Source organism: Macrotis lagotis, chromosome 4 (genome assembly GCF_037893015.1).
Source record: "Macrotis lagotis isolate mMagLag1 chromosome 4, bilby.v1.9.chrom.fasta, whole genome shotgun sequence".
NCBI classification, from domain to species: domain Eukaryota; kingdom Metazoa; phylum Chordata; class Mammalia; order Peramelemorphia; family Peramelidae; genus Macrotis; species Macrotis lagotis.
In genome coordinates this window covers 92,767,884-92,902,193 of record NC_133661.1, presented here as the reverse complement: position 1 = coordinate 92,902,193, position 134,310 = coordinate 92,767,884, and the positions used below count along the sequence as shown (strand labels likewise).

At 36.8% G+C, this 134,310-nt stretch overlaps 1 protein-coding gene and 1 pseudogene across 2 annotated transcripts; both read right to left on the bottom strand.

Moving 5' to 3' along the window:
- Positions 1-48,212: 48,212 nt before the first annotated feature.
- Positions 48,213-125,787, bottom strand: RGS10 (regulator of G protein signaling 10). Of its 2 annotated transcripts, none has more exons than XM_074233537.1 (5): positions 125,674-125,787; positions 104,388-104,506; positions 103,614-103,700; positions 84,731-84,874; positions 48,213-54,280 (listed from the first exon to the last, which is right to left on the bottom strand). In XM_074233537.1, exons 1-5 carry the CDS (start codon positions 125,720-125,722, stop codon positions 54,134-54,136), a joined length of 546 nt encoding a protein of 181 aa, XP_074089638.1. In that variant the 5' UTR covers positions 125,723-125,787; the 3' UTR covers positions 48,213-54,133. The 2 variants fall into 2 exon arrangements, with proteins under 2 accessions (XP_074089638.1, XP_074089639.1); XM_074233538.1 differs by lacking the exon at positions 125,674-125,787 and adding an exon at positions 113,000-113,242.
- On the bottom strand, positions 90,491-102,751 carry LOC141521217 (WD repeat-containing protein 5 pseudogene; annotated as a pseudogene).
- Positions 125,788-134,310: the final 8,523 nt, after the last annotated feature.

The following is a 134,310-nucleotide window of genomic DNA, read 5'->3' as shown; positions in this document are numbered from 1 at the left end:
GAAATTTCCCTCACCCAGAAGAAGGAATAGCTTAGTCTACAAATATCTGAATTAGAAATCCCTTTCAAAGTTAGAACTCTGCCTTTTTAGACTAAGAAGGAAGAAAATTTTGTTAGAATTACCCCCATTGAGAAATGATTCAGTACTATATACTTAAATAAACATACCTCACTACCTGTGACTTTATGGCTAGAATGCTAGATTGGAACTTAGGAAGACCTCTGCTTAAACCTTGTCTCTGATGCTTACTTGATATGTGACTGTGGGCTTAATGAATCTGAACTTGGAGATAAAAACACCTAATTTACACAATCCTTATATGGCTTAAATAGGATTGCAAAGGGCTTCCCAAACTTTAAAGTGTTATGTTATTATTATTATTATTATTATTATTATTATTATTATTATTTAGATTGTTTTCTTACCAGAAGGGATGGGAATTCAGAGAAGCCTGGAGGGATTTGCATGAGCTGATGCTGAGTGAGAGAGCAGAACCAGAAAAACACTGTACAGCCTAACAGCAACATGGGGGTGATGATCAACCTTGATGGACTTGCTCATTCCATCAGTGCAACAATCAGGGACAATTTGGGGCTATCTGCAATACCATCTGTATCCAGAGAAAGAACTGTGGAGTTTTAACAAAGACCAAGGACTATTACCTTAAAATTTAGAAAAAAAAAACCCTGATATCTTATTGTCTGATCTTGATTTCTCTTATACTTTATGTTTCTTCCTTAAGGATATGATTTCTCTCTCATCACACTCAATTTGTATCAATGTATACCATGGAAACAATGTAAAGACTGACAAATTGCCTTCTGTGGGGGGGGGGAGGGGAGAGAAGTAAGATTAGGGGAAAATTGTAAAACTCAAAATAAATAAAATCTTTAATAAAATACATAAATATATTTTTTAAAACATTGCTTTCTTTTATCATAATCCATTACTATTGGCTTCGTACAACCCAACACATGAAGAATAGATGTAGTTAGTGTTCATTTATTTTCAACAAATTCTAATTCAGAATGTCCTACTCTGGTTATCTGTTGCTAGCTAAAAGACAGTCATGTAGTAGAAAAAACCAGCACTAAGTTTGTATCCTAAAAAGGATAAAAAACAAAAAAGAAAAAAGTACCTTTATACACAAAATATTCATAGAGCTCTTTTCTGGTGGCAAAGAATTGGAAATTGAGAGGGATGTCCATCAACTGGGGAGTGGCTGGACAAATTTGAACAAAATGAATGTGATTATGATAGAATACTATTCTGCTATAGGAAATGATGAGCAGGATTCTTTCAGAAAAACCTGAAAAGAATTACATGAGCTGTTGCAAAGTGAAATGTACTGTGTACAAAGTTACAGCAATATTATAAGATGATTAGCTATGAGTCATTTCACTATTCTCAGCAATATAATGATCAGGACAACTCTGAAGGACTTATGACAAAAAGCGCTGTCCATCCCCAGAGAAAGAACTGATGGTGTCTGAATATAGATTGAAGTATACTTTTTCTCTCTATTATGAAAGTGTTTTGCATTACTACACATGTGTAACCCATTTTGAATTGCTTGCTTTTTCAAGGAAGGGGGGGAGAGGTAGAAAGGGAGAAAGGAAGAGAATTTGGAACTCAAAGTGTTAAAATTAATGTTAAAACTTGTTTCTACATCTAACTGGGGGGGAATAAATAATAAATTGGGTTTTTTTAAAAAAAAGAAATAAATTTAGTAGAACAACTAAAAGAAAAAGAAAACCAGTGAATTATATTCTATATTCTAATCCCAGCCTTCTTAACTACATGACCTTGGGAAAATCATTCTACTTTTTCCACATTGCTCATCTATTAAGCAAAGATAAGTGACCTCAAATTTGTACCTCTTTCAGTTAGGAAGGCTGGAGAGATGGTGTGTCTTATGGAAAAGAGAACTGGATTAGGAATCAGGAAGACCTGAGTTAAAATTATGCCTCTAATGCAAAGTGTGTGGACATGGGAAAGTTAACCTTATTTCCTTCTTTTGTAAAATATGAACAATGATTCCTGTAATTTCTACTTTATAAATTAATTATGAGGCTTAAATGAGATATTTGGTTTTGTTTTTTGGTTTGGTTTTTTTGGTTTTTACAAGGTAAATGGGGTTAAGTGGCTTGCCCAAGGCCACACAGCTAGGTAATTATTAAGTGTCTGAGACCATATTTGAACCCAGGTACTCCTGACTCCAGGGACGGTGCTCTATCCATTGTGCCACCTAGCCACCTGATGAGATGATATTTGTAAAGCATTTGGCAAACAAATTTTAAGATACCTAACAAGTGCCAGTTATTATTATGTGTCTATGATACAATGTACTATTTTTGCCAAAATTTCATTGGGCAAAATGAGCTGGAATCACTGAACTAAAGTCCTCCATAAAAACATTGTTTAAAAGAATCATTTGCATGGAACTGGCCTAGGAGTCAGGCAATCTGGGTCCAAGCTCCAGCTAACTTCTTGTGTGACCTTAGATTGATCTCTTCCTTTCTCTAAACCTCAGGCTCCTTATTTGCAATTAATTTTGTCATCTCTAATGTCCCTTTCAGTTCAAGTATTCTGCAATTCTATAACAAAATTAATTCTTCACTGGCCCCAAAGGAGGTGATATAGGCATCATATTCCACCAGACAGTTGATGCCAGTTTACCCAAGGACATCCAAGGATAAAAATCTCTCATGTATCTCAGCTTTTCCCCTTACCCTGTCTTTTAGTTTCCTTTCACCCCAAAATGCAGAACTCCCATTTTCTTAAGGTAGAACAAGCTGTGTCCCATATAATACCTCACCCTGTGGCCTGGCAGTCAGAACCTTGCCTGGCCCCACGTTAAGAGGCCATCAGAACCTGGAAGGCAGCCCCACTTCCCTTGCGGTCAAGCCAGGAAATCAATTTAGGGCCTAACTGGTCATCACCATCATCTCTTTCCTCCAGACAATGACTAATGGGATCGAGTACAATGAAGAGGGAGTTTCAACCTCCCATGCTGCGGTATTTGTGCTGGGATGGAAACTAGGAGAGAGTGACCTAAGGATAAGAAGGAGTAAGGTCTTGTAATAATATGGAATAAGTGCACTCAAAGTGTCCACTGCAGTTGCAACAAGGGTAGGGCCATGGGACTATACTACACGACCCTGAAATTTAAGGAATGCTGCCAATAAATATTTAGCCTCTTTTAGAATCTAGGAAGCAATTAAAATTAACAAAAAAAAATTTTATTTAAAAATAAAAAGCTACCAGAAAGTATGTTTCCTTTCCCTGTTGGTCATACCTCACATGATCTTCTCTGTAGGCCTCTCTAATCTTGCTGATCCTTCTTCTATGACAATCTCCAAAGAAATAATCCTGCAAGATTCTAATGTCTCAGTCCACAGGGGTTGGTATCCAGGAACGTCTCTCTTACCATGGAGCTTGTGACTCAGGGTCTTTTTTCTCCCAAAATAAATCTATCTTTAAAAATTGACTTTAGAGTGCTTTTCTTGTTACTTGCCCAAATAAGTTTCATGAAGCTTGCCCAAGAAGCCAAAATTGCAAATTATGGTTCTGGTTCACTGACATTGAACTCACTTGGAAAGGAATCAGGGAGTGGTTTTTGTTGTTTTTCAGTCTTATCCAACTCTTCATGAACCCATTTGAGGTTTTCTCAGCAGAGAAACTGGAGTGGTTTGCCATTTCCTTTTCCAACTCATTTTACAGATGAAGAAACCGAGGCAAATTGAGTTAAGTGACTTATCTGAATAGTGACAAAGAGAGTTAAGTGACATATGTGAGCTCAGGTCCTCTTGACTCCAGTTTTAACTACTGTGCCACCTCGTTGCTGGGGATAGGTTGGGTGCTTATAAAAAAAACTTCCAGAACTATACCTCTCCTGGTCTAATTGTTTCCATGGTGGTCCCAAGTTGCAACCCTAGCCAATGATGTTCTCCTAAAAAGTCCAGTCCCTACCCCCTGGAATACAGTCTGATTCATCCTTCTAGACCTAACTGAAGCGTTACTTTCTCTTTGAAGCCCTCCCTGTTACTAATGTTGGAAATGAGCTCCCATTTTTGATATATCTGTCTCAGGTATACACACAATTTCTTTTGTTAATGTTCTTGTACTGTTTTGTATTGTTACGTGTTTTATATTATACTTATTTCCTATTCCATTTTATTCCATATTATACTTATTTCCTATTCTTATTCTGGGCTTCTTCACAGAGTCATAACTTGCAAATCTGGCGCTAGGGAAAAAAAACAAAAATGTGCTGTACTTGCAAGTAGCATGGGAAAAACTCCAAAATCAAACCAATTTTAAAAGACAAAGTCGGATGAGAGTAGAAAAAAGAACGTGTAGAGAGAACACAAGATCACATGGAATACCAGGTAGCTCCTACTAGGGGAGGGAGTATGGCCAAGTTAAATCAGAAAGAAGCTCACCTAAGATATGACTATCAGGGATGAGGGGAGGAATCCTCATGCAATATCATACTATTTGAACTGTTTTGTTTTTGAACTGATTGTTTTTACTATTAAACAGTTTTTTTCCCCCTGCTGGAAAAAAAATGCTGTTAGCAACATTTAAATTTTAGTTGCTGGGGGAAGCTAGGTGGCGCAGTGGATAAAGCACCTGCCCTGGAGTCAGGAGTACCTGAGTTCAAATGCGGCCTCAGACACTTAATAATTACATAGCCGTGTGGCCTTGGGCAAGCCACTTAACCCCATTTGCCTTGCAAAAACCTAAAAAAAAAAATTTAGTTGCTGGAACTGCCCTAGTTAACTCATCATATTGTGGAAATGATCCAGGTTTTTTTTGACAGCTATTTTAGCAGGGTACAAATCAGAAAAGTTTCAGATATGAGATGGACTGTATGCTAATCTAATGAAGTTCAGAGAGGTTCATGGACAAGTCTGGTTTTAGCCACAGTTCTTCAGCCACAATGATGCATAAAATTTGGTAGCTAAGTTTGGTAGCATTTTAATCTATATAAATAACTTGGATTAAAAAAAAGTCTCACTAACATAAAAAATTGGGGATCTTTGAATTACTGAATTATTTTATTTATCTATGTTCATGATTGTGCAACTTAATGAAAAATGAATAGCTAAAGAAATCTAGATGAATCTAGAATGATGTTCAAATCTAACCTCAAACACTAACTGTGAGACTCTGGACAAGTGACTTAACCTCTGTTTGCCACTGTAAAAAAAAGGGGGAAATAATAATACCTACTTCCCAGGATTGTTTTTAGGATCAATGAAATCTTTTTAAGAACTTAACAGAGTCTGGAACATAATAGGTACTATATAAATGCTAGCTATCATCATTATCATTCTTATTATTGGGTAGAATGTTACTTTTAAAATTAAGAAGACCTACAAGAAGACCTGCCTTTTTTATTTTTTAGCAATGTGAGCCTGGGCAAGTCACTTAACTGACCTGAATCTTATGCAACTCCTTAGACTTCTCTGCTGTTGAATGCAACATGAATTGCAAACTAAGTCAATGTTTTTCTGAGCAACTAAAGATCCATAGTTCTTGATTTATTGACTGATATATGTCCATATCCTCATGCCAGAGTGTGAACTCCAAAGAGCCTCCAGAGGACCAAATATTTGCCCCCCCATTTTTCCTGAGTCACTGTCTTAATACAGGAAAAAATCTTTTCTGTACTGCTTGTACAGGAAAAAAAGTTAAAGGTTACCAAGAAGCTGTATGACTGCTTGGATCTTGAATGTCTCCTAGAAAAGCTAATCTATGTTGCAAGGGTTGTGAGAAATCTGGGATACTAATACATTGTCGGTGGAGCTGTGAACTCATCCAACCTTTCTGGAAAGCAGTCTGGAACTATGCCCAAAGGGCAACAAAAATATGCATACCCTTTGATACAGCAATACCACTAATGGACCTATACCCTGAAGAGATGATGAAAAGGGTAAGAACATCACTTATACAAAAATATTCATAGCAGTACTGTTTATGGTGGCAAAAAATTGGAAATCAAGTAAATGTCCTTCAATTGGGGAATGGCTTAGGAAACTGTGGTATATGTATGTCATGGATCACTATTGTTCTATTAGAAACCAGGAGGAAATAGGAATTCAGGAAAACCTGGAGGGACTTGCGTGAACTGATGCTGAGTGAGATGAACAGAACCAGAAAAACACTGTACACCCTAACAGCAACATGGGGGTGATGATCAACCTTGATGGACTCGCTCATTCCATCAGTGCAACAATCAGGGACAATTTGGGGCTGTCTGCAATGGAGAATACCATCTGTATCCGGAGAAACAACTTTTGAGTTTGAACAAAGACTAAGGACTATTACCTTTAATTTAGGGGAAAAAACTGATATCTTATTGTCTGATCTCTTATACTTTATGTTTCTTCCTTAAAGATATTATTTCTCTCTCATTACATTCAATTTGGATCAATGTATACATGGAAACAATGTAAAGACTGACAAATTGTCTTCTGTGGGGGGAAAGTAAGATTAGGGGAAAAATTATAAAACTCAAAATAAATAAAATATTTAAAAAAAACAAAAACAAAGGAAAGCTAATCTAGGTCAAGGGGTACCATAGGCTCCTTGGAATTTGTAAGTCTACTAAGGGACAGAGGGGAGAAAGAAGAGGAGCAGGAGGAGATGATAACAATGCTGATGATGATGATGGTGAAGAGGAGAAGATGATGATGATGCAAGGATGATGATGAAGAGAAGATAATGATAAGAAAAGGAGGAAGACTAATAGAAGAGTATGATGGAAGGAGAAAGAGAAAATAATGGACATTTATAAAACACTTTATATCTGCAAAGTAGTTCATATATATGCTTACATGTGTACCCATATGTATATATTATTCACATTAATATCTCTCTACAGCTATATTTATAGGGGTGTGTATGTGTATTTAAATATAAGACTTTTGGGACACTGTCTACAATCATTTTTAGGGATAAAGTATATAAAACACCTTAAAAACCTTAAAGCATTATATAAATCTTAATTCTTATTATTTTTGCTACTGGGATCATCCTCAATAACATCCCTATGAGGTTGGTAGTGAACTTCTAATTATCCCCAGATTTCAGATGAAGAAACAGACAAAGGAGATTAAGCATTTCCTGTGAGACTGCACAGTTGGTTAGTGGAAAGCTCAGAAACTGAACCTTTTGTCATACTTTTGAGTTCTCATTCCCCAATACCATGTTGTATTCCAAAAGTGGAGAGTCTGATATAAGAGGACCCTTTGTGCTACAGGTTTTCTAATTAGGGGACTGGGGTCCTGCAAAAAATGGAGTTTTTTATTTCAAAGCATATGTGATCACTCCAAATAGGCTGATACACTAGTGCCTAAGAAAGTTCCTTAAGGGATCTACTTCAATAATTTTAACAAAAATGACTTTTGATTAGCTTATTTTCATGCAAATGATGCTTCTAGTTTATGTACCTTGATAGAGCCCAGCTCTTTTCCCCAGGATCTAATATAAGACTTTGCCTATACTAGGCATATAATAAATGCTTATTGCATTGACCTGAATTGTTATGGCCTCACAAAGACCTCAATATTAGCTTTGGCAAAGTGCCCTGGGCCATTCCTGTGCTTCCTCCAAGGTCTTGAATTGTTCAACAATTTATTTATTTCTCTTTATGTCTTACTACATAGTAGCTCAAAGACTGTAACAAAGATGGGTCCCAGACATCGAAGAAAAATCCTCCAAGCCCCGCTAGAGTTCCTGGTGTAACAGGCCTCCTAGTATTAGATTTGTCTTTGGGGAAAGAGTAGTTTGAAGTAGGTTTTGTGGGATCTAAAAATTTTTTTAGAAATAATCTAGAAGGAAATAATAAGAAGGAAAAGGTTTTTCATTTTGCCTAAACCAAAGCCAAAGTTCACTAATCTAGAGTGATTGGAGGTATCCGCTTAACCACAAAAATCTAGAAATCATATAATATTTTAAAATAAATGCCATTTTATTACCCTGTAGTACCAACAGTGATTCCAACTGGGCTACCAAGATGTTGCCTCAGAAATTTCCTCCCCAAGAGATGAGACAGGAGCCACAGACCTCCCAGTAGGTGACAGTGTAAGGAGCCTGAGACAGGGCCAAAGCCAGCCCGGGTTTCAGTGCCCGCCCCCAAGAGACAGGGTCTGAAGCCAATTGCAGGGCCACACCAGGAGGAGAGACAGAAACCATGAGTCTCCTAAGATCCCAGGTGACAGGATCTGAAGCCAACACTGGGACCTCCCTAGGAAAAGAGATAGGGGACACCAAGAGTTTTTTTTTTTCCCTTGGTGATAGGGCCTGGGTGGGATGGATAGATAGGGTGATAGTAGATGGGGGGCAAGGATGGAGATAGAGAGGGAGATAATGAAACCAACACATGTAGCTCACCTGGAGATGGAGCCTGAAAGCAAAATTGGATATATGGCAGGAAACAAGGAAAAAGTATGGACTATGCACAAGGGACATCCTGGACTCACTTTTAGGTCTGGCTGTGGGTCGCAGGCTAAGACTTCAGACAGATAAGCTTTAGCCCCAAGCAGTGAGCAAAGGAAAATAAAAGCCAGTTACCTCAGGAAGAGTTATGTCTTGGATATAGTATCTGAATTATCCCATCCACAAGACATGAGCCTAGTCACACTATCCAAGAATAGAGGGAGATGGCAGAACTTAGTCCTGGCATAGTTGCTGCCCAAGAACAGAGGCTAAATAAATAAATAAATAAATAAATAAATAAATAGAAGAAAACTCCTGATGCAATGAAGAAATACTAAGGATTGGAAGAGTCCAAGATAAAATCCTAAAAGAAAATATCTCCATGGCAATTATAAGTAAAACCTCAGGGGCAAAAAAAAAAATGGATTGCCACAAGGTCTCAAAGTATAAAATGAAGAAATAAAGAGCTGAAATTAAAGATAAAAAATGAAGTCAAATCACTTTAAATGAGAATAAACAATTCTAAACAAGAAGTAAACACCCTAAAAAAAAAAAGAATAGAACAAACAGAATTCAATGATTCTATAAGAAATCAAAAAATACTAGAAAAAGACAAAAAATTCTTTTGATTGGAAAATTAAAAGTATATTTTAGGCATCTACTATCAAAAACAACCAAACTGGGAAATAAGATTTAAGGAAAGAGAATTCAAGAACCATCAGATTTTTCTGAAAACCATGATCAAAGAAGCCTACATACTACAGTAAGCCAAATCATAAAGGAAGATTAGAAGTAGAAGACAAAGTGAAAATATAAAGAATCTACCACTCACATCCTAACAGAAACTCCAATTGAAGTCACCAGAAATATCATAATCAAAATCCAGAACTTCTATGTAAAAGAAGAATTTTTAGAAACCAATCTAGGAGAAAAAAAGAAAGCACCAAGGAGCCAAAATAACAAAATGACAGAATTTAAGTGTTGGAAAAGACTTCCAACAGTCATCTAGTCCAAACCCAAAAAAGAAAAGGTCAATTCAATAAGCATTTATTATACGCCTAGTATAGGCAAAGTATATTAGACCCTGGGCAAAAGAGCTGGGTTCTATCAAGTTAATATCATACATGAATATGCAGCAGCAGCTATAATAAAGCTAAGGAACATGAAAATACGATATGCCAGAAGACAAAAGCAAAAAGCTTATAACCAAGAATCACTTACAAAACAAAATATAGTGTTGTGAGGAGGTAAAAGTGACTTTTTTTTAGGTTTTTTTGCAAGGCAAAGGGTTAAGTGGCTTGTCCAAGACCACACAGCTAGGTAATTAGAAAGTGTCTGAGGTCATATTTGAATTCAGATCCTCCTGATTCCAGGGCTGGTGCTCTATCCACTGTGCCATCTAGCTGCCCCCGAAAGTGACTTTTAATAAAATAGATTACAGTATTCCTATTGAAAAAACAAATAGAGATAATTAGAGGCTTTGAAAAAATAACAAACATAGAAAACAGAAAGTTAAAATAATTTGTGCAAATTGAGGAGGTTAAATGAGGATTAAGTATGCATCTCCTTAATAGGGAAGGAGAACCTTGTCTCTTCATAATCTTACTGTCAAAGAAGGAGCAAAGAAAAATAAATTCATAGTCTACATGTAGTTTTATTCTATTCTATTTGTTTTGAAAGAGTGAAGAAAAAAGGAGAAAAATGAATACACTAGGGAAGAAAAGAACAGGGAGGAATTTCTCATAATTAAGCATAAGAAAAGTATACAAACATTGAGGAAGGATTGAAGGAATTAGACATCTCATGAACCTTACTCCTATCTGAATCATGCATAGGAAGGCTAAACATTCTATAACTCACAAAAATTTTGGAATAGAAATGCATCAAAATCAACAGAGAAATGGGTGTAATCAGTAAGACAAATGATGAAGGTTTTAAAGGGAGAGTAGAACTGGAAGAGGAATAGTCACAGCAAAAGGAACCTCATATATGCAGTGCTGATCATAAAGGGCAGATAGAAAGGATAGAAAAAAGTAAGAAGCAATGATCTGAGGCTCAACTGGTTGAAAAAAAGGAAAAGAAATAGAATCAGGCCACTTCAGTTACAGATTGCCATTTCCTTCACTTTTTTCCTTTTTTGTAAAGAAGAAAATAGAAGATGAATAAAGGAAGAAATATAATTGGACATTAAATGAGGAAAAAACAGTAATCATAATCACAAATGTGAATAAACTGAACTCATCCTAGTTTTTATGAAAACTAAGGAAGGTAGCAGAATGAATTTGTAACAGAATCCAAAATAAGTTTCTTATTTAAAAAAAAACCGTTTGAAACATATTCATCCAGAGTTAAAATGAATTAACAAGGACTTGTGTTAGGGCAATAGCTGTGTGAAGAGAGGGAAGGAGATATGTGAGAGAGAAATTGTAAAGCTAGAAACAAGGTTTGACAATTGATTAGATATGTGGAATTAGGAAAGTAAAGAGTTGGGGATGATATTGAGAGAAATCTGGGTAAGGACCTTAAAAAGCCTTTGAGGATAGAAACTGGTTCAGTTTTATCTTTACATCTTTAATGACTAGCTCATATTGTTGTTCAGTTGTGTCTGGCTCTCCATGACCACATTTGGGCAAGATACTGAATTGCCTTGCCATTTCCTTCTCCAACTTATTTTGCAAATGAGGAAACTGAGGCAAACAGGAGTAAGTGACTTGCCTAGGTTCATACAGCTAGTAAATGTCTGAGTCCAGATTTGAATTCAGGAAGATGAGTCCTCCTGATTCAAACCCAACACTCTATCCACTGCATTCCCTAGCTGACCTCATAGAACACTGTAGGTACTTAATAAATGTATGTTAATTGATTATTTAAGAGATTTAATATAACATAATACAAAGATGCTAGACTTGGAGTTAGGAGAGGGGTAGGTTCAAATCCTGCTTCTGCTATTTGCCCTCTGGGGTGACAATTAAGTCACATAATTTCTCCAAGACTGTTTTTTCATTTAATACTTAATAGCATTATATTTTAAGGATCAGATATGAAAATACAGGCTATTGCTATTACATTTATAATGAAAATAAAAATCAGATCTCAAAAGACAGGTGCTGAAATATTTTTTCTGATCATAGTAAAAGCAAGCCTGCATTGGGAGTTGGGGAGATTGGGAGGCTACTGGTGTATTGTACTTCATGCATTGTCAAATCAGATTATTTTGATGAGTTTTGCTTAATTGCTTTTTCTTTGTTACAAGGGTTCAGTAGAAGAAGGTTTATATGGAAAAATCACTGTGCCTTCAAATAGCAAGTTTTAAAAATATAAAGATAAATTTCAGGCCAGAAAGAATTGTCATAAATTCCATATTTGTGTAAGACTTCATAGGTGTTTGTCAAAACTACTAGGTGACTCAGTGGAAAGAATACCGGCCTTGGAATCAGGAGGACAGGAGTTTGAATCCTACCTGAGATACTTGGCACTTACTAGCTGGGTGACTTTGAGAAGTCACTTAACCCAGACTGCCTCACATCCTGGGTCATCTCCAGTCATCCTGATTCATATCTGGCCACTAGACCCAGATGGCTCTGGAGGAGAAAGTGAGGCTGGTGACTTAGCACAGCATTCCCCTCACTCAAATCCAATTCATGTGCTTGTCATGGCATCATCTCCCTGATGTTGTGGTCTTTTTAGAGAATGAAGGACAAACATTATAAGATACAATCCTTGGGTCTGGAAAAGAGTCAGTGAAAAAATCTTTGACCTGTGGTCAGGGCTCTTTGGGACTCAAGATATTCTGGGCCTTCTTTGGAAAATCCAAAGGATCAGTTTCAAATGACAAGCTGCTTCTGTAAATCCCATGGCCAGCTAGTCCAACATTATCCCTGCTAAGGGCTAAGGAGAATGGAGGAAAAAGAATATATCTAGAGGCAGCTAGTTGTGCAGCGGATAGAGCACCAGCCCTGGATTCAGCAGAACCTGAGTTTAAATCTGGCCTCAGACACATAATAATTACCTAACTGTGTGTCCTTGGGCAAGTCACTTAAACCTCGTTGCCTTGCAAAAGCCAAAAAAAAAAAAAAAAAAAAAAGGATGTATCTAGTTCCCCAAGTCCTTGAAGGGAAGACAAGTTGTTCTGCTGCTTTGGGAAGGAGCAGAGCAGCACAAAATATCTTCTGGTACTCCAGGAGCTGGTAAGACTAAGAAGACCTAATGAAAACTAGATTGGGTAGAAGCTAGAACTGGCAACATGTTACTGTAGACCCATTGGTTAAGGGGCCTTGAGGACTGATCATTGCATAGGATCCATCAGTCCCTTCTGTCTTTGGAACCTCTCTGAATGAAAGATGGAGTGGAGAGCCACTTCCCAAAGCCCCATTTAAGGAGGGACCCAGGTTAGCCACTGATTTATTTCCACCTGCTGCATTCATTTGACCTCCTTCATCCTACCCCCTTTACCCATACCTTTTCTCCCCATCCCACTCCCATTCCATATCAGCTTTCTTTTGTGAATTATCTTCCTCCATTAAATTGTAAGCTCCTTGAGGACAGGAACTTTTCTTTTTCTCTTAATGATTAGCCCAGTGTAAATACATAGCTCTTAATAAATGTTTATTAACTGATTAGGTTCTAAGGCCTGAGTCAACCTCTCTATGACCTTGAGAAAATCACATCCCCTCAATTTTTTCCTTTGTCAGATTAAAGAGGTGGACTCAATTTTCTCTAATATCCCTTTGTTTTCCTGTCCTTTGATGTGCTATTCATCAAAAGACAATTCATTCATTCAATGGGCATTTATTAAGCACCTATTATTTATGGAATAGCTTTTTTAAATTATTTATTTAAGGCAATAGGGTTAAATGGCTTGCCCAAGGTCACACAGCTAGGTAATTATTATTACGTATCTGAGGTCACATTTGAATTCAGGTCCTCCTGACTCCAGGGCTGGTGCCCTATCCAGTGTGTCACCTAGCTACCCCAAACATCTATTATTTATTTGCTGAGTCTAGGTGCTAGGGATGCAAAAAACAAAAACAAAAACCTCTACAATTGTTCCCGCTTCTATTGGGTGAAACAACATGTACATGAATATACAAAATAATTTCAGGGGGTTCTAACAACCGAGATACCAGGAAAGGCCTCAAGTAGGGGGGTGATATGTGAGCTGAGTATAAAGGAATCTATGGATTCAAAGAAGCAGAAATGAAGACTTTAGGCATGAGGGACTAGCTATGCAGAGGCACAGGGGTGAAAGGTGTAATGTGTTAAGTGAGAAACTACAAGTAGGTCTTCAGCTATGTCAGTAAAAATGGTGAAGAGGACAGAGCCAGAGACATATATCTTTGGGACACCCAACTAAAGACATCTCATTCTACATTGATGGCAAACCATTAATAATTACTCCTTGGGTTTGAGCATTCAACCAGTTCCAAATGCATATAATTTACTACTGTCTAGACTACATCTCTCCATCTTTTTCACAAGGATAGCATGAGAAAATCTGTTAAATGCTTTACTGAAACCTAGATAAACTGCCTAGAGCATTCCGTTGATGTCCCAGGCTAGTAACCCTTGTCAGAGAGGGAAACAAGGTCATTCTGAAATGATGTAGTTCTAATGAGGCCATGGTAATTCTTAGTCATCCACACTTCCCTTTACAGATGTCCACAAACCACCCCTATAATAAGACATTCTAGAATTTTTCCAGTAATCTAAGTCAATCGGTTGCAGATTCCCCTTCTTCCCTTTTTTTGAGAACTGAAACAATATTTGCTCTTCCCTAGTCATAACATCTCAGCATTTGGAGGGACCTCAGAGCTTTTCTAATCCAACTTGTATCTGAACAAAAATTCCCATTGCAACACATTCCAAAATTCTCATCTGCATATTGAGGATCTATATTGAAGATAATTCTACCACTTCACTGTATAATTTTGGGCCACAGGACCCCATCATCTTTCCTTTGAACCCTTTGGGAAAATCCACTCTCCCCAAATCTAGAATTCAAGCTATAACAGAATTTCCTTTTTTGCTATTATGAATAATAGTGATCATTTCAAAAAAATGTTCTCATCATTTATATTTCAGTAAATAGTTCCTTCTTGATGATTAAAACTCAGTCCAGAATAGTAATTTTCATTGTTTCTTATACCTTTTCAAGGGTGACATTATCATTGAGGGAAATCAAAAAGTTATTAGAATCTCTATTGAGAGAGACAGAGACAGAGAGACCTACACCGAGAGAGAGAGAGAGAGAGAGAGAGAGAGAGAGAGAGAGAGAGAGAGAGAGAGTTCTGTATTTCTTAAACAAATTTCTTCCTTCTCTTCAGGCAAGTAGAAGCACATTCCTTTGACAATATTGCATATTTTTCTTTTTTATTGTTTTTGATACAAATGTTCTTGACTATGTTTCCCTTATCCCCTCTCCTTGCATTTAATATGAATATAATTTCTATCTCCTCAATGCTACTCTGCTCACCCATCCACCCAGATTTATTCTATTGCTTTTGCATAGGGCATAGGGCATCTACCCATCCAGAGTGACCATCCAGTCATGGATCCTCTCTTACTGGGTCTCAGTGGGGCCTATGAAATCAAACTCACCTCCTTACATAAGAATCTGTAATGATTAACCATAGATTTCATTCTTGAATTTTTGTCTCCTATGAATTACTGGATGGTTCTTCTTTTGCTGGGGCTGTTACTTTCTCTGGCATCTAGCTTGGTTATGTCAGTGGCTTTGTTCTTCCTGCTCCCTTTTGTAATTGATAGTCCTTTTCATCAGAATTGCAAGACTTCATATTTTTACCGTACTTTATTAGATGTGCTTTCTCCCAGGCTCCTCATGTTTAACTGTGTTCCAGGATTCTAAATTCAATGATCCAACTCTATGTTCTTCACAAGTTCATCATATATTCACTGAACTAGGATTGGATTTTGAGTTCAAACCCCTCATTTTGCAGACTCAGAAACAAAGAGAGGTTTTCCAAAGAACAATACTTCATTCTTATTGACTGGCTGCAGAGTGGAGAATTATTCCCCTTAGCCTTTTTATTTTCTCTTTCAGGAAGGAGACTAAATCATTCTTTGTAGATAGAAAGGGACTATGATGCAAAAATAAGCTCTGTTCAGGTGCTCTATTCAGGCTAGCACAAATTCTCCTTGCCCTCTACCCTCGCTGGAAGCAAAATCCTTCCTCCTCAGTCATATTTCTTGATAAATCTTAGGAGCAATTCTCGTGGTTTTTCACACATATTCATCTCAGTAATAACTCTTGAAAAAAAGATTATATTTATTTATAGACTCCTTCATGCCATTTCTGAGGAATAGAAACTAACTAGCTTGCTCAACTGTGTTTGATTCAAAATTAAAAGCTTCCTTCCAAAAACTCAATACAAATAATGACTGAGTACTGATGAAATATATTCTGGTCAACTTTGAATCCAACACTGATGACTACTACCTCTCCTGCTTCCTTCTCTTCTAACCTCTGAACCCCATTCCTATCTTTTATGGGGGTCGCCCAGGTAATAAGTAGTTGAATCAATATTCTGGAGAAGGAACCCACCTTTATTGCCACCACCAACAGGAACTGCTGAGTAACTTCTATAAAAGGGAGGAGCTCTAGGAGAGAGATACAATATCCTGAATCTCCTGTTCTGCTTTTAGGTCAACCCTCAAAACCATCATCCTGGGAAGCAAAGTACATGAGAATGTGACCTGCTTCTACGGGTTCTGAAGACTCAGAAAAGAAAGTTCTTACCACTTAAAGTCCTTGGCATTGTCACATGGTACAATATCAGAAACTATTATGATTTTATCAATGGAAATGACATTTTAAAAGATGCATTGCTATATGCTTTGTTCCTGGAGAAACACTAAGAACCATCTCACTTGTAACTGAACTTTCTATATGTGCTGTCTCTCCTATTTGAATGTAAGCAATGAGGCAGCTAGGTGGTGCAGTGAATAGACCACCGGCCCTGGAGTCAGGAGGACCTGAGCTCAAATCCAGCCTCAGACATTTAATAATTACCTAGTTGTGTGGCCTTGGGCAAGCCACTTAATCCTATTGCCTTGCAAAAACCTAAATGTAAGCAAGAACTGTCCTAATTTTCTTTCTGAACTCCCAGAGCTTACTATATTTGCACATGGTAAACCCTACAAATGCTTTTTCATTCATTCATCCATCCATTCTTTCTTCTGACTCCACATTCAGTCTTCTGTCTACTGCACTGTCCACTCATCTGCCTTTTTAGTATTGCAATGAGACTAGGCCTGGGGAACTGTCATAAGATGAAGTCCATCCCAATACCACTGCACAAAATAGGGCTACAATAAAAATTTATCATTGATGGTTATGATGATAAGGTTGACAAAACTTGGGGTTTTTCATTTTCTGCCATATACATTTTACATTCCAACCTATCTGCAGAACCCAGGTGGTTTGCTAATCAGTAGAATTAGCCCTATCAAAATATTAAGAGACCTTTAAAACACAACTGAAAGTACACCCCCATTGCTATAGGCCATTAGGAATGCACATATGAAATTACAGGCTCTTGAAAGAAACACAGCTCAGTGAGACTCATTAGGAAATATTTGTGAGATGCTTTGCTTTGGAACACTTAGCATTATGAGTTGGTTGCCACAGCTAAGAGTGAATGACATTATTATTTTAAGTAGACTTTCTGCAATGATAAAATGCATCTACCTCCCTTCTTTGAAGAGGTAGGGGGTGAGCTATAGACTTGGAAAATTATATTATAATCAGCCTGGTGAAATTATAGCTTTGACAATCTGTTTTCTACCTTTTTTCTTTTTTTAATCTTTACAATGGAAATGTGAAACTTCAGTCAGAGGTCAGTGAAAATAAATATGTAATTTTTTCCCAATATAAATTCATATATCCCCTGGAAACTATCCTTAGAAGGGGGTGCTTGGACCCTAGGATAAGAATTCTTGTACTATAAAAGTCACTAAGATTTGGTCCCTGTCCTCAAGGAGTTTCAGATTTAGTGAATTTGGGTCATGGATTTGCATGAAAACTCTGAGTAAATCCTAGTTTTAGAATGAGAGAATTGATTAGATTAATTTCTCCTTCCCATCTCAGTTCAATCATTTAGTAGCAGAGATTTCTGCAAATGAGTTAATTTATGATTTTCATACTAGGTGTTCACACAGTAATCACACTAGGTAAGGGAAAAGAAGATAATGTCAACAGCCCAGGATGAGGCTTCCAATCCAAGTTGGGGCATCTTTTTCTGGACATGTCCTTTTTCAGGAATTTGTTTTGTTTGAGGGAAGGAGGTAAGAAATATTTATCCATCACTTACTATGGATGTGCTAGGCACTATAAAACTGAGCCTTACAAAGATGATCTCATTTGATCCTCACAATGAACTTATTATTTTTACCCCTATTTTACAGTTGATAAAACTAAGACAGATGAAGATAGTTGACTTTACCTAGGCTCAGTAAGTGTGTTAGAATTGAATTCAGATCTTCCTGACTCCAGGTCTAGTGCTGTGGACACTGCAACCTCTAGCTGCCTTTCAATTGCAAGGTTTAGCAACCTATTGTTAGAGTAAAATTTTTAAAAATCACAGAGCAGAAGAGGCAGACTTGAGATCTGGTCACAGGACCCTGGAGGTAAAGAGAATGTTCTTCATCTCTGTGGTTTCATTTGACTGGGAAGGCAAGGAGAGTATCTATATAGTTATCCCTTCCAAATCAAAGGGATTAGGGTGTGGCACCTAAAAATTTTGGCCCTCCCTTCATATCAGAGAAAAGTCTTAATTTTTTTTCTTTTTTGTTTATGGGATGTTTACAAAACCTTATTGTAAAATTTGGGTTAAGCATTTGGTCACAGGTTCTATGTCTTTTGCTGGCCTTCATGTATCATTCACAGCTTCTACAAAACTCAAAAATTTCCATTTAATTTCTTATGCCAACCTGTGATTTATCTAAAAGAAAAATGATGGAAAGGATAACCATAGATAAATCTCTCTAACTTGACTGAAGCCCAAAGGAGAGTTGACATTGGTTATGTCCCAACAAAGAATGACCACAGTCCAAAGGGGAAGAGGACTCTCTTTGCTCTTTGTAGCAGATGGGGTGATGCTTTCTGGTTCAGTTGCTTATCAACTGTGACATCACCCAATCAGGAGACATTGGCCACAAATGTTCCCAGGTCTTGCAGTCAGAATGTACATGCCAGCTCCATGGGAGATACCACAGTCCAACAAATTGAGACCTTCCCAAGTCACTGCTATTTCAGAGAAAATCCAAACACAAGATTTATTGTGTCCAACTGAGACTTATTAAAGTGTATTTGAACAGCTGACCAAAGTCTTAGAAAGCCTGAAGATGGAAGGAGGATGTGATGTAGCTCTCCAAATTTTCATCTAAATTGAGGTGGTAATACAGTAGCTCCCAAGATGATTCCCCATCTTTCTCTTTTTATACAAGAAAAGTCTCATTTTCCATGTATGTTAAAGATGCTCCCTCACTTTGCAAAGTTTAAAGAATAGTGATGTGTGGAAAATCAAATATTATCTTATTATCTCTGCTTCCAGAATTATGTTAGGAATCTTTGAGCATTGTGTAATTGGTTGAGGGGGTTGAGAAGCACAGGATTGAAATTACCCTCTCTCACTTCACTGCATCACACACACACACACACACACACACACACACACACACACACGCACACACACACACACATGCACACACGCACACATGCACGCATGCAATATCACACTCCAGATAGGTTGAAAGGTATGGGAAGAATCTGATGTATGACACTAATTGTTCTGGGAAATTTTAGGTCCAGATGGATATTTACCTATGAGGTTATAATTGAGAAAACAAGGGGAAACCTTCTCAGATGGTTGAAAGCAAAAGAGAGTGAAACTACAGAGTTATTCAGCATGGTGTTGAATTATTTTGGGCATAAGTCTTCCCAGGAAATTCTATCTTTTAATTTCCTGGTTATTACCAACAGGATGATCTTGGGTTGTTCCCTCAAGTAAAGTCAAGGGTGTTTAAATAAAGGGGCTTCCAGTTTTCTTTCTTGAAATTCTACATATAAAACTAATGCTGATTCTGTAGGGAGAAAGGAAATAACATCCAAGGTAAACAATCCTACTATAAGAGAAAAAGTAATTAATTATTAACATAGTTGCATGTATTATTAAAATATTCTCTTGCAAGTAATATCAATTTGTTTTAATTCCCCAGAGGAAGTACTTTCAGACACAAAATCCTAAGAAACAAACATCCTCATAAGAAATGCCATAGTGTGGGGGTGGCCAGGTGGCACAGTGGATAAAGCACAGGCCCTGGAGTCAGGAGTACCTATCTGGCCTCAGACACTTAATAATTACCTAGCTGTGTGACCTTGGGCAAGCCTTTTAACCCCATTTGCCTTGCAAAAAAACCTAAAAAATACAAAAATAAAAAAAAATAAAAAATAGAAATGCTATAGTGAACCCAATTAAATAGTATGAAATAAACCACAGGAATCAGAGGATAAAGAACCTCTCAAAAGGGAGATTAGATAGGGATCATAATACATATAATTTTCATTTTTAAAAAATTTGGATCTTTGATTTTATTGTGGGAAAACTCTGGATAGAAAAAATCCTTCTGCTGATGCTGACTGACAACTCATCAGTAACTTATAATCTTAGAGAGTTGACTAGGGCAAGTCAAATCAAGTCAAAAGGAAATTAATAAACACTTATTTTGTGTCAAATACTAAGCAAAAAGACAGCCCCTGACCTTGAGGCTTACATTCTAACAGGCGATGTTGTTATTGTTGTTGTTGTTTGTCCTTCATCCTCAAAAAAGACTGTAACACCAGAAGATAGATGTAAATGAGGATGTGCCGTGCTGTCACCAGCCTCACTTGTTCCACTGGAGTCATCCGGGTCCAATGGCCAGATGTGGATTAGGATGACTAGAAATGACCCTAAAGCTAAGTCTTTTCCATGTCATAGTTTGATGAGACAAGGCCCATTCAGTCATTAAGGTTAGATAAGAGAGAAATGAGGGAAAAAAAGAACAAGAATGACCTCTTCCCAAAAAAAAGTAAACTGGAAGGGTAATACTGTCAGGGTTTCTCAGTGATATCTCCACATTCTAATGGTGGAGATAGCATATAAAAGGAAGGAAGAATGGAGAGTGAGAAGGTACCCAAGCCTAAACATGGTAGAGAAAGAAGTATAGAAAGTCATAAATGGAGTCCAGAGAGGATTGAGGAAGCAAATATGGATAGTCTAGGCCCTTACTTAAATTGGAGGTTATGTGAGAAACTGATCAACCATATCGAAAAAATAGAAATAACTTTAGAGGTAATCAACTATAACCCCCTCATTTTAGAAATGAAGAATCTGTAACTTTCTCATGATCATACAGGTAGTATGCATTAAAGGCTAAACCTAAACTCAAATCTTCCTAAGACTGAAGCTAACCCTCTCTATCCACTAAAATAATAGTAACTTACATTTACATTCCTAATTCTCATTAGTTTGGAAGTTCCCTGCCCATGTTTCAGCTCCCAGCTCATCCATGCCTACCCATCCTATGAAACTCTTGTTCATATCCTCCTATAAGTTCATCACAGAGTCTACCCAGCATATGGTAGATCTCCTTGAATGTCCCTGGATATACTGAGGGCACCCATGGAGCACTCGAGATGAACTTCTGCCATCCCTCGCCCCTACCACAGCATCAGTCCATCTTCTTTTCATATCCATTGATCTTCTTGGTGATCTTTTTTACCCTTCATGGGTTAGATGTTGTAGGACATTCACATCCACCTTATTCCTTTCCACTATTCTCTGTGTGACATTCAGATTTAACTTTTTTGGAAACTGATGTATTCCATGTCTCATTAACATAAAACTATGTCAATAGATGTTAAAATTCAAAAGTTGGAGCTCTGTTATCATGGAAATCTTGAAGACATTAACTGAGCTTTTCAATTACCCACAGCCAATACAATCAATCCTCCTCCTCTCCCCCGTCGACTCTGGACTTGCCCATCTGAACTGTCTGTCTCTTCATGCTGATAGCCAAACTTAATAGTTTATCCTTCAAAATCCATTTATAAGGGTGGCTAGGTGGCATAGTAGGGGCGGCTAGGTGGCATGGTGGATAGGGGTGGCTAGATGGCGAAGTGGATAGAGCACTAACCCTGTAATCAGGAGTACCTGGGTTCAAATCCGGTCTCAGACACTTAATAATGACCTAGCCGTGTGGCCTTGGGCAAGCCACTTAATTCCATTTGCCTTGCAAAAAAAAAACAAACTAAAAAAAAATCCATTTATAGACTGGGCAACAGATGTTCTTCATCCACTTGATCTTTCCTGCATATAGGAACATCTGGAAAATTCCTTTCAGTTTGAATTTTCTGCTGAATCTCCCTTATCACAGGGGCAAACATGTAGGCATACATCTTATTTTATGCCTCACCTGATGTTTATTACCAGCGAGTCATTCTAGAGGACATGCTTCTCAAGGCATTTTGAAGGATCTTACGTGTAGGATGAGAGACACCTTGTTGTAAAAGTCTGTAAAGTGACATTTTGTTCTACCAAATCAAATGATGTTTCATTCAAATAATAAACACAGTGGGATCTTTTATTCTTCAAATCTTTCAGTTAATTATGAAATCTTGAAAATGTAATCTACTGTTGAATGTTGCTTTCAAAAGCCTGCTTATTCCCTACTGATCATTGACTAAATCTTTTTTTTAAAGTTTTTGCAAGGCAAATGGGGTTAAGTGGCTTGCCCAAGGCCACACGGCTAGGTCATTATTAAGTGTCTGAGACCGGATTTGAACCCAGGTACTCCTGACTCCGGGGCCAGTGCTCTATTCACTGCGCCACCTAGCCACCCCATTCCTGACTGATCATTGATGCATGTCAATGATCCCTATTAATTACCTCATCAGGTTATACTGATGGGTCACCTGAAGATTTTGTGTAAATGGAAAAGTAGAAAAATACCTTGCCAGTTATTGGTGTCCTATCAATTGCCTTTTTTCCTGGTAGTAGTAAGGTTCAAGACTTTTTCCATACCTTTGCTATCTTTCCTTCCTTCAGATAGCTTTTATGTCAGTCCCTCAAAACTTTCACAATTGTGTCACCTCCCACACAGGTTTCCTCTATATGTATTTGGTCTAATCCTACTGCTTTTCCCATCTTTATTCCCTTTAGTGACATTTCTACTCTTCCATAATATTCTAGGACTATGATGTTAAGGTACAAATATGGTAGTTCCTCTGTGTATGAGGGAACCAGAGTTTGTTAAAGTGATTTTTACACATTTTTTTCCATTTTCTTTTTATTGTTGCACTCCCGTTTTCATTTTTTAAATGCCCCTAGTATGACTTTGTTGAATCATTTATCAAGAAATCATCAATTAAGCGCTGGAAGATATCTTATTGGTTCTCTAGTTCATCTCATTTTACAGATGAGGAAACTGATTGAGGCCCAAAGGTGTATCCAAGAGTTTCAGAAGCAAGTGTTTAACCCAGATCCTATATTCTTTCCATTTCCCATCTTGCTAAGGTGTTTTTAAAAATTGTTTTATATTCCACTGTTTTATTGTACTTTTATGAAATGATTAATTCTCATAGTTCTCCATCACCCTTCTTTGTGAGATTCCACAAATATGTTTATATTATAACTTGATATTGCCTTGGGTAGACATCTCTTTCCATTTGGCAAGTAAGTCAGGTATATGCTGTCTCTGTTTCTTTTTGGAATCTTTGGTTGCTTTGTAATGGTAATTAATTTGTGATTGAACTTGTGGATAAATTTATTATAGTCAATTTCGATTTCATTTCTGTTGTCCAAGAGGGACAATTGCTTGTTTAAATAGTTAAAAGCTAAATTGTTTCAATAATATGCCATATCTTTCTTCTCATTATTGTTTTCTTGTTTTTTCCTGATTCTCATGTTAATTATGTTGAGTTGATGGTACATATGCAGCTGATCCAAGATAACTCCTACATAAATAACAAGCTTTTTTCTCTCTGTTAAAGTATAAAATACTTCAATATTCACTGTGTTATATAGAACTCACAGTATCTAACTCTAATTCTTTTCTCAAGGAAAGTGCTCGTGAAATAAGGGCATGAAGTTTCTATGTAATCTACACATTTTTGTCTTTCTCCTCCTCTTCCCTGATCAATATTTTCCCATATATTTCTTCCCACTCTCAACTTTTCCTTCCTTTGAATTTTCATCATCAAGTACCATGCTGATTCAATTTGGAGATCTTATCAAGTTCTGTGTAATATTTTTCTACCACTGAATCCTTAGCAACTGTGTGTAAACTGCAATTATTTTTATGGTGGTCTTTTTGAAAATACTTATTATTTGTACTGTGATACATGATGACCAAATAACTTATGAAATAATGTGTCTTGTTGCCTTTAGGCTGCCAACTCCTTTCTTTGCTTTCCAAGGAGAACCTCTGAATCATCCTCCCATTTAACTGAAATTTCTTTGCTTTTTTCTATATTCAATTTTAGCAAAAATGTCAAAGATTGATATTATTCATCTCCACCAACAATAGTTGTCATTGGAAAAGAATGTCAATAGTCAAATTAAATTTTATTGATGGTTTAGAAGTTGTTTATTACTTAGTCCTTCTTTCCCTTTCTACTCCTCAGCCACTGTTGATGCAAAAGTGATGGAAGACCACAAAGGAATAGGGTTATTTTGTATTTATCTTTGTTTTGTGGTTTTTCTATGACCAAAAAAGCTCAACATCAAGTGGCTGGACAGCTTTCTGGAGCTCTACCTCTCTACATTTAGCTAGTTTTGTCCTTAGAAAACAGACTTTCTGATGCTAGGACCATATATGAATTTTTATGAGCATGGCAAAACTACTAGCACTTACATTCCATTGGCATAGGTTCTGAAGTCCCAATGTTCCACCACACCACGATAAGGCATAGGACTAAGACTTTATAGAGAAGCTGATGTTTGCCTGGTCACACAACCAGTAATTATCTGAGATGGTATTCAAAAACCACTTTTATTTAGCCTCTCCCAGTCTCAGTTTCCTTTTCTGCAAAATGAATATGATAATAGCACTTCTTTCCCAGGATTGTTTTGAGGATCAAATGAGATAATATACCCAAAATACTATAGAAATGTTAGCTATTATATATGCTCATATTTATTATACTATTAATTATTATACTATTATATAACAATATTACATATGATATATTGCATGGCAAAATCTAAATTACAATACAAAATATAATATATGCTATTATATATTTTTATGTTGGTATATATTTTATAATGTTCATATTTTTATTCCTGACTCCAAGTTCAATGTCCTATTCCTGATTTTATGCCTCTCAAAATACAATATAGAATGAGGTCATACATAAGAGAAATATGGACAGAGTGTTAGGTAATACTAAAGAAAGAAGAGATCACTAAGGTCAGATGATCAGGGACATCTTCATGGAGTAGGTGGTATTAAAAATATGACTTGCAGAAAGGAAAAATTTGGGGGGAGAATAAGAATTCTGGGAATGAGAAATCACATGAACAGAAATAAGAAAGGGAAGGAAAGAGTTTAGAGAACAATATGAGGAATTTACTTTGGCAGGGTGTTCAAAATAGTATTCTGAAATTCAGACTAAAGATTCTGGGGGCAGCTAGGTGGTGCAGTGGATAGAGTACTGTCCCTGGAGTCAGGGGAACCTGAGTTCAAATGTGACCTCAGACATTTAATAATTACCTGGCTGTGTGACCTTGGGCAAGTCACTTAATCCCTTTGCCTTAAATAAATAAAAAAATTTTGAAAAGATTCCGAGTATTTTGAGCAGGCAGTGGTGAGCCATTGAAGATTATTGAGCATGGGAATGACATAGTCAGATCAACGCATTAGGAAAATGACTTTAACAGTTATATGATAATTGGGTGGGTTAGTGAAGAGATGAAAGATCAATTAAAAAGTTAGTCCAGATGTGCATAAAAGAGGGATTGAGTAAGAGGGTTTGCAATAACAGGAAAAGGAATTTGGGTTTTCTCACTACTTCCCCTGAAATAACAGTATCAGTTAACTCTAAAGCATAACTGAAATAAAGGTGTGTGATTTAACATGCGAGTGATGAATATTTTTGTTTTCATGAACCCTATCTCTCTGAGTGTCAGTTTTCTCATCTGTAAAATCAAGGGTTGCTAATCTGTTCTTTCTAGATCATGTTCAATCTTTTGCAATAAGCTTTTACTATATTTGAAGAAACAGATTTGAAAAGGGGAACATTACCCCTAGTTCTATTTTTTCATACATATATGAAGATAACTGAAAGAAGAAGCTCAGGAGACTTCTAACCAAAAGCAGAACTTGATCTGAATCTTGAAAAAAGACATGGAAGAAAGTATGGGGGTGAGACAGTGCAAAGGCTCACAGGAGATGAAGTGTCATATTATTGCTCCAAAATCCTATTTGTCTGCCACAATGAGGATCTATGTATTTATAAAATCAACAAAGAAGGAAAGAATTTGAATGTCAAAGGATGAACTTGTCTATTCCCCAGTCTTGATGGAGGAGGACCACACACTTCTTACAAGAAAACAGAGATGGCTTAATTCTCTTCACATGTCTCTATTTTTTCCCGTGTGTGTGTGTGTGTGTGTGTGTGTATACATATATAATGCATGTATATATGTATGTATTCTTTGGATTTTTTGTTATATTTATTTCACCAGTCCCCCTCAATCTCTTTCCAGCTGGGCTGGAGCCTCTAATCCACAATCCCCCCCTCCTTTTTTTCACCTCAAACCAACTTTCCTTCATCTCTTTTCCTTCTCAGACAGCTTAATGCTATTACAAGGTGAAACAGATGGTAACACGATTTTTCACAAATGCCAGCAGCCTGGTGCATGACTGAGAGGGCTTTGAGTTTGTTTCCAACTGTCATGACCCCCTTGAACTGGCTTCAGAAATATAAGTGCCCAAGGGTTACCATCCTATAGAAAATGACAAGACAGAGTGGTCTAGAGAAAAAGGATACTTGTGCCAGTAGAGTGAGAAAGCAAGGTCAGGTTGGTAGAAAGAGTACAGACTTCAAAAAAACTTTGAGAATTATGGACCCCTAGAACAATCAGTGGATATTCTAAGGTCTAAGCAATTTGGAACTGTACTCAAAATAATTATTAAACCGAACATACAATGGAATATCGATTTTTATCTAATCCCCTCATCCTATAGTTCAGGAAATTGAATTTAAGTGACCTGCCCAAGATCACACAACTAGTTGAAGCAGTAGTCCCATATAAGTACCAAGTGTTCTTCCTCCTAGACCAATAAGTTTTCTGCTCTAAAAAACCTGCAACTTTACTCTGACTCTCACCAGAGCAGGACCAAACTGTGAACATTATCCCATCTCCTCCTACACAGTGAAACAAATTAATTGGCTAATCCTTATTCTGAGAAGTAATGATGTTATAATGGAAAAGTACTAGAGTCATTTGTGTAATTAGAAAGGGCTTTTGGAGAAGAAAAGGAAAAGAACATCAATGAATTTTTTAAAAATACATAATAGAGAAACAAAAGAAGTTTAGAAGCAGAACAGTTGTAGAACCATCATGTTTATAATTTATTAGATACCAAATTCCCCCAAATAAACTGTATATATATATATATATATGTATATGTATAAGAAATTGCAGTCCCATATATAATCTTTTGGAAATAATTTCATTTGTTGATATTTGTAGTTTAGAAAACTAAAAGAGAGAAAATTGGGGATAGTGATTGACTAGATTTGTGATTTCATGAATATGAGGAAATTTCAGTGAGGAAACTATCTCTACCAATTAAATTTCTGAATCATCAAGGTTAAGTGACTTGCCTAGGGTCATACAGTGTTTGCAAAACAGAGCATGTTGTGCTGCAGTGTTCATGTGGAAAGGTAAAGGATAGCTCTTTTAGGAACATTGACCTCATTGACAGTCATCCAAGTATAGCAGGCATCTTAAGAAAGGCAAATAGGAGTGAAATATTGCTCAATTAAATTTCTGACATTTGAAATATCTTGAAATATGGCAAGTGGTTTGGAGGAAATAGAATTGTACTTTGATTAAATGATGCTTATATAAAAATGAAAAATGTTGAGGGTGAAATAGGAAAACATGGCATTAATGCACTGTTGGTGGAGTAGCAAATTGGTCTGACCATTCTGAAAAGCAATTTGGAACTATGCCCAAAATAATTATTTAACTGAGCATACCCTTTGACCCAATGACCCTATGAATAGGCCTATTTCCAAAGAGAACAGAGAAAAAGTAAAAGGATCCAGAAGGGTGAAAAATATTTATAGAAGCTCCTTTTGTGGTGGTAAACTGGAAACTTAGGGGGTACCCATCCATTGGGAAATGGATGAATAAATTATGATATATGAATGTTAATGAAACCTGATAAGTCTTGTATGAACTAAATCAGAGTGAAGTGAGCAGGATTAGGAAAGTAATTTATACAATGACAATGTTGTGAAGACCCAAAGACTTACAAACCTCTAATCAATGGAATGATGACCAATCCTGAAAAGCCCATTTGTCATACTGGATTGGGAGATGAGAGATCCATGTTTCAGCCCCGGCTTTACCACAAACTTGCTATGTGACCAAGGTAAGTCACTTCCCCCCTGGGAATCATGATCTCCAGTATCCCTTCCAACTCTGACATTCTACCAGTCTATAAAGGTCCCTTTCCAAATAGTGTAAGAACCATTTCCAACCCCAATCCCCAGACCCCCAATGGACCAAAACAAATACTGAAGCAGACATTTGGTCAAACTCCCAGTGTCTTCTCCCTGGGAAGCAGACAGTACTGTGCTTGGTTTTTTTTTGGGGGGGGGTGTAGGGGAGGGAGAAACCTTGGACTTCACTTAGGGTTCTGTCTTCCCTGAGTCTCTGTCTCCTAGAGAACTGTTGGATTGGAACTTACCTGGGCAGCCCTCCCCCTGCCCCAGTTTTCCTAAAGGATAGTGGGAGTAAACATAGTCTACTTTAAATGAAAGAATTAAGAAAAAGAGAATAAAAAGAGAGAAAAGCAAAGAGATAGCTACTTGTAGCCTCATCTTGGGAAGCAACAAAATTTGATGTTATGGAATGGAGAGGGGTGTGAGGGGAAGGAAAAGGGGAGAGGAGATAAGAGGGTCTTAGAAGGGTCTCTCGAGTCTAAATATGATCTACTTCATAAATGGTCTCTGATTATACTTTGATTTTTCCTTTCCCTCCTTCTAGGAGTTTCAAGGAAAAAAGAAGTGGGAGAAGAGGTGATAGGGAAATACTTTAAAAGAGTTCACCTAGAATTTCTTTATTGTAGAAGGAAATTGATTAGGGCAGTCCTCCTGTGAGCAGAATGCAGATGTATTGCATTGCCTCAACCCCAAAGGTAGCATTCCAGAAGGACTGATTTCAGAGACTCCAGTTCTAGGACCTTTAAGGAGAAACTCCTTGAAGGAAACCTGTTGTTGATGAATGACTGAACAAATTCGGATACATGGATGTAATGGACCTTTTATGTACTGGAGAAACTAGATGGTGTAGTGGATAGAGCTCAGACCCTGAAATCAGGGACCTGGGTTCAAATCTAGCATTAGACAATTACTAGCTGTGTGACCCTAGGTAAGTCACTTAACCCTGCTTACCTCAGTATCCTCATCTGTAAAATGAGTTGGAGAAAGAAATGGCAAACTACTCTCATAACTCTGCCAAAAAAAAAAACAAAACCCAAACAGGGTCACAGAGAATCAGAGAATGATATAAGAAATGACAAATAGGAAAAATTCAGAGAAATTTGCCAAAGTTTGTCCAATACAACGTAAAATTATCAAAATCCCAAAACAACTTATATAGGATGCTCCAAGAGTTTTGAGTTTTAATTGGCATGTCTTTAGACAATGACAATACTTTGCTTTGTTTCGTTTGACCATACTCAAACTTGTACCCATTCCCCCAACACTCTTCCATCTCCTAGGGGTTCATGTAACTTGAGTGCTCCCAACTCTAATCTGTCACGATTATGCAAGTGATTCATTCCCTCCTCATCCTCTTCCTCACACATCCTGATTTCCTTCACCACCCCACACTGTCTACCTCTGTATCCCCTTTTGCCAGTTATCTCTGTGCTTTCTATATGTTTGCCCCTCTACCATCTGTGCCTCACTAAAGTATACTCCCCCCATTTGCTGCTGACATTATGGTCTTTCTCAGAGAATATCCAAAGAACTGGGCATGTCTGCCCCATTTCATAATTTCATAAATTAATTATCAATTCACCCAGGTACATAATAAATATAACATTGATTGATTATTGAAGCATTTGTGGCTAAGTTTATAATAATATGCAATTTATTTTATTTTAGAAGAAAACCTATAGGTCATCCTTAGCATCTCTAGCTTCTTGTGTGTTCTCATTGGAGAGAGAGAGAGCCTGACTGCAAAACAATAGAAATAATAATATCAACCTCAACCTTTTTTGGCCATATCCTTAACCCAGTCCAGATATTCTTCCAGGTTCCTTTTTATTCTTGTATATGAAATTATTTACATGTTCTTTTGCAGTTCATGCCATGCCAAAAGTTTCCCAGAGCAGTGGTGGCTTTGAAAAGATGGTTGCCAGTCACTAATACACTGTTAGTGGAGCTACAAATTGCTCTAATCTCTTTTGGATAACTATTTGGAATTATACTAAGAAAGTGACTAGATGGTCTGTATCCTGTGACCTAGTTATCCCACTGCTGAGCCCAAGGAGGTCAAAGACAGAACAAAGTTCCAGTATTTACTAAAATATACATAGGAAAACACTTTAAAGTATTAAAAAGTGGTAGGAAAGTGGATGCCCATCAATTGGGAAGCAGATGAACAAACTGTGTATGTAATAGAATATTATTGCATAGAATATAGATAAGGAATTAAGAGAAATATGTAAAGATGTGTATGAACTGATTATAGCAAGATAAAGAGAACTAAAAGGTCTGTTTTATTCAAATCTATTAGATGCTCTAGTGATCTCTAATAAAAGGTCACAACTATGTGATCATTCAAAGAAAATGGTAATTTTCTGAGTAATTTTAAATGAGTAATTTTAAAAACCAAGATAATAGTCCCAGACAACAGAAAATGAAAACTATATCTTTCCTTTTATCAGAGAGGTGGGGGACTATGTGGGAAGAGTGCTGTGCACATGGTTAGATGTGGTTACTACAGTGATTGCTTTTGCTTAACTCTGTTACAGTGGAAGGCTCAATTCCAGAGTTAGGGCAAGATAGAGAAGGGTATGTTCAGAAAAAAGAGCGACATCAAAACAAAACACATCAATAAAACTTACTTTAAGAAAAAAAAGGAAAAGAAAATAAGGCTGCTAGACCACACTCTGGATTATGAGACATTAAGTTGGTTGCATAGAGGTTACTGCACAGAAAACCATCTGGTTGACTACCCTTTTGTTTGGTCAATTTAACTGATTTGTTTCTAACAGAAACCATATGAGACAACCAAAAAATAAGGCTAACAAAAAAGAACAACAAAAAACCCCAAACCACCAAAGGTCATTCCTCTCCCCAAAGGTTCCCCCTTCCACAAATTGAATGCCTAGTTTAACAACTTCTCTTCTCACGGGAGACACAGGGAAAAATGAACCAGGCTGAATCACAGCCAGCACAATTTGAAATGGAAGTTAATTGGTCTTTTTTGGGTTTGTCCAAACCAAAAGAGCTCATCCAACCCACCTTGGTTTTGAGTCTGCTGTGGTTGGCTCAGAGAAGGTCAGAATGTTGTAGGAGGCTGAAAGGGCCAGTAGGCTTGAGTTATGAAGTGGCCGGCTTGAGAAAAGGGCTAAGGTCATCCTGTTCTGCCAAGGTGATTAAATGTATCCGGTTGTCTCAGGGGAAGGTTGGCATTTTAACTTGCATGGATCACTGTATTTGATGCATTCATGACCTGAAAGAAAGACTTTACTCCAGAGTCCAAGTTTCCCCCTTTCTGATGCTATCAAAAGTTGGTATACTGAAAGGAGTAATTGGCATCAAATGGGAGTGGACCAAATGGAAACCAGAGAAATCAGCCCTACCCTTTCATCTTCATTCGGCGGTGTTGGGCTGTGTTCATCCTTGTGGCTTTGAGTTTCCCCTTGGCCAGTGGTACCATGCCACAGACATCTTTCATTAGCAAGCTGAGACCTTCTAAACTTGCCCCATTTGAATTTCCCGATCTCTAACTATTTGGTTCCCCATTTAACTGAAAGCGGATTGATTCAGAGAGAGTCAAAATGCCACCTACCCAAGCCCATAATAATCTCCTCTTTTATACTAAAGGGAACTTTAGGCAGACCCAAAATGGAAAGTTAAAATAATAAACAAACAATAAAAATGTCGTGTGCCCTGTCAAACACTGGATCCATGTGGGTTCTGAGAGATCTTTATTCACAGGTTAGCTCTGGCCTCTGAAAGAGACAGTGCATCCTTCAGTTTACTGAGTTATTGGCCCAGCTACAAAGGCCAAAAATTTCCCCATAGCAATTGCCCAGGACTTAATGACTCCAAAAATAACAAGACATCCTGAGGTTGGAAACTTCAGTTCAGAGAGATTTTGTTCATGTTTTGTAAATGATACATAAATATTCATCCAAGTGAATGGAAAATGCTTGAACAGTTTAAACATGATGTAGTGAGCAAAAGGAAGATGGCAGTGGAGGTCGCTGGCATAAACCTTCTCCTCCATATCTGTGGCTACTCTGGGCACTTCCCCCAAAATATCCCTCACGTCCTTTCCTGGTATTCACAATAGAACTTTTGATGACCAAATTGAAATCATTTTTTGATAGCTCTTCCCATGTTGGGGATCAATGGGAAGGAAAAGGGGACTTGTGGGAAAAGGGCCAACTATTACCTCTTCGGCTGCTTTTAGTTCTATAATGCTGAGAAAGGGACATGAAATGGCCCTAACTCAGGAGCTAGAGAGCTTATGTCCATACTCTACCACTAATGCTTGTTACTCGAGTGAGTGACTTAGTTTTTCTAACCCATAAAATAATTTGGACTAATTTGCTTCTGAGGACCCTTTCATAGCCTATGAAAGTCTAAGAAGGGATGATTTTTTTTAAAAGAAAGATTCTTTTCTAAGTTTGTTTTCTTCTACCTCCCATTTCTCTCAGTTCTATCTCCACACCATGTAGACTTTAGTCATTCCCACCATCTCCCCTCTCTAGAACCTTGAATGAAGAATTCTAATAGGTGAATTTTGACCATATCTTGCCTGGAATCAGACTGTCATGTCACTTCTCTCTTTATACACCATGTTATTAGCTCCCATCTACCCCTTCCCACTTACCACTTTGTGACTGCTCACTTTGTGCTATCATTCTTAAGTAGAATATAAACACTGAGAGGGAAGAAACTACCTTTATTTATTTTATTATTCATATTGTTTTGTTATTTATATTATTATGATTAATATATTGTGTATAACTCTATTGCTAATGTTTAATATAACCATTTCTCTGGTGATAATATAAGTGTATTTAAATTGTTTATGTTTGTATTCCAATCATTTAGTGCCAGTATCTGGTACATAGTGAATACTTAATACTTTATTTGTATAGCTTGAGAGAGAGAGAGAGAGAGAGAGAGAGAGAGAGAGAGACAGAGACAGAGACAGAGAGAGATGGGGAGAGAGAGACAGACAGAGAGACAGAGAGACAGACAAAGCCAGAGATAGAAAAGAGTAGGGATGGATGTGTGGGTGATATCATCTGGAGCTGACCCTAGAGGCTTAACCAAAACCATGCCTTCACGGCAACATTTTGTTAAATAGAAATCTACTGAATCAAAGATTTGGGGATCTCAGAGAACATCTAGTAATCTGCTTTTTTCATCTAACAGAAGAAGAAACTCAGACTTGTAGAAAGAAAGGAACTTGTCTATAGCACTCCAGACTTTCTTGTTTGTTTGTGTTCCATGAATTTCTTTGAACATTTGCAGTGCTTCAGGATTTTAGGAGATCAATTAATAACTGTTTAATTAAGTGCCTATCGTGTGTACCAGGAATTGGACCAGGTGCCGGGAATTTAAGTGCAAAGAATATAATAATAAAAATATAGGTAGACTTGCACGAAATAATGGAGAGTGAAATGAACAGACCCAAGAAAGAACTGTACCTGGCAACTGCAATGTTGTTGCAGAACAATATAGCTAAGAACAAAGTTGTTAAGAACAACTTTGAGGGGGCAGCTAGGTGGTGCAGTGAATAAAGCACCAGCCCTGGAGTCAGGAGTACCTGAATTCAAATCTGACCTCAGACACTTAATAATTATCTAGCTGCGTGGCCTTGGGCAAGCCACTTAACCCCATTGCCTTGTAAAAAAAAACCACAACTTTGAGTGATTGTCATTTTTGACTATTATAAATATCTAAATTAATTTCAAAACACCTATGAAGGAAGTCACTATCTGAATCCAGAGAAAGAATTGATATATATATATAGAAATATGTACAGGATGATTTGACACATATATATATATAGAGAGAATATACATAAACACAGGTGTCTTATGGTAGCTATCTCTAGAGCAGGACAGAGGAAAGGGAAAAAGGGGAAAAAAGAAAATTACATGAATTATACATTTAAAAGGAATAGCAACATTGAACATAATAGATTTATAACTTCATGTGCAATCATCTTTTTTTCCCTATTTTCCTATGTTATGAAAATGCCTTTTTAAGTTGAGAATAATATAAATAATGTGAAAAAATAATCTGTTTTCTTAAGAAACTTACATTCTATCAAATTATAGGCCTTAGAATGTTAGAGCTCTAGGGGGTTTTTGGAGATCAGTTAGTCTGGCTCCTCATTATAGAGATAATAGAATCATAGATTTTCAAGTTAGATGAGGAAGTCAAAGCCCAGAGAAAGAAAATAACTCATTCAGAGTCACACAACTGATCTACAAAGTAGGTATTTTCCAATTACTCATATAGTTTCTTTCTTTCTCTCTCTCTCTCTCTCTCTCTCTCTCTCTCTCTCTCTCTCTCTCTCTCTCTCTCCCTCTCTCTCTCTCGCAAGGCAATCAGGATTATGTGACTTGGTCACACAACTAGTAAGTGTCAAGTGTCTAAGGCTGCATTTGAACTAGTTCCTCCTGACTCCTGGGGTGGTGCTCTGTTCACTGTATCAGCTAACTGCCTCACTAATATAGTTTCTAAAGTTCTCTAACCTCAGAGGAAATGAGTTTTGATACTCTAGATTAGGATCCAGAAAACTGATTTTTCCATTATGTAGGAAGAGGCCTAAAAGACTACTTCTGGGCAGTACTAACCTAGCATAAAGAGCCTCAGTCAACTTGCATGACCTTGGACAAGCCATTTCACTTCCCTTTGCCTTAGTTTCTTTATGGGTTAAATTAGTGAGGTTATTTACAATTCTAAGATTTCATATGTCTGTGGAAGAAGATGGAGGGAAAGGATATATTCACAGGCATTGTGGGAAGCTCAAGATGAAGGAAGGTGAAGCTGTTAGGGTAGGGAAAAAGAGAGAGAGATCCCTTAGATCCCTTAGATCTTAATCTATGATTCTACAATTCTAAGATTTCTCTAATTCTAATGCCATGGTGGAAAATTTCAGCATGTTTGAAAATGAAAGAACCAAGAACATGAAGCAAACAGTTCAAATGAGAAAGAAAACTAGCTTTTCTTGACCCATGAATCAGATATTTTATTTTAATGAAAAAGTAAACTTTGAGTTATAGCTTTATGCTTGCTTTATATTTCAAATAAAGTTGCAGGGTCAGAATTGTTTTAAATGTGTGTGGTTGGGAGTGTATCTTTTGGAAGTGCCAGTCATTAGTTCATTGACCAAGAAGGATTATCGACAATTCTGTCGGGCATATGCCAGGGGATACAAAATCAAAACTGAACACATCTCTGCTCTTGACAAGCTTCTATCATATCAGGATGGACAATATATAAGTATTCATTTGTATGACCAGTGCTAGGACTCCTGATTGCCCTCAATTCCTGTATAGCCCAAATTAGCTTCATTGTGGATATGATACAAAAGAAGTAAAAGGACATGGAGGAAGCAAAAAAAAGAGGATTTGTATGACTGTTCCCTGTGCACCTGCTCTCTACCCCAATGCCAACTTAGGACTGGGAAGATAGTACTATCTTTTGACCCCCTAGACATGTGGCAGGAGACTGGAGAAATAGATTAAGAAAATGAATTTCCTTTTTTCTATGGAGTGACAAGGTTTGATCTTGGACATTGGAGATTGAAACTTGCTACCGTTTCTGCTACTGGGACTACTTCTGATGATTTTAACATGCTCTTACTAACTCTTTATGAATGAACCTAATGTCTGAGTGAATGCTATTAATGTGGATTTACCTGAAGGAGGTATGACCAGTGGGATGGGGGTTGGCAGGGCTGGGGAATGAGTGACAACATAAATCCCAAAAAGCTTCTTTCCCCCTCCTGATAATGTTTCAATTATACTAACTTCACCCAAGTTTGTCCATCCTCTAAAATTCTGAACTTGTTATGAACTACATCTGCCCATTTTTATTTTGTATCATAGTTTTTCTTGTATCAAAATTTTGTATTTCAGGGGTGGCTAGGTGGCGTAGTGGATAAAGCACTGGCCTTGGAGTCAGGTGTACCTGGGTTCAAATCCAGTCTCAGACACTTAATAATTACCTAGCTGTGTGGCCTTAGGCAAGCCACTTAACCCTGTTTGCCTTGCAAAAAAAACAACTAAAAAAAAAGATTTTGTATTTCTTTTGTTCCTTCAACTAGACTGTAAGTTTCCTGAGAAGCAGTAACTGTGTATTATTCTTGAATCTTTTCCAGGGGCTAAGCACAGGGTTTGGTCCTTGGACTACCTTGAAGGGTATGCAAGATGAATTGATATCATTATGAGGACCAGCTGGAATAATGAGGAATATTTAACCTAGAGATAAGAAAACTCAGGGGGAACATGCTAGCTATCTTCAAGGATTTGAAGGGCTGTCACTTGAAAGAGGGATTAAACCAGTCCATTTGGCTTCAGAAAGAATATACAATTAAAGAGAAGAACTAGAGGCAAGATAGAAATGGCAAGCAAGTAAATCAAAGCAAATCTTGACATGATTCAAGGAAAAACCTCCAATAAATCCAACTTCATAATTTGAGGTTTCCAAAAAGAGAGCAGGTTACCCAGAAAGGTGCTGTGATTGTCCTCTTTGGGACTCTTAAAAATAAAGCCGAATAAATTAGATGGTCGCTGAGATCTCTCCCAACTTTCAAATTCTGTGATTCTGCTCTGCAAACATTAGATCCTTTGATGAATGAATGAATGAATGAATGAATGAATGAATGAATGAATGAATGCTATGGCAGGCTTTATTGCCTGTGTAAATAAGAGAGCTCTATTTCCCTCCCCCTCATTTCCAACCAGATCATCATTTGTATCTGAGTTCTAGCACATCATTGAAGAGTTTGGGAGTGTGTGTGGGGGGAAGAAGGAGAGTACATCAGATGAAGCTATATAATTAGTAGAATCATTTCTTTGTAAGCACAGAACACAGAGCAGAACACTACCACCCATTTGATAAATTGCCAAATGCACCATTCATTTTCTTGTGAAATTTCAATGGTTATTTAAAATGTGCCTACAGCAAGCAGAGAATAGATGCAGAAAAACAAACTATCAGCACAATGTGACTGGTGCTCAAAAAGTTTGTTTCTCTTTTAAAAACTCTATAGAAGATTTCAGAGTACAGTTAAGAAAACATCATCTCAACTTTCAAGTCAAGAAAGAGTTGAGAGGAGATCATTGCTTGGTTCGGCAGAGATCTCTCTGCCCCCAGAGACAATCAACCTAAGCTCACATTGCTACTCCCCTTTATATACTCTGTTCTAGTGCCACAAATCTACTGATGATTCTTCATGTGTAACAACATTCCATTACCTTTCTTTCCTTCCATGTCTTTGCAATAGTCCTGAATCCCTCAGTCTGAAATCCATTCTTTACTGTCTTCTGATGTCCTTTTCTACTTGTCCTTTCAAGTTGGTAGGAGGAAGAGGGACATTAAGTTATTTTACTTACAAGAGAAATAATAGCCATAGTAGCATTCATTTCAAACCTCTTTCAAGACTCGTGTTACCTTCTAGTCGAAAATCGCTCCAGATTCCTACAGATAGTAGAGTTCTACCCTCTGAAATTACATTGTAAAGATTATTTGCTTTGTAAATATTTACCAAAAAAAGTCACTTTGTAAATGAGTTATCTGAGCATATCCTTGGTTTCTCCCTCAGTAGAATATGACCTCTTTTTGTACACGAACTTATATTTTTGTCTTTGTATCCTTGGCACAAAGAAAACACTTACCAAATATCTGTTAAATGAATGAAATTATGTTTTAGTTCTAGGTAAATGAGGAGAGAGTGAAATATCTCATAGGTCCACAATCAGGAAGGTTTGCCATTTCTTTCTCCAGTGGATTAAGGCAAACAGTTAATTCAAGACCATATCTTAAGCCCTTTCATGGTTGTCAACCTGCATCAGTGAAGGAGGTAGTCATGTTAAATGAATTCATAGATGTGTTGATACATTGAAAGTGAAGTCAATTACATCAGTCTGGTACTCTGAACATAAAAATCTCTCAGATCAACTTAATGTATTTCCCCCAAGGAGATCTCTAAATATGGGGATTTTTGCAGCTTTACCTAATGTTCTTTCTAACCTAATAAACCCCAGCCCTTTGACTCTGTGATTGTCTCATCATTTTTGTTTGCTTTCAATCTTTCATTACTTCTTATTCCAGTCCTCTGGGCCAGTATCTCCCTATCTTAATCAATGCCCTACCTTTCCTTGATCCATCACTTTACTAGACAACTATTCCAAACCATGACATGTGTAGATTAAACTTTCACTTGAAACCATTCATTGCCTTCCCTATACCATGGAAGAGCAAACACCTCTGATTCCTAAGCAGATTCTCAAAAATACATCTTTTCATGTAAAAAAAATTCTTCCAAATAGCCTCAGCTCCATTATTTCCATATCTACATTATGGAATCCAGAGGAGACTTCAACATTGCCTATGTAATAGTAGTAATGGCTCATATTAATAATTATAGCTCCTGACAACATCCCCATGAGGTAGGCAGTTCAAATATTAATACCATTTTACAAAAGAGCATCAGAGAAGTTGGTGCCCCATTGATAAAGACATAGGTTTATTGAAGGGGCTCATTATTTATCCTTGAGGTAATATGGCCCCACTAAAAGTTTTTTGAGTAAGGAAAGCATCATGGTCAGATTTGTGCAGGAAGATTACTTGGGTAGCTTTATGAAAGAGGGATTGGAGAAGGAAGAAGCTGAAAACAAGGACACCATTCTGATAGTCTGGGCCAGAGAAAATGAAGGACATGATATAGAATACTGTCTATGTGAATAGAAGGGTATAGCTGCAAGAGATGGTGTGTAGGTAGAACAGACAGGGTTGACAATTGATTGGATAGAGAAAGGAAGGAAGAATAAAAGAAACCTTTGAAGTTTTAAACATGTGACATAAGGAAATGGTAAATGACAGAAATATTAGAGGAGAAATGGGTTTAGAGAAGATAATGACTTCCATTTTAGATCAATTGACTTTAAGGTACTGACAGTACTAGGGTATCTAAATAGACATTTTTGTGAATACTGGAGTCTCACTAAGAATAAAGTTAGTTATTGAGACTGAGAGGAAAATGAAGCTTGAAAGAAAGGAAAATGACTCAGTGTTAGGTCAATGAAACAAGAAGTGACTGAACTGAGGGAGAGGGATGTAGTAGAACTCAAAGGAGGTGAGTTTGTTAAGTGATAATGACTGAAGACAAGGTGGCTATGAAACAAATCATATACCACCACAATCTCCTTGTATCAGAGCAGTGAACACTGAAAAATAAGTCAATAACTATGATTCCAGATGATAGTTGGTGACACATATCTCCTTTCTCTCAGCAAAGAAGTAGTGAACCTTGGGTGGAGAATGAGGTCTATACTGTCAAACGTAGTGAACCCATCAATTTTGGGGTTTTTTTGGTTTACAACTTAAAGAGTCCTATTGTGGCAGAAAGGAATATTATGGGGTAGTGCCTGAATTTTTTAAAGAAAGCATCAATAATTTTTTTCTTAAAGAATGGCAAAGGACACAATCACTTCAGGAATGTTAGCATTCTGAAATAACTGGAGGTAACTTATAGATGATAATACATATGATAAGTCATTTCAGGATAAAATAGAATAGAGGAGCTCTGAAAGAAACTTTCAGATAGCTAGCTAGAGCAGAATGCAACAAATTTGGCATTAACTCTTCCTTCAGCTGAGATAAAAATAGGTGAATTAAAGTATCTTTTGTTGTCAATTATCTTCAGAAGTAAAATGCTTCCTAGAATTTAACATAAGAGGTAATATTTAAAGTGGGTACTAATATGAAAGACCTTGAGTGATACAGGAAAAAAAAATCTTCAATACACACTTTACAAAAGAATTAAGAGGTGCTATTCTACAAAAGAATAAGAGGTGCTATTCCACTGGAAGACCTTAAAAATTCTCTCCTTACAGACAAAGGACAGAGCATCACATTGCCACCACATGAAGCATTTCTTCAAGGGGCTCAGACAGTGTGGTCCTAGTACCCCTGTTTCACCTCCAAGCTCAGACACCAGCTCTCTGTATGACTTTATTCACGTCATTTGTCATCTCTGAGGCTGTTTCCTCATGAGTAAAACGAAATCATTGGACAAAATGACTTCCTTTCCTGTTTGAATATGGGTTTTTTTTTTGTTTTAAACTTGGAGATCTTGGAGAATTTGTGTGTTGAATTATTGCGGTTTTGTTGGACAGTTGGGCAACATATTGCCTCACTTCATTTGACAGGTATTTTATTCTGTGTTTACTATATTTCAGGCACCCGGGTTAGGGTGGGGATACTGAGACCAAGATAAAACATTTATTACCCTCAAAGAACTTATATTACATAGGGGGAAGAACACAAAATGAACTGAGAAACTGAGGAACAAGATCAAAAGCCAGATTACAAGGAATTGAGAAATCTGTGAGAGGAAAGGAAATGGAGTAACAAAAGTTGACAACTTTTTCTTAGAATTTGACTATGAAAGTGGGGAAAAACATAGTCAGGTGGCTTGAAGAGTTAGAGCAAACATTGCTCTGGCTGAGTCACTCTTCACTGTGTCTGACCGGGTTCTGACACTTGAGCTGCCAACCTTGAGTCCTGGGCGTAGACTCAGACCCAGGATATTTTGTTAGGATCTTTATGCTCTCTCCCTATCCTTTCCAACTCTACAAATACAGAAATCTTAATGCAGTCTGATAAACCTGGTTCAAGGGAGTTCAGCCTAGCCTTGGGCACTGACTAGCAGCATGAACCTGGACAAATCATTTAACTTTTATGTGCCTCAGTTTCCTCATCTGTAAAAACCTCGGTGGGTTGTTATAAAGATCAAATGAGCTAATAATTGCAAAGCTCTTAGCTCAGGGTCTGGTACAAAATAAATGTTATATAAATGTTAGTCACTTATTATTATAATTATTATCATTGTGTTGTTGTTGGTAGTGGTGGATATATATATATATCTTAATATATGCAAGGCTATGTATAATTGAGAGTAAGCTGCTGAAGAGGAAAAAACATTTTTATGCCTATTTTAGAGATTTCTATAGCTATTAAGTAGAAAAGCAAGCTAGGACCCAAGCCCAGATCTGTCCTTCCCATGACACTGTGCTATCTGAAAAGGGACCAATGACTTGTCCAAGGTCTCAGAATCATAGAATTTTAGCATTGGAAGAGGAATCAAGAATCCATCAAGTCCAAGAAGGAACTCTACGACATAGCCCAATAAAGCCCATGGTCTTCCATCACTATGTGGCCACTTATTGTAATGTTTTTCCAAATATTGAGCCCAAAACAATCTCTGTCCCACTTCCATTCATTGCTCCTTGTGATAGCTTCTTGGTTAGAGAATAAGTCTACTTCTTTTTCCATGGATAAATGACAATGTGACAGGAGCTCAAAATATAATGGTAGGCTTCAAAGGGACCTTGTGATAATCTGGACCAAACTCCTTGTTTTACAAAGAAAAAGGACCTAGAGAAGTTATGCTGGTCATAGGGCTCATAAATGAAGAGCCAGAACCCAAAGGCAGGTTCCAAAGGCAGGTTTTCTAAGTCCAATTATTTTATTCTTTTGTTGTTTTTTTTCTCCTGTGATAGCTTGCTATCTTGACTAGCACCCCCAGCATCCCTGTCTTTCCTTTAGCATCAATCTGCTTTCTATCCAGTGAGCTGAGTGGGCATAGTTTCTAGGAATACCCTTCCCTCCTCTATGTCTCTGTCACCATGGTACCTAGACTCTCAAAGACAGTCATTTCTGTACAGCAAGAGGAGGGGTTTATGAACAATTTACCCAATCTCAGCAAATGAAGAATACAATGGAATTGTGGTGGGTGGAGGAGAGAGGGACTTGGAGACTTTAAATGAGTACTCTGCTGGTGAGGCCCCTCCCTTCTGTAGCTGGCAAGCAGAAATTCCCTCCAAAGCTCACCAGTGCCCCTCCGAGCATTAACTGGAAAATTCAGGAATAAATTCCTCTGGCTGGGCCCTCCTCTGGCCTGGCTATGAGAAAAAGAGAAATACTGACATCCTATTAATCACTCATCAGCTCAGCTTTTCTCTCTGGAGAACATATTCCTTAAATGACCAGAAAAAGATTTTGTCCCCTCTCATACAGCTACAGACAGTTCCACCAACAAATCGATCCAACTGGGAGGGAGGTTGGAGCCAGAAGAACTAGGTTTTGGTTCCAACTGTGCAAAAAGCTTAATGTATGACCTGGAGCAATTACCAAACTTCTCTGCTCCTGCTTTTCCTCCAGCATGAAATGGTGGGCTTCGGCTGATGTCCTTTATAAAGAAGCAGATTTAGTCAGAGGTGGTGGTTGTTCAATCATTTTTCAATAGTGTCTGACTCATTGTCAGGCTATTGGAGGGTTTTCAGCAGAGATATTTAGAGTGGTTTGTCATTTCCTTCTCCAACTTATTTTACACATGAGGAAACTGCAGTAGAGAGGGTTGAGTGACTTGCCCAAGGTCATACAGTTAGTAAGTGTCTGAGGCTTAATTTGATCTAAGGTCCTCTTGATTCTAGGTAGGATGCTCTATCCACTGTGTCAGTTAGCTGTATCCTCAGTCAGGGGACCTGCGTTCAATGCCTGACTGCTGCTTAGTATCATAAGATCACATATTAATAGTTAGAAGAGCCATCTAGTCCAATTCCCTAATTTTAGAGATAAGGAAACTGAGTTCTAGATGGGGTAAGTGATCGCTCAAGGTCACACTATAAGTGAGAGGAGCAGGTTCTAAAATTAAGTTCTCCAAATCATTTCTCCATTCACTCTGCCATCTGCCTCTCACTTATTATCTGAATAACCTTGGGCAAAACCTTTAGTTTTCCTGAGACTCAGCTTCTCCATCTCTAAAGTGAAAGAATTAGAGTAGGTAATGTCTAAATTCAAACTTCAAGCCTTATAATCCTCTACAAAGACCCTTTCTTCGATTAGTACAACTCAAAAAGTTCTAAATAATTTCTTTCAAACCCTTGTGTGGAGAATGTACTCTGGAGACTTGAGTTTCAATTCTAGATCTTATCATTACTAGCTGTAGGATTGGCCATCAAGTGGCTTTGACATCCTCTCACCTGTTACCCCATCTGTAAATGAGAATAAATATGCTTACCTTGTAAAGAAAACAGAGCCAAGAAATGATCCTCAGTGACAACAATGCAAATGGAAAAAGTCACAAGCAAAAAAAAAATGAATGTATCAAAATTACAATGTTCAAGCATGACTCAAAAGGAGAGAAATAAGTCGACACCCCAACCCACCCCTTTCTGGAGGGGGGACGTCCACAGGTGTTATATATTACACATGTTTTCAATGTATGGATTGGCTATGCTGACCTTTTTTCCTCATCTTTCTTTTCCTTAAAAAATTATATGTTTTATTGGATGGCTCTCTTGGAGGGCAGGAGAGGGATCCTGAGGAAAACTGATGATGCAAAAAGTATCAATAGAAGCCTTTTCTAAAAATAACATTAGCCTTCCCTATTTCACAGGATTGTAAGAAAGATGAAATGTTAAAGCACCACATGGAGTTATTATATTTTTCTATAGCAATCTGTCAGATTTCTCTATATATCCTTGAATTTTGGGAAAAGGAAAGTACCTATTTTGTGTCATTTTCCCAACTAATGGTCTATTCCTCTCTAACTTGGGAAAATGCAGCAAGAATCTTATTTTCCTTTGGGCCTTGAACATAAAATCATCCAGATAGAGGCTGTGCTGCTGAAGCTCTTTTATCATTCCACTATGACCACCTATAAAAAAAGTGATCACATGTGAAATGTATGGAAATATATGTGCATTATTAAAGAAAGAACTAAATTTATTCTTTTCCCAAATCATGTTCTTCTTTGCAGTAGAGGTTTTAAATTCAACACAGAGTTAGAATGAGATGGAGTCAATTTCCTGGTCTATATGTGTGACAAATGCTGAAAGAGGCATAAGATTAACAAATTAGCTGAGGTATAGATCTTAAAAGGGCTTTTTCCTATGTCTCTAAATCAAAATGAATATTTTATTTGAAACAAAACCATCTTTTAGAATTCTATGATAAACAAGGATCCATAAGAGCCTTTCTTTTATTTTAATTCTTATTAATGATTTTATCTGAGTTTTACAATTTTTCCCCTAATGTTACTTCCCTCCCCCCCACCCCACCCACAGAAGGCAATTTGTCAGTCTGTAAGATCCTTTCCATAATTTAAGATGGAGTGAAGGACTATATGACAGCAAACAATCTTTTTTAAAAAATGTTATCTATAGTGAAATTTACAAAATTTACAAAATGTCATACACTGTAAACTCTAGATATTAAATACCTTTAATTGCTATCTGTTGCTTTTGATGAACACTATCAACTATGCTAAATAATCATTTCTTAAATAAATACTGCTTGCATGTTTTTCAAAGTATAAGTTATAGAAATATGCTGCTTCTCCTTTGGTTTTTACTTCCTATAGAAGAAATTAGGTTAAATCAAAATTAATTGTGCATAGGTGCCTTTCTAAAATGTCTTCTTAGAGGGATTTGAAATAAAAAGTAGAGAACTCGACTTTTTACCTGATGCAATTATTAGCTACCTGATATAATCCAGGTATCTAATATTAATCAATACAAATATCTGTGACAAAGAAAACCTGGAACAGTAGTGGCATTGTTTAAATTTAGGAGGAAATATTTATATTTAATAATCAAAAACATGATCGCAGATATTTATAAGGTAGCAAGGAATATTATATATCTTGTCCAGTTCTTCTTCAAAGTGGCAGTGACATTTGCACCAAAAGACAAATACCAGCAAATGTCATTCTTCCTCTGGAGACCAATAAGACCACAAATTCTTTTTCTGGGAAAAAAAAATAACTCCATTAAGGAGACATCTGTTGCTCTTCAGCAATAGCAACTCCGTAATAGTTTAAAAAAACAAAGTTGAAATGCTTAAATAAAAAGAAAACATCGTGTCTGAATTTCAAAACAACATGTAAATTGTGCTGGAATTAGCGCAAGGAAAAAAATATTCTTCCTTAAATAATCTTGAAAATACAAACAATGTGGGCCATGGGACAGAGGTGGGAGCTGTCTTCCCCCAAAATAAACTATTTTAAAGGGAGTTTGATGTGGATGGGATCTGTGGATACAATGCTGGGACTCTCAGACAAATGCAGAGGAACTCCTTGAGTATAACAGTAGCTTACATTTTTAATTCACTTATTTAAAAAGCACGAACAGAAACTCAAGAGTTGGAAGGGGCTATAAGAGACCAACTAGTCCAAATCCCTTGCTGACCAAAAATCTCTATTTTCAAGTGGTCATCCAGCCTTTATTATGACCTGCCATGAGAAAGAATCCATGCCCTCTCAATGCAACCCATTCTGTGTTTGCTTAGATTAATTGTGATGACATTTTCCTTATTCTAACCCTAATAGCATTTTTCTGCTTGTTTCACTTGGTAGTCCTAGTTCTTTCCTCTGGGCTCAAGTCTAATCTCTTTGTTGTTCATGTGATTGCCTTCTTAAAATTAAAGATGAGCGTCACTTTTACTGGTCTTCTCTTCTTCAGGTTAAACATTTCCATTTACCGCTGATTCCAGTCCTTTCATCATCCCAGTCATTCTATTGTATGGATAAACATTAGCTGGACATACCGTCCTTCCTAAGTGATAACCAGAAGCAAATATAAGACTTCAAGTGTTAGCTAACCAGGTCAGTATACATTTTACATGTCTAGTCATTGTGTTTCCATTCTGTACTTGAGTAATGAACTTTTTTGAGACCAAATCTAGGACTTAACAGGTATCTCTGTTAAGTTCTCTTTAATTATATTCGGTTCATCATTCTGGCTATTTGTGATGCTTTCAACATTCTAAATATCCACTTCATTCTCAGTTTTGTGTCATCAGCAAATTTGATAAGCATGAAATCTACACCTTCATCTAAGTGATAAAAAATGTTAGCCAGTATAGACAAAAGGACCAATTCTCAGGACCCTCCAAAGGGGTTTCCTCTCTAAAGCTGGCATTGTCATTATTAATTACTTTTGGGGTTCAGTCATTCATCCACTACAGAATCCAGACTAAATCTCTACTTTATAAGGATAGCATGCTTTTCAGAAAACTAAGCTTACCATGTCTGTGGCATTCCCTTAATTTATCAACTAAGTAACCCTGTCAACAAAGAAAATGAGGTGAGTGCTCTTGATGAAGCCATTCTGGCACCATTTTCCTCTTCTATATTATTACAAACTATTCTTTAATAATATGTATGAGAATTTTGGAATTCAAAACCAAGGTGATTGAACAATTTTTTGAAGATTTTAACCTCTTCCCTTTTTTAAAGATTAGAACTACCCCTCTTTCATCTTGAGAAACCTCCGCCATTCTTTCAGATTTTTCAAAGATCAACTCCAACCATACTCTCCAGTTGTTTTGGTACCCAGGAATATTGTTCTTCCTTAGTGACAAACTCATTAGATTTTTTTTCTTATAATCTCCTTACTTACCTTGTATTCTTCATTCTCTATCCAAAGATCATTCTCCCCATAGAATAAGAGAAATAATCAGAGTTTAGTTCTGCTTTACCTCCATTGTCTATTTTCATCACCTCATCCTTTTTGAGTAGCAGTTATGCTGCTGTTTTATGCTTTTGCACTCTTTTTCCAGGACCATGCCTCTTTCACTTTTCCCCAAGGTTCCCTACATTTCAACTTTCAGCAACTAGTCACTTCTTATTGACCTACAAAAAATTAACCCATGTTTTCCAGTTCCAAAATTCTATGACTGTTTTTCCAGCATCTTTCCTTTGTGGTAGAAAGAGGCATCCATAGTATAGTGGGGGGGGAAACAGTGGCTTGAAAGCTAGAAAAATTGGATTCTAATCCCAAAGGTCCCTTTCAGGACCTTGCTTTCCTCATCTGCTAAAGAAAAAGTTAGATTAGGTGATCTCCAAGGTCTCTTTCTTCCAACTCTAACATTCTATGATTCTGTAATTCTATAGCTTCAGTACTTTACAAGAATTCTCAAGAATCAAGTTGCATCACAAAAAATTGACTTTCTAGAGAAAGACAATTTAAAATAATGTAATCTTAGAATGGAAGGGATGTAAAGTCATCTAGGTCAACCCCTAGATGAAGCATGTTCCTTCTACAACATGCCCTAATATGGTTATCTTTGATTAAATACCTCCAGTAATGGGGGGGTTAAGGAAAAGAAAAAATTCAACAGCCAATTATTCAAAATTATTTAATACTTACATAGATACAAGCAGAAGAATCTTGGCAGCTCAGATAAGAGTAAATAATGACAGAATGTGAGTCACAGCTCTAGCTTGCCTATACTTTGGAAAGCTTGTAAATAAAACATTCTTTCCTCAATTTAAAAACAGGATTTGGCAGTCTGATCTTAAGTGAATCCACTTAAAAATCTATAGAACATCAAAGAACATATGCTGTATAAAAAGCATGTATTTTCAAAAAGGTTCCTATTGGCCAAATTTCCCATTTTGCTTTTTCCTAGTCACTTGGTATCTGTTTCATTTCAAGAAGGTCCCAAGATTCAAGCAAATGGTCCATCATTTCAAATATGACATTAATTTTCATTGAATTTTTAAAAGTATCATCAACTTGAATGGCCTGTTTATGAAACCTGGCACCCTGTTTCTTTAGGAAGAGAAAATAAATCCTATGTAGAGATGGACTCAATTCAATCATGCTTTGTAACAACAGTGGAAAGAGCACAGGTCTTGGGAGTCAGAAAACCTGAGTTCACATATAGGCTCTGGTCCTTGCTGGTTGTATGACCAAGGACAAATCACTTCAACTCTTTGCATCTTAATTTCTTCATCTATAAAATGAAAATATTCTCCAGTCATCTTCCTAATAGCTACCATGTCATAGAATCAAAGACCATACTCTGGAGGGCTTAATTTCAAATTCATAGTACCAATGCTGGCTCCTCCATCCCATCATTGTCCTGACTGCTGGTGACATGACTCTCTCTCCCTCTCTCCCTCTCTCTCTCTCTCTCTCTCTCTCCATATATATATATATATATATATCTCTCTCTCTCTCTCCATATATATATATATAAACTTCCACTTTGTGTATGGGGGGAAGGGAAAGAGATAGTGGGGAGGAAAAAGGGGGTGGGTTTGAGGTTATCTATGGCTATTGGGAAGGGGGTTTATTTTGTCCTTCCCATGGAGTAGTTGCTCATTTATGGTAAAAATGCAATAAAAATCAGTTTAATTTTCTCTGGAGACAAAATACATTATAAAAGTAAAGACAACCAATAAACAAGATTTAAAATGGGGTGGAGGGGAGTAAACAACCAAGGGTAGACAATATCAGTTTGCTAGGAAGCATGAGGCAGAGAAGGGAGAAGAAATGGAGGAGATAACCACCAGGTCCTAGTGCAAAGAGCAGATTCTCTCCAGACAGAGCATTCAAGAAGATGAGGTGTTGAGAGAGCAGATAAGGCACCATCAGTCCATGATTTTATTCACTTTGTGACAGCTGTAGCCTCCACTTGCAGTCAGCTGGACAAAAGCCAGGTGCAAGCCCAAAATTCTCGAGCTTTTGTCTTTCCTTCTCTCCTCCCCATGACTTCTGCTTCCTAATACTCTTTACTCCTTCCTTCCAGTTGAGACAACTGTACTTCCCATTATCTCCTTTAGACTACTTTTCCAAAACAAACTGCCCCATCCTGCCACAACTTCCCTATGTGTGTGTGAGATCTTCATCTTTTAGAATGAAAGTTAAGAAAAGAGATTGCCTTTGAATTTGTACTTGCATACTCAGCACTTAACACATTTTTGGGCAAATCGTTATTTGCTATTGTTTAGTGAATTAGTCATGTCTGACTTTTTGTGACCCTATTAGATTTCTTGGCAAATATACTGGATTGGTTTGCCATTTCCTTCTCCAGTTCATTTTATAGATGAGGAAAAAGTGGTAAATAGGATGAAGTGACTTGCTCAGGGTTACATAGCTAGTGTCTGAAACTGGATTAGAACTCAGATCCATCTTACTCTAGGAGCAGTACTCTATCCACTGCACTACCTTGTTGCCCAGATAAATGATTTGGGTTTTTTTTTCCTAGAAAGGTTCCAACTAAATGATTTATGACACAGTCCCTTCTGTGGTTATTGTTTGGTTGTTTCAGTTGGGTTCAACTCTTAGTGATCCCCCATTTGGGGTTCTTGGCAAAGATGCTAGTTTGCCATTTCCTTCTCTAGTTCATTTTAGAAAAGAGGAAACAGGGTTAAGTGACTTGCCTAGGGTCATCCAGCTAGTAAGGTATCTGAATCAAATCTTGAATTCAGGACGATGATTCTTCCTGACTTCAGATCCAGCATTCTCCCCACTATGCCACCTAGATGCCTTATACTGATAAATGCCTTCTCATACTGGTCCATTGACTCATTTATGTACCTTTTGGGTTGTAAGGAAGGTGCCTTCTACATAAAACTTTAGGACAAGGGCAACATAAGAATTTGTTTTGCTTGACTATATTTATCATGAGTTTCTTTCTTTTCGCAGTTTGAGGGGAAGGAGGTGAAACAGACAGAAAATAGATTTTTAAGTGAAAAAATAAAATTCAATTTTAAAAAACTGCTTCATAACCTTCATTTTAACAAATATTTATTAAGCACACCTCCCATAAGACTGTGCTTGTTTCAAATACTATGGAAATGTGAGTTGTTTTAGAGATGTCTGTTAAAAAAAACTCTGTCAATTTAGATTGTCACTAAGGTCTAAAACTTTCAATTTTAGAGACTTGCTTTTACAGACTTGTTACTACTTACAATTTACATTTACATTGCCAATTAACATTTACATAACCTTTGAAGGCTTGTAAAGTGTTTTACTTTTCCTATGGTTTTGATCCCCAAATTACCATGAAAGGTTGCCTTATTACCATGATTGTTTCAGTCCAGGAACAATGACTCACATTAATTCCATGGCATTCCGGCTTCCCTCTATGGAAGAAACACCACCGTGAATTGAAAAGTGTGTTGAACTTGGAGGTGGGCGAGACCTGCTTCTGATACTCATTAGTGATGTGATGGGGTCAAGTAATTTAACCTCTCTATGCCTCAGCATCTTTCCCCATAAAATTGCAATAGTGATACCTGTAGTATCTATCTCATGGAGTTGTGAAGGCTATGAAGACTTTTATCTCCCTAAAACTCCAAAAAAAGGCAGTTATTTTTGTTGTTATTATTAAGAGGAATTCTCTCTTTGAGAGTTCTCCCAGGGGTGGGCAGAAAAGTTCCCTAAGCTCCAATTGGCTAAATGTCAAAGCAATTCTGAAGTAAAAGAACAGATGTAGCATTACAACCAAGGGGTCCATTAAAAGTGATGATGATTGTCCAAGAAAGAGGCATGAAAAAGGGAGAACCAAAGAGAACTAATGGGTACAAAACTTAATCACCTGGAGGTTTCAGGATAAAATTTTGCTTCAAATTCCTATTTAGCATCCTGTTAGGCTGAAATTTTGCCAAAGTATTTGGAGTGACAACCTCATCTGGAGCACTGAAACTTACCACCTCACCAAGTTATTTCATTTTCTATGAACCTTGGAAGTCTTCCTGGGGCTTCATTAGGAAGGATCATGGCATAATGGAAAATGCTTGGGCTCAGGAATCAACAGACTTGGATTGGAATCTTGCTCTGCCATTTATTTGTAATCATTTTGTTATGGTTCAGTTGCTTTTGACTCTTCATGACCCTATTTGGGGTTTTCTTAGCAAACATACTAGAGTGATTTGCTATTTCCTTCTCTCATTTTACAGATGAGGAAACAGAGTTTAATGACTCACCCTGGGTCACACAGCTTGAAATTTTCTGAGGTCAAATTTGAACCCAGGATGATGAGTCTTTCTGACTCCAGGCTGGTGCTGTAGCCATTGTACCACCTAGCTATCCAACAAGTCCGACCCTCAGTTTCCTGTATAGTTCATTTACAATTTCTCTAAAACATGAGCTTTGTGCTAGATGAACACCACAGCCCCTTCTAGTTCTGATGTTTTCTATGGTCATGAAAACTTTTTGCATATGGATAAGTGTTTATATTTTTTAAAAGGTAACTAAAGTCAAGTGGATGAGAAAAAGGAGAAAACGGCAAGTTTTCAGGAGTGGCAAAAGTTGTGATGCATATTTTCAGTTGAATATGATGCTTGAGGGGCGGCTAGGTGACGTAGTAGATAAAGCACTGGCCCTGGAGTCAGGAGTACCTGGGTTCAAATCCGGTTTCAGACACTTAATAATTACCTGGCTGTGTGGCCTTGGGCAAGCCACTTAACACCATTTGCCTTGAAAAAAAAAACAGAATATGATGCTTGTATTTTGATTAGACATCATTTTTAGCTCAGATTTACATTTTGATAGTTTCATTTATTCATCAGCTATTTATTGAACACCTAGTATAAGTAAAATTCTGAGATTTCAATTGTTTATTAAAAATTCTGAGGGGCAGCTAGGTGGTGCAGTGGATAGAGAACCAGCCCTGGAGTCAGGAAGACCTGAGTTCAAATTCTGCCTCAGACACTTAATAATTGCCTAACTGTGTAACCTTGGGCAAGTCACTTAACCCCATTGCTTTAAAAAAAAACAATTTTTTAAAAAAAAAATCTGATGTGAGGAAGCTTTTATATCTCCTCATCACATTAAGGATAGTAACTTTTTTAATTGAGAAATTAATTTGTCCTATGGTCCTAGAATAACTGCTCTAGTGAAATTCCCTATTCATCATTCTCAAATCATGACCAATTGGTATATACTAGGAATGAGCAGTTCACTGTTTTCTTCTCATTCATTCATTTATTCATTCAATATTCAGTAAGCATCTTGTGTGTAAAGGGATTCATAAGAAACAATTCCTGCCCTCAACTTTCTGCTCTATCCCTTGATTTTCTGAATGCATTCAACTATTCTCATCTTTGTCATTAAAATTGTATCTTTCTTCCATGAGAGGGAATCTCTCAGGATTATCATTTCTAAAATTTGAAATATCTCCTTTCAGGATGGGGTAGACTCAGAAGTACAGGAATTTGGTTTAAAAGTGCGAAAACTACAGCACACTCTAAAATCTTTTTTTGTTTATTCAAGATGGGTAACCTGTCAGCTTATGTTGCTGACACTTAAACTGATGAAATAAAGGACAGACCATATGATTGTTTAATTGAAAGTTAATTATAAATGTTTTTAATGATAATCTTCCATTTATTCAGTCTAGGAGAGCTTTTAACTAGGAAACAAATATAAAAAGGCTTCAAATTTGCCTGGGTCAATCTCTTCCTGCTAGCAGAACCTCTGTTTCTTCCTATGTAAATGTACATTTTTTTAAACTATAAGACCCCTTCTAGCTCTGAAGATCTAAGATTCTATGTATAACTAGTTTTTTTTTTTGTTTTCAGTAAATTCTTGAGACATCATAACATAGGTCACATGAGTAAGTGCATTATTGGCATTTGGAAAATGGAGATGCTAGAGTGGAAAGTCTATAGTATGGTTTATTCTTTGTTTCTAAATTAATGGATTTAAGGCTGGAAGTGTGCTTTAAAAAAAAGTCCATCTATTTCTAGATAATCCATATTCTAGGTTAGAGAATTATTTGAGAACTATATGCATGCCTAGAGGGGAAGGTGCGAGACACCCAATCACCTCCTAATTCTATCAGCTTGTCCTAAGAAAGGGAGAACAGCTGGTCTGGCTTGGCCTGGCCTTGCTGGACTCCTGCCCAAACCCTCTCCCCAAGTCTCTCAGCCTGGTGTAAGGAGACCCTTGGATCTACGTGCAAGCTCCTCCCTTGTTGAGCTCTCTTCTTCAATGTGAGGTCTCCCAAAAACTCATCATCTGAGCTCTTGCACTCAAGGAAGTTATATTTTTAGGGGGGGGGGGTCTCTTTTGAGGAAGGAAGGAGAAGGAGGCTGTGGAGAGGAAAAGATAAAGAAAGTAGGTAGAATTGAAGAGGATGATTTTGGGGAAATATCCACGGAGGAACAGGAAGAATCAAGTCACTGTTAAGTTGAATTTCAGCATGCATTTAATGTCATTCTTTCATTACACTATAGCTTATGTTGCTATGGGGACCCTGCCCTGTTTCCCATGTACTTATTTATTGTTCACTACTGAGATCTTATTTCTCTCATGATAGGCTATATGGCTTGGTTTCTCAGAAAGGCTAATAGCCTATTGCATGAAATGTCATGAACCATAGGGGGAAAAGCAGAAAAAATAATAACCCATTGATTACACACATAAATCCACACAGAGGAAATAATAACTCTTTGATTACACAGATGCATACAGCTCCCCAAGTCTTTACAAGCTGTTGACAATTCACTTCTTTCCATTCAGATCCAAAACACAAGGCTGCATGATAAGCATGATAAGCTCTATGGTGATCAATAAATAAACCATCTAAACAACTAATTACTGAGCTAATTTGCAAGATATATCTGAGAAAAATATCCCAAATTTCATCCTGGGGGCATCATGGTAAAGAACAAAAAAAAGCAAAGTCTGTCTATTTTCCATAAGCATATTAGTAGGCATCAACTAGCTGGGTGACCTTACCTAAGTCCCTTCCTTTTCCTTCCCTGGGCTTCAGTGCCCCATTCTGTCAAAAAATAAAATAAAATAAAGAAGGTCTTTAATAAAAATGATCTTTATAGTATCTTCCAGCTCTAACATTCTGTTATCCTAAATGAAGACAAGATATTTTTGGAAGCACCTTAATCTATACAAATATCATAAAAAGTCTCTCAGTCATTTGGGAAGAGCCAGAAAAACTTTTTCTTCAAAGACACTGGGCAAGATTAGCTTTCATGCAAAACTAATGGTTCAAGCAATTAGTAAAATACACACAATACCACAAATAGGTTTCATGTTTCTTAGTCCATATATAGATAATCAAGCAGTTCTACAACACCACATGGTTCCTGAGAGTTAAAAAAAAAAAAGTTGCCAGTCCTCAGTCTTCTCCAGATCATGTGTTATAAATTCTTGAAGCTCTTTTGGCTACAGTTTGGGAATCAGATGCATCTTCTTCCTCTTCTTCAGTTCGTTTGTGTTTTAAAAATAAATCTGATTTTAAAAAGCGGCTGTAGCTGTCATACTTCATGAGATTAAAAATCTGAGGAGTGAAAGGAAAAAAAAGTCTGAAGACTATAGGTGACAGAGTGAACAATGAAGCAATAAATATTTACTCTAGCTTTATATTTGTACATATATCCCATTTATAGCCTTTAAACTCAGGAAGGCAGGACCTAAATCTTAACCAAGTTTTATATCTTCCCCAATGCAAAACACAAAACTCTGCTCACCATGGATGCATAAGAGAAACTTAATGAACTGAAAAGCACCATCTCCCATCTGTCTTGTTTGTGAGCCACTGTGAGACAACCACAGCCAATTTTTTAAATTGAAATTTTATTTTATTTTTCCAATTACAAGGAATGGTAATTATTCAATATTCATGCATTTGTTCCACATTTTTTCTACCACCCTTGCTTCCCTCCCCACAGTTTGGTAAAAGTTGTACATGTACATTCGTGTTTAATATATTTACATAGTAGTCATGTTATGAAAGAGGAATTAGAACTAAGGGAAAAGGAAAAAACCATGAGAAAGGAAAAAATATAAAAGAAGTTTTAAAAAGGTAAATATAGCATGCTTAGGTTTGCATTTAGACTCCTTATGTTTTTCTCCAGATAAGGAAGGCATTGTCCATAGCAGGTCTCTCAGGGTTGTCCTTGATCTCTGAACTACTGAGAGAAGATGCATCCATCATAGTTCATCATCTCAGTGTTGTTAATGTGATCAGTGTTCTCTTGGTTTGCTCACTTCCCTCAGCATTAATTTATGGAAGTCTTTCCATGCTTCTCTAAAGTTTGATTGCTCAAGGTTTCTTAAAGAACAATAGTATTCCACAACATTCATATACTATAACTTATTCAGTCATTCCCCAATTGATGGGCATCCCCTCAATTTCCAATTCTTTGCCACTACAAAAAGAACTGCCATAAATATTTTTTGAATATGTGAGACTTTCCCCATTTTTTATGATTTCTTTGAGATACAGACCTAGTAATGTATTGCTGGATCAAAGGGTATGAACAGTTTTATTGATCTTTGGGCAAAGTTGCAGATAGCTCTCCAGAATGACTGGATCCCAATTTTCCCACATCCTCTCCCAACAATGATCATTATCCTTTTTTTGTCATTTTAGTCACTCTGATGGATGGGAGATAGTAACTCATAGCTGTTTTAATTTGCATTTCTCTAATCAATAATGACTTGAAATATTTTTTCACATAACATAGATAGCTTTAATTTCTTCTTCTGAAAATTTCTTGTTTTTGTATCCTTTGACCATTTATCAATTGGTAATCTTATAAATTTTATTTTAGAAATGAGTCTTTATCATAAACACTAGCTGTGAAAAATTGTTTCCCAGCTTTCTACCTTCCTTCTAATCTTGACTATATTGGTTTTATTAGTACAAAACCTTTTTAATATAGTCAAAAATCATCCATTCTGCAATTTATAATGTTCTTTATTTCTTGTATGAGTTCTACATTTTTTTTCTTGTTCTCTTAATTAGCCTATGGTATCATCCTTTACGGCTAAATCCTGTATGCCATTTTGACCTTATTTTGGTATATATAGGGTTAGAAATGTGGGTAAATATATAATTTTTGCCATACTATTTTCCAATTTTCTTAGTAGTTTTGTCAATTTTTGAGTTCTTATCCCAGAAACTGGAGTCCATGTGTTTGTCAAACAGTAGATTACTATGGTCATTTACTACTGGTTTCTTTTGTACATATTATCATCCATTAGTCCATTACCATTTTTTAGTAGTATAGGCAGTTTTGATGATGGCTATTATATAATTTTAGATCTGATACAGCTAGATTATCTTCCTTTGCATTTTTTCATCAATTCACTTAATATTCTTGATCTTTTGTTGTTCCAAATGAACTTTGTTATTATTGTTTTAAGCTCTAGAAAGTAGTTTTTTGGTAGTTTGATTGATGTGGAATTGAATAAGTAATTTAATTTGAATAAGTAATTTTTTAATCATATCAGATGAATTTCAGCCAGACTTCTACAAGATTATTGCTACCTTCCATTAGTTTCTCAAACATTTTTATTATTCATTATCTGCTTTGATGTTCAAAACTAACCTGAACCCTTTAATCCAGCAATGCCACTTCTGGGTCTACATCCTGAAAAGATTATGAAAAAGGGTAAAAAGATCACTTTAACAAAAGTATTCATAGCATCCCTGTTTGCGGTGGCAAAGAATTGGAAATCAAGTGAATGTCCTTCAATTGGGGAATGGCTGAACAAACTGTGGTATGTGTATGTTATGGAACACTACTGTTTTATTAGAAACCAAGAGACATGAGATTTCAGAGAAGCCTGTAAGGATTTGTATGAACTGATGCTGAATGAGATGAGCAGAACCAGAAGAACACTGTACACCTGAAGAGCAACATGAGGTATATGATCAACCTTAATGGGCTGCTCATTTCATCACTGCAACAATCAGGGACAATTTTAGAGACCTGCAATGGAGAATACCATCTGTATCCAAAGAAAAACTGTGGAGTTTAAACAAAGATCAAAGTCTATTACCTTCAATTTAAAAAAAAAAAAAACAAGTGTCAGGGTAGCTAGGTGGTACAGAGGATAGAGCACTGGCCTTGGAGTCAAGAGCACCTGAGTTCAAATCCAGCCTCAGACACTTAATAATTACCTAGCTGTGTGGCCTTGGGCAAGCCACTTAACCCCATTTGCCTTGCAAAAACCTAAAAAAAGTGTTATATACTATGTCTAATATTTTATTTTCTCCTCAAGGATATGATTTCTCTCTCTCCAACATTCAATTTCGATCAATGTATAGCATGGAAACAAAGATTATCAGACAGCCTTCTATGAGGGGGTGGGGGGGGAGGAAAGGGAGAGTGGGGAAAAATTGTAAAATTCAAAACTTTAAAAAAAGGTACGTAGAAACTACTATTGTATATATTTGGAAAACAAATAAATATTAATAAAACTAACCTGAGAGGTAGACAGGACAGGTATCGTCAGCCATTTAAAAGATAAAAAAAAAAACAAAAAAAAAACCAGAGGTCCAGAGAGCTTCAAGGATATTCCCATGGTTACCCAGCTTCTAAAGTGGCTGATGGTGTAGTGAATAGAGTTATGGACCTCAGGAAGACTCGAGTTCAAATTCCACTTTAGACATTTACTAGCTGTGTGACTCTGGGTTAGTCACTTAACCTCTGTTTGCCTCAGTTTCCTCACTGGGTAGCAGCATCTACCCAAAAGGGTTGACATTCAGATCAAATGAGACAGTTGTTATAAAATCACACAGTAAAATGCCTTGACAGTGGGCTTCACATAAATGCTTATTCTCTTCCCTTCTCTTTTTCTTCTAAGAGTCAGAGCCAGTTGAGGGAATTGCTAAATAAGTTATGGTGTAAGAATATTATGGAGTATGAATGTTCTATAAGAAATCATGAGTGGCCAGACATTGGAGAAGCATGGAAAGAATTACATGAACTGATGCTTAGTGGAAGGGAGAAGAACCAGAAGAACACTGCACACATTAACAACATTGTGAGATGATCAACCTTGATGGATGTAGCTCCTCTCAGCAGTTCAAAGATCAAAGACAGCCCTGGGAGGCATGGAAAATACCAGAGAAAGAACTGTGGGATCTGAATGCAGGGCAAATCATATTATGTTATTTTAACACTTCTTTTATGTTTTTCCTTTCTTTCTCATGGTTTGTTCTTTCCCCTTCATTCTATTCCTCTTTTACAACATGACTAATATGGAAATATGTTAAACCTGATTGTATGTAATACAACTTTTACCAGACTGTGGGCCACCATGGGGAAAGAGAAGAGAAGGAAGGATGGTGGGAAAAGTGAAACTCATAAATTTGCAAATGGATGCAAGCTACCTTTCCATGTAATTGGAGAAAATAAAATAAAATTTCAACTGAAAATAAAAATAAATGAACAAACAAATTTATCATTAAAAGTCAGTTATGATTTAAATACACACTTTATGATGACAAATCCAGTGCTCTTTCTATAAAACACTATGTCAGGAGATATATTTTCTGTCTCTATTGAGCTTACAGCCTGGATGGAAAGAAAATACATACACAGAAAAAAGAAAATTGATACTGCAAGGTAATAAACAGCCACAGAAAGCAGCTTCCCTGGACATTTTTGGTTAGTATGAATACATGCACCAGAATATAAAAGTATTTTTGTTGTTATTCAGTCCAGTCTGACTCTTCGAGTTTCCATTTAGGGTTTTCTTGGCAAAAATACTGAAATGGTTTGTCATTTACTTTTCCAGCTTATTTTACGGATGAGGAAACTGAGACAAATAGGGTTACACAACTTCCCCAAGGTCACACAACTAATAAGTGCCTGAGGCTGGATTTGAACTCAGAAAAAATGAGTCTTTCTGACTCCAGGCCTGAAACTTTATCCCCATTGCCACCGTGAGCTGCTTAATAGCCATATAAACTTAGGCAAGTTTCTTTACCTTTCTGAACCTTGGTTTATTTCTTTAAATTGGGGGAACATTGTACCATTTGCCCCACAGAGTTGTGAGAATCAAATGAGATAATTTATCAAGTAATAGAGAATTGTGAACAGCAAAGTTATCTCAATGGAGATAAAATTGTGTAAAGCTCTGCAAATTTTAAAAGTGCTGAATATGTCAGATGTTATTAATATTATAGTTTTGTTTCTGTCCAACATTAATAGTGGAGTATCAAAAATTATTAAATTTCTAATTTACCTGGAAAGATAACAAAGGTCTTATTTTACTAAACTTCTGAAAGGTAGTTTGGACATTTGAGGAGAGAAATTGTGGCTGTAGAAATACTAGTCATGATGTTATTATTATTATGATATCATATGACATAATGATTCCGATATTATGATGATGCCTGAGATTCCAAACATAGATGTCATTTTGCCAAGAAACAATACAGTTGCGTATTCATGACACGAAAGCAGTAGTCTTGCCAAGGAGAGACTCTCAGGAAGAATTTGTTTAAAAGAAAATATGAACAGGCTTTAGACAGCAAAAAACTGAGGGGGGAAAAACTAGCTCTGTCATATATCTCCATGAAGGAAACCATTCAAATCTATCATTCCATGAAGAACTAAAAGGATCTTGAATAAACAGTGAACAGAAAGAATGTCTGAGGCTTTGAGCTCCTATGGGAAGGGCTGGGCTCCAGTTGGAAGGTTGGGGTTCCAAGCTCATCAATCTTCTCCATTTACTAAGGGCATCAATTCATATTAACATCACTAAGCCTCACTTTCCCCCCCTTTATGAAAAATATTCATAGTTATATTGCTTGCATCACAAGTTTGTCCAACAAAAAGGATGAAGAGTTTAAGAGGGCAGGGGGAAAAAAGGCATTTTCTGACTGAGAGAGCAATGCGGCCCATAATGTAGAATGTGGAAAAATCCCTTCACAAGTGATTAACTGTCATATATGTGCCTTTATACATGGCTTTTGGCACATGCAGTAGGGAGACAACAAAATTAAATTATCATGATGATGGAGATAACAAAAACCAGTTCTGTGGTTTCATTAGGTCACACACAACAAAGTGGAATGCTGCCTAAACTTCTCAGAACCCAGAGAATCATAGACTTGAAAGGACATGAAAGGTCATCAAGTTTGACATCCAAATTTTTTTCTCTCAAAGATTGTTTTGGTAGTCTGGAAAAACTTAAAATTCTCTTCTCAGAATAATGTTTTGTTTTTTTTCCATGTATGAAGTAAAACAAGGAATTCTGTAACATAGTTGAATTAAAGAAAAGATAATTACATATGAAACTGCAATCTATTATATACAATGTTATTATTCCTTTTAAAGATAAAATAAAGTTATCATGTAAACCTTTATTTTTCCTTTTTTTCTTCCCTACTCCCTCATGACTACTATTGGAAACAAATATATAAATATTTGTTAATTGTTAATGTTAATATGTTAAACCATTCTAATCATACTTCTATTTATCCATTCATTTTCTGGATGCATACTTCTATTTATCCATTCATTTTCTGTATGCACAAAGCATTTTCATAGGTTCTTTGGATGTCTGTAATAATCAAAATGACTTAGAATAATGTTTTAGAATACATAGGATTACAAAGGAATTATCAAAATATTTTTTAAAAGTCACAAGTTCCAAGACTTTGCAGGTAAATGAATGCTGAAAATTATCTTTGCATGTGGTTGGAAAAAATAAAATAACAATTAAAAAAATTAAAAGTTCATGAACCTCCTTGCTCAGAATCCTGCCCCTACATAAAGCCTAATATTTCTAACATTCCAGCTTCTGGAATCCCTGCAAAGGAGAGATAGAGGAGGGAGGGGAAAGAAAACCCTGAAAAGTGATATGGGGCATTTTTTTTAATGTCTAACTTATTTAGAATATGTTATTTAAAAAAACAAAAAATCTCTAAAAGTTATTATCTTAAACATATTGAAAGCATTTATTTTAGCATAATTATAATTCATGAAACAAGGAATGGATTTGTTGTTTTTTTGTTGTTTTTTTAAACCTTGTGTATGTGTGTGCCCTTTAATTGTGTTTAATTGTGCTCATCCCAAGAGATTCCTTTCAATCCTTTCCCCCCCAAAAAATCTAATAATCCTATTCCTCTAATTGGAATCTTGTTTTCTTTCTTCTACCAACTTAACAACAATTTTCATTTTTGACCTTTGATGGGGTTTCTTGGGAAGGGGAAATGAAAGGAAAGTCTGAAACAGGAGAAGAGTATATAGCTATATTTTATCTAGATTGGGAAACGTCGGGGAAAAGGCTCTTTGGAGAAAAGGCAAAAAGCATAATTCTCAAAAAAAAAAAAAAGAAAAGCAAAAGAAAACCAGAAAAATCATCTCTTGCTTCACCTCTGGGTGCCAGATGCAGCCAGGAGGCACTACTGACTACATTTCATAGTTCTCCAAGTCACTAGAGCCTCCAAGAGGAATTTGTGGGTGTTTGGCTGGTTTAATAAATAGACTATGCCAAGCATGATGAATGAAAACAATTTTGCAAGTCTCTTTCCTAAAGTGTTGCATTAGCAGACTTATGGGACAGGGAAGAAAATCTCTTATTTTTCACACACACACACACACACACACACACACACAGAGCATTACTATTTATACAAAAAGAGACAAAGTTAAAGACATATAAATCAAAGAAAGATTAAGTATAAACCAAATATTTTATAGGAACTTTCCATGTGTGTGGGTGTAACATCCTGTTTGCCTAAGGTAGATATTTCAGAGCAACTCCCTCAGAGTTTAAAAAAAAAGAGCACTTTATTTGAAGTCAGACCAGGTGGGCAGAAGAGGGAGGGGAAGTATAAGAGGCAAAACATCTCAATTTAGTGAAAAGTGCAAAATGTCATGCTAAAATACCTAAATGTTTTGAAGGAGTGGACCAACATGACTTGTTATAGCAGTCAAGATATGGAAGCTTCAAGTGGGTGTGGACGAAGGAACACAAGGATGAGATATTTCAGTCAGTATCTTCTTGTGTCATTGAATACCATTTTGTTGGGCAGCTCTGATGCACCCTAAATATTTCACAAGAGAACATTAAAAAAAACCTTCCCTGCCTTGTTTAGATGTGAAATGCCCCACTGGTCAAAAACAAGTCTTCCTAGATTAGACCTATGCTGAATGAATCAATTTGTTGATACAAAACATCAGGTTAACACAGCAGATATAAAAAAAAAAAGTAAGACTGTTCCTATCATATTTGAAGAGAGACAAGACATAAGAGATTTTAGTTGTGTGCTGGATAGAAAGATCCAGTGGTCTCTTGACCCACAATAAAGGCAGGTGTTAATGTTATCTTCTTTGGTGCCATTTTTATTAAAAAGAAGATGCCAAGGACTTTGTGTTGACAAGTTTCTTTCTGGAGGTTCAGTAGCTATGCCTTCTGAGAAAACAAGAGCTGTAGCTCCTACAAAGGCAGCACCCAAAGGCTGCACAACGTACAAGGGAATGCTTCCCTGAATGATAGAAGAGGTGGGATGGGTCAAGAGAGATCATGTGGGGAATCTCTACTCTTCCATGGTTTTGGGCTCATCCATTTGTATTAGTTGGGATGGGTGTGAAGAAGGGGGATTATAGGGCCCTTCTCCCCAGGAGTTGTTTTCCTGAATGAGAGCTGCGAGGCCCAGTCTAGAAAAAAGGGACAGATGACTTAGGATGGGGTATGAGGGAAGTTGGGAGTAGAGGCAATAGTTTGATCCTATCAGCATATCAACCGTCTTCTGTCTCTCTTCCTCTAGCTGCCTTGTTACTTTAATTTCTAAAACTCAATTATAGTGAACCATTTTGTCCTCAGCCTAAAGTACATACAATATTGAGAGGAAATGTATACTTCTATGGATAAAGTTGTCCAACAGGATGTCTTGGAAGGTCTAGGGTTTTTCTTCACTTGAGTCTTCAAGCAAAGGTTGGAAAACTACTTATCAGGGGTATATTCTATTTTATTTCTTTTTAGGTTTTTTTTTGTAAGGCAACCGGGGTTAAGTGGCTTGCCCAAGGCCACACAGCTAGGTAATTATTAAGTGTCTGAGACCAGATTTGAACCCAGGTACTCCTGACCCCAGGGCCGGTGCTTTATCCACTAAGCCACCTAGCCGCCCCTTATCAGGGGTATATTCTAAAGGAGATTTGTATTCAAGTGTCCATCAGATTTAATAGCTCTCAATTATCTTTTGAATTAAAGAGCCTAGAATTCTTTAAGTGTCTTCATCCTCTTGGTTTATAAGATATCTGTTAGATTCACTCACTCAACAGGGTCCCAAAGATCTAAGACTTCCCAATACCATTTTAAAAGTCCTTCTAACTGTGCCCAAGGCAGCCTGGCCTGTACTCTAACCATAAAGAAGTATCCTTTTAATGGACCTCAGAAAGTCCTAGTGGTAATCCTTTTGATCTCTTAAATGGGTTAGGGTCAAGATGACTTGGAAAGGGGCAGCTAGGTGGTGTAGTGGCTAAAGCACCGGCCCTGGGGTCAGGAGTACCTGAGTTCAAATCCTGCCTCACACACTTAATAATTACCTAGCTATGTGGCCTTGGGCAAGCCACTTAACCCCATTTGCCTTGCAAAAAACCTAACAAAAAAAAAAAAGATGATTTGGAAAATGATTAAGGGGAAAGAGCTAAAGGACAACTGGATGGTTTGAATACAGTTTTACCCAAAGGTTTCACATGACCTGATAATCTGGGCTGATAGATCCTAAGATCTAGAATGACCCTAAGAGGTTGTATGATTATGATGATGATAATAATAATAATAAAAGCTATGCCTTGGACTCTTGATAGCTGTGTGACCCTGAGCAAGTCACTTGCTGCCAGCCTTAGTTTCCTCATCTGTACAAAGGGGTAATAACAATAATCACTTCTTAGAGTTGTTGCGAGGACCCAATGAAACAATATTTGTAAAATTCATGGCAAGGCTTAAAGAGCTACATAAATGTTGTATATTGATTTAAGTTTTGCAAAACTTTAAGTTTTATCATCTCATTTGCTCCTCACAACAACATATGAAATAGGTGCTTTAAGATGAGAAAACTGAGACCCAAAAGAGATGGACTTACTTTTCCAAGATCTGAATCAAGTGTAACTGAGGTGGGCTATGAACATAGGTATTCCTGACCTCTAATCTAGCACTTTCCTTGTGTTATAGATGATTAAAGTGAAAACTAGAATGGTGAGTGACTCAACCAAGGTCACACAATTAGTGAGTGGTCAAGCTGCAGAACCAAGACATGTGTGTGCATGAATGTGTGGGAAGCTAGGTGGTTCAGTGAATAGAACATCAACCCTAAAGTCAGGAGGATCTGAGTTCAAATGTAGCCTCAGATACTTAACACATACTGGCTGTGTGACCTTGGGCAAGTTGCATAAACCTGATTGCCTCACACTGTCCTGATCCATATGTAGTCATTGGACAGAGATAGCTCTGGAGGAGAAAAGTGAGGCTGGTGACTTAGCACAACAGCCCCCTCAGTCAAATCCAATTCACTTGCTTGTCATGGCATCATTCCCTGATATCATGGTCTTCTTCAAGAACAAAGAGCAAACATCATTATCATCATCACCATATATGAGGATATATAAAGATGTATGTAATAGACCATATATATATATATATATATATATATGTATATATATGTGTGTGTGTTATATGATATGTATATATGAGTACATATTTATCTTTACATATAAATCCTATTCAGACTAATGACATTAGGAATCTCTGGCTATATTTGCTAGTTTATTATTAATTCTAGTCTGTACCACAAATACACTGGGAAGAGTGCAACAAGAGCCAAATTATTGATTGTGTGGGGGAAAAACAGAAAAGAACTGGAGACTTCAAAAGGAGAAATTGTCAGGATCTGACTAGGAGACTAAATAGAAGCATAAAATCAAAAGAAAGAGAATACAGAAGAAATGAAAAAATGAGACTGTTGGTAGAGTTGTGGTCATGGGTCTTTTTTTTGGTCAGATAACTGGCCCAGAAGGGCTTTGAGTTTTGGCACACCGCTGGCTGCCTGTGAGTTGTGGGCCTGGAATGTAAATTGTTGAACATTGCTGCACCGGAATTTAGTCTTAAAAGCAGCTGGAGGTTGGACACCCTCTGAAAAAATGAGAAATGATCCGTGATGCAAACATGCAACTTCTGACAACCATTCCACATCAGAAAGGGAGTTGCAGTTTCACCCTCTACCCTCAGTTTCTCCTCCCATTCTCAGCTCTGGTATTTCCCTTCATTTGCTGCACAATTAAAGTGATATCTGAAAACATTTCCTCCCCTCTAACCATAATTTTTGAATACTAGTTTATTTATTGTATAAAAGAAAAATCTAAAGGTTAAATTTAAATCTTTTAAAGTTCACTACTTTGTAATACAATGGGAAAGAACCATAGTATGATGTTTGTCCTTCATTCTCTAAGAAGACCAAAACAGCAAGGAGATGATGCCATGACAAGCATATGAATTGGATTTTAAGTGAGGGGCTGCTTTGCCAAGTCACCAGTCTCACTTTCTCCTCTAGAAGCATCTGGGTCCAGTGGTCAGATATGAATCAGGATGACTGGAGATGGTCCTGGACATGAGGCAATCAGGGTGAAGTGACTTGTCCAAGGTCAAAGCTAGTAAGTGTCTGTGGCTGATTTAACCTCATGTCCTCCTGACTTCAGGGTCTGCCACTCTATCCACTGGAGCTATAGATTATGAAAAATGAGATGATTAAACTGAATAAGTCCTTATTAAAGTCTCTTGAAAGATCACTACACCAAAATTCACCATTATTATTTCATGTCTCCAAACCTCAGTTTCTTCATTTGAAAAACTGAGTTTGGATTAAATGATCTCTAATATTGCTTCTAGCTCTGAACACTATTTTCTGAGCAAGTGATGTCACAAGAATTATAAAAATTTTAAACTTTTCAAAAATGAATACATGAGAAACCTAATGAATCCTCTTCTCCACTATCAACCTCCTTTTCTGGAGGGGGAGAAGGCTCATAATCTGTCAGAATCTTTCATTACAATCCATTTCAGGTAGGGATAAGCAAGAAGTGGAAGGGAGAAAAAATTAGCAATGGAACTATATAAACATTTTCAACATGTTTATAACTTGCTTATAACATGCACAAAACTTGTTTATAACTTGCACAAAAATTTGATTGTAGTTAAGAGTAGATAGGAGCAAAGGAGCTAGGTGATACAGTGGATAGAGCACTGGCCCTGGAGTCAGGAAGACCTGAGTTCAAATCCAACTTCAGACACTTAATAATTACCTAGCTGTGTGAGCTTGGGCAAGTCACTTAACAGTACTGCCTTAAATTAAAAAAAAAATTTATTAAATTAAACTAAATTTTAAAAAGAGGAGACTGGAGTGTAACTACAATTGCCATTATTTTCCAAATCAAAACTCAAGATATATGATCTTATAAATCATGTTATTTTTACAAAGTGTAAAAAAAATTTCTTTTCTTTAAAGTTGAGACTGTCTCTTAAAAAAATAAAAGGAAAAAAGAAAAAATACAGAATGTATAGTCACTATCAAGGTACCCTGCAAAGTCTTCTGACATTTGAATTGTAGTTTGAAGACTCCCTAAAAACACGTGTGCTAAGGGGTGGCTAGGTGGCGCAGTGGATAAAGCACTGGCCTTGGAGTCAGGAGTACCTGGGTTCAAATCTGGTCCCAGACACTAGCTGTGTGGCCTTGGGCACGCCACTTAACCCCATATGCCTTGCAAAAAAAAAAAAAAAAAACCTAAAAAAAAATCCGTGTGATGGGAGAGGAATATTTCCACACAATAAAGTGATTATAGGATTGGCAGAACATAAAGGGTACTGGTTTTTGTTAAATACAGAAGGCTTATATCCCAAGATTCAGACTGATTTGCATTCTTCTGATGTTAGGGGCAAGCTTGCCATGGAGAAAGTCTGAGGGAAGGTCAAAGCTAAGAATGGGAATTAAAATAACAAAAGCCCTGACTTCGAATTCTTTTCTGGAGTTTCCTGAGATCTTATGATGGACTCGGGAAGAAATATCCAGTTCTTTTAAAAATGAATTCTCTATGTTCTTCCAAAGGCAATGAATCACAGTGACAAAACTTTATAAAGGCTTGTACAGAAATATTAACATGTACTGACAAAATCTGACCAGTTTTGATCTATAGAGGTACATGCTGGAACTAACTTTGCTAGCTGAGAAATTACCTCAATGACAGGTCATTTTTTAAATTCTTTCATGTTTGAAAGAAGATAATGGTGCTTTTAAGAGGAAGATAATCAGCTTGGTGTTGAAGATTTAAGACGGTCAGATTCAGATTCAGTGTCCAAACAATAGGTTTCCAACTTGAATAGTTCTAAGTTATTTTTCCTCCTTTCACTTTTTTTCCATACACTGTTATAGTGCCTTTGGTCAATCTTTTTTGAAGGACAATCTAGCACTTGTCTATCCCTACTGATTCCCAGTATGATTTTAGTTCTATAAAAACTCCTTTTTTGATTTTTTAGTTAAGATGGTAATGGGAATATAATAGAAAAACCTAGCCTTCCCACAAAAACAGCTATAAATACTTGAAAACACCATTAGAAAAGCTGATGAAAGGTCAAGAAATCTCAAAGGAAGGGCAGCTGTGTGGAACAATGGATAAAATATCAGCCCAGGGGTGGCTAGGTGGCACAGTGGATAAAGCACTGGCCCTGGAGTCAGGAGTACCTGGATTCAAATCCGGTCTCAGACACTTAATAATTACCTAACTGTGTGGCCTTAGGCAAGCCACTTAACCCCATTTTCCTTGCAAAAAACCTAAAAAAATAAAAAATAAAAAAAATAAAGTATCAGCCCAGAGCCAGAAAGATCTGTGTTCAAATCTAATCTCAGACACTTAATAATTACCTAGCTGTGTGACCCTGGGCAAGTCACATAACCCTATTATCTTGCCAAAAAAAAATTCCAAAGGATGCAGAAACTCCTCCATGTTGTACAGACAGAGCTGTCCAAAAGGAAGTCCAATAGCAGAATGAAGCAGGTGGAAGGGTAGAAACAAACTCAAAGCAAAGAGAGAAGGGGGAATCTGAAAATTCCCACAAATGGATCTGAAAACCAGCTAGCACTCTGGAAAAGGGTATTAAAAACCAGTGCAGCTCCTGTAACTGGGTGACTGAAAACAAATCCCAGTCCTAGCCTTTCATTACATATACAGGTCACAAAATCATTCCTAAAAAGTCAATGGGGGCGGCTAGGTGGCATAGTGGATAAAGCACCGGCCCTGGAGTCAGCAGTACCTGGGTTCAAATCCGGTCTCACACACTTAATAATTACCTAGCTGTGTGGCCTTGGGCAAGCCACTTAACCCCATTTGCCTTGCAAAAACCTAAAAAATATATATATACAAAAAAAAAGTCAATGAGAAAGAAGACAATGCCAGTCGGTAAATTCCTTAGAGCACTAAGGTTCATACCTCAGCACCTAGATGCCAGCACTTAAAGGTATGGAAACCTGAGACCAAAGAGATATCGAACAATCTACTGAGGCTTCATAAAGTCAGAGCAAAAGGGCAGAACCAAGTCTTAACTGGGGATCATGCAAAAGAGAAAAAGACTAGTTATGACCTAATCTTTACTAGGTCACCAGGAAATTGAGATACAAACCAGAGATGGAGGCACAAGATGAGTTCTAATACCAGTCACCCCATCTAATTTAAATAGCAGTAGTACCTAAACAACTGAGTTGGTAAAATAAAACAAGGACTATCCAACTAATCCCACAGTGTTTGAGGGGATTAACCTGAGCACAAAATCCCAAACTGAGAACTAAGGCTCAAATACGAGTAAACAAACTAAAACACTGACATAGTTGAGAAATAAATTGAGTTAAGGGAAGTCTAAAAGAGGACAATAATTCATATCAAGTATAGAGCAAAGCCTGGGTGGGGGGAGAAGTTTAACCCCCCAAGACCACAAGAGGATATGTAAAAAACATGAAGAGATTTAGGAGACTTCAGGAGGAAAAAAATTTAAAGAATAAATAACATAGAAAAGGAAGTAGGAAATTTCATCCAAAAGACCCTGAAATAGAAGAGAATTCAGTGACGAAATAGGAAAAGAAGTATTAGAACAAAGTCAAAATATATAAGATAACCATTTCCTAAAAACTAGATTATAGGACAAGGGGAAATAATTGAAGAATTATTGCACTTCATGAAAACCATGACCAAACAAAAAACCAGATACCATATTTTTAAGAAGTCATACATGATAATTACCCTGAGCTATTAGAACTAGACAGCAAAGTGAAAATTGAAAGGTTTTACCAATCATCAAAGAAACCCCCAAAAATGTCATAACTAAAATCCAGTGGTTCCAAGTCAAAGTAAATTAATGCAAGAAGTCAGCAAGAATAATTAGGACTACAATAAGGATTAACCAATACTTGACAATATGGTAGTATGACGGAGAGAAAATCTGGGAACGGATATACCAAAAGTTAACAATGAAGACTTACAATCAGGAATAATTTGCCCTGAAAAAACCTGAGTACAAGTCTATTGAAAAAAGAATCAAGGGTAAGAATGGACCTTAATACAATCTTTCAAGAATTCCTGAGAAAAGGGTCCAAGTTTGAGCAGAGACTTTGAAATGCAAACACAAGAGTCAAGAAAAAGCCAAAAAGGTAAAGGCACTGGAGCAATAAGAAGGGTGCTAAATAAAGTCCTAACATTTTAATTGAGGAAGGAGACCAAAGTTCCATTAAGAAGCCAAGTCTTCTTGGTCACAGAGGGAGTTAAAGAAGACAAGCATAGGGGCGGCCAGGTGGTGCAGTGGATAAAGCACCGGCCCTGGAGTCAGGAGTACCTGGGTTCAAATCTGGTCTCAGACGCTTAATAATGACCTAGCTGTGTGGCCTTGGGCAAGCCACTTAACCCCATTTGCCTTGCAAAAAAAACAAAAAACAAAAAAACCAAATCTAAACAATAAAAAAAGAAGACAAGCATAGAGCCTGGGTATGTTTTTATTGTTTTATTGGGTTAAAGAGAAGAATGTAAAGGGGAGCAAAAAAACAATATTTGAGATTAAAACTGAGGAAGAAAGCCCTTATTTCATATAAACAGAATGGCAGAGCAGAGTATAAGAGTTCCACATTCAAAATTTCAATGTAAGGAAGTTGAAGTTCCCACTCAAAATAGAACACCAAAGCATTGAGATCAGATATGCATTGATGAATGGAGCCTCCTTACTTGCTATGCCGGAAAAGACTTATAGATGGTCTAACCCTAAATGAGACTGTTGTCTGGAACCTCCAAAGGAGTAGAAAAGATTTACTCAATCTAAAGACACTCTGACTTTACTTTTAACAGAGCACAGTCAAACAAAACCTGTCAGCCCATCATCAAAAGGCTCCAGCTCAACCATAACAGTCTGGAACTGAGATAATTGGCAAGCAGCCTTGAAAAAGTGAAGGTCTGAAGTTGGTAACAGGGAACAGCTCCAAATGGACTACTCACCCAGCAGTTACTAGCAGTCATCACAAGACCAACAGGAATGAATACAACAATAAATACACTACACCCACCAAGAAGTAAGCCGATGAGAGCTGTGCAGGGAAATCCTCATAAGACACAGAGGATTCTGTATTATCAGAGACAGGAGTTACACCTCAACATTTGTTCCCTGACTATACTTGCCCACCATACATGGATCCCTATCATGACCATATCTGGGGAAGAAGGGAAGAGGGATAGTCTGGTATAACTTTATGCTATTTCATTAAATTCCTTTGCTTTTAATTTAACTATATTCTTTGATTGATTTTAGAGAAAAAACAAACATATGGGAGGGGGATTATGAACAACAGTTTTGAGCAGATCTGGAGCAGCTATTCTAGGAGTGTTCCAGGTACAATATGAAATTATTTCAATAACTATTATTCATTATTGCAATAATTGGCCCTCAATGCTCTTCTCCCTCTATGTAAATAGGTTCAGTGCTTCATAGATTTAGACCCTAGATGTCATCCAGTCCAATTCTCTTATTTCCCCAGTTTACATGAGGAAACTGAAGTCTAAAAAACTGGAGTGACTTTCACACAGATAACAGAAGAGAGAGCTTGGACTTGAACTCACATCCTCTGCCTTCTAATTGGGCAATCTCCTCTGTACTATGCTGTCTCTTCAATTTTCCTTGTATCTGAATTAAAAATCTGCTTTTCACCTTTCTATCCTGATAATGCTAGGAAAAAATACACACACATATACATATATAAATATATTTCATATGCATGTGTAATTGTTATATACATACAACTACACTATTCTGTATTTAGATCTGTGAAATGATAGTTTAATACCTATGATAAATCAAGGTAGAAGGTTCAATGGGAATTTTTAGGTCACTCTTACCTAAATTCAAGAGCAGACAATCTAAAGTAGAAGAGCAGATCAAAAACCAGGGTCTTTCCAAAGTAATCTAACAGCAGATGTGAGGGGTTTCAAGTAGGGAGTCCAAGGAAGAAGGGCCCAAAGGAAAGGAGCCAGACTGTTCATTCACAAACTTTAAGGTATGAATGAATGAAAACTGTTTTCTGAAGCACTCCCTGGATGCCAAGCTCTAGAGATTCAAAGATATAAACAAGACTGCCCTAAAGGGAGACAACGCCTAAAGATCTCAATATGGCTTATTCTTTTAAAAATCTCTGCCCTTTCCAATAATTTTATACCAGAAGTAAATTCATTATGGGGTTATCATTTATTCACCTTACCTTGATAAAGTTCAGTTTCCTTATCTGTAAAAAGGAGATAATCATCCATCATAGCGTTGTTGCAAAGTATAATTGTGGTTAATCTGGGAATTCCCTGATCAATCTGATTAGCTTACTGCTAAGGGATAATAAGTCTCTGCTGAGAACTTCTGCTAGGCTATACTTCTGTCCTTGTAAGGTCTAGTAGCATCAAAGGGCAGCTAGGTGTATAATGCATAGAGCACCAGCCCTGGAATCAGGAGGACCTGAGTTTGAGTCCAGTCTCAGACACTTGACACTTACTATGTGACCTTGAGCAAGTCACTAATGTGATTTCCTTGCATCCAGAGCCATCTCCAATCATACTGATTCATAACTGCCCACTGGATCCACATGACCCTAGAGGAGAAAGTAAGGCTGGTGACTTAGCACAGCATCCCCCTCACTCAAATCCAGTTGACATGCTTGTCACCTCCCTGATGTCACGGTCTTCTTTGAGAACGAAGGAAAACAACAACATTGGCATCCAAGAGAACAAAAGTCAATTCCTCATTAAGTTTCCTCAATTAGAAGGTTAGATTCTGGCGCAGCACTCCCCTCCTCTTATTAGGAGACAGAGGTTCAGCAGTGCCATTGTCTGGGAATTCATCTCTCATTCATTTGGGTGACTACCTATGGTATATACCCCTCTGATTCTGCCCCAAAGCAGCATTAATGGTTTTGAGATTAGAGTGGAGGGGCAGCTAGGTTGGCACAGTGGATATAGCACAGACCCTGGAGTCAGGAGGACCTGAGTTCAAATCCAGTCTTAGACACTTAATACTTACTTAGCTATGTGACTGGGCAAGTCACTTAACTCAATTTGCCTTGCAAAAAATCCAAAAAAAAAATGGAGAGCAGAATGGGAAAAAAAAAAATTTCCCCACCTGCCACACTCACAAAGAAATGTGCATGAGCAAATGTATATATATATATAAAAAGCACAGGGACAATTTCTCTGACAATAGTTCCAAGGGTTCTAGTCAACCAAATCATTGAGGGGGCAGTCACAAAGAAATCTGATCAAAAATTTCCTTCTGTTCTCTTAATAAAATGAAAAGGGAAGGAAGATGACTTCTAAACCCTTGGACCAGATGAAAGCAGAATAAACTTTGGAGGGGTCATAAAAAAAGTGAGTTCTTATTTCTTCCACTACTTATTTTTCACCTTGTAAAAAGATAGTTATTTAATCTTATCTGGGAAATTAAAAGAATGTTCTTTGAGCTAAGATGCTTTTCACCAATGTAGATGGATATATGTTGGACAGCTAGACTCAATGTCAACATGGCAGGAGATCTCCATTGGAGTACCTTAGGGATGTGTGCTGGGCTATTTACAGTTTTTATCAATGTCTTGGATAAAGATATTCTCAAATCTGTAGATAACATAAAGCTCAAAGGAGGAGATAGCACAGGGGACAACAGATCCTTTAGGAGGCTCTTAAAATTTTTTTAAATTTAAAAGGGGTCCTGAGACCCAAAAGTTTGAGATCCACTGTTTGAGAGTATCATATCATGTTCAAATCTGAATACAGATACAAAGTCTTTCAAGAAAGACGCTGGATGTAAAGACTGACAAATTGCCTTCTGTGGGGGTGGGGGGGTGGGAAGTAAGATTAGGGGAAACATTGTGAAACTCAAAATAAATAAAATCTTTAATAAAAAAGAAAAAAAAGACATTGGAAAAGCAATGTATACCCAGGTATACTTTGTATACCCAAAAGTATACCCAGACAACCAGAATAGTGAAGGCTCTTGATTCAATGTCATAATGGGATTGAAGGAACTAGACATATATGCTGCCTAGAGAAGAGATGAGTTGAGGTAGGACAGGGATAGGGAAAGACATGAGGACTAGAAATAATTGCTGTCTTGAAGTCTGTGAAGGGATATCATGAGTAGGATGGCCCTAAAGAATGGTGCAAGTTGGTGGGGCGGCTAGGTGGCGCAGTGGATAAAGCACTGGCCTTGGAGTCGGGAGTACCTGGATTCAAATCCAGTATCAGACACTTAATAATGGTGCAAGTTGCAAAGAGATAGATAGGACTGATACCAGGAAAAACCTGCTAAAATTAGAGGTGTGTTAAAATGGAATAAACTGCCTGTGGAAGCACTGGGCTCCTCTTCTTAAGATGCCTCCAGGCAAAGCCTAGACAACCACTTGTGGGTATTATAGTAGGGATCTGAATGAATTGGATAAGAAGGCCACTGGGGTCTCATCCAGTTCTTCAAATCCATGATTCTGTAGCACACACAGGGCCAAGAGGAAGAGTTGACAAATGCCTTGATTTCCCCTGCCACTCTTGAGTCTTCTCCCTGCCACTATCCCTTAGCATTCATTTTCCTTTGAAGCTCATCCAATCACTAACAAACATTTATTAATATTTGCCAAAGACCTTGTGCTAGATGCTAGGAATGCAAAGGTAAAAATAAAATATTTACACTGTGATTTGGAGGATGGAAAGAGACACGAGGAGTCGGAATAGTCAGGAAAGGCTCTATGAAGAATATAAATGTCTTTGGAAGAAAATAGGGAATCTAGGAAACAGTGAGATGGGTACCCTCTAGGCAAGAGTGGGGTTAGGGTGGGGGGTTCTGCCTGCCAACAAATAAGAATGACTTGATTATAGGGTGCATGAAGGAAAATAATGAGTAATAAAACTGGAAAAATATATTGCAGTCTATTCAAAAGGCTTTAGATGCCAAATAGGAGAATTAGTATTTGACCTTATGGGTAACTGAGGGTCTCTGGAATTTATTGAGTCTGTCCAGATACTTAATGCTATCAACTCTAGTCCTTCAGATCACCTTCATTAGTTCCAAATAAGTTCAATTCCTAAATTCTTAGCGTTTTCCCACCCTCACAGCATTACCTTTTCAGAAACTCTCTCTCTTCAACCCCCAAGACCTGTATCTTCAGTTTATTTCAATAATATCTAGGCACACTGATACCCTAATCCCTTGCAAATGATTTGCCCCAGAAGCTAATTTTTTTCATTATGGTTCTGTCTATGAGAAAGAAAAGACAGGAGATGACTGGCTCATGATCATAAAGTGAGTAAATAACTGGTTCTTACACACACACACACACACACACACACACACACACACACACACAAACTCCTATTGATATTCGTGAACTTAATTGCTAATAGCAGACTGACTCTAAAGTCTACAGTTAAGAAACTGAGATTGTCTCTATCACTTGCATAGCTCAATTCTTATACAAGAGTATAGGCAGGGGCAGAGCCAAGATGGCAACAAGAGCCTATCTAAGGTGCTCTCTCATAAATCTTCGAAACTAAGGACTTTGAGAGACAGAAACCACAGGGGGACCTAGTGAAGCAGTTCTACCCAAGGTAACCTGGAAAAGAACGGAAAGGCTCTGCTCCCCGGGGTTGGAGGGGCAGCCCGCCAGAGCAGTTGAAGTCCAGCCCTCAGGGCACACAGTGAGCAGTGGCCACTGCATTCCAGATCCAGGAAACAGAAGCAGGCAGAGCCGGTAAGCAGGAGCCCACAGGGCATGAGCCCATTGAGCTGAGGGAGGGAGTGAAGAGAGTGACTGCAGAGCTCTGTCCTCTGCCCCTGGAACAGGACTCTGGGGCTCTGACCACATTCAGATCCTGATCATAGTCTAGGCCCCCCCACCTCAGGCCTGTGCCAGAGGGGGCACATGTGGTTATTCACAGACCAGGAGGGAGGACAGAGCCTCACATACTGAGACCCTTGTGGGAGTGCCCCAAAAACTCAGGAAGCACCCCAAAAACAGGTTTAGGCTGGGAAAATGAGCAAGCACAGAAAAAAAGAGGAACACCATTGAGAAATACATTATTTATGATCCCAAGAAGGATCAATATACTCATTCTGATGATGAGGAAACACAAGCTCCTGCATCTAAAGACTCCAAGAAAAACAGAAATTGGGCTCAGGCTATGATAGAGCTCAAAAAAGACTTTGAAAATCAAATGAGGGAATTAGAAGAAAAACTGGGAAAAGAAATGAGATATGCAGGAAAAACATGAAAATGAAGTCAGCAGCCTAGTCAAGGAGATCCAAAAAAATGCTGAAGAAAATAGCATGCTAAAAACCAGCTTAGGTCAAATGGATAAAACAGTTCAAAAGGGTATTGAGTATAAGAACGTTTGGGTCTTTTTTTCCTTTTTTTTTAGTTTTTGCAGGGCAGTGGGGTTGGGGTGGCTTGCATGTCACACAGCTGGGTGATTGTTCAGTATATGGGGCCAGATATTGGTTCAGGTGCTCCTGGCTCCAGGGCTGGTGCTCTATCCATTGCACCACCTGGACATACCTACAATTATTACTATTATTTTTTTAATTTTAATTTTTTTCTCTCCCCTTCACTTTATTGCTCAAAGAAGTCTATATTTTGGGGGGGTAGGGGGTATTTTGTTTACTCTTAAACAAGAATTTTTTATTAATTTATAAAAAAATTATTTGTACAAAATGAGAATATTAAATATTAAAAAAAGGGTATAGGCAAAGAAATCACCAGTTACAACTCTATTGCACAGCAGAAGAACCTTGCAAAAATCTCTTCCTCATTCCAAGGGAAATAGTGATTAGGTTCCTTTCAGTACAAAAAGCACTGTCAGGAAAGGAGCAGAATTGGTGTTGAGTTGCTAGTTGGATCAGATCATTTTTTTAAAAGATAAGGAAAAAAAAGTCTTTCACTTTAAATCCTTCACATCCATGTCACTATGAACTTGTTATATTTAAAATCCAGCCTGAGTGATAGACATCTGGGGGAACATCCTCTCTTCTTCCTCCTAGCATCCATAATTTTGTCAAATACATGCTTATTAGTAATAGCCACTTATTCGAATGTCCCTCTCGGAAAGTCATGGAATCCTCTTCAGTGGAAGGTATTTGTAGCCCTCAGATCCCTGTCAGTCACATATTCAAGGCAGAAACATGCTCAAGCATACTGACTCTTAGCTTGCTTGTGACTAATTGGTCTCCTCATTTTATAAACTAAACTTGCAAAAATTTCCATTAGTAACGAGGAGAAATGCTCCAGAACCAGCCTCTAGGAGAAATAAACTGCCCTGGTTCTCTCACTGCCAAACAACAACTAAAGCCAATGCCGGAGATTTGATGGCAATATTTGCTGCATGAATATGAATATGTACGTATATGATAATGACAACAATAACAATTAGCATAAAATCCTGTTTTAAGGTTTGCAAAGTACTTTAACAGATATTTCATTTTTAAACAATTAAGAAGAAACTTCACCATAGGATAGAAAGTTATGAATATTAAAAAAGTGAAATGTGGGCACAAATAACATTTTTGTTTATGTAGAGTTAATTCATATCTTCATCATATTTACTAAGACTTTGATAATGTATTTACATATTATTCATGCATTGTAAAGTGAAGAAACTGAGGAACACAGAGGTGAGTTATTTGAACCATGCCAGAGTTATTATGCTCAGGAAACTAATCAATTGACTAATTCTTATTGTTGTTAGGTCCCTTCAGTTGTGCCCACCTCTTTGGGATCCCATTTGGGTTTTTCTTGGCAAAAATACTGGAGGCATTTGTAATTTCCTTCTCTAGGTAGTTTTACAGAAGAGAAAACTAAGGCAAGGAGGGTTAAGTGATATGCTCAAGATCCTACAACTATTAGGTGTCTGAAGTCAGATTTGAACTCAGGAAGGTATGTCTTCTTGGTTTCAAGTCCAAGGCTCTATCTACTGTGCTATCCAGTTATTTATCCTCCTAACATATCACAAAAATCAGAGGGGTCTAAAAGATAAATAAGGGGAAAAATAAAGGATATGATTCTAAGAAAATATGATTATCGTGATTTATTTGGGAAAAGAGATATAATAATTGGACACAAGAGTACATTTACATGAGTATAATTCTTTGGGCTGGTTCTTGCCTCTCTCTCTCTCTCTCTCTCTCTCTCTCTCTCTCTCTCTCTCTCTCTCTCTCTCTCCCTCTCCCCCCCCCCGTCTCATCTCATTTCAGTCTTATTACTTCCCTTCACACAATTCATATCCTAGACACACTAGTCTACCTAGATTTTAGCCTTCTATCTCTGGTCTTGTTGTTTTTGATTCATTCACCTTCTTCTCTTACTTCTTTGCTTCCTTTAAAGTTTAGCTCAAGTGTTATCTCTTAGCAGAAACTTTTCTTGACTTTCCCTAATTGTCAATGTTTTCACCCTCTTCCAGTTATCTTGCATTTACTTATGCATGTTGTATCTCATAGTAAAATGTAAGCTCCTTGAGGGAAGGAATGGATTCTCCAGCTTTGATTGGTGGTGGTGGGGGGGGGAGGTTGGGTTTTTTTTGGGTCTAATGATCTGCATGTTAGTATATATTTAAGTATTTTACTTAAAATAAATATTGAATTCATTTGAATCTATAGTCCCATGAGGTACAATAAAAAACCCATTTTAATAATTAGAAACACTTGTTGGAAAGATAAGTGATTAATAGAGAGTAATGCAGACTTCTGACTGCCAGCTCAAAAACCCCATTTATCTTTCTAATAATACTGATGGTGACAAGAAGGTGGCAGATGAATCAGACTTTAGTATCCAGGAAGAAATGAGGAGAAATGAGTGTTTCATTTTTTTTTAAAGATGCCATCCTTAGTATATAAAAATGATCCATCTAAATAGTAATAGACATTTTTTCAGTAAAAGGGTTATAATTGCACTGAGATAATCACCCCATTGAACAAAGACACATTTGCAAGTCAGTTGGCCAGAGTCAGAGAACTGAGAAAAGTAAACTGGGCCATGCAGTAATCAATCCTCCAAGATCTTGACCTCACTGACATCACTTTCTAACCAACTGAGCTAAGCAGAGACTGTATATGTGTATAATAGTCATTGAAATGGTCACTGAAATGTGATTCTTTAACAAAATGAACAAAATGCAAATTGACTCTTGATTCAGGAGCTAGATGGCACAATAAAGTGCCAGGCTAAAGTCTGAGGTCAAAACCTATCTCAGACACTTACTAGCTATGTAATCCTGGATGTCACTTAACCCTATTTGCCTCAGTTTCCTCATCTGTAAAATGTGCTAGAGAAGGAAATGGCAAATCATCCAGTATCTTTGCCGAGAAAACCCCAAGTGAAGTCACAAAGAGTCAGACGCAACTGAAAAATGAACAACAACAATATCAGGAGTTGTTAAAAATGAAACAATGAAATAATATATTATAATTGTGAAAGTATTAGATTTAGAGACAGCGGAAGTATATTCAACTTTGCATCTTACTCCCTGTCAACTCTTGGCAAGTCACGCAACTTTCCCTAATCTCAATTTTTTCATGCATAAAATGAGGGAGCTGAATTAAGTGCTAAGATTCCTTGAAATTCTAAATTTATAATCTTATAATCATAATTCTAATGTTGCTGGAAAACAACCAGAGAGTAACTAGGAGAGTAAAGGATCTTGATATTATGCCAAATGAGGATCATTTAAAGAGCATTTAGAATTGGAGCTATTTAGTTCTTAGTTCCCCATCAACCATCTACAAGAGCCCAGATGAAAGAATTGAGATTTGTTCATGCTGATCAGTAAAAGTTGCAAAAAAGGAAATTTATGCTTAAGAAGAGGGAAAAAACTTCTTACCAACTAAAGCAATCCCAAAATGGTCTAGATTGTCTCAGGATGTAATGGATTCACTCTCATTAGAAATCTTATATGTATGCATGCATGTTGACCATTTCAGTTATGGATTGACCTAGATGCCTTCTGAGGATCCAGTTCTGAGCTTGGGCAATTGTGAGCATCAATTACCATATGATTCTGTAATCTATTGATGCTTTTGGTAGCTACTGACCTGTGTAGGGTGACTGATTGCTATGCTAGCTAACTGACCTAGATCAAGTTGTGTTATGTGTCTGTTTGTCTGCTTTTTATCATTTTCTTACATCAGAATCAGGTTGTCAGTTATCATATATTATTGTTGTCAGTATTCAGTTCAATTCAACATTTAGGTATTCACTGTCTAAATGGAAATTGAGGAAATTGAAGAAATGAGAAAGACATTTGAAAGGGACTGTAATGATTATTCAGTCCCAACAATACAATCCTAAGATATTCACAAACAATGGCACACCAGACTATGAGTCAGGAAAATTTTTGATACATCATTCACTTAATGTTTTCAGCACAAGTGAACTCTGTTCATCTGTGTAAGATGGTGATAATCATTTGTGTGATACCTTTCATAGAGTTGCGGGAGTTAAAAGAAAAAATATCTATACAGTTACAATTTTCACTCTGCCATTTATGACTTGTTTCTTTATCTTTATGAAGGAGATGAAATGGATAACCCCCCCTTAGGTCCCTTTCATAATACTGATATCCTCTTAAATGTTCTAATGCTTCCCAATTCCTCAATTCCTCAATTTACTCAGTTCCCATCACTTCCTCTACCTCAGACACCTTCAGAAGTGGTCACATCCTGGATCGTGCAACTAGTCATAAGATTTTACTTCTATATTCATGAACTCCAAAATTTCTTTATTAGATCAAAATATTTTTCTTTAGATCTCCCTTTGAACTAACTGTTCTTCATGCTCTGGCCTCCAATCACACCTTTCTTTCATAGACCAGTGACTCTGTACAACCAATATTCTTGCTCCTTTCTTATTTCTCTCTCTCTCTCTCTCTCTCTCTCTCTCTCTCTCTCTCAGTTTTTTGCAAGGCAATGGGGTTAAGTGACTTGCCGAAGGTCACACAACTAGGTAATGATTAAGTGTCTGAGGCTGAATTTGAACTCAGGTCCTCCTGACTCCAGGGCTAGTGCTTTATCTACCGCACCACCTAGCTGCCCCATTTCCCTCTCTTAATAAACCAACACAACTCTATCCCCAAACTCAAATCCCCATACCCTTGTTTCATATCATTAATCATCCCTTGCTAAATCCAACCCTGGATTAGTCCCAAAATTCACTTGGTAAACTCTTATTCATGAACTTCTGAACAGATCTGGACAAAATCATGAAACTATGCTGACTAGACCCATTGCAATTTATATTATCTAAACTCCAATGGGTTTTCACTGCAGCAAGACAAACAATTCATTAATCCCTAACTGATTAATGAGCCCAAATCTTCTCATCTGTCCTCAAGTCTCTCTCTTGGCACACTTCCTTCTACCCTTTCAGCTGAGAATCTTGCCCCACATTTCACCAAGACTTCTTCCTCCATTCCAACTCCTAATCTCATTTTTATTCAGTCTTTCCCTCTCCTCTAATCTCTCTAACCTGATCTTGGATCACATTCCTTCCCAACTTCTCCAACAAATTTCTATCAATTTCTTCCATACTTTCTCCTTTATATTCAATCTCTCCTAATAAACTGGATTAATCCCTGCCACTCACAAAAACATCCATGTCTCTCCCATTCCCGGGAGAACAAAACAAAACAAAACAAAGGAACACTTCACTCATTCCAACTATCTCAGCTAACTATAATAAAAATTCTATGCTCTTCCACTTCAAGGATAAACTCCTTTAGAAAGTCATCTACCATTAAGTCCTTCTCTCTTATTCTCCTCTAAACCTTCTAAAATCTGTCTTCTGGTCCTGCTGTCCATGGAGTATAACATGCTAGATCCCATTTCCATGTTATTTCATTGTTTGTCTTCCAGGTCCATAATGCTGCCCCTATTCATTTGATTCTTGGCTTCCTTCAAGATTCAGGTCAAAATCTATCTTCTGCAGGAAGAATTTTCCATTTCTGCACCACCTCCCATCCAACCCTGCCCAATACTAGTGTTTTTCCTCTGGCATTACCTTTCATCTTGTATGTTCATAGTTATTTGCATTTTGTCTCCCCAGCTCCTTGAGGGGTTCATGAGAGGCCATGTGTTTGCCTTTTGTTATATCCTCAGAATATAGTACAGTGTCAGATACACAGTAAACATTTAATAAATGCTCATTATTTTATAATTGAGATTGTCCTTTGTTAACTGTTTGAGTTTGAAATCCCCATGTCTGCTTTTTATAATTTGGAGAAATGCAGATGTATTGAATATGTATACTTTGTTGCTCAGTCATTCAGTTGTATCTGACTTTTGTTTTCTTGGCAGAGATACTAGAATAATTTGCCGATTCCTTCTCTAGCTTACTTTGGAGATGAGGAACTGAGGCAAACAAGGTTGAATGGCTTGCCCAGCTAGTAAGTATCTGAGGTTAGATTTGAACTCAGAACATTTGTCTTCGTGCCCCAGACCCTGCACTGGTGTGCCACCAACCTGTTTAGGGATTTTTAACAAGTCCCATACCCACTATATTTTACTTTGTCTAATCAGATGGGGGGAGGGGCTAAGTAACTACACTATATTTGTTAAAATTCTAGTTTTGTAAAAGAGCAGACACTGAATAATCACTTAATAACCTGTTTATGAGCTCTGTGACATCCATTTTTAGTCACTCAAAGGTCTTTTTTTTTTCTTTCAGTCTCTTAGCTATGTTCTGGATGGTTGAGGCTCTCAGATAAGTGAAGTTCTTCTGTACTTGGATTCAGAACTAAAGATAATCTAAATTTTCCCCAATGAGTATGTTCTGGGAGAACTGAAAGTGCAGAACAATCTATTCTGATGGCTCAAACACAAAGCCAAGAGGCTCCATGCAAAGCCAAATCTGCTGAGATTTACTTTTATTTTAAACTACATGAAACCCATCAATTTGAAACATGCCCCTGCTTTGTTTTTTCTCTCTTTTACTTATGAAAACAGGACTTGTGTAGGAGGCCCTTTGGGAAAGAAAGAGAACTAGAGACCATTCTGAAAGTGTATTTTGGTAGCTGCCAACAAAATTTCCTTTAGAGCCAGAATTTTAGAGAAGTGAAATGGGAACCCAAAGTGTCTTTGGAAATTTTCTTTTAGAGTTAGTCCTGATTATAAAGACAATACTTGGAGACAATGAACTTTTCTGTCTCTTCAGTCAAAAGGATTTAGCAAGGTGACATAGAAGTTGCTAATTTTTAATCACTTAAAATTCCCTCCTTTGCCACCTGTATTTCACACTACTGCATGTGGCTCAATCCCATAGCGTGGGACTGAATAAAACCATCTGTTTCTTTACTTGTGCCAATATTATTCTGATTATTTCAGTCTCTGTTTTGATGCCTTTTTGTATATGTAGCTAGAAAAAATTCTTATCCTTCAAAGTCTTCTGGTCAGTCAACTGTTTAATAACATGAGACCAGATTTTCACAAGCTAGGTCACTCTCATTTTTCTTTAAAATAACATAAAATAATTTCATTCTCTCTTATAATAAAAAACATAATAGTGAGGAATACAAAGTCTTGTCCTTGGGTTAAAAAAATAAATCAACTGTACAAGTACAGAAAGGGAGATGAAACTAACCAGTAGCATGTGTGAAGATTTCCATGGACTTACAAGCTTATAACATGAATCACCCAGATGACCCAATTGCCAATTCAGTCTTCGGTTTCATTAAGAAAAGTATGATGTCCAGAAAAAAAGAAGTGCTCATTTTAGTGCATTCTGCCTCTGGAATATAGCGATCAGTGGGATATCCCTTTAAAATAAGGGGATTGTATTAGATGACTTTTGCAGTCCCTTTAGACCTAAAATCAAATATTTGATAACTAATTAAGTCAAAGGCCAGTCTTCATATGAATGTACCACAGGAAGGAATGTTCTTCACCTCACACATGTAATGATATTCTCAACTGCCTCTTCAAATGGGATATCACTGTTGTTCCACTTTATGCCATTTTGGAACTATAGAATAAAGTAAAATTAATGCAATATTCTGATAACCCATAGCTATAAACTTAGAAATATAGTCACCTCATTTATCAAGCATCAACTAGGGAATGATTTATTGCAAATAACTGATTTTTTTCTCACATAACAGAAATAAGAAGTATCATATAGTGAAAAGAACATTGAACCCTGAGTTAGAGACCTGGGTTTGAATCTTGATATATTGGCCATGTGAACATGGTCCTCATCTGTAAATGATAAATGTAAAAATATCTGTACATCCCATTACATATATTTGTAGTAAAGAAAGTACTCAATAAATTTTATATCTTACAACTTTATTTTGTTTTTTTTCAAGCAATTAGGGTTAAGTGATTTGCCCAGGGTCAAACAGTATCTGAGGCTGATATGAATTCAGGTCCACCTGACTTCAGGGCCAGTGCTGTATTCACTGTGCCACCCAGCTACCCCCAGCTTTAAATTTAAAAGGGTAAAACTGTCCTAAGACTGTTGGGATACCATACAAACATAAATGCATGCGTGTGTGTGTGTGTATGTGTGTTAAAAACATGTGACTTCAATATTTTAATGAATTCAAACTCAAATTCTAGCTCTGCCTCTTACTATTCTTATGAGCTAGAGTGACTTTTAACCTCTCTGGGCTTCAGTTTACTCATCTATAAAATGAGAGGGATAAACTAGATGGCCTCAAAGGTCTACATTTATGATTCTCTATCAATTCAAATTTATAACTTCCCCACCTTGAGGGGCATGCTTTTTTGGAGATGGCCAATGTAAGTTTGCTTAGCTTGATTATAATTTGTTACAAGGATATATATTCTCCAATTTTATGGGGAAGGAAGGAGTGAAAGGGGAGAGAAAATAGATCTTTGGGTTTTTTACTATTATGTTTCATTTTTATATTACAAACATTTAAAAATTAGTTCCTCTTTATGACAGGTCTCTTGTACTAAAGCAAAACAGTTAAGTAAAACTAAAACTACAGTAACTTCATCTGAAAGTGTTTGAAACATTTCATATCTTAGCAACCCATCCCCAACTTCTTAATTTTTAAAAATAAATCTCTTCTCTTCTTTACGTCCCCATTCCATTAAGAAAGAAAAGCAAATTCCTTGAAACAAATATGCATAGTCAAAGAAAACAAACTCCTTCAATGATTACACACACACACACACACACACAACACCTTGCTCTCATCCTGTATTCTAAATCTGTCACTTCTCTATAAAGGATAATATTAAATCAAGAATGGTATTGTAGAACTTTGTTTAAAATTTTAAATTAGATGCAACCAGGTGGTACAGTGAGTTCAAATCTGACCTCAGACACTTAATAATTGCCTGTGTGACCTTGGGCAAGTCACTTAACCCCATTGCCCTCAATAAGCAAAATTTGAAAAAAAAATTTAAATCAGTTGAAACGGAGCCCCATTACCTGATCCTGCAGCTTCTGAAACATCAAAGGATGAGGTTCCTCTAGTATCTTCTCATTTAGGCGAGACTGTCCCTCCACATTAACTTGTGATGAGGCTTTACTGGACAAGAAAGTCATGTAAATGTCCTTTGCCTTTTCTTGCATCTACAAGAAAGCAAAATAAAGATTCATTTACTATTATCTGTTTAACATAGCTATTCTACAGCCCTTCCAGGCTTGTCAACATCACCTAAACTTATGTGTATGGCAGCCAGAAGGAACAGCCATGTGAAATAAAATAATGTATCTCCACTGCTTCTTCCCTCAGACTATGACCTAAATAGTTTATACTTGACATAGAAACTTTTAACCCTCATTTTCTTTTAGAATGACAGCTAAAAAAGTAGCTACTCTTAACGAAACACTGACCTGCCCCCAAAAATGTTGATGAGACCAGAAGCAATGTCTCTATTGTATATAAGTTTTCAGGGTTAAATCACTATCCAAATGAAGCAATTAAATAGACACATGATATGAACATCAGTGGGTTAGACTACTAAAAAACCTTACATCATTCAAAAACAACAATTCAACAAAAATTTGACAGGTGACAATTTATGAACAGTGTGTGGATGCTACATGCTAAGGACACCAATTTAAAATGACAAATCGATGCTCAACTGCATTAGCCCCAGATATTCATACTTTTCATATGATAATCTTGATGGTTCAACATGTTACTAAGACCAAATGATTTTTGTTTTTAGACCAAAATGTTAAACAATGAAAAATATAACATACTGTATTTCCCCATGTATAAGACACACTCCTTTTCAAAAATATGAGGTCTAAAAACTGGGAGCATCTTATACAGTGATTGCAGATTTTTTTACTTACATTTCCCACCTTTTTGTACTTGTCTTTGCACTCACTGTTTTGCCTTTGTTACCAGTATATATTAGACGTTTTGCCACATTCTGCCCAGAAATGGCTTAGAAAAGGTTTTTGTCCAGTGCTGAATTCAAGTTCAAAGTGACCCAGTTTGGGGGTGGCTAGGTGGCACAGTGGATAAAGCACGGGTCCTGGAGTCAGGAGTAACTGGGTTCAAATCCAGTCTCAGACACTTAATAATTACCTAGCTGTGTGGCCTTGGGCAAGCCACTTAACCCCATTTGCCTTGAAAAAAAAAAAAACACCTAAAAAAAAAACAACAACAAAGTGATCCAGTTTGCAGAAGTGAATGGAAATCGTGCTGTTGAACATCAGTTTGGTCCTCCTCCAACTGAGAAAACAATCCTCGTTATGGTTAGAAGAAACCCTACTGAAGACACCACAGCAGAAGGAGGCCAGGAAAGGCAAGGCAGCCAAATGGCCTGAGTTAGAGAGGGAATGGAAGACATGGATTGAAGAGCAAAGGGTCATTGGAATTCCTGAGTACACAAAGATGATTCAGCATGAGACAAGAAGAATTGCTGATGAAAAAGAAGTGATTGATTTCAAAGGACACTAGTGCTTCAGGCTCATGAAACAGAATGAACTAAGCATGCCATGAGCCAGACTTGCCCAAACGATGCCTGAAAGATATGAGCAGAAGGTCCTTGAATTTCAAACTGAATAAAACTTGAGTTCAATAACTTTATGTAATACATTTATTTTTTTAGGTTTTTGCAAGGCAAATGGGGTTAAGTGGCTTGCCCAAGGCCACACAGCTAGGTAATTATTAACTGTCTGAGACCGGATTTGAACCCAGGTATTCCTGACTCCAAGGCCAGTGCTTTATCCACTACGCCACCTAGCCGCCCCTATGTAATACATTTTGTTTTTAAATTTCAGGCCCCAAAATTAAGCTGCATTTTATACATGGGAGTATCTTATACATGAGGAATTATGGTACTTTTAAACATAAAATGAAAAACCAGAAACAGTCCTGCTGTGTTCTGTGGAAACAAATGAGAACCTTCTTATAAAGGGCTTTCCCATTCAAAGACTAAACAAGTTAATTTTTAAAATAAAGTAATGGATGAATTATTTGCACACACAAAATATTTTGCAAACTTTAAAGTACAATATAAAGTTAGCTATTATATCTAAAACGCAGAGTAATTGTTGTTACATAATTCTTGTAACAATGAATCAACTACATTGTAGTGTGCTTTGTTTAAAAAAACAAATACAGAGCTGTTTGTTGACTGTACATCAAAAACCTCTGAGCCTTTTCTCTCAGCTTGTATGTTCTTTTCTGATTCTTCCCAAAATTTCTCCATAGTGGATCAGCCAATTAAACAAACAAACAAAAAAAAAAGATGGGAGGTAGTAGGAAGGATTGTGTAGTAATTTACAGAAATTCTCATAGTATAGAGGCAGAAGGGACCTTAGAAACCATTCAGCTCAAGCTTTTCTTTCATTCTGAGTTAAGAAAATAACTATGCCATACTGTCTGAGGGAAAGAGTTTTGATTTTTTTAATATCACATTTCCCTTGAACAAAATACGAATTTTTGTGTCAAGTGTAAATGAATTGTTTATTTGGTGTGAGAAGTTACATGGGCTACCAAAAGCTGGTAGGTAACTAATCTCATTGACTACCGATTCTCTTTGTATTTCCATCATGTTGATCTTAAGAAACTTAATCATGGGGGCGGCTAGGTGGTGCAATAGATAGAGCACCGGCCCTGAAGTCAGGCATACCTGAGTTCAAATCTGGCCTCAGACACTTAATAACTATCTATCTGTGTGGCCTTGGGCAAACCACTTAACCCCTTGCCTTGCAAAAAAAAAAAAAACAATTTAATCATAGGCTTATAGTTACAAATGTTTATTATCTTTCACCTTAGGGAAGCTAACAGGAAACTGCTGCTACCCATCTGACATAAATGAAATGACAGACTGCCCTGGGAAAGACTTGGAGATGGGGTTCTTAAATTTCTTCACTGGGGGATTCACTCCAGTCAAAGACAATAACAAGAGATCACAGAATGCGAGCTTAAAAGGGCCTTAAAAGGAAGTCATCGACATCAGAGGGGAGAGTTGGAGGGTTGGGGTGAGGTGAGGGAAGTGTACATTTCTACATAGGTAGAAATGGAAGAGTTGGGATTTGGACTCAAATCCTCTGACTTCAGAGACAGCCCTCTTTTCTGTGCACCACCTTGTCTCCTATGCCTACTCATGCATGAAAAAAAATTACCTTGAGCCTTTGACTACATTGAAACTATATCCTTAACCCCATTGCCCTGAAAAACCTAAAAAAAAAAAACTGTATAAAGATCTAGAAGAGACCAGAACCCTGACAAATACTCTCCAGGAATGCTCTAAAAAAAAGTACCAGAAGGAATAACTATAAAGAAAACCAAAGAGAAAGGACTGTAAGACTTTCTCCAATCTAGGATTTCACAAGATTTCCAGACCTGTGAAGGCTTAGTAGGTGGAAAGCCCAGTGCAGAAGTTACCCACACCTCCAGCAGGAAATGGGGTCAAATCTAAATCTAGCACAGATCAGTTCAGTCCATGCCCTAATCATAGGAGATAGGGTTACAATAGCACCAAAACAGCTAGAGACCAAGACCAAGAAGTGATAAGGCATGACCAATATAGGACATTCAGAACCCAGCAGTACCACACCAGGACAAAAGGCAAACAGGATCAGACCAGCACCCAAGGAAGTCCATGCCCAAGCCATAGCAGACTGTTGGTGAGAAACAGCAATTTCCAAGGTGAGTATGCCCCTACTAGAGCAATCAATATCTTTTGGAGGCCACTCACAGAGTCTGATTCAGATTTGGATTGTGCAAGAATAAGGCAAAGAAGAAGTTGAGATAACACCTAAGTCAAACCAGGAGAAACCCATGCTAAAACTAAGAAATTTCTGCAGAGAACTACAATACCCAGGCAAGCAGGACCCAGTCACGCCACCCAAGATTATAGAAAGCAGATCCTCACATGAGTTTGCAAACCCAACCCAGAAAATGAAGCTTAGAGCTCTGAGTAAACCAGGGAAAAAAATTTCAACATGATAAATTACATGGCTTGAAAGTAGCCCAAGATCTAAACCAAAAAAGAAGAGTTTAACTCCACAATAAAACCCAATGTTAAGTGAAAGATAAAAAAAAAGAATGAAAAGAATTCATAATGATAAACCTAAATAACCCAAAAAAATATTAATTGCTCATAGATATAGTAAAAAAGAACAATACTACCTAAATTAATTGACTTATTCAGTGTCTTATCAACCATACCACCAAAAGACTTACTTTAGAGAGCTAGAAAAGAGAATAAAATTCAGGAAGAATAAAAGATCAAGAATCTCAAGGGATATGTTGAAAAAATGGGAAAGAAAGAGATATAGTAGTACCAGTTCTCAAACTATACAACATTATCAAAACTTTCTGGTGCAAGTTAAAGAATTGAGACTCCAGTTACTGAAACACAACTTACAAAATAAAGCAAATATAATAGTCTAGTGTTGAATAAATTCATAGACCCCATATCTCCTACAATAAAGATTCACTATATGACAAAAACTGCTGGGAAAAAGAGAAAGTAATAAGGCAAAAATTAGGTATAAAACAACTCACATAATATATCCTAACAAGTCCAAATGGACATTAGATTTAGAAGTAAAAAAAGACATCAAAAAATTAGTGGAGCAAAGAAGTCAACACTTTTTGTAATTATAAATATGGAAAAAGTCCATTATCAAAGTATAAAGAGTGATCAGAGAAGATAAAATAATTTTGATTCAATAAAATTAAAGTTTTGAGGAAAGCCAATGCATTTAATACCAGAAGAGAAAGTTAACTAGAAAAAGACCTTTGCAGCAAGTTTCTCTGATAAAAGTCTCATATCCAAGATATATAAGAAATAGATTCAATATAAAAGAACAAACACCACTTTCAAGTAAGTTAAGGTCAAGGATTTTAAATAAGGAGTTTTCAGAGGAAAAACTCTAAGCTATCAATAACCAATTTGAAAATGTGCTCAAAATCACTATAATTCCAAAAATGAAAATTTTAAAAATTATGTTTTACCTCATACCCACCAGATTGGCAAACATAAGCAAAAAAGGGGGAAATGATGATAGTTAGATAGGCTATGGGAAGATAGGCACACTAATGTGCAGCTAGTGAAGTTATGGACTAATCCATCCATTTTGGAAAGCAATTTAGATCTATGATATTTCTACCCCTGAAAAAAAGTTGACTGGATACTCTTTGACTCACTAATACTACTAGGTCTATATTCCACAAAATATGAAATAAAGAGGAAAAAGACCCCATGTACTAAAAATATTTATAGAAGTCTTTTTTGGTCATTGTTAAAAAGAACTGGAAACTAAGGGATTGTCTAGCAATGGGAAGAATGGCTGAAAAACATGAAAAATAATGGAAAGGAATATAATTGTGCTATAAGAAACGGATGATTTCACAAAAACCTAGGAAGATTTGTATGACCTAATGCAAAGTAAAGTGAGGATAACCAGGAAAACTATATCAACTATAACATTAACATTATTCAAATAGCCAGTTTGAAAGATTTAAATACTCTGATCAATGCAAAGGCCAAGCATGATTCCAAAGGACCAATGAAGAGGAATGCATCCAGTTCCTGAATGAAGTAATGATAAAGATGCAGAATGAGACACATATACATACATATATATTATCTATATACATACACGCACATAGGTATATTGAATGTACATGTCCGTGTGTGCACTTTCACATTGTGCTTGTAAAGCTAACATGTGCACAATGCATGTATATAGTAGAATATACTGTGTCTCTTGTGTATGTATCATCATGCAAGCACATATCTTACATATATACATATGCTTCAGGACTTCCATACACAGCTACCATAACAATATGGTAGTAGTCAAGTCAAAGTGCAATAAAGAACCTGCTCACTCTCCATACCCCAATTATAGCTTTGCTTGTAACCAATAATTCCCCCCCCCATTTTCTGTGTTTTTTGTGAAGTACATTTTAGCCAGTATAGTTTCAGTAGCTGTTTTTATCTTGGCCTGGGATAGGAAATGTGACTGAAAAGGGAAACACTTAAACAGTCAACCACAAACAAGTCACGGGAATCCTCTGTGTTCAAGCACAGAACAGTTCAAAAAAAGAAGAAGCATGTCTGGTTATTTTAGTGGATTTTCTGGTATTTTGTTAACCCTGTTGTAGCTCCTATGATGCCTGCAGATAGGACTGGTGTCCCTGTGGCACAATTGTACCATTCAAGCCTGTCCAAGCTGGGAAGGACCTTCATGATAGCTACCAAATCCAATCTTTTCATTTTACAGACAAGAAAACTGAGACCCAGAAAGGAGGTCTAATTTATTTAAGGCCATGTAGGTAGTAAATAGGACCAGGATGTGAACTTAGTAAATCATTCTGTAAGACCCCTTCCATGCCTTAATTTCTGAGATTCTAACATATTTTTAGTGTATTCCTATAATGTTAGTTAGTAATTGGCTAAAAATGACTTTTCTGAATGTCAGATGAATTTCAGATTCTCAGAGCCCATAAGAGAACTCAGAAGCCAATATTTAAATTAATTAATCACAAATGCTCATTACAGCCTCTATGACAAGAGGTCACCCTGCATTTCTGTAAAGATTGCCTATGACAAACCATAAAATCACAGAATCATAGACTCAGATCTTAAAGGGACCTTAGAGATCGCCTGGTTGAATCTCATCATTTTACAAGGAACAGAGAGTGTAACTGATTTGTCCGAGGTCACATGATGTTAAGCCAAGCTGAGCCCCTCTCTCACTCGAAATCTAGTGTTCTCTCCCTGACACAACATTGAACCTGTCATTTCCCACGGCACTAAATAACATTCTGAACTAGCTCTATTAGGGAAAAAAAAAGATTTAGTCAAGTAAGTCTTTGTAGTTAAGCCTTCCCTTCTTCATCCCCCCCCCTCCAACCACCAGGAAAACTGAGAATGACCTTGGTTCTAGGTTTAATAAATGCCCTTTATCCTCAACACTGAGAATACAATGTCTGGCACATAGGGAAGTAATAAATGTTTGCTGACTGATTGATATGACTGCTAGGAATAACAACACATTATAGACAACTAAGATCAGTAAAGTGCTTTTTTTCACAATAAATCTATGAAAGAAAAAAACCATGACAGAAGCAGAGCATGTATTGTTGACATTTTGCAGATGAAAAAACTGAGACAGATGTGAAATGATCTGTCTAAGGTAATACAGTTATAGTGTCAGAGGCCAGGAAAAAAAATTAAGTCTCTTAATGTCAAGTCCAAAGATCATTCCACAACAGCCTTCTGTCTTTCAGAGGAGAAAAGCAAGAAGAATTGAAGCAGCCAAGTGGTACAGTGGCTAAAGTACTGAGCTTAGAAGAAGACCTGAATTCAAATCCCATCTCAGATACTTACTGGTTTTTTTACTTTCATCAAGTCTCTTAACCTTTCTCTGCCTCAACATCCCCAACTATAAAACAGGGATAACAATAGCCCTATTTTACTGGATTGTTTGAAATATTTATAAAGAGCATAGTGCAAAATAGGTGCTTAATAAAATGTTTTTTCCTCCCAGATTGACAATTTTCAAAACAACTTAGAGGGTTTAGAGAGTGACATGGGGTACTAAGAGATTAAATGACTTGCCTAGGTTCAAACAACAAGCATACATTGGAGGCAGTAGCAGAATAGACTCATTAAGTATGGAGAGGCTCACTGTTAGGTTGACTTAAAGCTGAAAAGTTTTTGAACTCAGAAACTCTTAAAGATTAGTTATTAAAGCATAGAGGAAGATACAATTTCATCCAGATGCAATTCATCTGGACACAACAGATGACTGAAGAATTTCATTATTCCTCCTCTAGAAATGGTCGAATTGAAGTTTAAATTAAAGGCTGAAAATTATGCTTATGCCAATTTTATAAAGGAAATCACAATCATTTGTGATAAACAAGTTTTGCCATTAAATTTGTTATATTTAGGGGCAGCTGGGTGGCGCAGTAGATAGAACACCAGCCCTGGAGTCAGGAGTACCTGAGTTCAAATCTGACCTCAGACACTTTATAATTGCCTAGCTGTGTGGCCTTGAGCAAGCCACTTAAACCCACTGCCTTACAAAAACTAGAAAACAAACAAACAAACAAAAACAAAAAAAAACAAAATTAAAATAAATTTGTTATATTTATTAGTGCTATAGTTAGATACAACTGAAACCACAATGCATTGCTCCTTATTCACATGCTTAAAAATTCCAAAATGTTAGATCTGGAAGCTCACAAATTGTAGCCCTACATATTCAATTGACAGGGGAACCTGGGGGTCAAGAAAAGGAGATAGTAATTTGTGGAGAAGCATGTTTTTATCTTTTCCACTAATAATGGGACAAATGAATAGAGCACTTGACAAAGTGGCTTCTTCACAACCATCCTATGAGGTAAAAACTGGGGACTAAGAGCTGTACTTGTGATTTAATTGTACAGGAAATGCCTGTAAAGGGAGATTAGTTCTCACAATTTGGGTTGGCACATTCCTTGTAACTGACAGCTTACAAGAATTATTTAGAGCAATAAAAGGTTAAGTGATTTGTCCAGGGCCCCTAAGTAGATAATTTATCATCTCCACTTTGTAGATGAAGAAACTGAGGCTTGGAGATGTTAAATGACTTGGCCAAGGTCAAAGAGCTAATAAATATCAGAGTCAGGACTCAACCGGATCTTCTGATTCCAAAACCAAGAAACTTTGCCACCATTAAAGGGTACCACACCTTGAAAATGAAATATTTCCCACTGTTAGCTCATTCCATGCACTGCCTAATAATGAAGCTTAAAGAGGTCATCTACTCTTTCTGAAAATCATCATTAAGCATCTATTGGTCAAGAATTATGCTTGATACTTTTATGTGTTCCTTAAAAGTACTTCTGCCTTAAAAGTTAGCATAAGGCAATATGCCCATTTTATAAAATCAAAGAGTTTTTTTTTTTATCTTTTATTATGTGGTCTGGTACTTAACAACAGAAATATAGTCCAACACAAAGTCCACATTAATTTACCAAAAAAACCCCAAAATAATGTAAAGATATAACATACATTCCCAAGATCCATGTTGAAATTAAGTCCTGATTAATGTGAATAAGGAATCCTCTGAAGTAAAATATTCAAATGTGCACTATTCAGAGTTATAATTGTATAAAATATGGTTACTGTTTCTAGTCCAATGGAAATGGTAGGGCAAATTCAGATAAAGTAATCACTTCGAAGTAGTTCATTATTCCTACTTAATTAATCCTAAAAGGCAACACTATTCAGGGATCCAGGTCCATTTGTAATAAGTTCATAACAGTACTAAAATGAATACCCTGTTAATACTTCTATTAGAAAAACCTTGGAATTCTCTTCTATGCTTTTAGTGATCTCCATTTCTTCATTCATCCAACTTTGCAAACAAGATTTTGGGGCTGGAGAGGGACTGGGAGGTGTTTACTGTTTCTCTAAATTCTACCATAAACCATACACATTCAGCTACATCAGGAATGAATTTTAAAAAATAGTCTGGTGACTTCCTCTATGGTTCCTTAAGAGATAAAAAGCTACTTTGTTAAATATATCTTGTATGCCAACTCACGAGGAAGAAGCACTTTTAAACAATGTTTAAAAATATAAAGTAATCACAAAAATAGTTAAGCTGTGTTAGAAGTCTGACCACCCAATACAAATACTAACAATTCATTTCATTTCACAACTTTAGTTATGGGTGTAAAGAGCTCTCCTTCAAATGACTGCAAATGATATACTTAAATAAAAAGAGAGCTACAGATTAATCCTTTTTTTTTGTAAGGCAATAGGGTTAAGTAACTTGCTCAAGGTCACATAGATAGGAAACTATTAAACATCTGAGGTCAAATTTGAACTCAAGTCCTCCTGACTCCAGGGCCAGTGCTCAATCCATTGTGCCACCTAGATGCCCTACAGATTAATCCTTAATGTTGATATGTGGTGGGGGGGAGGGGTAAGGAGCTGAGAAATATGTATATGCAATCACTTAGAAAGACGGAAAACACAAAAACAGATAGGAAAGAGAACACAGTATAGAAAGAACCACACCTAGAATCAGAAAATATGGTCCCAGCTTGCCTATCAATCAGTTGTGTGACTATGAAAAAAAAAAATCACTAAGATCTCTGTGCCTTAGTTCAATTATCCTTACAATGCTTAAATATAGCCTATATAGATAAATATACATACACATACATATACTCCATTATGTATATGTGTACCTCCCTCCCAGATTTGCTGTAAGGAAACGGGGTTGAGTTGGGGAGAGGTCCAGGATTTCATTAATTGAGAGAATTCCCAGCTGAAGAAATTCTATTGACTAGTACCTTCTCTGCAATTTAGAGTCTCAGAGTTTCCTCAGAGCACCAAGAAGTTAATTTATGTGCCTGCACAACCAGTATGTGTCAGAGGTTAGCCTTGAACCCAAGTCTCATGGAAATTTTAGATGCATTGCCTATTTATAATTACTGAAAAGTATTTTCCAGTCTTATAAAGAACCTCCCACAGTGTAATGCAGCAGAAAGAGTACTTGACTGGGAGTCAGATAATTTAGATTCTAATCTAGTTCTGTCAAGAGAGCAGCAAGGTGATCAGCACAGTCATACACACTGTAATTTGTCTCAAACACAGTGATGTAATTTTGGTCTTCTTTAATAAGGATGTACAAGGGGCATCTAGGTGGCACAATGGATAGAGCACCGGCCCTGGAGTCAGGAGTACCTGGGTTCAAATCCAGTCTCAGACACTTAATAATTACCTAGCTGTGTGGCCTTGGGCAAGCCACTTAACCCCATTGCCTTGCAAAAACCTTAGAAAAAAAAAAAACGAAGGACAAGAACCAACCAACTAGATGGCACATTGGATAGATAGATAGTCAGGCAGACCTGAATTCAGATCCAGCCTCAGACATTTACCAACTGTGTGACCCTGGGCAAGTTAATTAACCTTGCTTAACTCAGTTTCCCCATTTGTAAAATGAGCTGAAGAAAGAAATGGCAAACTCCTTCAATATCTTTGTCAAGAAAACTCCAAAAGGAGTCATGATGAATCAAAAGCAACTGAAATGAATGAACAACAGTAATAACAACTGTCTTTGTCATCAACTAGCTCTTTTGCAGTGGACAGAACACCAACCCTGGAGGCAAGAGGACCTGAGTTCAAATCGGACCTCAGACACTTAATAATTACCTAGCTGTGTGACCTTGGGCACAGGATGAAGGAAACAACTTTTGCCTTGCAAAAACAAAAGAAAAAAAGATAAAAAAGGTAAAGAAAAAAATCTTAAAAATAAACTAGCTCTTTTACTTTAGACAATCCTTTTTGGCTTTTCAGTCTCCTCATCTTTTAAAATAGAAAGAACATTTTCCCCTATCTGCTTTTAAGTTACGCTACAAGGATTAAATAAGATATAGGAACTGTTTAAAGAGCATAAGGCTCATAAAGTCAAGGCATCAATATTATTTATGTTAAGGAGAGCATCTCTGATGGTGAAATCAAAAGATCATCTGCTTTGGAATCAAAGCCCAGTCTAATCATTTACCAGCTATGTGACCTCCCCTCCTCTGGATCTCAATGACCTCATCTATAGAATGAAAGTGTTGGATTAGATGGACTCTAAAATCCCTCCCCAAGACCTATGAAAGCATCTAATTTATTCAGGTGAGCTACCTTGTATCACCTGTGATAACAAAATATCAATGTATAATGTAAAGCCTCCACACTTCTTTTTAAGGATGTACATAAGCATCTACTCAGCACTTAAATAACAATTAGACAGTAATTTTCACCAAAAAAAATACTTTCATCTGAAATTATCAACAAGATAAGTCTCCTCCAGGTAACCAATACCATCTTTTTCAAAATGACCCACTCTATGTGCTGCTTCTCCTGTTCAAGACTGTTCTGAGCTGACTATTCAGGATCAGTGTGATGACAACATTGATTTCATGTAAGTCTTGAGAGAATCAGAGTAATTTTTAAAAACAAAGGAAATTTTTTTAAAGTTTTCTTTACTTTTTAAATTTTTATTTTGAATTTCTGGAATAAAATAAGCATTTCCATATCATAGTACAGTAAAAAAAAGCTGATTGAACATGAGCTTATAACAAAAAAAATTCTTGGCTCATTTTATTTTCTCAGATTAATTTTGTAATTGTTAGTAATGCTTTTGTGTTTGGTAATTTATCATCTATTTAAAAAAAAAGTACGGTACAAGTGAAGAGGGTAGTAGGAAGATCTGGGCTTTGTTTCCATCACTGCAAAAAGACTTACTACCAAGTGTAACTTCAAGGTGGCCACTGACTTGCCTTCTCTAAATTTCTCATGTCTTCCAGGCCTGACATTATACACTTGAGTCTGACTCTCCCTAGATCATCATTCAGGTTCCCTGGTTTGACTGGGTTTCTTTCCTTTCGGTGCACACTCTTGGAGGATCTGAATGTCAGGAAAAGGCCAACCCCATTCACCCTTCTTTCCTCCTTCCACACTCTTGGGAATCAGGATGAAGGAAACACCTTCTGTTGAGGGTTAGACACTCAACCAATGAGTACAGTTTGACAGCTCACTGTCTGGTTTCAAAGGGAAAGAAATGGTGCATTATGAAAGTAGTGTGAAAGAAGCATAACTTACATCATATCTTCTTAATTCTAATACTAGCTAGGTGGTACAATGGATAGAACACTGGCCCTGGAGTCAAAAAGGAACCGAGTTCAAATTTGACCTCAGAAACTTGCTAGTTGTGTGTGACTCTGAACAAGTCTCTTAAACCTGTTTACCTCAATTTCCTCATCTTAAAATGAACTGGAGAAGGGAAAGGCAAACTACTCCTTATCTTTTCCAAGAAAATCTCAAATGTGATCACAAAGAACTGGACACAACTGAAAAATAACTGAAATCCTAATAATGGTAAATATAAAAATAAATGTAATATTCATATAGCAATTTTCAAGTCTACAAGGCCCTTTCCAAACGTAAGGGTACTGAATCACTTTCATTTGAAACAAAAAAGCAGACTGTGGGAAGACCTTCCTATTCCATAAGTACCACCTAAAATTCTCAGCAGCTGAAACAGCATCAAATCAAAAGTCAGGAGCAGGAACATCTAAGAACTCAGTTCTTTTAGCTCTTTTAAATTCTTAGTCTTATTATATTTATATAAAAGACAAACAGAAAACAAAAAGCAAACCATTTTTCTCCCTATGAGGGACACTAGGAAAGGATCCTAGGGTAGAAGGTAGGATTCAAATCAGTAGCTTTTCTAAAGAAAGAATCCTAACGAATACTTATCTATTCAGGACTGTTTGAGTCTCTTGCACTTTTGAAACTGTGTCTGGGTGTCAGAAACAGGAAGGAGAATTGAGACAATTATCTCAACAATCTACTTTTTAAAAGACCAGTGACAAAGTCAGTTTTCAGCTTTGCCTGAAATAATTGAGGCCAAAGTTAGTTGCTCTTTGTATTTTGTTTTGGTTGGGGATAATTGCCTTCATTTGCCAGTGCAGGAAAAAAACATGGAAAAATTCCAGAGTGGTAATAAATGTGATAGGCATAATTTTTCAATTCACATGAGTCCAATTCTGCCACTGCAGAAATGTACAGAATCACAGAATCTCAGAGGGTGTATAATCCAGGCATGACCAAACAAAAATGTTCTCTAGATTCTAGAAAACTGAGAAAAATACAATGGGCTACCAGAGAAAAAGTTGGACTTGGATTCTCAAAGAGCAGGATAACAGGCACGGGAGCATGAGCAAGTCACATGACCCTTCTCTGAGCTTCAATTTCCTCATCTGTAAAATTATAATCCCGATAATACCCACCTATCCCCAAAAGGTTGTTGTGAAACCCAAATTAAGTAATGTTAAATGATTATGTCAATCTTAAAGTATTATGCAGATGTCAGTTATGAGAGCATACCCCCCAAAACAGCCACCCAGACTTCACTTGAATACCTTTCAGGAGGGAGAACCACTTCCCCTGTTCCCCACCCACTTCTCCCATCCTTACCTATCCAGTCCACTTCTAGATAGTTCTAATTGTTCTCCATTAGCCTCTTCAATTTCCATTCATTACACATAAGTCTGCCATTGAGACCAAACAGAAAAGTAATCCTTTTTCCATCTGCCAATCTCAAGTAATTTGACGAGAGGAATCATCTTCCCCCATCCTTTCCCCATGAAGATCTTTTCATCTTCAGGTTAAACAGTCCCAGTTCCTTCAACTCCTGCTCAACTGACCTTGAAGCCCTTTAGCATCCTGATCTTACTCTTCTAAATAACCTCTAATCCAGATTATCCTTCCTAAAATGTGTGGCATAAAACAAAATAGAATTTACTCCCAGATGGTATGAATACCTTACTAAGAAACATATGAGGGAACTATTCCATACAATGGAATCAGACTTATTGGGGAATTTAAAGACCAAAATATTACCTGTCCAATGGATTATCTCAAAAAAAAAAAGATATTAAGTCACTTCAAATTGAAGGACCGTAGACATATGAACAGAACCACTCAATCCAATCCATACTTTTACCTAAGGACTAGAGGACTAATTTATTGCTCTTTTTAAGGATGCCTTAGAATTTCAAAATGTGAATAATATTAAAGCACATATTATGAAATTGGGGAGATAACATGATTTAGTGAAAAGAGCACTCAACTCATGACTTATAGTGTCAAAAGAAAGGCTGCATTCAAATCCTGTCTCTGACACATGCTATGTAACTAGTGATCAGCACTTGTATGAGCCTCAGTTTTCTCATTTGTGAAGAGTAATACCTCTAGTGTCTTCTTTACAGGGTTGCCATGAGGATCACACATCACCATATGAAAGGGTTGTATAAACTTCAAAGGGCTTAAAATATCAACTCATAAATTCAGACCTGGAAATTCATCCCTGCTATTTATTTTTCTCTTTTTTAAATAATAGTTGGTTGTTGTTATTTTGATGCAATCAGAATTAAGTGACTAGCCCAGGATCACACAGCTAGTAGTAAATGACTGAGTCAGATTTAAACTCAGGTCTCCCAGACTCCAGGGCTAGTACTATACTTCCAGTTGCCCCTCTTGCTATTTACTTTCAAGTGTGAGGATTTGGTTTAACTTGGACTACTTTCATGATCTTTTCAAACTTCTATGCTTCTCTCCAACTTAAAACCTATCTGTGCACAGCCACTTTAAAGTCAATGGCAATGTAACCATACCCAGTTTGCCACTACATTCTGATTTTCCAAGACTTGGTTTCCCTATTGCCTTAGTAATCTGAATTCATAGGACCATCAAAATACAGCAAAAATCAGCTCAATACAGTCCCACTTACAGAAGATATATATGCTTCCTGAGGATCTATGAAGCTAAATTAAGACAAGCCATCACCAGAATTGTTCCATGGATATGCATCCTATGGCCACCACTTAAGGTCACCTCCATACAAATTGCCTAATATATTATAGAACACACATTTGCCAAGAAGAACACTTGGAAATGTTCTAAATGGGGTGCATGCCAACTGTATGATGCTTCATAAAATTGATATTAAATAATTGACAATGCATCAAACAATGCAATGGGCTTTTATCTCTAAACATCTGGCTACCATTTACTATGTCTGTATGCATTCTTAATGTAGCCCTGTAAGGGAAAGGTATCCTTGTAATTTATTCAAAAAACAAAAGCTATAGCCAAAGTCAAACTCTAGGTGACATAAAGAATTATTTTACTCTAAAATTTCATTTTATTATTTTGGAGAGTCTAGACCTGTAATTTATTTAGCACAGGAAATTCCTTCCACTCCTGGTTAATTTTTTAGTCTTCAAGAGTTTTAGACTAGATTAAATCATCAGGTTTTTTTTTTTAAATTAACGGAACCATAGAGCTAGAGCTAGAAAAGGTCTCTGAGGTCATAGTCTAGTCTCTTCATTTTACAGCTTAGAAAACTGAGACTAGGGAGATTACATGACTTATTCAGAGTGACACAAACAGTATTGTAATTTATGATATTTTATATTTACAAAGCATTTATGAAGATTATATCATATGATCCTCATGACAATAGGACAATGAATAGGACAATATTATTATGCCCACTTTTCTTTTCTGGGTTATTTTTTTTTTTACACAAAATCCAACCTTTTTATTACAGCACATGGTACTGTCAGATGTGTAAACAAGAGTGTGACAAACGGGAAGATATCGAGGCTGAAGTATACAGTCATGCCATTAACAGTTCTATACCATGAACTTTAAAGATACAAAATTGTCTTTACATTGAAAAATTTTACAATGTTCTAAGTTTTGTTTTGTTTTCCCCAGAAAGACTTCAAAATGTGCTGAGAACTTCTACAAGCAGGAATTAATGGGGGGGGGGGAGAAGTTGACAATTTGTGATATAATAGTATCTATTAAACATACATAGCAAGAGGTAAACTATACAGAAGATTAAAAGATATTTCACTACAAGGTCAGTGAAACTGGGGAATAGAAGGCCAAAAACTTACATACCAAATATGGTCACAGAGTTAGAAGTGGGTAAGTGATATCTTTTTAAAAAATTACAGAACATTTAGTTGAGGAAAAATTCATGATGAAATGAAATTTATCCTTCTGTAATAAAAAATTAAAAATTCAGGTTTTTGCTGACTCGATTTATACACAATATAGATTGAAATTCTTCCTCTGACAGCATCAGGAGAGTTGGCAAGAAGCATCACCAAGTCTTTTGGGACCTTCTAGTAATACAAGCAAATTTTTTCCCCTTAAAACAAAACAAAAAAAAATAAGAAAAGATCCATTTGTCAAATAAGGCAAATGCTGCCTCTTCTCACCAAACTACCCATTCCAGGGAAGAAAAAGGGGGATTGATTTCCTTTTAGGCCAAGAAACCAATTCCAAATCTTAGTTTCTTGCCTCAGAGGATCTACTTCTTCTTGATAAAGTCTCTAACATGATATCGGAAGGACTTAACAGTCACTCTTCCAGAATTTAATTGTTTTGTCATTTTCTAATGCAGCGGATGCAATGATATTTTCTGTAGGGTAGCAAGCTGTTGAAATCACAACATCTGTATGGCCTTGTAATTTCTGTACTATCTCTTTTGTCTGAAGGTTCCAAATATAGACCAGGTTATCTTCCGATCCAGACACAATCCACTTTCCACCAGTGACTGAAAAATTAGCAAAAGTGCAGTATTTCTCATTCTTGTGACCAGTGTGTGTCTTCAGGCACTTCCCTTTGCTGTAGTCCCATAGCTTAAGAGTATTGTCCAGAGTTGCAGCAAGAATGTATTTACTATTTGGAGAGAATTTCACAAAAGATACAGGAGGATTATCATCATCAATAAGTGTTTTTAAACATTGACCTGATGCCGTATCCCAGATTCGACAAAGACCATCATAACTACTCGACACTATCAAGGATACATCCTGATTGAAATGAACAGCCGAAACTGGGTCAGAATGAGCAGGCAAAGTCTTGAGGCACTTTCCTGTTTTTACATCCCATATTCTTACACTTTCATCAAAAGATCCTGAAACGATGAGGTTCGATTGGGGATTGAAGTTGCAGCAAAAGACATAATTACTGTGACCCTTCAGTGTTTTAGACACTTCCCAGAAGCTAACATCCCATATCTTAAGAGTTTTATCATTGGAAGCAGATACAAGAAGATTGGAATCTGATGACCAGACAATATCTGAGATTCCCAGTTTGTGGCCAGATATTATTTTCTCAAATTTTCCATCATATGCTCCTCAAATTTTAATGAGCTTATCTGCAGAAGAACTTGCTAGCCATTCTCCGTTTGGACTAAATTTTACCGAAGATACAGCTTTAGTGTGTCCTGCTAGTGTGAACTTTAATGCGTAGTTTGGCTTTACGGGTGCAGGCTTGCTCTGATTGGTTGATGAGGAAGGTGTAGATTGTGTTTTTGTGGCTTCTGCCTCTGGTTTCTTTTCTTCTGTTGCCATGGTTCTCACCTCCGCTCGGGGCGAAGCCTCCTCAGCCTCCGCCGCTCATGGGGAGCACAGCGCGGCTGGGCCTGGCCGAGGACCAACGACCAGGCGCCCGCCAGGACCAAGTGGAGGTGGAGGTGGAGGTGGCGGTGGCAGCAGCGGCCTCTGGGTTATTTTTTGCCAGGAATTGGGGTTCAGTGACTTGCCCAAGATCATGTGTCTGAAGTTGGATTTGAATTTAGATCCTCCTGATTCCAGGCCTAGTGCTCTATCCAGTGTGCCACCTAGCTAACCCCCACCCCCATTTTTCAAATGAAGAAACTGAGATTCAGTGAAAGATAAAGACAAAATGGTATAGTGGAAAGACTAACATAATCTACAATGTAAAGACTAACAAACTGCCTTCTGTGGGGGCTGGGGGGAGGGAAATGAGATTAGGGAAAAAATTGTAAAATTCAAAATAAATAAGTTTAAAAAAAAAGTAACACAATCTAGAATTAGAAACTAAATCCCATAAGCTATTTAACTTAGGAAAGTCACTTTTCAGCTTCAATTTCCTTAAGTGTAAAATGAAGATAATAGTACCTGCAACACAATCCTTAACAGGGTTGTGACAAGGAAAAAAAATTCTAAAACTGGAAAAACACAATATAAATATCAGCTGTTATTATTATGATGATGATGATGATTTGTCTGAGATCACACAGCTTGTGTGATATTAGGATGCAAACTCACTTTCCAAATTCAATGCTCTAATCCATTCCAAAATACATAGAACAAGTCAAATTCCAAATAGTTGGTGCCAATTTCTTCAAGTCAAACCTATTTTGACTTTTTTTAAAGGAGAAAAACAATATAACCCAAGGGAATATTACAAAAATGCTTAGCTGATAACAACACTGAAGGAAATACCTGTTTCTTATCTTGAATTTTCTTAAAATCTTCACATGCTAGCCAAAACAAGACATTTTCTTCACTGAATTCTTTTTTCAAAAATTCCTGAGGAGAAACAAAATAAAAACATTATATGCTCTCTTAATTTAGTTTCTCTCTTTTTAAATTTTCTTTCACATGGAACTGATCAACTAATCAACACTGTAATCATGTTCCAATAAGTCCACAGTAAATGCCTTTGTTTTTAATAGAAATTTAAAAACTAATAAAATTCCTATTAGGTTTTTATAAGCATTTGGATTGACTGATTCTGATGTCATAAGGAAAAGGAAAAACTGGGCAAGTTTCTTTAAAAATCCTCCCCAATAAATAAATTACTCAAAAGTAAATTGAAATGGAAAATATATTCGTTCTTTCTAGACAGTGTTTAAACAAAGTACATTCCAAAGTACATTCCTCTAAAAGCAAGAATATTTCTAAAAGAGGAGAAAAACATATCAATAGACAAGCTTTATCTATGAAAGAAATAATTAAAATAATTTTAAATCTGAGGTGATTTTTTTTTTATTTCTTAGGTTTTTGCAAGGCAAATGGGGTTAAGTGGCTTGCCCAAGGCCACACAGCTAGGTAATTATTAAGCGTCTGAGGCTGGATTTGAACTCAGGTACCCCTGACTCCAGGGCCAGTTCTCTATCCACTGCACCACCTAGCCGCCCTGCTGGTCTTTTTGTTTAAGACATCTTTCTGATCATCTTAACATTTTATGTCAATATCAGTAGTAAAAATAGCAACCCTAAATCTTTTAATTCCCTCTGGATCTTCAAGCAAGTTCTCCAAGGAGGTCGCCCATTTTGCTGTGCCTTTAACATTCTGATGACTGCTGCTAGGAGTCCCATCACCATCATGTATATCTGAAAAAAAACAAGATGCAGAATATTGCTTAAAAACTCTTGTTCAACACCATCTGCACCTACTTCAAGTCTTAAATTCCTTCCCTTACCTTGTCAATTCATCAACTAAAAAAGATTATCATTTAGTTTTTATGATCTGACAATCCTCTCATCAGATTCTACTAATTGTAAGTTACATAAAATCAAGAAAAAGGAAGTTGTAAAACTAATTAATCAATAAATACCTACTATGTGTCAACTATTATGATTAGTAGGAGAATCAAAGCGATAGCAAATAAAGGTGAGACACCTCACAGAAACAACAGCTTCCTTTGATTTCTTTCCCCATTATTTTATATTTTTTAAAAATCCTCCAATTTCCACTCCCAGATTACTTTCATTTCACTGGAAATTTATTTCTACAGAAAAATTAAACTTCCAGTCACAACCAAATGACAATTAAGAAAACAGTAAAACGTTTAAAAAATAAATTATTTTAAGATAAATCATTTTTAGCAATATTTATAGTTACAGGATAGCTAGGGATAGAATTTAAAATGTTAGAGCTAGAAGGAATTTCAGAGTTCATTGAGTGAAAACTTTTTTCATATTGAAGAGGAAGAAGCTGAGATTTAGAGAGAAATAATGTGCCCAAGATCACAATTAGCTGGATTGAAAAAAAAGCTAGATGGTCTGAAGAAAAAATTAGAAGATCAAACTGAATTTATCTTAATAGGAGCAGGACACACTTTTTGACAAAATAAGCACTCATTACTTTAAAGAAAAACTGGAGAGCATAGGAATAAAAGGAGCTTAGGAGCAGCTAGGTAGCACAGTGGATAGAGTACTAGTCCTGGAGTCAGGAGGACCTGAGTTCAAATTAGACCTCAGACATGCCTAGCTGTGTGACTTTGGGCAAGTCACTTAATCCCATTGCTTTAAATAAATTTTTTTAAAAGGAAGAATAAATAGAGCTTTCCTTAAAGTGATAAGTGGTATCCAAAACCATCAGAAAGCATCTGTAATGGAGATTAACTAGAACTTCCCAATAAGATCAAGGATGAATCTAGGTTATCCATTATTATTGCTATTATTCAATATTGACCTACAAATGCTGGCTAGAAAATGAAATTGGAGGAAGAAGACTAGACAATGAAGAAACAATACTATCAGTCTTCACAAATAATATGATGGCATAATTAAAAAACTCTAGAAAATCAACTAAAAAACTAGTTGAAAAATTAGCAACTTTAGTAGAGTAGCAGGAAACAAGATAAACTTATAAAATTCATTAACTTTTCTATATTATTACCGACAATACCCAGAAGGGAGATTTAGAAAGAGAAATTCTATTTAAAATAACAGACAATATAAAATATTTGGGAGTCCATGTGCCAAGATAAATTATTATGGATTATATGAACGCAATTGTAAAACACTTCACACCCAGATAAATAACTAGAGAAATATTAATAGTTAATGGTAGAACCTATTCATTGCCATACCAAACTAAGAATTATTTTATAGATCCAGAAAAAAGATTAACAAAATTTATTTAGAACAACAAAAGGAATTAATGAAAAAAAATGAAGTAGTGGTCATCTAGGTGGCGTAGTGAATAAAGCACTGGCCCTGGAGTCAGGAGTACCTGGGTTCAAATCCTGTCTCAGACACTTAATAAGTACCTAGCTGTGTGACCTTGGCACTTAACCCTGTTTGCCTTGCAAAAAAAAAAAAAAACCTAAAAAAAAATGAAGGAAGGTGGTTTATTAGGACCATATTTCAAACTTTTTACAAAGTGATAAAGATCATAACAGTCTGGGAGTGGTTAAGAAATAGTGGTGAATCGATGCTATAGATTAGGTATATAATGCACAATACTAAAAGACTATAATAATCTAATGCTCAATAATTCCAAAGATTTGAGCTTTAGGAGCAAAAATTCACCATCTGGCAAAATAGAAAACTGGAAACCAATTTAAAAAATGGTTTGCCATTTCTTTCTCCAGTGGATTAAGGTAAACAGAGCTTAAGTAACTTGCCCAGAGCCACACAGCTGGTAAGTGGCTGAAATCAAATTTGAACTCAGGAAAAAGAATCTTCCTTACTCCAGCCCCGGCACTCTAACCACTGCACCACCTAGTTGTCCATAATTTCGTTTCTTCAAATAAAACCAAATCAAAATTAGAAGGCAAGATGGAAATGAGGAGAGAAAGGGAAGAACTTTTTTTAACAAGTTTCTCTATTAAGGCTTCATTTCTCAAATCTATATGGAATTGTGTCAAATTAATAAAATAGAGCCATTGCTCCAACTAATAAATGGTCAAAGGCTATGAATGAGAAGTTTTAAAAAGAAATCAAAGTTACCTATATGAAAAAAATAATATAAATCAATACGGATTACAGGAAATGCAAATTAAAACTATTCTGAGTTACCACTTCACACTTATTAGAATGACCATCATGACAGTAAAGGAAAATGACAAATGCTAATGACACATTCAGAAGATGACAAGATCAAAAGTTCTGTAGCCAAAGCCTACAAGAAAAATAGGAATAATGCTGAATTGGTATGATGGAAAAGGAGCTAAGAAAGCTCTATGAAGAAAATAATTTCTTCAAATGTAGAATGGGGCTGAGAAGCTGATATCTTTGTGAGAAATCAAGAAACAATAAAACAAAACCAAAAGAATGAAAAACTAGAAGAAAATGTGAAATATCTTACTGGAAAAACAACTGACTCAGAAAATAGATCCAGAAGAGATAATTTAAAAATTATTGGGCTATGGAGGAATTTGCATGAACTGATGCTGAGTGAGATGAAAACTAGAAAAAACACTGCACACCCTAACAACAACATGGGGGTGGTGATAATCAACCTTGATGGACTTGGCTCATTCCATCAGTGCAACAATCAGGGACAATTTTGGGCTGCAAAGGAGAATACCATCTGTATCCAGATAAAGAACTGTGGAGTTTGAACAAAGTTCAAGGACTATTCCCTTTACTTTAGGGGAAAAAAACAGATATCTTATTGTCTGATCTTGTTATCTCTTATACTTTTTGTTTCTTCCTTAAGGATATGATTTCTCTCTCATCACACTCAGTTTGAATCAATGTACAACATGGAAACAAAGTAAAGACTGACAAATTGCTTCGGGGGGGGAGTAAGATTGGAGGAAAAAACTGTAAAACTCAAATAAAATCTTTAATAAAAAAAATTAAAAAATATTATTGGGCTACCTGAAAGTCATGACCAGGAAAAGAGCCTAGACTTCATTTTTAAAGAAATTCTCCAGGAAAATTGATATCCTGATATCCTAGAAGTAGAGGTTAAAATAGAAATTGAGGCAATCCACCAATCACCTCCTGAAAGAGATCCCCCCACTAAAAAACTTCCCAGGAATATTAGAGCCAAATTCCATGATCTCCAAGTCAAAGAGAAAATATTACAAACAGCCTGAAAGAAATAATTCAAATACTGTGGTACTACAGTCAGGATTACCCAGGATTTAGCAGCATCTACATTAAGGGCTAGTAGAGTTTAGAATATGGAATTCCAGAAGGCAAAAGAGGTTAGATTATAACCAAAAATCAAGTATGCAGCAAAACTGAACATCCTCTTTCAGGGGAAAAGATGGACATTCAATGAAATAGGGGACTTCCAAACTTTCCAGTTGAAATGACTAGAGCTGAACAGAAAGTTTGATAAGTACAGGATTCAGGTAAAGCATAGAGAGGGTGGACAGAAGGGTAAATTATGAGGAATTTAATGATGTTGAACTGTTTGTATTTCTGCATGGGAAGATGGTACTAATAACCCATATGAACCTTTTCATATATGAGAGCAGTTAGAGGGAGCAAATGAAGACAAAGCAAGGTAAGGAGCTGATTATGAAGGTATAATATAAAGATGGAGTCAATAGGCTAAAAAGAAATGTACTGGGAGAAAGGGAAAGGAGAGATAGAATGGGATAAGATATTTCATGTAAAAGAGTCAAGAAAAAGCTTTTACAATGCAGTGGAAAGGGATAAGGTGAGGGGGAATGAGTGAGCCTTCATTCTCATTGGAAGTAGCTCAGAGAGGAAATAACATACATACTCAGTAAGATAAAGAAATCTATCTTACCCTAGAGGAAAAAGGAAAGGAAAGGGATGGGAGATAGGGATTAGGAGGAGGGAAGGGGTGGGGTGTAGGTGATAGAAGAGAGGGAAGATTGTGGGAGAGGGTAGTCAGATACAATACACTTTTGAGGAAGGACAGAGTGAAAGCAGAGAGAATAGAATAAATGGTAGTAAGGAAGACTAGAATGAAGGGGAATAAAGTTAGCGATAGCAACTGTGGAAAACAAATATTGAAGCAACTTCTCTGCTGGATTTATGATAAAGCATGCAGTCCTTCCCAGAGACAGAGCAGATGTGTCTGAACACAGACTAAAGTACACTTTTTTTCCCTCTCACTTTATTTTCATATTTTTTTAGGTTTTTGCAAGGAAAATGGGGTTAAGTGGCTTGCCCAAGGGCACACAGAGAGGTAATTATTAAGTGTCTGAGGCTGCATTTGAACTCAAGTACTCCTGATTCCAGGGCCAGTGCTCTATCCACTGTGCCACCACCTAGCTGCCTCCAGGCTTTTCTGTCTTTGTGTGTGTGGAGGGGGGATTATGTTGACTTTCACAACAAAGACTATTGTGAATGTGAAAATAAACTAAATGTAAAAAAAAAAGAGAGAGAGTGACAGTAAGACATGAATCCCTTTCCTTAATAGAAGTGGTCAAGAGGTGCCAAGGAAACACATATTGTCAGATATGACCAGTGTGTTTTGTTTTGTTTAGCTGCAATTCTTTGCCACAAGGAAGAGTTTTCTTGGAAATGGGAATAGGAATCATTAGGAAAAAATGGTGATGAAGAAAGGGGGAAAAAAGCACCAATAAAGTATATTTTAATGATTATGTAAATTGGTAAGATATCCAAAGGAAATACATATTAAATCAGTTCCCAAGTTTGCAAATACTAGAATATCTACTTTTTGTATATTTCATTTTTGTACACTAAGACACAATTGCCTTTGGAGAATCACTAATGCTGGAATCTATTTTACTTGAACTGTTCTTATGAGAAAATGTTACATTACTCAATTATTCTCTTGCATACAAATTTTGCACAGTAATTTTCCAAAGTTTCACTAGTTAATTGTCTCTTCAATAAATGTGGAGATGTGCGTTTATTGTTCCCAGTTTATTGTTCTAAAGGAAGCAACAGAGCTCAGCTGCCATTGCAGGGTATTTATGTCTATGTATCTGTCCACTAGTTTTCAATCTAGATTTAAGATGTTTCCAGTATCTGGTCCCTCTTTAAAACAACAACAGTAAAATGCCCATCTGATGTTCTGCTGTAAAACTGCAACTGTCTGACAAATAAAAACATACAGTAAACTATCAGCCCACATTTCTTCTGAGCCACTTGGGTTGACTAATCAGACTCCCCAATCTCTGTAGCATTAAACTAAATACTTTCCTTACCCTTTCAGTGTTTCCATCACTTTACTCATAATACTTCTACTGTTTTCTAATACAACTGATCACATTTAAGATTATTTGAAACCTTTTTAAGTGAAGTCATTCACTCCTGCTAAAAACAGCTTCAGTTTATTTCCCAGAAAATTAAAATTTTTTAAAAAGAAATCTAAACAGACTAAGCTTCCAAATATAAAGCCCCCAGTATCTTTCTCTACATTATTAAGGGGACTTTTAAAGACTCTTTGAAAAGTAAAAGACAGCCAAGATTTAAAATGTTATACAGAAGAGCAAGATTTAGAAAGCCCATGAATCACAATGAAGAGATTTACACATAAGAAAATGAGAAATTTCTTAAGAAAGAGTATTATTATAAAAGTAAGGCACTGTCTTGGGATAGAGTATGTTTCTCCTTATAAACTATTTTCAAACAAAAGTTGTGTATCTATTTTGTTGGAAATGTGATCCATGAGATTCTTGACAGGTCTCTATTAGACCAAGTGATTTTTCTGGCTCCTTCCAATTCTGAGATCCTATGAAAGTTAACCTTTTCCTTTAAGCAAACTTTAGGTATTTTCAGTCTCAAAAAAAAAGGGGGGGAGAAAGAAGGAATAGAGAAAATTATAACTATTAAAGGAGCTAATAGAAAAACAGATACATTAACATATTCTGGATTGAACTGTGAATTGATACAACCATTCTGAAAAGCAATTTAGAACTATGGCCAAAAGATCACTAAATTGTATACAAGTTTTGATCCAGCAATATGATTGCTAGGTAAACAGAAAGCAGAACAACTTCTATGTGTACAAAAACATTTATAACTGCTCTTTTGTAGTGGCAAGAAACTAGAAATGAAGGTAGTGCCTATCAAGTTGGGAAACAGCTTGACAAATAATAGTATAGAAATAAAATGGATTACTATTCTGTAACAGGTAATGCTGAAAGGGAAATTTTTTCAGAGAAATCTAGGAAGACTTATATGAACTGATTCAGAGTAAAATGAGCAAAACTAGGAAAAACAATTTATACTAAAATATTTTGGAAAATATTCTAAAGAACTCTGATCAACCTAAAAATCAATTAAGATTCTGGATGACCAGTACTGAAGACAAAAGTGATTGACTAATATGAAGAATGAGAAATATATTTTTGGACATGACCATTATGGAAATTTGTTTTGATTCTACTTATTTGTTATAAGGGTTGGTTTTGTGAGGGTTTTTTGTTTTTGCCAGTTGGGGGAAAGAAGGTAGCATGAAAGGAAAAAATTCAAAATATCTGATCATTGAAAAAGTAAATTTTAACTTTAAAAAACAAAAAAGAGGGGGCGACTAGGTGGCACAGTAGATAGAGCACCAGCCCTGGAGTCAGACTACCTGAGTTCAAATCTGGTCTCAGACACTTAATATTACCTAGCTGTGTAGCCTTGGGCAATCCATTTAACCCCATTGCCTTGTAAAAACTAAAAAAAAAAAAAAAAACAAACTAAAAAAAAGATACAAACTCCTTATAACTTACTTGCAGTATTAATTTGCTGTTATTTGATAGATCTCTTTTTAAAATTTAGAGTTATTAATTCCTCTAGGAAATTTACCATCAGTGCTTCTCCTTTAGGGAATTTTGTAGCATTTTGCAACTGAAATCTGTATACAGACTAATACTTTTATTTCATAATCTAAAATCTGGATTTTGATAAATTTAACTTTAAATATATCATTAATATTTATCAAAAGGAAAAAATTAATTTCTATAACTTGATCTGTATAAGAACTGAAGATAGAATATAAAATACATACAATGAATTTATATGACAAAATCAGAGATTAAAGATCTCAGAGGTCATCTAGTATAACCCCCACCCCAAGTTATATATGAAGATGACTAGGTGAGCTCGTTGTGATCTTTATTTTATAGAGAAGGGGGAAAACCCCACAAAATTCACAAGTTAGAAAGAGATCATCAAGTTTTCAAACATAAATGTAGGATTAAAGATTTGGAACCAGAAAAGTTCTTAAAAGTTTTTCAACTCAAGCCCCTTATTTTATAGCTAAGGGAAGTGAGACTTCTCAAAATTAATGATTTATATAAGGTCATCAAAGTAGTAAATGACAAATCTCAAACCCAACTCCTTTGATTTCAAATGCAGGCACCTATTCCATAGACTATATTTACCTCCTAAGGTGAATTCCCTAGAAATCAATACCAAAAAAAGGTATCTAGAACATTCATCAATATGAAATTCTGACAATTTGAACTACTAAAGGAGCATGAATTCTCTGATCATCTGGATCTAACTTAACTTAAAAGAGTTAAGTAACATTTTAGTCATAGTATTTTATGGTTCCTTCAAAAGCTTTGAGTCACCTCTGTATCTTATAATGATCTAGTTTCAAGTTGCCCCCAAAATGGTTTTAAAGTTAGATTGATTGCCCAAAGAAAATGCACACTATACACATGCATATATACATACACATATCTCCTTTAAAAAAAGTCTACAACAAAGCAGCAACAGGCCACTCAGATCTATATGCCCTATAAAGTCTAGTCAAAGCAAATAACTTTCTTTACACATTTGCCCTACATTCTTATAGAAAAAGTATGCATTCAGACAATTCTTCCAAAGATTAAGTCTTAATAGCTATAGAATCAAACTTCTGAGAATAACATGCAATTCTCCTGGTAGGGAACTGTACATGAACAGAAGTCAAACTGAAAAATAAAACAAATGCCAATACTCTGTAACAAAAACAAAACATAAAACAAAAGAAAAAAATCTTTTTTAAGCAGGATATCTCTTAAAATACCATGCAGTCCTAAAAGGAAACCAAGCATCTAGTTATTATTATAAAAGTCACTTGAAAATCAAAGTGTCCAAAATTATACAAACTTGTTCAAAAGTACCCAAAATTCTTTCCCACCATTAACTGGAAACAAAAGCTAAAATAGTAGAATAGTGGCCAAATGTAAACATCTACTGAGGAAAACTATCCCTTACTTTCCATCCTCTGAATATTACTTGAATAGCTCCCAGGTGTAACTGATGCCCATAGACCTGCCCTTGCCATCTGAGTTTTCAAGAACTCTGTGTCCTAAAGAGTTGGAGAATTTGTCTCCTGTGCACCCTTTGACTTGATCAAAGAACAAGTCTCAACATCCTCTTCTGAATGGACTAAATAACAGATGTTCACTGACTTCCAGTTTAAACCAGAAGGAAGGAAATATAAAAAAGGATGAGCTTTTTTTATTTGAAGTCTCCATAGAATCCTTGCTCTCTAGGCAGATACCCAGAAAACTACAAAAAGCCCCAAATAATGGCACAAGTATGCAGAGAGTGGGGGGAGAGGTAGAGCCACAACTTAATCCATATAATACAATAAGCTCTGTTGGGATGAATGATCTAAAATGTAAAGTAACAATAATTTTATATATTTCAATTTTTCAAAAAATTCATTATAATTCCTATGTAATTAAATCTATAAATTTTAATGAATCATAAAATAAAATTTTAAAATAAATAGTATAGTTCCCTAAATTATGGAGAAAAGAAAAGTTTTTTCTATCACTCAAATGGAAGAAATCATTGGAGGCAAAATAATGGTTTTGATTATCATATAGTTATTAAAAGATTTTTTGCAGGATGGAAAGAAACTCCTCCAAAATAAAAAGGAAAGAAACAGACTGAGGGAGAAAAGCACTTACAATAAACATAGTAGCTAGAATTTTCAAGGAATCTATATCTATGAGTAATATATGCATATATATATATAATATATATATATATATACCCTCCCATTAGAAAGTAATGAAGATATGAAGATATATTTTTGAAGATGGGAATATAAATAATTAATAATCACATTAAAACTATATTCTCTATTAGAGAAACAAGCTAAAAATAGCCTCATTATCTATATGCATAGGTAAAAAAGGAATGAAATCTGAAGTTAATGACACATTACACTGCTGGCAGGGATACAGATTGGGGCAAACTTTTTAAGAACTATCTCATATAATATCAATCACAAAATTTGTCATACACTCATAGGGCAGTGGTATCCCCATTAGAATCAAATCTTGAAGATATTTAAAATTCTTTTTAAAAAACCTATCTGTAAATCATGGCTGCTTTATTTTTGACAGAAAGTAAAGGTTGAAAGTTGAAAGGGTCCTCAGAGGTCAACTAGTCCCTAAAGAAGAAATTCCTTTACAATATACTTCATTCTTTTCCTTGAAGACTTGTAGTGAAGAACCTGATACCTCTCCCCAGATGGGTCATTCCTTTTTGGAATAGCTTTAATTGACAGAAACTTTTTCCTCAAATGAAAGTGGTGCTGTGGAAAGAACATATAATTTAGACCTAGGTTTGAATCTCAGCTCTGTTACTGCCTTAGGTTAGTCACTTCTCTCCAAGCCTCAGTTACCAAACTGTGATAAGAAAGGATTATTGCAAAGGTCCTTTCCAGCATGAGCCTAGGAGAAAATATAAATCTGTTTCTTTTCAATTTTCACCCACTGTTCTTTTTTTCTGCTTTCCGGAGTTAAGTAGGATAAATCTGATCCCTCTCCCACATGGTATTCTTTCAAATATTTGAAAATAACTACATTGTTCCCCTTGCTTTTCCAGGTTAAATAGCCCTACTCTATTCTAACCAACCACCAAGAGTCATAATACTTATTTGAACATTCTGAAGCTTATTAATACATTTGTAATAGTAAAATCTATATCACTAATAATTAAGAAATGATTGACTAAATTTCTGCAATATCTAGTATCATGGTGACAAAAAATCATAATTATGAATAAATGAGTGAAATACCTACATGAAATTATGCAAAGCATGATCATCTGATAATAGCCACAAAGACCTAGACTACAATTACATTTTTAAGCCAACAAAAGAGAGGGATCTTTGTAACTATGTAAACAGATACTGAGGGGAGCTGAGTGATTATATTTTATTGTTTTCCTAATATGAACATTTCTATTATGTTATTATTTATAAGAGTGTTGGACCTGGAATTGAAAGACCTTGTTTCAGATCTCCTCCTATGACACTAGCTGAATGACCATGTACATAATTTTGGAACCTAAAAATATATAGGAGGGAAAAAAACTAACAACACAAAATCAAAAGAAAATAAGATGTAAAGAATACAAGGTATTTATAAATCAGGGAAACTGAAATAAGTGGTGAAAAGAGATGAAAAGGCAGGTTTCAAAAAAAGAAATGGAAATTATCATAAGAGAAATGAAATGAAAATAAAATATAATTCATACAAATAACAAAAAGCAAAAATAGCCAATAGGGAGCTTAATAAGGTAGGTACTATTGTTAGAGCTGAGAATTGGTTAAGTTTGGAAAATAAATGGATATAATAATAAAAAATTCACTAATATGTATAGCCTTTTCTTAATTTTATTTATTTACGTCAATGGGGTTAAGAATGACTTGCCCAAAGTCACACAGCTAGCAATTATTAAGTATCTGAGGCTGGATTTGAACTCAGGCTCTCCTGATACCAGGACTGATGCTCTAGCCACTGTGCCACCTAGCTACCTCTTATGTGTATAGTCTTTGATCTAGTAATTCCATAACTATTTTACACCCTGAAAGAACAAAACCAAAGGGGAAAAAAACATATAAAATACATTATTTATACACAAAAATATATGCTGAAAACAAAGTGGATACCTACAAAATGGGGAATGGATGAACATACTGTGGTATATGAATGGGATGAAATATTTATTTTTGCATTATAAGAAATTATGCTGATCTGTGTAATTTTTATTAACAGGGCTTTTGCTTTACAAGTCCAAATAGCCTAGGATAAAGGTTCCTATGTGGTAGATGGTAGGCATCTACTTCTGGAAAAAAAGATTTCCCATATTCCCTTACCATATGAGCTGTAGTAACTGCTTTCCATGGCTACATAGCCAGAACAGGTTTCATCTTTAAAACTACTACAGTGGGAGTCTCATTCTTTCTTTCTGATAGTGCACAGGGGAGCTGAAGGTCTTGTTTACCCACAGTATGGGCATCATGAACTAAGAAACCAAGGAGAGGGAAGGGCTACTTTCCTTTTTTCCCTTCCCTTCCCTTCCCTTCCCTTCGGCCCTATGGTCTCAAGAATCAGGTTTGGAGTTTTTGTCTATATTTTTGTCTATTTTATTTGACTTTCTCAGTTCTAGGTGAAGGGAATAAAGTTCCTGTACCTAAGAACCATGAAAAACTTGGAGGCAGGATTCTTGGTTATTTATTACTGCTAGTTCAGTGGGGGTCCAGGGTACTGGACACAAGACTATGGAGGCTATAGACTTGGTCAGACGATGCTTTATAGGAATTGAGATAAACTGTGAAGCTGATCCCCTTAAACTCCCCAAAGACTAAGGTGTTTGAAGAGAAATTTTTGCCCCACTCAGATGTGTGTGAGATGCTGAGGACTCTGAAAATGAGGGAAACAGAACAAATAGGGGCATAATGTAACTGAGAATGTCCCAAACTCTCTTGAAGGTAATGGAAAACCCGAGGTGGGGGTGGGGGAATGAAATGTAGTATATTTGGCCTCTGGTCAAGGGGACCAAGGTAGTCACTTTTATTTTAGGATGACCTATCATGGCCCTAAAGAAGAATTGAAGAAATGCACCTTCTTCCTGCTGGATAGGTATGGGGTCATGTGACAGAATATTGACTATACCATTAGAATATACAATTAGACACATTGTTAAATATGTTGATTTAGTTTACATAACTATTTTTCCTTTGTTATAAAGTGAATGTTTACTGGGGAGTAGAATACAAACAGATACATCCAGAAGTGAACCTTTTAAAAACAAAGACATAAACTGAATTTAAAAATTGAGAAAAACTTGTGAGCATTTATATGAACTGATGAATTTAAAAACAATGATCACAATAATGAAAAGGAAAACAAAACTGAAAGATGTGAGAATTCTGACCAATGTATTGGATGAAAAGTCCTTGGAGGCAGCTTTAATATTTGAATTTATTTCCCCAATATCTGACATGGTGTTTGACATAGTAAGCACGTAGCAAATTCTTGTTGATTCCATTCAATTATGATTTCAGAATACTCCTAATGAAACCAGTGACTGGACCAGAAGGATAAAATAAGGCATTCATTGTCAAATATGGTCAATGGTGTGTGTGTGTGTGTGTGTTTGTGTGTGTGTTTGTGTGTGTGCATGTGTGTGCGCATACACACACACAGCCCTACTTCCCTTTACACCTCAAAGAAACGAATATAGAGTCAAACAGAGACAGAGGGAAAGAAAGATAATGAAATTAAATTAAAAGTTGTTGGCCTGAGATACATAATCAGAAGAGAAATAGGAAAATTCACTGGGACGAAAAAACTAGGTTAGTAACCTAAATCTGGAGATAGTTGTCTCACTTAGGAAAAGGAGAAAATTAGCATAAGAATTTACTGGAGGAGGTACAGCTAAAGTGGTATAGAGGAGAACTAAGCTGGAAATCAGGAGTTCAAATCCAACCTCAGCCCCTTCATATTTACTTAGCAATGTGACCTTGGACTTTAACCCCATTGCCTTGCAAAAATTTTTTTTAAAAAATAACTTAATGGGCGAAAATACAAACTTAGAAATTACAACTTTATGTGTGAAAGGTTCAAATTGCCCATTAAAATGTCAGAAAATGGGCGGCTAGGTGGCACAGTGGATAAAGCACCGGCCTTGGAGTCAGGAGTACCTGGGTTCAAATCTGGTCTCAGACACTTAATAATTACCTAGCTGTGTGGCCTTGGGCAAGCCACTTAACCCCACTTGCCTTGCAAAATAAATAAATGAATAAATGAATGAATGAATGAATGAACAAACAAATAAATAAAATGTCAGAAAATGTCAAAATGAATAAAAACCAAGACCCAACAATAAGAAATAGGTATAATATAAAATATACATGAGTGAAAAAAATGAGAAATTGAAACAAAACTTCTCATAGTCCAGAAAATTCCCAAGCAGAAGATGCAAAAATGAAGTCATATAAAGTAAAAATAAAAATTGAAAATAGTGACAGATAAAGAGAAAATACATTAAACATAAAGTCACCATAGATAATCAAACAGTACTTTATTAAATATATGCATGAATAGTATATTAATTGAGATCTTAAGGGAAAAGCTATTTGAATGACAAAAAGACTTTGAAACCAACAAGTATTTATTAAGTACCTACAATGTGAAGACATATGTACCAAATGCTGGGAAAAACTAGTTACTGGTGAAACCTATCAAATTTGAGGAAATTCCATGGTTGAAACATTTCTTTTAACTAGGCCTGTGATTTCATCAGGGATAGAAGTGACCTCTACCATTGCATTGGTAATTTCTCAGATAACTTAACTTCTCAGAAAGTAGTCATATGATATTGAGAGGTTAAGAAATTTGTCCAATGATTAAAATTCAGTATGTGTCAAAGACAGAAATTGAATCTAGGCCTTCCTGATTCCAAGGCCAAGTCTCTATCTACTATAACACAAGGGCTTTCATAGGTAAATCTATTTAATTCATGCGTTTTGAGTTTAATGATATGTTACAGACAAACTGTGGTCATATCAATTTACATATTTTAACACAATAATTGAAGAAAACTTTAATATTTTTTTTAGAGTTGGGTAAGTAGCAGAAAGGATAATAGAAAGGAAAATATAGAGATGATCAGCTATTTATAAAATCAAACTATCAAAATAAAAAATGAGTTGAGTTCATAGTAGAAATGAAATTAAGATTAACAGAAAATATTGTACTATAGAAATGCAAGCAATATCAATAAAAATGTATTTTTAAAAAAGCCATTGAAAATCTTCACAGAACACTGTGAAGTATCATCAGTACTTCCTAAAAGTTTATTGATGAACAGAATCATTAACCCACATGCCAGGAAAACTCAGAAATTAAGGGAAATGAATCATAACAAAAATTAGTTTTTAAAAAACCCACAAAACCCTTATATAATCTATCTCAAAAAGAAGAATGGACTAAGCTATAATAAACTGCAAAACCTTATCTGGATGGATTTACAACTAATTCATGAAGTATTTAAAGAAAAATTAATCTTTTTTGCTAGGAAAATTATTCTCAGTAATAGAGAAAGAAAACATTCTATGGACCTATTATGTAGCAAATATAGTACTGCAACAAAAAAATAAGTAGGGCAAACTCAGAAAAGAGAAATGTAAATCACTGAAATTCACGTAAATACTAACTAAAATATTAGCCAAAGAATTGTAACAATATAGTTAAAATACTTCACTGAGACAAAACTGGATTTAAAAATTGGATATAAGAATAGTGCAATATTAGCAAAATACTTAGCAACAAAATTCACATGATGCTGATAAAGTCTGTCACAGATGTCTTTGATTAATTACGTATTAATTTATATTAAAACCCTAAAAAGCAAAGATTTGGAAGAATCATTCTCTAAATACAAATTTAAAATCCAAAGATATCATGTCATTTTCAATAAAGAAAAAATGGAAGCTTGTTGTAAGTTCAGGAGTAAAGCAAGAATATACCCTCTTCTCAGCTATTAGTCTTATCTAGAACTAAAAATGCTAACTATGAAAATAAAACTAAATAAAATATAATAAGAGGAATGAACATCCTCAAAGAAGAAACAGAAGTATCCCTATATGCAGGTCATGTGAGAGTTTACTTAGGAAACTTCAAAGGATCAGTGAAGAAACTAATTAAGATAATTAATAGCTTTAATCAAGTAGTAGGGTACAAAATAAATTCACAAAATCATTAACATTCTGTATAATATTAACAAAACCTAGTAAGAGATAATAGTAAGCTATAAATGAATAAAATATAAGGTAATTGATGCATCAAAAACATAAAGAATCTTTAAAAATACAAAAACTTTTACAAAAAGATGTTGTTCATAGCTAAAGTATAGAATATAATTTTAAAAACTGAATCAATCTATTAATCTATAGATCTATTACTATACTAGCCTACTACATAGAGTGACTTTGTATGAAAAAAATAACAATTAATTTGGAGCAAAAAATGGCAAGCATTGCAATGGAAAACTTGGGGGGGAAGTAGGAATGCTAGGTAGACTATCATTTCCAGAAATATTACAAATCAATAAAAATCAAAGTTATTTGGACCAGGTTAGCAAAAAAAAGCAATAGAAACATGGATTAAAACAACAGCAAAAAAAAAGAAATGAGCATAGTAGCCCAGATAAGACTTCATAACACAAAATACTTAGGAAACGACTCCATATTCAACATAAATTAGCAGAGGAAGGGAGGAAGGAGAAGGTAGAGAGAAGAGGGAGAGAACTGCAAGCAACCATATGAAAGAATGACTGATAAAAAGAAAAATGTCTATCAAAATAAATGTAATGCTTCATCTCTCACCCAAGAATTAGCAAAGATGACAAAAGATAGTAATGATCAATGCTTGAGCAATTATGAAAAGACAGGCAAAGAAATACATTGTTGGAGTAATGGTATCATTTTAAGAAAGTTGGAGTTATCCAAACAAAATGGCTTTAATATCTATCGCTATGACTCAAAAATTCCACTGATAGGCATATATCTCAAGATTATTGATAAAAGGAAAAGTCTCATATGTACCAAAAATGTTTATAGCAACATTTTTTGTGGTAGCAAAGAACAGGAAATGAAGTAGATGTTTATTGATTGGGGAATGACTGAATAAACTATGGTACATTAATATAATAGAATTATACTGTCCTGTAAGAAACAATGAACAATATGAATTTCAAAATAAGCATAGACTCACTTAAACTAAAGCAAGTGACATGAGCAGAGTCAAGAAAATAATATACATGATGACTACACTAATGAAAAAGGAAAAGAACTACCAAGTAATTAATGAGAAAGCACCTCCCCCAACATCTTTCCTGAAGTGAGGAACCTGTTTTGCAACATTGTATATGTTTTTTTAAAGATATTGATCTCTTTTACCAATTTTTATCTTTTTTTTTCCTTTTTAAATTATTTCTTCTATGGGATGCTTGGGAAAGGGGAAGGGGAGAGATAGAGTGGAAATTTAGGCTTGCTGGTTTATTAGTATTTTGTTCTGTTTGTTACTAAATAAGGAAGGGTACTATTGGGAGGTAGCCTGGTATAGTGAAAAGGGTACTTTATTTGAGTCAGAAGTCTTTCACTTACTATCCATATAATCTTAAGCAAGTGACCTAACTGCTCTGGTCTCAGTTCCTGCTGAAAAATCAGGGGGTTCACCTAGATGACACCTAAGTTCCGTTCTGGATCTAAATCTGTAATACTTTTTTGGAGAAAGACCTTTTGGGAAGTTATCATGATATTGAAAAAACTAACCAAAAAAATCCTAATAACCCTGAGTGAATTTTTCTTTCTTTCTTTCTTTTTTTTTTAAATTTAGGCAGGGCACTGGCATCCCATAAAGTGAGGTTTTCTCCCAGTCCTACTCTGGCCTGTCTTATCATTGGATAAATTCCTTGAGACAGACTCAGCTTTATAAGTCAGCAAACATACCACCTGAAACATTCTGCAGGGAAAGCTTCCATCCTCAAAGAGGCTGCCTTTCTGGGTTGTTACAACAAAGATATTAAAATAGTTGCATACACTGTCATCTTTAAATAAAAACTCAAGCTGGGTAATAAATCTAAAAATGTTTCAAAGTATTTAATGAGATAATCTTTAACAGGCCCCAAAGAAAAGTCTGAGAGGCTGGGTGTAGTTGGGGAAATCCTACTACACACTCACTATTAAATACTCAAATATAGTCATTAATCATTAAAATTGGAGAGGTCTTAGAAATCAGAGTATCTAAAACACCCATTTGCAAAAAGTGAAGGGACTTATTTAAAGTCTCTCAGCTAAAAAGATAAAAGAAATAGGAACAGGATTTAAATCTTCAGACTCCTAATCTATCCAGTGTTCTTTCCATAGTTGCTCTGTGGGGAGAATTCATTGTTCATATTTCTTTGGGTCAGTGGATTACTGAGAAGCCCCAGAGTCATTCAAAATAATGAAGTCTTCTTAGGGAGAAAGGGAGCAAAAGAGGTAAAGGAAAATTATTAAAGCCTAGGCAAGAGTAAAGTACACTCATCTCAGAAAAATAAAAGTTATGCAAGTTACCTCTTTCCATTCTTAAACAAGAGATATAGAGATGATGGGGGGGATAGATCATTTCAACTAGATAAAATTTAAAAGCTTTTGCTTTTATTGATGAACCAAATCAATACTGTTAGATTATAAAGGGGAATTGTCAAATGAGAAAAATTTTTGCATCAAATGTTTCTGATAAAAGTTAGAAATCCAAGACACCAACACAAAGAATAAGTCCAACAAAAAAATAAGGAAAGACTATGAACAAAATTCAAAAGAAATACAAACTATCAATAACCATATGGAAAAATTACTCCAAATCAATAAAAAACAAGGAAATACAAATTAAATTGACTCTAAGGTTTCATTTCATACTCATCAAGTGGACAAAGATAGCCAAAAACGAAAATCATTAATGCTAGAAAACCTATGAGACAACTGTTATCTACTATTATGAAACTGAACTAGTCCAATCATTCTAGAAGACAATTTGGAATTATGGGAGAAAACTCTCTAAACTCTTGATATCTATTTTGACCTAGAAATTCCAGTACTGGAGACATATGTAAAGGAAGTCAAAGGCAAAAGGAAAAATCCCATATAAACAAAAATATTCATAGCAACACTTACTACAGCAAGAAAAATTGGGAATAAAAAGTACTGATCCGAGAATCACTGGACAAATCAATGAAAATTCTTTGCCTTGATTGCGAATGAAATGAAATATCACAATGCCATAAGAAAAATGAATAATTCAAATAAATATGGGAAAATCTACATAAACAGACATACTGAGTAAAGTCAGCAAGAGGCTGAAGAACATTATAAACGATTACTGAAATAATACAAATAAATCACTAAAATGAAGCCAAATGCTAAGTAATTAGGATAAATCTTGGCCCCAGAAATGGAAATAAGGAAATACATCTTTTCAGTTGAGAGGTAAAGAACTTCAGGTATAGAATGTGATATACTTTTGTCAGATGTGGTCATTCTAAGTGGGTGGGGGAAGGAAAAGATTGATGATACAAATTCAGAAATGGGGGGGGGGAGCTAGGTGGTACAGTGGATAGCACACAGGCCCTGCAGTCAGGAGGGCTTGAGTTCAAATCCAGCCTGTCACTTAATAATCATCTAGCTGTGTGATCTTGAGCAAGTCACTTAATCCCATTGTCTTGAAAAAACAAAAACAAAAAAAGTATGGTGAAATAAAACAAAAGACTCCAATGTTTATTTAAACATAATCATAAAGACAGTTTATGAACACTGAATAGAAGGATATAAAAACATAAGCATCAGTTTAAGGGTACTTTCTCCCATTAATTTTTCAATTCAGTGGCTTGACCATCAGAACCTTAAAATACAATTAGATAATAAGTATGGTAGACTTAGAGTTGTGGAAAACATTAAAAAACATATGCTCCCATAGAACAGAATGCTAGATTTGGAATTTAAATATCATGATTTTGAACCATCTTTGATTCCTACAGTGATAATTACAACATTAACCAATGAGTCTCATGTTCTTTCATGGTAGATTTCCAGTTTTTAGGTCTTAAGATTTCAGCCTAAATATTAATAAATCAAGCATACTACCACAAAAACTAGTCAAGATCCATCACTCTACTGGATGACACTATAAATGGTATCACTCTCTACAGGGATGACCTGAACATTTTTTAAAGTTTTACTAATGTTGTATCCAAACAGGTATATTGATGGCCTTTTTCTTGGAAGATGAAAAGAATGGTGGATGAGAAGGGGTGAAGTGGGGGGGGGGCCCGAAATTAGTACACATTCTTTCCAGAAAGCAATATGCTAATATGCAAGAACAAAAGACAACTGTTCATACTTTTTGACCTGGCAATTTTAGGGAAATATTCTCCAAGGGAATAAACTAAGATACAATAACACTGTAAGACAATATGACCTCTTTAAAATGACAAGTGTAGAGATTTTAATCACAGACTGCAGAGATCACCTAGTCCAACTCTATCATTTACATATGAAAAAGCAAAGGACAATAGAGATTGATTAGATGATTTGTCCAGGGTCATACAGATATAAAGAGCATTGTTAGAATCTGTACAAAGTTCTAACTCCAAATCCAATCACGTGAAAATATGGTTGTCCTTTCAGTCAAGTCTCACTTCTTGTGACATCATTTGGGGTTTTCTTAGCAAAGACATTGGAATGGTTAGCCATTTCCTTCTCTGGATCTTCTCATAGATGATCAAACTGGGGAAATCTAGTTAAATGACTTGGCCAGAGTCACACAGATAGCTAGTAGGTATCTGGGGCTGAATTTGTTTTTTACTCTACTTTTTTTCCCCCAAGGCAAATGGGATTAAGTGGCTTGCCCAAGGCCACACAGCTAGGTAATTATTAAATGTCTGAGGCCAGATTTGAACTCAGGTACTCCTGACTCCAGGGCCAGTGCTCTATCCACTGCACCACCTAGCTGCCCCAATTGTTTTCTTTCTTTTTTTAAATTTTTTTTAGGTTTTTGCAAGGCAATGGGGTTAAGTGGCTTGCCCAAGGCCACACAGCTAGGTAATTATTAAGTATCTGAGACCGGATTTGAACCCAGGTACTCCTGACTCCAGGGCCGGTGCTTTATCCACTGTGCCCCCTAGCCACCCCTCTGGGGATGAATTTGAATTCAGGTCTTCCTGACTCGAGGGCTGGTATCCTACCCATTCCACCACCCAGCTCCCTTAAGAAATGTTTACTGCATATGAAATAACTAAGGGAGGGGGCAAAGCAAAGGATAGTATATAAACAAGGATGACGATCTGAAGGAGCAGAACGTTTAGAATTTATACTTTTTAGGCTCTCGGGAGGCAGCACAGGGAGAAGAGTTGGGAAAAGAAGTTCCGAAATTTTAAGATATATTGTCCTAATCCAGTGAGTAATAGGAACCTGAGTCAAAGCCTGAAACTTCAGCACTCCGCCAGCCGAGCTGGGGTCAGCTTCTCAGTGGAATCTGCCAGCAGCGAGGGGACTGCGGGGCACCTATCCTCGGGGGACACGGCACTCCGAAACCCCAAACCCGAACTCCCTGCACCGCCGGGCACCGCCGACCTGCTGCCCGGGGGCGGCGAGTTTCTATCTGAATAGCAAAGTGAAGACTGGGACTGCTGCCTGCTCGTCCTCTCTCTGCCCCTCTCTCCTCTCTCCTACCTCTCCCTCTCCCTCTCTCCCTTTCCCCACCCAACAAAAGTGCCAAGAACTCGGGCTGGAGCGCGGAGGATGAGGCCGCCCCCCGCCCCGCTGCCCGCTGCCCGGCCGCCCCCCGCTGCCCGCTGCCCGGCCGCCCCCCACCCCGCTGCCCGGCCGCCCCCGCTGCCCGGCCGCCCCCCACCCCGCTGCCCGGCCGCCCCCCGCCGCCCGCTCCCGCTCCTCCCCGGCCGCCCAGCCCCGCGGCTCCGGCTCTTTCGGCCGCACTTCCCGCGGCCCGTCTCCGCGCCCGCCCCATCGGGGCCCGGGCCCGGGGGCCGTGGGGGGCCGTGGGGGGCCCGGGGGGCCGTGGGGGGCGCCCGGGCCCGCTCACCTGAAGGCGGCCGCTTCCTGCTGAGCCTGCTCACCGCCCGGTTGAACATCTCTGGGCCAGGCCGGCGGGCCGCCGCGAGCCGGGGAGGCGCCGGGGGCGGAGCGGGGCCCCCACCTCCGGAGGCGCCGCGTGGCGCGCCCCCCGCCCCGCCCCCCGCCCCGGGGTGCCCCGCGCAGCTCTGCCCGCCCCAAGGCCGGGGTGAACGTGCCGCGAGGTGGGGGCACACTGCGGGCCGGGGGCGCGGCGACGCAAAGGGCCCAGCCTTCCCCCAGACCGACCACTCTGGGGGTCCTCCCGGTTCTGGGGTGCCCATCGGGATGGGCCCCTCTGACGGGGGCCGGGGGCCGGCCCTGGCTTCCCCCGACGCGGACGGCAGCTGCTCAGCAGGGCACATTGGAGAGAACCCCCATGGGGAAAAAAGGCCGAAAAGCCGAGTTCCCCCACTTCCTAGCTGTGGAACTCTTGACGAGTCGCCGAGCCTCGAGTTCTCTAATTATACATAGGAACTTAGGAGAATCAATGGGGCTATTGAAGCCACTTGTGTCTTTGATCTTCGTATGCCCCGTGTTTAGCACAACGCCTCTTACATCAGGAGAGCTGAACCAAATTTTTATTTATCGGAAACGTAAAAAGTTTTGCTCGGAGTCCCTGGAAGATTCGATCATTAGTCTGGTTTCCAAGAACCGACATGAGTCCAAGAGGGAGCTGAGTCTGGGGCTTCCTGACTGGCGTGCCGGCTCGCTGCCCACCGTTTTTCTAAAAAAAAAAAAAAGTATTTCTATTTCCCTTTTATCGCCTCTCTCCGCGCCTCTTCCTCTCTATTCTCCACTGCACAACCCTGGGCAAGCTCGGAGAAGCAGGAGCTTTCCGTTCCTGCAGAACTGTAGAACTGGCAAAGCACCGCATGTGCCTCCTTTCATCACAGCAGCCCTGTCAGAAAAGAACAGTTCTTAGCATCCTCATTTTGCAGATGAAGAAGTTGTGGCCCAGGGAGTTGGAAAGACTGGTTGAGTGTATCACAAGGCTCTTCAAAGACACTGACACTTCAGGGAGCTGGGTGCTGGCCCTGGAGTAGGAAAAGCTGAATTCAATCAAATTCAACTTTCCTTTTATTTATTTTATTTATTCAGCTCCTTCTCTGTTGCTCCTCATCCTAGTTTACATAATGGTTTTATCTTTTTTATTTCAAATTTTTATGGAATGTATTCTCCCCCCCTTCCCCTTTACACCTTAGATACACCAAATTGAGGCTATGATCAATTTTTATAAAGTGTATCCTTTATATCCAGGACATCAAACTAGTATCTAAAGAGGAAAAGCTCAGTTCAGATCCCATCTTGGAGCAATCCATTCAGTTTCTCAGGGCTCTGGAAAGCTCTCTAAAAACTTTTAAGCTGTAGGAAGGGTGGGGATCTGTATTGTTAGGGGGAGCCTCTTAAATTAAAAGTTTTCTATACCAATGAAATCATAGTTGCAGTGCCCATAATGGATATATGGTTTTTAAATGATAATACATACATTCAACTAATAAATGTTTACTAAACATCCACCTTATGCTAAACTCTGTACAAAAGAAGTAACAGTCCCTGTCCTCAAGAGCTTACAATCTATAATAATATTATTCAATTGTCATTCATTATCATTCAAATAGTGCAAAATGCTTTGGAAATTAGAGGAGGGAAGCAATCATATTTACTTTGTAGGCAGGAATGCAAATACATTTGAAATGATTTCTAGAGCTGAGAAGTATTTAGACATGGGATTTGGAGGGCAATGATAATTGTAATTTTGGTAATGGTAATTTTGTCTGAGATGTACTGAGAGGCTTAGAAAGACCATAGCATCATAGATTTAGAGGCAGAAGAGACCATAGAGGTCACCTTCCCCAGCTTCATGGCAGGATTTGTATACCTTGAACCAAGTTAGGGCAGGTTGTAAAGGACCTTAAATGAACCATGGTGTTTAAAATGTACTTAACAGCTAAAGGGAAGCTGTTAAATTCTTTTGAGTTAGGGAATATCTTAAGAATATTTTACTCCCACAGAATGTAAGACTATGTAGGAGGAAGCTGGTAGCACCATAGATAAGAGCAGTAGTTCTGAAATTAGGAACACCTGAATTCAAATCCACTCAAAGATAGTTACTAGCTTTGTGACCCTGTTTAAGTCACTTACCCTCTAATTGCCTACTTAATACAGGGTTGTTGTGAGGATCAAATGAAATACTATTTGTTAGCATACCATAGCACCCATCCCCCATCCACCCCCCACCTTCTCTGGTATATATTTGGCACTATATAAATGCTTATTCTCTTCTCAAGAAAATTCCAAGGCCATGTATATATATATATTTGAACTATCAAATGTTAAGGAATGAATTTTGGCTTTTTTACACTCCTGAAAAAACATGGGAACACCTGGCTCACACTAATATAAACTTAGTGGCTGTTTAGCTTAAACGTTCACAAGGGAAGTGAGGGGGCAGGACAGACGCTGCTGCTGGAGCTTCTACTGAGAACTGTGAGTAAATGAGCTTTGTTAGTGCCTCCAACAAGCTCAGTGCTGGACTCCAAGCTACAGTGCCTATTTCCTATGGCTATTTTTAACAACCATGAGACATGCTGGTCTTCAGTTTTATCTCTCCATGTTAGAGTTTCAGGAGGCCGCTAAGTCACAACCCTGACAACAATTACTCTGCAGGGCTGGTGTGGGTGACCAAGACACTAAACAGCTGATATAGGAATGCTCTAGGTACTTAAAAAAATTTTTTTGCTAGGATCAGGATTCACAGGTTTCTCCAAAAGGTTTGTTTAGACCATTGGAGTTAGGAGGTAAGAGAGGACCCCCCCCCCAAAAAAAGTAAATGCTGTCATTAAAATGTCTGTTGAAGAACCATAATTTATTTTGACAGTGCTAGTGACAACATATCTTACTTATAATAATAAGTCACATTGAAGGTACTTTCCTCAATACAGAGCCTTGTAAGGGCAGCAGTACACTTTTTTTTTTATCAAATGAGATCAGGTAAAGTGCTTTGTAAACTTTGGAGGGAGTTGTGATCAGTAATGGAAACAGTGGGAAAATATGGAAGTAACTTTTGTGATGGACTTATCCTGAAGAATGTGATCCACCCCAGGCGACAGAGCTAGTGGTGTTGGAACACAGACTGAAGCATATTTATTATTATTATTTTTCTGGGAGGTGTTGCAGGGTAAATGGGACTGGGTGGCCTGCCTGGAGCCCCACAGCTGGATGATTGTTGGGTGTCTTAGGCCGGATTTGGACCCGGGTGCTCCTGGCTCAAGAGCCAGTGATCTGTCTGCCACCCAGCCGCCCCTACTATTATTATTACTATTTTATTTTATTTTGGGTCTTTTGGGGGGGGGGGGTTGTAGGGCAATGGGGTTGGAGTGGCTTGCATGGGATCACACAGCTGGGTGATTGTTGGGTGTCTAGGGTCGGATTTGGGCTTGAGTGCTCCTGGCTCCAGGGCCGGTGCTCTGTCTACTGTACCACCTGGCCATAACTACAATTATTATTATTATTATTATTTTATTTTAATGTTTTCTCTCCCCTTTATCACTTATATATGTAGGGAAGGGGGTATTATCACTTATACATGTAGGGGAGGGGGTATTATGTTTACTCTTAAACAAGAATATTTTAGTAATGTATAAAAAAATTATTTGTACAAAATAAGAATAAACAAAGAAAGAAAGAAAGAAAAAAGAAGTCTTGGAACTGCGATTAGTTAGGATTCACTTTTCCTCATCTTAGGTCCTTTATTTTATCTAAGGAACTATTGTTCATCATCTCATACTGGAGTGGTTTGCCATTTCCTTTTCTAGTTCCTTTTACAAATGAGGAAACTGAGGCAACTATGGTTAAATGACCTGCACAGGGTTACACAGCTAGTAATTTACCCTAGAGAGGCCAAATTTGAAATTGAAAAGATGAAGCTCCCTGACTCCAGGTCTGGGACTCTATCCACTGTATTCTGTAGCTGATCCCTATTGTACCGTATTGCCTCTCAAATACAAATTCAACTTCTAATTTTTCTTTTATTTTAAACTTAATAAGCAGAGTTTATGTTTAATACATATATATGTGTATATATATATATATATATATAACAAAAAAAAAGTGATTCCACATGAAACTGCAGGTTACTTATATATAGCCTACATTTCTTTTTAAATAGTATAAGATTGGGGCGGCTAGATGGCGCAGTGGATAAAGCACAGGCGCCTGGAGTCAGGAGTACCTGGATTCAAATCCGGCCTCAGACACTTACTTAATAATTACCTAGCTGTGTGGCCTCGGGCAAGCCATTTATCTCCATTTGCCTTGCAAAAAAAAAAAAAACCTAAATAGTATAAGATCAACCTATAGCTTTTCTCCATTTTAAAAGAAGATGTCTCAGTGGCCCTCTTTTTTCTTTTCTTTTTTGGGGGGGAGGGATACCTTTTCTCTATCCCTCCTGGGCCTCTTAGCAACCCCCCACCCATTTGAAAAGAAAAAGAGTTATCTTATTTACTGCTAATTTTCTCCAAGCTTTTTTTTTTTTTTTAGGTTTTTGGCAAGGCAAATGGGGTCAAGTGGCTAGACCAAGGCCACACAGCTAGGTAATTATTAAGTGTCTGAGACCACATTTGAACCCAGGTACTCCTGACTCCAAGGCTGGTGCTTTATCCACTAGGCCACCTAGCCGCCCCTCCAAGCTTTTTTACAGAAATATCCTGCCTTTTATCATTAATTGGTTCTAGAAGATTATCATAATATTAGGCAAAACTATGTTAACCAAAACAGCTAAAATATCAGTGGGACAGTTGTCTCAATGATGACACCTGAGGAATCTGTGAAGATAACAGGATTTGGTTATAATTTATTAATTATGTTATTGGAAAAAGAACACTTGAGGGCTAAAGCCATGCAAGACATGCCTGTGATTTGAGAAGGGATATCAATTATTTAGGATATATATTTTACATATTCTAAAAGTTGAGCTCTAGGAAATCTCACTGGAATTTACTAGTTCCAAATTCCCAACTACCTAAAGAAAAGTCCCAAAATCTAAGCATCCTGGTAAAGAGACTTTAACTGCTCTTCTCTTTCCCAAGAATTGTCTATGTGGGACTTGTAGATTTTTCTTCCTTTAATAGTGTTAATATTGGTGGAGTCTTTAGACAGTGGTCCTTATTTCATGATAATCTATTTAATCTTCATTCCTTTCCCCCTTTCTTTTCTCTTCTATTTGCTGGGATTGTTTTGTTTGTTTGCTTCAAAATGGATTTGCTTTTCTGCAGGGATTTGCTTTTCTGCCATTTCTTAGCCCCTACTTTGTCTATTTGTCTTTGTCTCTAAATTGACATTTATTTTTAGTTACACTAATTGCTATCTCTCTAAAGCCATTATCTCTCTCTCTCTCTCTCTCTCTGTGCCTTCTTCTCTACTACCCCCCCACCCACACCCCTATCTGAATTTCTCAGGGATTCATTCTTATTGAGGAAAACTTTCCTTTATATCTGCTTTTCTGGACCACACCCTCCCCTCATTCCATTTTTCAACTCAATTGATTTTTATTAAATATAGTATTAGGTGGGGACGTGGGGGTAATGAAGATTCAAAAATGAAAAAGAAATAGTACCTGCCATCAAATTGCTTCCTTTTGACTGAGGGAAATGAGACAATTAACTATAATATACTCCTTTTTATATTTTTTTTTCTTTCTCTATTCTTTGGGGTTTTTGGTTTCTTTGTTAATTTTACTCATCTCTGCATCTGCTGTCTTGCCTGGTTTCAACCCTTCAGGACAAGAGGCCCCTCCCAGGATAAACTCATCATTTCTAAACTCTGCATCAGGCTACTAACTTGGGCCTTGATTGACTCCATCTCCCTCAGCTTTTTCTCCCCTCTGAGTGGAAGGCTAGAAGGATTCCTCCAAATGCTTTCCTTTATGAAGGGCAGAAATTGAACTTTAGGTAGTTTCAATCTGCATCTGCTGCCCTCCTGGTTTCATCTCTGTGGAACAAAATACCTTCTCACTTTCCACAGGATACCCCCTTTCCTGAATCCTAATTGCTGTCAAATATTGTTAAACTTGCCTTTTCCTTAACTGTATCCCCAGCAGGTAGCACAGTGCCTGGAGGACAACTAGGTGTCACCATAGAGCATAGAAAGCTGAGCCTAAAGACTGAAGACTAATTTCCTGAGTTCAAATCTAGCCTCAGACACTTATTCTCTGTGTGACCCTGGAAAAGTCATTTCACCCTGTTTGCTTCAGTTTCCTCATCTGTAAAATAAGCTTGAGAAGAAAATGATAAATCACTTCAGTATCTCTGCCAAGAAAAACCCAAATGACATCATGAAGAGTTAGCAACTGAACAATAATAAACATTTTTAATTCAATTTCCTTAACCTAACATCTTTCAGTCCCTACTTCCCATTCTTCTCTTTCTTCCTCATTCAAAAAATTATTTGTTTATTGTATTTCCATAAGTGCTGCATGTTATTTTTACTTGAGTTGTAGCTCATTAGAGTTGAAGATAAAGCTCAAGCCCCAAAAGACATGCTTTTTTTTTTAATTGAGGAAATTAAAATATACACAGACACTATTCTTGGTTGTGGATTAGAGTTAAGAAAAAGTATATGAAAAGTTTTAGTAACAGCTAACATATAGCACTTTTATATACATTATCTCATTAAGCCTCAAAAACATCCTTGTGAGAGAGATGTTATTATTATTTCCATTTTATAGATGAAACTGAAAGGTTAAGTTACTTGCCTATAGTCCCACATCTACTAAGAGGCTTAGGCAGGCTTTGAATTCAAGTCTGCCTAACTCAAAGTTCAATACTCTATACCAGGCTGACTCAATTTCAGAACCCAGAAATAACCTACTTCCCTTATGACTGATGTTTACCCTTATTCAGCTCTAACTAGGAATGGGGTAGACTATAATGACACTTAAAACATGAATGGAATATAATTCAAAGGCAAGTTTCCGGTATTGCACTGCAAAGAACTGAAGGAAAGGAGATTGCTTCATAGTAGCCTGGCTGAAATCACCACAAATGTTTGAAGCCTTACCTTCATATGACCCTCAGGATGAGATCAGCCTTTTCCCCCCATGTTTTGGTGCTGAAGAACCGATGCAGAGGTGACCCCACTTTTCCTTATGTTGTTCTGTCAAGGATGGGTCTTAAGTTGTTGAACTAATGATAAGTGAAGATACAAAGATACAAATGGTCAGGAAGTACAACAACTAAATCATCACATTTGTAGCCTCTCAAAGGACCTGGAATTTCCCCTTTTTTTTAAGAGCAGAAGTTTTAAACCCTGATACCCTATCCCAATTCCAAAGAAGATAATTACATTCTTATAATGATAACAAGTAAATTTATAAGGCACACTTTCTCCAGAAAACTGATCCACATACCCAATTACAAGTAATCCTAAAAGAGGAAATAAGGAAACTGCAGAGGAGTGTAAAAAAAAGCAAGTTAAGAGAGTTTATTTTTAAAGTAGTAGCCAGCTCCACCCTATCCAGTCCTGAAGAAACCTAATTTGGGCTACAATGGTGTCTACCCAATGTTAAAGGCAGGAGAGGCCTTATAGCTCTTGAAGTCCAATTGTTTTATTTTATAGTCAGTGAAACTGAGGAACAAATAGTTATCTAAAAGGGCAGTAAATGTCACAATAGAGAAAACCATCATGGTTTAATATAAACAGGTTTTTTTGTGTGTGTGTTGGATTTTTTTTTTTTGAGTCAAAGCCCATGTTTGGAATTTAGCTATAAATACCTATTTTATGTGTTAAAAGGGTCAAATGCTAGCCTTCCTTGTGTAGGAAGGTTCCTACTTTGCAGAAGCTCAAGCATTCAAACCTCATAAATAGTAGGTGTAAGGTTTCTCATGCAAAAATGAACCCCCTGAAGATAAAACTGTTCTAAAAGTTTGCATTATACATTCAAGATTAATTTAATAAAGAATTTATTGGGTAGGTACTCCAGCTATCAAGATTTTAAAAAAAGCAGGTTCTGCCATTGAGGAAATTATGTTCTGTGGTAGGAATAGATATGTCTATATCTGTATAGAGATATAGATATGTAATCTATCTAGAGTAGGAAGAGACTAGAGACCATTAGCCCATCTCCTTCATAATATATATATATATATATATATATATATATATATATATATATATATATATATATATTTGGAAGCTATGGTTCAAGGAATTTAAATGAACTGCCTAAAGTAAAAAGAAATATTTAGTAAGAGCCTATATGTTCTAGACCCTGTGCTTTAGAAACATTATCTCATTTGATCCTCAAAACAATTCTGGGAGTTAGGTGCTATCATCATCCTCAGTTTACAGTTCATGAAACTGAGACCAACAAAGAACCTGCTCAGAATGCCCCCGTGGTCTTCTTGATTCCAAGTTCAGGGTGCTATCCCAACATCACCAAGCTGCCCTAGTAGATGGGCTTATAGACTATTTGGGGTATTCTTTTTATCCTCCTGACCTAGATGGTCACCGTGTGGCTTCTACCTCTGTTATAACTATTCTTCCTTTTTTCGGATGACATAGTATGACTTTGAAAGGCTAGGTCAAATCATCAGAGATCTTCAAGATG

Coding starts and splice junctions, on each gene's coding strand:
- RGS10 (XM_074233538.1), bottom strand. CDS start 113,069: ATGGCAAGGGCAGGTCTATGGGCATCAGTTACACCTGGGAGCTATTCA. Junction 103,701..104,387: donor AGGGAATTAAAAGATTTAGG/GTTGCTATTTTT, acceptor GTTTCTCCTCAG/GAATTTTTGAAAAAAGAATT. Junction 84,875..103,613: donor AAATTCAAGATAAGAAACAG/GTATTTCCTTCA, acceptor GCTTTCTTGTAG/ATGCAAGAAAAGGCAAAGGA.